The 144179-nt window shown below is 38.3% G+C and overlaps 5 protein-coding genes and 1 long non-coding RNA gene across 15 annotated transcripts in view; 3 read left to right on the top strand and 3 right to left on the bottom strand.

Annotated features, from left to right (window-relative positions):
- The first annotated feature begins 23793 nt into the window (after nt 1-23793).
- Nucleotides 23794-76470, top strand: rxfp1 (relaxin family peptide receptor 1). The gene is made up of 18 exons (XM_034883315.1): nt 23794-24112; nt 28396-28533; nt 49149-49232; nt 56651-56756; nt 59151-59222; nt 59952-60023; nt 61306-61377; nt 61679-61750; nt 62060-62128; nt 62296-62367; nt 62568-62639; nt 63652-63723; nt 65748-65819; nt 66016-66087; nt 67529-67758; nt 72646-73056; nt 73269-73487; nt 74094-76470. Exons 1-18 carry the CDS (start codon nt 24070-24072, stop codon nt 74411-74413), a joined length of 2268 nt encoding a protein of 755 aa, XP_034739206.1. The 5' UTR covers nt 23794-24069; the 3' UTR covers nt 74414-76470.
- Nucleotides 76471-77407: 937 nt separating this feature from the next.
- On the top strand, nt 77408-93815 carry etfdh (electron transfer flavoprotein dehydrogenase). The gene is made up of 13 exons (XM_034883316.1): nt 77408-77671; nt 78445-78603; nt 79515-79744; nt 80056-80137; nt 80663-80781; nt 81440-81517; nt 86714-86860; nt 87030-87170; nt 87780-87923; nt 89532-89700; nt 90292-90474; nt 90823-91044; nt 93198-93815. The coding sequence occupies exons 1-13, from the start codon at nt 77641-77643 to the stop codon at nt 93359-93361; spliced, it is 1869 nt and encodes a 622-aa protein (XP_034739207.1). The 5' UTR covers nt 77408-77640; the 3' UTR covers nt 93362-93815.
- Nucleotides 93695-101786, bottom strand: ppid (peptidylprolyl isomerase D). The gene is made up of 10 exons (XM_034883317.1): nt 101566-101786; nt 100728-100868; nt 99939-100045; nt 98475-98663; nt 98229-98351; nt 97815-97921; nt 95854-95995; nt 95551-95637; nt 95190-95232; nt 93695-94340 (listed from the first exon to the last, which is right to left on the bottom strand). Exons 1-10 carry the CDS (start codon nt 101648-101650, stop codon nt 94252-94254), a joined length of 1113 nt encoding a protein of 370 aa, XP_034739208.1. The 5' UTR covers nt 101651-101786; the 3' UTR covers nt 93695-94251.
- A 5889-nt stretch (nt 101787-107675) lies between these two features.
- On the bottom strand, nt 107676-109754 carry LOC117951617 (uncharacterized protein C4orf45). The gene is made up of 3 exons (XM_034883391.1): nt 109597-109754; nt 108618-108847; nt 107676-107810 (listed from the first exon to the last, which is right to left on the bottom strand). The coding sequence occupies exons 1-3, from the start codon at nt 109658-109660 to the stop codon at nt 107676-107678; spliced, it is 429 nt and encodes a 142-aa protein (XP_034739282.1). The 5' UTR covers nt 109661-109754.
- Nucleotides 109755-111048: 1294 nt separating this feature from the next.
- Nucleotides 111049-144179, top strand: part of rapgef2 (Rap guanine nucleotide exchange factor (GEF) 2) — a 104885-nt gene continuing 71754 nt past the window's right edge. For 7 of the 10 annotated variants that reach the window (XM_034882912.1, XM_034882919.1, XM_034882914.1 and 4 more), the window contains exons 1-3: nt 111661-111729; nt 139958-140028; nt 143022-143078. In XM_034882912.1, coding sequence (XP_034738803.1) covers nt 111661-111729; nt 139958-140028; nt 143022-143078 — 197 coding nt within the window. Of the gene's footprint in view, nt 111730-139957; nt 140029-143021; nt 143079-144179 lie in introns of all 10 variants that reach the window. The other 3 variants (XM_034882920.1, XM_034882921.1, XM_034882917.1) reach the window with 2 other exon arrangements.
- Nucleotides 124994-137811, bottom strand: LOC117951282. Its single transcript, XR_004658127.1, has 3 exons — nt 137802-137811; nt 129419-129422; nt 124994-125075 (listed from the first exon to the last, which is right to left on the bottom strand). It is a non-coding gene; the product is annotated as an uncharacterized LOC117951282 (long non-coding RNA).

Consider the following 144179-nt stretch of genomic DNA (forward strand, 5'->3'; position numbering starts at 1 on the left):
CAACAAAGTGCAGTTGGAATTACGCTGATCCCTACAACAGGTTTGAATGAATATTGGTATACTACCTCTTTGACCTGCTCAGATGTAGCTGTGGACTTCCTTGTCTCTGTTGGGCCTGCAGAAGGTTCTCCAGTTCCGCAACTCTCCAGGCTTCTCATATTCTCCTGCCTTATATTAATGTGCATCACCTCGTCCTCACCCTCAGCCAAATTCCGTTTTTTACCTTGTGTAATGGAAAACTTACATTTAAGCATGATTTCCTATGTCCATCTATAATATGCATGTATTGTTGTTATTCATACAATTAGTCACAATGCTTTTTAGGTTGAATGACTTTTGAAATCCCTTCCCTCTGTGTCCTCCCTGAAGGAGAGACTCTGTTAGTCTCTCGTTCAGGACAGTGCCATGGAGTCTGAAGGTGACATTTCTTCAGTGCTACGTATAATCAAAGCAAGTCCAGGGTAAAGAAGAGACTCCAACTTGTCTGTAAGATTAGACTTAATTTGCAAAACACGTCTTTTTCTTCTTTAGGGGAAACAGGATATAAGACGGGGATGCTACTGTTTTAATTTTGCTAGACGTTGTCAAACACTGTAAATAATGGCTGTGAAATCTAGATGTTAATTTTTATTATCACAGTAACATTACTGTATATGATTTTTACAGTAGAATGCAGTAAAGTTTACATTACAACCTTGTCGACATGACAAAATCTAAGTTTTACAGTTGAAATCACAGTAGTCAAAGCAATACTGTAAAAAAAAATCACAATATAGCCAATGCACTGTAAATATGTTAAATTTGTTACAGTGCAATGTTTAACGCTGTGAAAACTGTCTTCCCACTTGGTTATTCTCTGCAGGTAATAATTAAATCTCCCCGAAGACCAAACCTTGACACCGTTGGTCTTTTTGTTTCAACAAAGTCTCTTTCCCAAGCAGTTCCTCTCATGCTGTACATAACCACTTGTTTATTGCTTTATTAGAAAACCCTTGGACAGACTTGATATCAATTCATGGTGATAATACTTATTATAATGCTATTTTGATCAGGCCACCCAATTTGGTCTTCATGCGGCTGAAGCAGCTTATTTCACACATTTCTCACCACTATTTTGAGTCCTTGAACTCCTCGACAAAGAGACGGCAAGTTCCGCTTTTGCCCCAAATTCAGCTGAGCTCCCAGGAGAGGAACACTCCTGAAGGTTTCCTCAACTTGAGCGCAAACAGACGGAGAGGGAGCAGATCAGGGGAATCAGGAGAGAGATGGACGGCCTGTCCAATACATCTAATCACAGAGGCCGCTGGAACATCTTGAAAGGATGGATTTTGATACAAGTTGAAGGAAGATCTGTTCCCCTCAGTCTTCATAATTTTAACACTCTGGACATAACATAATCACCAACTGCTTCAAGCCCCTTGAAGACTCAAAGGATTTAGATTTGCATATTTTGAGGCAAAATATACAGTAGACAGCTGATCAGAAATTAATGTACCTCACACATGTTTGATGCATCTTATTTATAATACAACTAACCAGAGATGTACAGTCACGACGCAGAACTACTTTACTACTGTACTTAAGTACTAAAAGGCTGTGTCTGTACTCTACTGGAGTATTAACTTCTCCTACTTCCACTTTCACTTCAGTAAATATTTTGATAGTTTATTACTTTCACTCTGATACATTTTTTATATGCTGCTTTGGACTTGTTAGAACCAATCAATGTGAATTTGTTGTGAGTCACAATTTGGACCAATCACTGCAACTTTTCCATAAATTTAGATGGATAGATTATACTTTATTCATCCCACGACAGGGAAATTTTGTTGTTACAGCAGCAGCATTTTTTCAATAACAGCAAAAAACAAAAACACACTCAAGCAGTAAGCACACAAGAAATACAGGCAAACAATAGACAATGATAATTTGGTAGACTGAGTAAGCAAAATGGCGTCAAATTAAGGTATTTTAAAGTGCGGTTGCCATGATACAAGAAACAATATTGCAGTGTAAGTGACGTTAAAATTAAATTGAATGTGTAATTAGAGTAATGAAGCAAGAGTATAGTATACGCTAGTATAATTTAAATTATATTAACCTGTGACCATAACTATTGAAAAGTAAGTACTTGTAATAAAATAATATAAATACCAATATTAAAGATAAACAGAAAGTGTGTGTGGTGTAGATGGGAGAAAAAACTTTGACCAATAACAAGAGTTTTCCACAACTTCCACCAATCCCAGCAGTCCCACGTGCCAGACTTTGTATCAGTATGTGACTCTGAATGACCAAGTGGGAGTGAGAACGGGTATGTATATTTAAAACACAAAGAGAAATAAAAAGTGGGCATTTAAAAGAGTTCAAATCAACTTTGTGTATAAATCTGGACTCTGAGGATCTTAGGGTGCAGAAAGAGACATGGGCAATAAAGGATCTCATAACTAACTTTGAGCTCAGGGCTTCGTAGGTAACCAAAAATATCCTAAAACCAATTCTAAACAAAACAGGTAGCCAAACACATCCTCATACTTAAATGAAATTTTACAGGTTGATCTCCAAAGACTTCCAAAATGGCATTTATGAACATTTTGTTTCCTACTGCACGATGGCTATCTAACTATTTAAATGAGGACGCAGTGTAAAGTCATTGAACGTCATTGCGTCATGGACTAAGGTCTGTAAAACTGGGTAACCAGTCTAAGGAAGCCAGGATCGGTAAAATGTAATAATATTTCCTCCACCTGGGTCAACAATCCTGGAAGCAGAGTTTTGGACAAGATGATTGCAAAATATATTAGTATCAAATTTGGGCTCACCAACACAAAAAAAATATTAACGTGTCCTTTCACACAAATCAAAGATTAAATAACGTGACCATTTCACAAAGTGAGACTGGGTTGTAATGCTCTAGTGAGGCACCGGTGGGCTGAGCAGACAAACGCTGAGTCAATCGTTGTTCATCAGATTTACCCGCAAAGACGCGGGTCTTCCCGTTTATTTTGAATGGCTGCTGCAAAAAATTAAGACCAATTTCAACTGCAACAAAAAGGTTTTAAACAATATGAAGGTAAAAAGCAAAAACCAAGCACTAAACTGTCCAGTAGATAGTGTAACAACAGGTGAATGTTTCCTGCAATGACAAAGCAAAGTTACTTTGCTTCATCTCTTTTCTTTTCTTTTTGTCTTTCTTTTTCTTTGTTGCCTTCACGTGTGGTGGGACTTTGCACTCAAAGGTGTCTAAAATAGTGTTTACTTTAATATGTAAAAATGTGTAGTCTGCCGTGTGATCTAGAAATCTGTCGGGAGTGAACTACCCAGTCACGGTGCCTCTCACTCTACTGCATCAGTTACTGAAAAGTTCCATCTAGTGTCCTCTGTGTCACATCCTCATGTCCTCCTCTTTCACTCACTCACCACAACAAACATTTGTCAGAATTGTGTTTTTCTGTATTTTTGTAACAGGCTGAAAAGGGGGAGTAAAATTTATCTCTGACAAATTACTTTCCATGAGCTTTACATGTGATGTTATGGCAAATTGGCACGCCCATGCAGACAGTGATGTGGAAACAATTTACTCCACTTTGCCTTGATATCAAACTTAAAATGTTTAGGCAAAGCCCCACTGAGGCCTCATTTGGCAGATTGCAATGTAAGAAGATTTTCCTTCCAGGCAGTAAAAAGAAATGTGCACATAAATGAGTATTTGCATTTTTGGATTTGGTAAAATCATGAAGAGCAAGTCATTTAAATAATCTTACGATAACAATGTCCTCCTTCATTTTTGTGACTCAAAACTAAAAAGTTTGCAGCACAGGATCTTCTAGTTTTTTGTTACAAAAAGTTAGTGAACCTGATTTGCATTTTTTTTTTGTAATGCATGCAACTGCATTGCGCAAATGCTTTTCTGGTCAATTTGGCCTATTTCTGCACGCAGTATGAAATTATATCAATTTTTCATTTTTTTTTTTTTTTTATGGCAAACTTGCAAACATAGTCTATATCCTCAAACCTCTACTTCCGGGATTGCTCCGTTGCCAAGGTAAATTACGCCGGATTTCAATCAATTAGCCCGGATATCCGTTGCCTTGGTCTTCCTTAGTTGTGGCTTTGTAAACTCCGGTTGATATAGGAGGACTAGGAGTAACTGCTCCTCACAGGAGCTTTCAAATTCTTGTATGCAACCCTGTCTCCTAAAAGTCATGTACAACTAAATAGCATTAGCAAATATGTTTTGATAGAAAACACAATGCTGATCAGATGTTTTCTGTTCAAGTTTCCGGAAAACTTTTAACTTTAACTTTAACTCAGGATTTTAGTAGCCTAAACCTATCAAATGTGAGATACCAGACTCAGACTTTGGTCTCTGGTCTCAAAATCTTGAGCTTTGATTCAACCATCCACTCCGATATACTAATCCCAATTTCAAAAAGGGATCTTTTCAGAAAAATCTGCTGTTTTTAAAACTAACAGCTCAGGTAAAAACAAACTTCTCTTCCCTGACATGATTTTTAAATCAGATGATGTAACTGCAGAAAAAAGTGTCCTGTCCTGTCCTGGTCCTAACTTCTTTCATTAAAGGAACATGTAATCTATCAGAATTGTTTTGTTATATCATTGTGCTAGGTAAAAAAACCTAAATGAGATTAACTGAGAGAATCCATGGAACCATAAAACAGTTGCATTACCCTAAAACAACAGACTGTTTGTGTCTAGAGGTAAAATAAATCAACTGAAACACAAGTATCGTTTTTTCTGTATCTGGGTTGTGGGTTATTTAAACATCGATGAAGAGTTCCAACGAAACAGCTCCACATTTGATGAATTGTGCAAACACAGAAGAGCACCACAGCCTATGGCTTCTTTTCCCTGCGTAGGTAAAGGGCTGTCACACAGCAAACTACTTCAATACAGCCATAACTTTCAGGATACACAATGTAAATGTACAAATTTGTCACGTTAGATACATATTTAGGAACTATTCATTATAACCATATATTTGATGTGAATGCTGAGGCTGTTGTGAAGTGGGTGAATCATGAAATTTACTTCCTCTTGTAAATCCCTTTTCTGTCAGGCCCAGCATCCTCATCCTGTCGTTTTTAGCATCTTTTGATGAGTCTTTTGAGATTTTGTCTGCTAGTTGTGTAGTCCTGTAAGTGCGTTAGGGGAATAGTTAGTCTATGTTCTGCTTGTGGGCCCTGTCGGAGGTGACATTGACTACATCAGCTTTGCCCTGACCCAGTCCCATAATAACTCTAGCGGTCCTGATTATAGATTACATTCTGTTTCAGCCTTTTTGAACTTTTGAAATTAGAGAGCGCTGTGTTAATGTCAGCCAACCCTTCTGCAATGCTACAGATCACTGAATAAAATCAATTGCACCATTGAAAAGGTTTAGATTATGTTGCTGATCATGGCCCCGGTGTCTTTCCACAATCTATTGAATTAAATTTCAGTGTTTTCCATATCTTTGCAGTATTTGCAGAGCTACTGCTAAAACATTCGTCTACCTGTACATGCCAAAGTGCAAGAACTGACAGTAGTCATACATGTCCAGTATGTGTGTTTTAAATAATCTGCACACAGGAACTAACATAGATAAAGACATAGGCCTGCTAGTTGTGCATTTACTTTCAGTCATGTGATATATTTTTAATGGCCTCCATTTCTGAAATTTCCTTTTACCATAATGGATTATCGGCATCTATTATGCTAAATGTTAACCTACTTTTATGAAGCTTTTTTTAAAGAGGTTAGAAATTAAGAAGCTAGAGGATTACACTCAAGTATTTACCATACCCTGGAAGGTAAAAATACACTTAGCCATTACAATAAGTAAGCAAGTCTGTAAGTAATTCAAGTAGTGAAACAAAAAAATGGCTAATAATGAATCATAAGAACTTTTACGTATTTAGTGGGGGCATGAATTGAAGGTCAGTGAAGGTGAACCATTATGTCCTCACCCTATGAGATAAAACTGTAGTTATCAGTACTGAGAAGTTAGAACCTTTAGTTATACAATGCAGTGATCCGAATCAAAGGACTGTCTGTAGTGCAAATATAGCCCTCCTTAAGCAAATGGGTCATCCGCCATGACATGACTGATCCAGAGTTAATCAAAAAACTGTCTCCCTCTTTAGTTCAACACAGTGCTCTGTGCCGTAGCCTCATGTTACCTTACGTAAAGTTTGATTCCACAGAGTTCCACACAGTGGGGTAAAACAATGTTAATATTGGAAATGGAAGCTGTGGTATTGGGTTGACAGTTTCAATTGGAAGATAACTTGAGGTAAGGTGTTTAAAAGAAAAAAAAAAAATGTGATCAAACAAATAGAAATAGCAAGTCCTCCAAATTAAACAATGATGTACTGGATGTTGTTTTTGTAATTGTCCACCAGAAAATCAAATCTGAATTGTTGTTTTTCTGATCTGACGTCGCAATGATTAAACAATTGTCAGGCTTAGGCACAAAAACCACTGGTTTGGATTGGGAAGCGAACGTGGTCATTGTGTTTTTATTTAACCGTTGGTAGAAGTCAGGAAGCAAACAGCTGTCTCATGTGTCAGTCAGCCTGACCTCCTCCATCACTTGGCCATTTCTATGGAATCAAAATTTTCTCTTGCTGGCTTCAGGCGGAAAAACTCTTAATTCATACACCCATTAGAGGACTGATGATTTTGTTTTTCTTTGGAGGACAGTCTTAACAGAACGCCTGGAGATTGTGAAGCAATCCAGTACAACAAAGATGCAATAAATACTTAATTTATGAAACAAAATGTTAGTGCCAGAGATGTCAACAGGCAGACATGGCTATAAAGCTGCAGGAGCATGGCAACAGACAATGTGGCAAACTACTGGTTAACATTGTTGTCTATTTTGAAAAGACATGGGACAACATTCCTTTTCCAAGTGATTCACTCCTTTGTCCACCACCGTCTGACAAAACAAGCTCTCTGTGGTTCCGCTCAGGATCAAGACAGCTGTGGGAGAAAAATAATTCACATCCTCATAAAGGACCATGACAATGGTGAGTAGGATGCGTAGAACTATTGGTGCCTAATGGCAACTAACACGCAAAATGGCCTCACCTGCATCTGCCGAGCATGCAGGGGAGGTCCTCAAGGCCACACCAGTAGCCTGGATTTGAGTATTATCCTATTTTTGATTATATTCAGAATATCATGTCGGAATAAATAATAATAAGAGAGGGAAGAGGAAGGAGGGCAAGGATATCATAATGAGAAGTTTTGATTCAACTCTCATGATGGAACTTGAGGCTGTACTTTGTGGAGTTGTTGTATTGGATTATACGGTGAGGCTGGTTGGAGGGGTTTTGCTACTGTACAGTGGTTTCTAATTTTCTTTATAAAGTATTGGGAATACCTTTTCATGTAACAGCACTACAACGTGCAGCCTCAAAAGGTTGCACTGCAATACATCAGGTGTTTCTGTTTTTCTCTGGATGGAAGTAGAAGAATGGAGTTTAGCTTTCTGGTCTTAGTAGCACAATTCACTCAAAACCACTTCAAGCACATACAAGAAATAAAAAAAAGACAAATGAGACATTTTTGCATTTACATTGAAAACCTTTGCAAAACTGGATGGCTCTATTTTAAGAATATCTTTTGAATACGTTTGAAACGCCCTAGCCTAAACTAAAGCTGAGATGTTAGATATGTCGAGACCGTTTTCCCCGTACAGTGGGAGAGCAGCTGTAACTGACATGAGTCTTCTACTAAGTTGATCTCACATGATGACCAAGCTCATTTGTCTGATTCACAGTAAAAACATCTGAAACAGGGAAAGGAGAAAATCCGTAGTAGGTAATTAAACTTTACCAAAGAAACAAAAGTGGTCTCACAAGTCTACGCAATCAGTTTACGGATGTTTGGATTCAAGATTGTATTCAAGAGCAAAATCCGTTCCCTGAGGCAAAGAGAAGGAAATCAGATGGCTCACCCTATTTCATTTCGACCCTGTTATCTCTGGTTTCCAAGTAGCAGACAACTTGGACCTCAATTGTGCATGTGTGTGTGTTTTCATTTCCTTTTTTACATTTTAAAATTTTAAAATATTTAACTGTTAAACAAGATTCCTGTTTTAAACGGTGCGGCAATATATTTTTTAGCTTAGTTTTTTCAGTTCAATACAAGCTCAAGATCAAGGTAAAGCTTATTTTCCTAAAAAAGGGAAATTTGTGTGGTCAAGGTAAACATAAATAAAACATTTATGAAAAAGGATGCAAATGTAACTCTTGATATAATAACTATAAACATTCCATGTTATTCCGCCCTTTCCATCCACCTAACACACACCTACCCATACACACTCTTCCACAGGGAGAGCATTTTCAAACACTCTGAAAAACACTTCCTTGTGTGTGTGTGTGTGTGTGTGTGTGTGTGTGTGTGTGTGTGTGTGTGTGAGCACTTCCAGGTACTCTCAATACACAAAATCCAAAGTGTCTTAAATATTCACAAACACTGTATTTCAGATACAGACGGTTCACAGGCAAGGAACAGTGAAAAGTAGAAAAAATGCAGTGGTGACATGAGGGCGGTGGATGACATTCTACTACTTTAATCCGGCACAGAACAAGATCTCTTGGCAATATTTGAATGGATTTACTCAACGCTTAAAGTGAAGCAGTACAAAGACATCAAGCAGACCTCTCAGAATTACATGCACTCAGATGAAACCCATACATCTCATTTCCAAATCTTGAAGAGCACAGTATTGATGTGTCCCAATCCAACTTCCCAATCCTACAATGTGCCAATGTCCCAACCCATCAACAATGCGTTCCACTTGTTGATGGCTAGATACTCAATATATTTGCTTTTGGAACAAGTCTTGTTTTATTTTGTTTGTATTTAAACATTCACTTCTTCATGTTTAGCTCATTGAAGATGGGCCATAATCACAGCAGAAATGTGGACTTAGGGAAAACACAGGTGTTTATTAGTAACATTGAGAATGGGTTTGTTCTATTTACGTCCCCTATCAGCCATGACATTGTGACAATGAGCCCTTTCTATTTTCATCCGTGCTTTACTCATTGTGTCATGTTTAAATGTATCCATTTAAAAAAAGGTCAAATCCATTAAGGGAAGATGTTGAGTCATTATCAGAACGGTTCCACACATTCTCTCTGAAAATTGATAATAATGGTAGTAGGAACTGCAAATGTAAACGGCCTAAAAAACATACCAATTTAGCTTTTGAAAATTTCATAATGGAATTCATCACTTATTCTTTTTTGTAAACATCTGTGAGTCAATGTTTTCCATGGATTGTACAATCAAACATGCGGGACCAACTTATTATTTGAGTGAAGATTTAATTATTTAAGCTCTCACACCCACATTTCCAGTACCCTAACTTAATTTTTGCTTGGAAGCTGGTTTCCACTAGCCTGGTCCTACCGGACTCTAGTATATTTCATTTGTACAGGGAGTCTGGCTAATTTCCATTGTAAAGTATTAACTTCCTTGAAGGCGGGTAGTCTGTTGAAGTTTAAAACTATTGGATCTGCCCAAAGCTGCTCTGGATCTGCCATAACCAATCGCTAACTTTTGGTCCGGATGTTGGCTTAGCATCGCTAGCATTCACCTCAGCTAATGCCTTCACCACTGATGGAGCGAGCTGGGAAATCTAACTTTTCCCAAACCCATGGGGAGGAGGACCACAACATCATGGCCCCTAAGAAAACTCAGCAAATGCTGTTCTTGGCTTGGGCTTTAACTTCTGGATATTTGGCAGTGTTGCCACAACGGACCAAAATGCTTCGCTCACATCTTACTCCGCAGCCATTACAGAACCATGACTCTAGCGCACGGCCTCTACGTACTCATTCTCAGCCACGGCAGTTTGCTGATTAGGCCGGTAAATCTTTCACCTGAGAAAGCCCACAATTACACCGCAAACCCAGACGAAGTACTGAAGGAACATGAAAATTGAGCAGAAGTAAGGAGGGCGGAGCCTGGCTAGGTTCCCACCCCATTTGTGCTTAAGACTGTGCTTTGGGACTTCTTTCTTCTTTAAATAGTTTTTATTTTGAGAAGGACTGTCAGTGATTTATTACATCAGAGATGGCTTGAAGCTCATTTTCATCTGCAATCACTTGGCAGGTAACAAAAGTTGGAAAAATGTTGTTTTAATGTTTTTTTTCCACCTAAGGGCAGCACAGTAAGGTGTGGTATTTTATTATCTTGACGTTGATATAGCAAATATGTAAAACAAAATGTTTATCAACTTATCCAGCAGATATGGAGCAACATCATCATTTATTTGGGGTGATGATGAATATATTCACTTATTTACTTCACGTTTGCTCTGTTAGGTCTCCACCAACTCCTAAGTGAAACATCTGGTTCTTTAGTTGCTGAACATTCATTTTTGTGTGTCTGCTGCTTGGTTCGGCAGGTAGCATACAGTTGGTTTATCAGAGCATGTGTGCAAAAGGATGGAATGATGCTGATGAGAGCTGTGAGACAGAACTGAACAAGTTGCAGGCTAAGGTAAACCTAAAACAGAGTTGAGTCATCTGATCCATCATTAAAATAATACAACTATCATATTTTTTATAGCAAATTTACCGAAAGTCAGATTTAAAACATATAATATACTGCTCCTTCCTGATTTCTCCAGCATCAAAATGCAGTTTGCGTTCCTTTTCTTTGCCATGGCTAACACAGGTTGGATGGGATGTGCAGGTATAATACAAATACTGCCAACCTCAATATTTCATCCTTCTCAATGTTCTCAAAGTTCTTCTACGACCTCTTTGAAATCAGTGTATTTAGTGTAATACTAAAGGCAAAGCTGAGTTTGTACTAATTGTGCTGATAATACTGTTTCTGTGACTTGAAATGTATTATTTAAGCAAGGAAAGAAACCTTATCAACGGTGAGACTTAATTTAGGATGTTACTTTAATTTGCAAAATCGTACTGTTCTGTAAACACAATGCAGCGTTCCAAGATAAATGGATTGTTTAATGTTAAGTTAAAAGCATCTGATTACTTAATCCAGTTGTGATTGCTTCCTTCAACTTCCGTACAGTTTTACAAAAGGTGAGCACAAGAAAAAAATTGTCTGTAGAAACGGACAATTTAAAGCACAATGTCACCAGTGTTCATTCCCAATGACTTGTGTCTTTCTATTATTAAAATGACTACCTTTTCATTTTCATTGTTGCATGATTATAAGTAAAAAAAACAAAAAAAACACACATTTGCAGTCAGCAGAGTTATTTTCTTTCAAAGTTTTAGATTGCCACAAATTATAATAGATTAGACCTGTCCCAGATAGAAGGTATATTACATTCAGAGAGACACATTAAATACTGGAAGCAATTGCAATAAACCCCCATTACTCCGCAGCTCTATCTTAACATTGATCAAAACATTAGCTGATGTTGTTAGTGGCACAGAAAAATACTTCCTGACAAATAACGGTACTCCACAATGCATTCTTAGATTCCTAATTTGACAGACCGCCCTCTCTATTTATCTCGGGTATTGCTTTTCTTGGTGATGTGCTTCACTTTTGCATAGAGATTATTTTCCTCCCAGGCTGTAATACATTTGGAGAAGAGAGACAAATCAGGAAAGGTTTTTCAAGGAAATGTTAGCACTACAGACACACTACATGAAACCTCTGCAAACTCGCATCTTGTGTTCCAGGTTTATCCTATTTGGATCATGGCTAGATTGTTCAGTACTTCCACATCATCCTACACTATACTAGAACAGTTTGCTTGGATTTTATTCAGGTTGTAACAGCGTGTTTCATTTGTACACAAGCTTCAGCCTGCAACTTCCAGGTGATAGACGGGTATTGACTCACAAAATGTACTGTAATTATTTACCTGTTTGAAAGTGGATGTAAAAAAAAAACTCAGACAGTCTTGACACTTGCTAGAACAACTTTTGGAGTGTGGGTGAGATATACCTACAAGACCTTTACACGTTATCAACAACAACCTTACAGGGAAGATCCAACATTGATTTTCCCCTGGCATGTCATAATCATTTGACATTAAAGCTGATGTTTAAGGTTTGGAATGCCAACATGGAAGACAGTTGCCCTGGCAATACAGTACCTGACCAACAAAGTGATGAGGGAACCGTTTTTCAATTTGAGTGAAGGATAAATCATGTCTTTTTAGACTTATAACTGCCAGTTGAATGCAACAAACAGTACTTACTGAGATTGTTTTAAAACACCAAGACAACTTACCTTTTTTGAAAAAGTTTTGGGGAAACATGGGTTCATCTGATATTAAATAATGTTGCCAAATATGGGAGGAAAAAAAACATTCCGACTTTCAGTGGTGAGTGAACAAAACTGCTGGTTAAGTCCAAACAGGTGTCAGCATTGTGGCTTCAGAGCATGACATGCCGACTTAACTGCCTGATAATGAGGTCCACCATAGGAGACTTTATTGCTTTATTGTCTCTTTTCTGCTGCGTTTTACCTTTTTTTTTTTTGAGCATGCATTTTCGAAGATGTACATGACATACAATGTGAGCGGGACGTGTGCCACTTTGTACCTATGACAATTTTGTACAAGTCTTGTACAACGTGTGTGTGTGTGTGTGTGTTTGTGTGTTTAAATTCAATAACCTTACTGTTCAACAGACTGTCACGCTGGTTTGACAGTACAGCCTTCATTGCTTACTGTGTAATACCCTTGATGTCCCTGCAAAGCTCAAATTTTAATTAAGCCTTTGTAATCTTATAGAGGGGACCCTAAGAGCTTTTAGTGTTTTAAGGGTGTACACTACACATCACAAGGAACTATATAAACAAAGAATCTGTATTCACTTTTGGTTTTATTGTACAGCTATTGTAAGAGCACAACTTCACCTCTTCCCTTTGGCAGTATCTGGTCTGCGAAAGGTGTAACCTTTTGTCCCTTTGAAAATATGTGTTTTGTGTTTACGTGCAAAGATGTGTTACATACAAAGGTCTCTGTGGATATTGAAAGGGGTGTGCTTTGCAGATTTTATCAAGGAACATAAGGCTGGCTAGAATAACACCAGAGCCTTCCTGAAATTGTATACATCTTTGAAACATCACACTAGACAAAATGAAATTAGCAGCTATAAATGCTGTGATGTAATATTGGATAATTTTCAAATCTCTATGCATATTGTAGTCATCAAATTAAGTGTAATCAATGTTTTTCTTGTATAGTTTGGTCTAAAAAGTTTTAAAGAATAATTTGCAGTATTCGTTGTTTTTGGTCATTCTTTAGCAGAATGCACTGGAGGTTGATGGGAGGCTCAAACTGTGTAAGACATCTCTAGCTAGAATTTAGAAAATTAACAGGTTTTGATTTGTCTGACGTGTATTTGGTTGATAGATCTTTTCATTTCTCCATAGAAAAAAGCAATGCTAATCAGTTTGTCGTCACAATGCAGCGAGAATGCATCATGTCTGGTATGGATGGTGACATGCATGACAATAATGTTCTTTTTGCTAGAGTTTTAGAGATAGAGCTGCTCAGGTGTTTCCATTACCTCCACATTTTAAAGACCCTGATATCCTAGAAAGGCAGTATTATCACACTGGAAATGATATGATTAATGATGTCATAGATAATATGACATATTTAAATCGGGAACAAGGTATAAATGATGACAGTGAATAAAGGAGATATGGCCGATTGAAGTATGCGGTCCCCCTGGTGATGAATCAGATAAAGATTTTAATTTAAATCAAGAGAGCTGATCTCTTTATGATGGCAGTGGTTGTCAGCAACTGGTAGATGACTGATGGGATAGAGTACTGATGATCTAAGGTCATGGCTCAGATTATCATAGTGAGGTTTTGCATTGCTCTAAGGAGAAAGTCACACAGCTGTTAAGACATCAAGTGGCTGATGCTGTAATCTACTGCATAGATAATTCACCATCAGTAGCCAGTTAAATGTGTTTTTTACAATTAGTGGCCCTTGATGTCAAAACGTTCATGAGAACACGATTATAATTCAGACCTATTGTTAGAGCAGATAGATCAAGCTCTTTAAAACAACAACACCATCCTGATTATGGGTTACATTTTCTGGTATATTATTAGGTGCTATTCACAAGAAAAAAAACTTTTCTCCAAAATGAAAAACAACAATCGGTGTCTTCTTTTCTGCCTTACTCATGTTCATGCTCATGACAATTTCGCTTTTGCACAAAAACACTACAAGATTCAGGATTTGTTTATGACCAAGGTTGGATTTTTCAAATGGATAGGAAGCTTATGTTTTCACAAAAATCAATCAATGAAATAAATTACTATGACCCATCACAGCCTGGCTGTATCAACATGATGACCCTTATTGTGGTAAGACATTATTGTGTCCCACAGCATCAGCCCGATGCAATAAGACAAGTCTATGAATCAGAGGTGTCAACTAACAAAGTACAAATACTGGGTTTGATTGTGGTTGGATGAGAAACATAAAAATGTGTCATTCTGTAACACTATTGATTTGTATGCAATCCATTGCGCCTGCACATGACACAAATCACGTCACACTCCAGCAAGGAAATAGCAGACGTGTGTAGGCTAGTACGAAGATCTCCGTGGCTGAGACTTAAAAGAACCAGAGTCCCAACCAAGCACCAAGGAGGAGGTTAGCAGCCAGGAAGACCACCCAACCCTCTACTTCCCTGGACGTACCTGGAAGAATATTTCAAAATGGTTGGATGCAAAAAAAAACTCCTTTCGATTGCGCTGCATGCTCTGGACACCAAAGTACCACTGGCTAATTGTTTCCAAAACTTTCTGTCTAATTTACATTACATTGACTTTCATTCTTTAAGTAGTTTTGAAACCAGTAATTTTGAAATTTTACTTGGTTAAAAAAGCTTGAGTTGCTACTTCAACTTCTACAGAAGTCTTTTTAAAACCCTACTATCTATACTTCTACCTGAGTAATGAATGTGAATAGCTTTGACACCTCTGCCATGAATCTAAGTAGACAAAATGTAGAAAATGAGCTGAGCTAAATTAAGTATTTGTTAAAGAATGTTACAAGTTCCTACAAGACTACAATTTAAAATAAATAGGATAAAATGACTTTTTCATGTATTGTTTTATTCGTATCTATCTTTGTTGATTAATAAACAAGTGTAATGTTGTCAACAAATGGTTGCAGAATGTTTTTGCACTCACCTTGTAGAGTAAAATGCATTTCTGCAGTTAAGCTCAATTCAATAAAATTCAAGTCAATTATATTTATACGGCCCTTATCAAAAACTCGCCTCAATAGGCTTTACAACCGTGTCCTTATGAAGGAAGGACAAACTATCCGATGGAGGATTCCCCAAAGAGTCAACAAAAAACAAATCTCTGTACATTATCCAACTAGTGTTTACCAGAGCAGAGACAGACACACAGATAAAAGAAGAGATGAGGGGAATAAAAAATTTGAAAATTAAATAGTTTTTCACATCAAAGTCTCGTTCTTGGGTATTTGGTATACAGTACTTAGCCAGTATACTCTGACTCTCGGGGGGTTAGGATCTCAGGGTGTGTGACTTGATCTTTCCATATCGTTGGACAGGGTATAGGATGTTTTGTTTCTTTTACAGTCACAGTTTTGGACCTGGCACTTGCTGTTTATTGCACTCATGTACCACTTCATCAATTCACAATGTATGTCCAAAATGTATAATAAACGGGGCATGTTGTTTTTTCATATAATTGAAGTGTAATTATTCAGGTTAGTTTGGTCAGCAATCATACTAATACAAGCCTTCTAGGCAAATACTACTTGGAGGGAAGCCAAATGTCAACTGTTTATCCATTAATATCACCAGAAGCCATGACATTTAGCTATCTATTTCAATCGTTTAACAATTTCTCCATTGTACAGGCTGATTATTCAAACTAAACTATAAGACCCAGGTTGACTAAAAAGGGGGTGCGAACCACTGCTGTCTGTGTGGATTTTGCATGAATTCAAAAGCTAACTTAAAGAAAAATCCACATGCTGAACATGTACGATCAAGAAAGCAATACTCATGCAAATATCTGGTAACCATGGTAACACATGCATTGTAGCACACAGCATGTTAGTGGGGGATGTTTCCTGATCAAACAGAATGTAAAAATCAAGTGAAATGTAGCCACCACGTAGTACTACCTGCCCTTGTATTAATAATAATACATTTAACATAGCACCTTTTACAGACAGAGTCCCAAAGTGCTTCACACAGTAATTAAAATGCAGTAGAATCTAAAACAGAAAATAAACAAGCAAAAACAAATAGAATAGCACTGAAGGCAAAAGATTAAAAGACTAAAAACCCAACATTATCCTCAAATGTCTCCATTCTCCAAAGTTGACACTGAGTTTACTTTTGCAGAGCGATAGCAGAAGACAAAAGCTGCCTGTAAAACCCAGCATTTAAAACATTAGCGTACTCTCTTCCCTCTCTTGGCCAAGACACACGTGTTTGCGGCGAGCAGCTCATTGTGGGGTCTCGCGCAGACTACGCCGTTAAAATGAGTCGGGAAGTGAACAGCAAAACCTAACTTTACTTTTAATGTTAAACAAAACAAGAAATGTTCTCCCTTCATCCTATAATGGTCATAAATCAATACTAAAGTAGCCTACTTCCTTGATTAGCACTTCAGTGAAGGAGAAAGAACATCTGTCTTCACAAAAATCATCTGTTGAGTGTTTGATGGTAATTTATTTGTGCTTTAGAATGTAATCAATGTGAAACAGTTAACTTTAAACTGTATTTCACTCTGTCTATGGTACAATGGCCAATTCAAGTACATTTACAAGTACATTTTGTCTCCACGGTCTCAATTACTGCCAGAAAATGCTTGGTTATGTTGTAAACGTGGTTCTCTGAGGGGAGAAACTCTCTCCATACCTATGGAATAAGTAACAGTGTGACTGTTAGCTATGCAGCAGCGAAGCCAGTCATTTGAGTTTATGGCAAAACCTTTCAGTGCTCTTTTTTCATTTTGTGATCAATTTGTTCTTTTGTTTGAATAAAGGATTATTTTTCCAGTCTTATTTCTTCATTGAAGTTTTCTGTAAAATAGTATTAAAATCAAGCCCAGTCTCATGGCAGTTTGTGAAATGGGGAAAATGGGGAGCACAACTTCCAAACTAATGTATTTACATGGGAAGCATCTTTCATGACAACAACACGATTAAGGTACAGATAAGTATTGAAAAGACGAAAATAACAACACAAACAACACAGAACTTTTCCCCTGGAGATCGGGGATCGCGTCCCGCATGTGGCAGTTCCTTTCTGCGTTCTTCTTCTCCTAACCACAAACGTCTCCTTGTAGTCACCGTCTCCTGGGTGTGACAGTTTATTTCCCCCTTGTTTTTTTCCTGACCACAACTGTCCCTAGTTAAAGTTTGTGTGGCGGTTTGACCCGTTGTTCAACCCCCAAAGACCACGGACAGCGTCCCAGCGGCCGTTGTTGTCACCATCTACAGCGTGTGGCGTTTCATTTACCCGTGGCTGCGTCCCCCCAGAGACTGCATTTCCTGGCGGCCGTTGTTCAGGCCCTGTGTCCTAGCTGACGAAGATCAAAATTACATGACCATTTCCTGTGTCTTGTCTTGACCAACACGTGTATTGCATGCTATCATTGCTCATAACAAAGTATATATTCTTAAACTCATCAGAGAAGATCAATAAGCATAAAGTGTGTTACACATTGAGTGCAACGATGACTGCTGCTGCTACTGCATAAAAGACACATGAACATTCTGTGTACACCAGACAGGTTTCCTATAATTATCAATGGAAAATCAGTACTTCAGTGCTGATTAAATACTTCAGCTGTGTAAAAGAAATGATGAGTTAGGCAGCCATGTAAACAGATTAATCAGACATTTAATTCAAAATGAATGTAGCCAATTGTTTTATTATTGTGTTCATGCATCACATGCAAGGGTGACTGAGAATTGTAGCCTCCATTTAGTAGTATTTTGTGCGTTCAGTTGATTTGCATTAATAGAGCGGTTTCCTCCAGCAATGCAGTTGGAGTCACCCTTTTTCTTTTTTTCTTTTGTCATCAATGAGCCTGAGGGTAAATTCACTCTCACTGCCTGCTGCAGAGGAATAATCATAAACCCATATAAATATAAATTCACAACGGAAAGTATTGTCTGTTGTCTTTGAATTGTACCACACTGTTATAATAGTTAAGATTTGGCTGTCAAACACTGAGTGCAGTTTCAGATGAAGTGTGCACAATTTGGTTTTTTTAATTCATGAGATTGATCCAGTTCAATAATCTGCTTTACACGCTAATGTTCCCACTCAATTTATTAGTTCGGCAAAGACTGCTAAAAGTATCCTGCCAAGAATAATTTCCATTGTACAAAGCGCTTTTGCAGAGCTCACACAGATTAGTAGATAAGAATCTGGAGCTGTGCCACCCAAAATGCTCAGAGAATACTTCTCTGAACACCCACATCCTTAGCGTCTTGTGTCTTTTGGGAGACCCTTTATTGCAAGTGTTTTTATCTGTACATGGGTGGCCTCTATGGGAATCAAGCTATGGATAGTGTCAGTGTCAGTGTGGCTGAACTGCAGATTGCATTGATCAATACCTGTTATAGTGATTTTTCTGTATTCAGCAGGTTACCACTGATTCAATTACGATGTGGCATTAAGATGTGGCAGCCAGCTGGAGCTTCTTCACAGCTCATATCAGCAGAAGACTGAAGGTTATTATTTTAGGTCTTTGGCTTGCTACTTGCTTCTGCTAACCCGTCATGCATGCAACTGTCTCGGTTTCTTCTGGGTGATAATTCAACTTAGGTGCACAAAACTGAAATATTTGTCATTTAGATGTCAGTTATGTCAGGTAAGGCTCTGAATTCATCAAAACGCAAACTTTTAGCTTTGTTGAAATTGAGCCCTGACAAACTATGTGTGATTCAGGGTTGAAAGTTGAAATGCCTGTCAGGGCTAAAAGTGTCCGCTTCACAGCAAAGAAATTATGCACTGGCTGTTGTTAAGAAATGTTAACAACACGTTCTTTGGATTGACGAGGAAGGATAGCTGCTACAGTTCAATGAAGAATTAACAAAAGGTTAAAAGGAAACAGCATGAGGAAAATGATACAACAAAGACAATAAAACACAAAACCTAACAACTTGGACTTGATCCATGGTTCTCCCTGACGGAGTCACATGAGATCAGTCCTAAACATTTCCCAATTACATTCCCTGCACCTTGGGGCAGTTCTATTTAATCCGGTGTATTTAAACCCATTCTCATTGGTCCACCTTTGGAATGGCAACTTGTAGGACATGTCTTCTTGGCTTCTTCGCTGTCCAATGAGGAAGGACATGGCTCTAAATTCTGCCCCTCTGGGGTCAGTTTTGGTCACAGATCAAAAAGATGATATCATGTAAATGTCAAATCCTCACAAAAAATACAGGAATCAACATTCTGTTATTTTAGCCTAATCCCCAGGGGGTTGGAGACAGAAGGTTACTTCCTGCTGTGCAGCAAAAAGGGTTCTTTCTATATGTTAATAGTTTGGTTTTGATCTAGTTTCTCAGGGAGAGACAGAGGGAGATAAATAACAGAAATAAAGTACATTTTTATCAAACATCACCAATGTTTTACATTTTTTAAACTCAACACTGTGCAAGTTAAGTGTCATCAGTTATAGAAACTGAAATAAGCCTAAAATTGCAGTTCCAGCTATTTCCTTCAAGCCTATTTATATTCAGCACACATCAATGTTTCAAGTGAGCTGCCAGGTTTGACGAAAGCAACAGGAAAACACAAGCACATGAGCAAATACTCAACATGAACATGAAAATTCAAAGAACTGTGCATTCAGAATCATACATTACATCAGTAAGATATTCTCTGCAAAGCTTGTGTCTAAGCTTTTCCACACACAAACAAAAACACACACACATACACACACATCAGCACAGCCGCTCTGACTTAACACTCGCATATAGTCAAATGTTATTTTTATTTTCACCTCATCCGTTATATCTTTAGAGGTATTTGAATTACTGGTGTTTTCTATATTTAAAGGAAGCTTAACAGAAAATGTTGCACCAATACCACTCTTTTTAAAAGTACTTGGTACTTTTGGGTACTTGCCGATACTGTGGTTGTTAAAAAAAGTGCTGTGTAGAAACCACATGCAGACAGAGCAGATTGAAATATCGCTTTCTTTATGTTTATGCCCATTAAGCTGATGAGAGACATTGGGCTAAAACCGCTACTCCAAGTATTAGTGGTGAAGTTTACAGGCTACTGATATGCTTTTTCACTGAGCAACTTTAGAAAAATGTCACGTTTCTGTGTGGTGAAGGCCGGGAATTTCTCAGCTCCAGTACACTGAGTCTTTGAAACCCTGTATTATTAATGACTGAGAATGGCTTGTCGTTAAGTGCAATCATGCATTGTGCAAGAGCCCAGTTATTTTTCTACATCCAAAAATCTCCAAACGGCTGGCATTTCTCCTCTTCCTTTTTCTATACCTGCTTGACAAAGTAGTTATTGTCACATTGCTATGAGGTGGTATCGGGTGTGGTAGTATTGGAGTAATTTTATAACTACAACTATGAGTACATGCTTACGGCATTGGACTGATACTGGCATCCGTATCAGTGCATCCCTGCTTTGAACCAATCATAAACGTCTTAGATGGTTATAAGCAACGGCCTCAGGTACAGTGTCTATGCAAAATAGACTCGCAAAGAAACTTGTTTTGGTGAGCATTCATGTCGGGAGGCAAGTTCTAGAATTAAAATGGCATCTAAAATCAAGTTTTTGATGAGAAAAATCGAAAAACATGTGTATATATGTATATAATAATGTGTATATATTATTTGATTGTTGTTTGGCGCTCAGAAGATATTTCCCGAATTGACCAGAGTTTTGAATGCCAACACAAAGAAAGCGGAAGGTAGATGACATCTGGACAAAAATAGGCGCCATCTGGGGGAATATCTGCAACTGCGGAACAATTCCGGGTATGAAACATCGTAGATATACATTACCTGGGCTACAACAAAATACTTAATCTGCAACTACCCTTATATTATCTACTTCATCCCTATCAATTTAAATCTGTAAAATTGTAGCTCCAGCTCTAACATGCATCCACCAAAAATAACTGAGACATTTTAAACACTGAAGCAGCAAAAGCCCCAAAATAAATATGCAATCCCCTTTTTAAAAGAACATGGAAAAGATTTGAAGATGTATTTGAAGATGCTTTCAGCGGTGTAATTCACTGATTGCCAAAACATTGCCAGCTTCAGTAGATTGCCATGCACCTACAGGGCTTGTTTGTATCTTATGATCCGACAATCTCAGGCTTGTCAGTGACTCTGAACTGCACAAAACAAACGCTTTCAATGTTTTGAAAGCTGTGTGTACTTTCAACCTCAAAAAAGCTCTTGGAATGTTTTAACCTACATTTAACATAAGTGCCAAAGGTCTAACGCGCAATCAGAACAAATTGTGTTTTTGTGCAAAAAAGGTTTTGGGACAACTTCTGCTTTTAGGGATGGTGAGAGTTGAGAGGCAATTGTGCATAGATGTTGCATAGGGAAGATACATGCTTGAAAAATTGATGTGATGTGCGTTGTATTCCAAATGAAATTAACCCTTATGTTGTCTTCCCGTCAAAATTGAAAATCAACACTTTTTCTCATGTTTTTGTCCTTTTTTTCAAGACATTTTTTTGACGTCTTCAACACTACGTAACACCATTTTATTTACTTTAGTTTTACAGTTATTATTTGTATACAGTAATTGCAATTTATGGTTTAACAAAACTCCTCTATAAGAAATTATATACATATGTATGAGTTGAGTTAGAAAAGCAGAATTATTAATCATTTGGACTAAAATTAAAGGAAAGTATGTTGATGGATAATCTCAGACTGGAATCTGTTAACTTTTACTCAATGCTATTTCAAAACCACTTCAATTTTTTTCAAATGGTATAAAGTTGAATAAGACCCAAACATTAATTAAATTGGAGAGGCATACTTGCCAAAGAAAAATGAATCAATCATGTTATTTTGGATCATTTCAATTAGGTAGTTAAAATGAACATTGATACAGGCAAACGGGTCAATTTGACCCGAGGACAACATAAATCTTAAAAGGAACAACATGACTTGTCTGTGTGTTTCAGGGTAAGAAACCAAAGTTGATGTTGACACTCTGTTTCCCTTAAAGAAGTGCCTTTTTGCCTCCAAGCATTTACTATTAAAAAAAGAATATCTCATCAAACCATTCATATAACAATAATAATAATATTTATATACAATAATCCAATAATTTGAAATTCTACATTGTATTTTAAACGTTCATACACCTTTAAGGCAGCAATGTTTTTTTCTACTTTTTATAGCCACTTGGTGGGAGCAGAACAAGCTGTAAAAACAGCATTGACATGTGATTACCTCATACTATTTCTGTGTCTGTCACGTTAGCAAACATTTTACACATGCAGTAGCAAAATAAATATTTTCTTAAAGTCGTTTCTGGCAAACTGATAATTGTGATTCCAATGTTTAAGCTCCATTTACTTCTCTTCAGACTTCACAAACTCCTGAAAAAAAATATGGCTCTTTGACTGAAATATATCTATCTATATATATATAGATATGTATATATATATATATATATCTATATATATCTATATCTATATCTATATCTATCCATCCATCCATCCATCCATCTTCAACCGCTTATCCGGTATCGGGTTGCGGGGGCAGCAGCTCTAGTAGGGGACCCCAAATTTCTCTTTCCCGAGCCACATTAACCAGATCCGACTGGGGGATCCCGAGGCGTTCCCAGGCCAGGTTGGAGATATAATCTCTCAACCTAGTCCTGAGCTGAAAGACACATGCTCCATAGATCACTTGATCCATTGTAGAAACTAAAATGGCACTTGGAGAGCACAGATTAATAGTCCATTTATTTTCTCCTCAGATGGTCCCATTTTCCTCCACCAAAGGACTGCAGCACAAAGGCCCTAGGTGCAACATTAAGACGTGACAAATAGTGATATTGTATCGCCCCAAGATTAGGATCTGCTCCCAAATGTAATGGTTTCTTCCTCGGTCCACGCTACACTCTTCCACAGTTTCCATGAACATCTGGCAAGTGATTTTTTCTGTGATCCTGCTGATAGACAAACCAAACAAACAAACCAAGCTGAAAACACGACCTTCTTGGCCAAAGTAAGTATTTCTTGCACTGGAAGAATGTGGATGAGAGAACCTGTTGGATGCACTCAGGTAACCTTTAGAGACTATGCAGGTAGAGATGATTGATAACGAAAGATGACCCAGTAAACAATCACATTTCACGAATGGATCACTCTGCCTGTCACACCAAAGAGTCTTTTCTGTGAATACTGTACATACAAACTGTCAACAACCAGCAATGCAGGGATCTCTCTGGTAATTATGCGAGGATTATTTATTTTTTTGAAAAATTAAACCTGGAAGCTGATTTAGGGTCATGAAAGTTGAATAAAAGATTTGTGATGCTCTCAAATGCATCACTCATGACATCCATCACAAACACAAAACGGAAGACTTTCATATCATCTGCAGGGGTGGCAAACCTAATGAACGCAAACCAGCGGAGCATGGATGAGCAGTGGCTAGCTTTTAACGTTTCAGCTCTTCTGTCCCAGATAGACACCTCTCTCTCTCTCTCTCTCTCTCTCTCTCTCTCTCTCTCTCTCTCTCTCTCTCTCTCTCTCTCCCTCTCTCTCCCCCCTTATGCGCGCTGCACCTGTGCTGCTGCTCGTGCGTCAGACGACAGCAACAGATTCATTAGTCCTTCGGCTCTGTCGGACTAGGTGCAGACCGAGTCGACCTTGCATAGTGGCTACAGGTTCTCCCTGTTCTCCTGCAGCCTCTCCACCTGCGTGTCTTAGCTGCACCCAAACAAACTTTTTTTGTTAATTTTACGCACAGGTTCCCAATTTGGACATTTGCGAATATCCTGGTCCTTCCCTACCACCGCCCGCGCGATATTCACAAAAACTTCAGGACGGACCATGCAAGTGTATGTGGCTGTGGTGTTCGCGTATGGAGTGACGGGTAAGTTCCTCAACTTCTTATATCAACGAATTTACGAAATAGCTTAAATCTTTTCCATTTGCATAATATGTGTTGTCGTCTAAACAAACCTTATTAGATATTTGTTTATGAAAGAAGTGCCCTGGAGGTTATCGGAGCGACTTTATCAGAAATCCGCACCGATGAGTAAAAGAAAGAGAGGACGGCTCCTTGGAGAACAATTTTAGATATGAGAGATAAAGATGTTTTTGTCGAGGGGCATTTTACTGTAACAGCAGATTATGCACATTTTATATTTGATGTAGCCTACAATACATTCCCTGAATTGAACAGAGAGCTGAAGCCTAATAACGTTTTAAATGCGTTAAATCACCCATATGCATAATGACTGGCTGGATTTGGTTCAATTATCTGAAAGAGGAAGAGATTGAAATCAGTGGGAGGCACACGATACTTAGTTCCTATGTTATGAGATATCATCAGTCATATACTGTAACTCAGGGATTCCTGTTGCACACTCATGTGGAGCAATATTAAGATCTTTGTGATTTTTAAATTCCCTGTATTTTGCTTTTTGTGTGAGGTTGCTCAGTAGTGCTGTGTGGATCTTCTTATGTTGGTAGCAGATTTAGTGACTTCTTAAAGCTTTTTTTAAGAGCCAGTGAATTGCATGTGCAGAGCATCTATCCCTACTGTAACAGTAAATATGCAGCCAAGTGAGCTGTTAAAGCCAGTAGCCATTGCGCGTCCTGCATTTAGGGCAAGTGCATGGCAGAACGCCTTACCAAGAGTGTGTCAGTTAAAATGTTGCTTTCAGCCTGTAAGCCACAGGAGCGTTTGTATTTAAACCCAAATAAATAAAGTTTTGGCATTACAACTGTAAGTTTTGCATCACAATGAATTCAATAAAAATATATGCTCTGAATGATATATTTTCAAATCCTAAACAAAGATAAAGTCACAAAATAAACTTATTTTGTAGCCTGATTGGTACTTCAGAAAATCTAAATGATTGACTTACATTGATAATTGCATTGTTTTGTTGGCTGTAGACCAATTTACATTTGTGTATTGAGGTTCATACTGCTTATGCAGGCACAGTTCAAGACATCTGTTACATAACTGTTAGTATGCATCTTGCCATGCACCCAAGATCTGTAGAGTAGAAAAAAACAATTCAAAATCATGACTGGCCCCACTGTGTGCTGCCATGGGAAAAATGAATATCCTTACATGAGGAAGAGCCAATTTATGTTGTCAAAGTCAAGAGATGATAAGCCATTCTTCTGAAGCCCACAGATTAGTGCCCCAAAGATATCTTGGACACTGATTCACAGCCAGTCAGGCGCTGTTGAGCTGTAGTTTTTTGTGATGCACCTGGCATTATCTAGTCGGTCCTTGTCAGCTTCTGTTTGGCTGACTCAGCATATTGAATCAGCAGCAGAGGCAGTCAGTGAGAGTAAGCTGTGCGGCTGTTCAGTATAGCGAATTATTGTTTGCACCCACTAGTGTGGAAAATGGACGCAACCTCAGGAAGAGCAACTGAGGAGGGATCTCTATCCCTGGCCGGACAGACATGCGCTAAATAAGTAACATCATAAAGTAACAGTATGGGACGACAATATCATACATAGAAGGTCAAAATGAATGAAGAATATGCTCACAAACATTTTGTGCAAAATTCTGCCTTTAATTTTATTTTAATTCAATATTTAGGATTTTTATTCGATGAAGGCCAAGCAAGTTTTCCCACAAAGACAAGAAATTGTTCTTCATGTCTTTCATAGACGTTTTTAAATATTAATACGGATGAGAAGATATTTCCTCTCACGTATGCACAATTACATGCATGTTGGGAGTTAGCTGTCCATCAGCTTTTGTTTTTGCTGTGTGCAACTTTTAACTGAAGATGCAATGCATTTGATTACGTGTGGATTCTTGGCACTAGTCCAACAGTACAGGATTTGATACCGGAAGCTGGTGGCACAACAGCACCCAACGACCAAATGTCAGCTTGTGTGATAGGGCTCTCAAACAGAACACATATACACTTTCAAGTTAAGAGTTTAATTTGAAATATAAATTATGCTTTTGCTGCAGGTGGACCGAGTATTTTTCAGTCTTGACCTTTTGTTCTATTGTAAGAATATTGTGATTTGAACTGCGGTGCTACAAACATGTAATTGTTTGCAGTGCATGGTATGGGAATACTGACACATTATCACTGAATATATATATATATATATATATATATATATATATATATATATATATATATATGTGTGTGTGTATATATGTGTGTGTATATATGTGTGTGTGTATTATGCACATTTTATATTTGATGGAATTACACCGTTAAGTGGTGGATCAAACAATTACTAGTAATTGTTTGATCGCGGACAAACCATACTGTATGAAGAAATGTGCCAATAGGGCTGTCTGAACAAAAGTTGGCATATAGATTAAAGCTCTGAGTTTTATTTGTTCTTTGAATGAGACCTGCGAATGCATCATGTATCATCTGATGTTTTGGATTTGTGGATGCCAGAGATATATTTGACCATATATTATTGGCCTGTGATGAAAGTTATGATTAGGCACCAAAGTGACTAGTTAAGATTAGGAAAAAGATTGTGTTTTGGATTAAAACACTCTCACACTCACACACTCACACACTGCTCCTTATTTAGTTTTCCCGGAGAAGTGAATTCCACTCCCTGGATCAACAGTCCTGTATGTTAACACCCACCCATTCACCTCGACCTCCTCCCCACGCAGCCAGCTGCCTTTTTACACAGCAACTGTCAATGTCAGTGTAGACTGTCAACACTGTAAAACAAAAAAATAGAGCAGTTATTTTTTTCTGAAAAATTACCTCAGATTAATCAGAGATAATTAACTTGTGACAAAAAACAACAACAGGGCAAATTATTTTTATCATAATGCATGCGGATTGTGTGTATATTGTCTTTGTTTACATAGCAGATGTTTAACAGGTATTATCAGGAACCCAGAAACCCAGGTTCACCAAAAGCTTTCTTTAAAATAACCGTGAGAGTAAAAATGATTTGCCGGTGTTTGATGTTTTTGCAGTAAACGGAATCATAGTCACGGCGGGCAACATTTTATATACTACAGAATATGTGGAGGTTTACATGATGGAAGCGGCCACTTGGTCGCCTTGTGAATCTTTCTGTATGTATGCCCATAGGAGCAAGACTCCCCATTAGGAAATATTAGCATTTTACGGGTTATTTATAATGCCTAAATGACCGGTGTAAACAGCACAGAAACATAAATTCTGATTTAATGGGACCCTGAACTCTTTAATCTTCTACAGCCTTTTATTTACATCTTCAATGGAAAGAGTTCTGTTGGGGGATTTGTTTAACATCTTTGAATAAATGTTTCCAAAAAAATAATCATAATAAGTTTTCATATTTGACCACATCAAAACGTATATTTGCAAAAATGCAGATCACGTAGATGGGCTAAGAGGCACAGTTGTCTGTTGTTCATTCTTAAGGTAAGGAAATATATAAGGTTTTGTTAAGGAATAATGAAACAATGAATCATTTAATAATTGAATAAAATCAATCATTAGGCATGGGTCCAGTGCGTTGAGTGCCTTGTAGATAAAAAGCTGATTCATAAATCATATTCTGTTGTTATTGGGTCCAGTGCATGGATGCCAACCGTCACATCTGCACCTTGCTTGCAGTTTGCCTGTCTCCTGTATTTGGAGCCAGAGGCATGATAAGGCTGACTTACTATAGCATATGAATACAGGATGTTAATAATAAAGACAGGGCCAGATGAGGAAATTATTAATAATCCTCTTCTAGCTGTCAAGTCATATGATGTCTGTTGTCAGACTGTACTATTTGTTCTATGTCTCTGCATAATTTAGACTGAAGTAAAGGACAGTGGAGTGGTGGTCTATCTCTCAGTCTCATTGACAGGTTTTGTTAAGTTTTTATACACGTTGAAATTTAGGAAGTAATCCGATCCATTGCTAACGTTACACTCACTTCGCCTATCCTAACGCTACCAAATATTGCGTTCTTCTTCTGTGTAAATAAGTTTCTGTGGATGTAGGATCAAAAGTTGAATGTGTGCTTCGCCCATTGGCCGAATAGGATCACCTGTGTTTGCTTCATGTTTTTTAGTCTAAAAATAATCATTTTTTTCTATCAAAAATGTTAATTAAAAACAACTATGCTCTCAGTATGTATCTTGATAAAGACAAGTATCAGACATTGTACATTCATAATCATACTGTTGGATTTCTGATTTGTTTATAGCACTCAATATCACAGAGGAGAAGGCGACCTGCCCTCTTGGATATTTCCCCTGTGGCAACTTGACGGTGTGTCTCCCTCAGCTCCTGCACTGCAACGGCATCAATGACTGTGGAAATCAAGCCGATGAGGAGAACTGTGGTAATTCATTTCTTCTATATGGGAAAGAAATGTGTATATAATCTTGTGCTGTTTAACCTCATGCAATTTAACAGCCCAGTTGGGCACATCAGTTTCCAAACTGACTCTTTTAATTCATAAGAGTAACATTACAAAATAAGCAATTTAAGTCTGGGTAGGAGTGTCAGTGGTCTTTTGATAAGCGTGAGTTTGGTGTCTGGCTCTAAATGCCTTTTTTTTCTTTCATGAAGAACCCGTGTTGAAGCTAAAACCGGGTGTGAAGCTGCTTTTAAAATTTGTCCCCCTGTTGTGTCCAATCAAGCAACCGGCAATCACACTTATCAGTCCGTTTTGAGGCGCTCTGAGAGTCCTAAACGGTAAACGGTAAAACATCCTTGTCTCTATTGCTGCCACAAGAAAGTATTCAAGAACTATGAGGGTAAAAAAACTTTAACAAAAGCGCTTAACTGCCCAGAGACAATGTAACTGCTCCAGCACAAAACTCAGTCCATCTGTCTCTTTTCTTTCTCTTTTTCTCCGTGAAATGAAGCTGCCTTCGTGTGTGGAAATGTCAAGAAAAAAATTAATTGTGAAATATGAAGTCTACTTGTGCTACATATGGGGATTAAGGGACACAACAGGACATCACAGAAATGGGCCATGTAATTGACACTGCCACTGCCCCACAACCCTGCGGTGTGACCCTTTTTTGGTCTGAGCGTTCCCTCTTTGGGCAGCGGTGATTTAGGAGGTGGAGTGAGTTGTCCTTTAACAACATGGTTGACCGTTTGACCCTCATTTCCTCCTGTCCGCATGTCAAAGTGACCTTGAGTAAGACACTGAACCCCCAAGTTGCTCCCGATGGTAGGCCAGCGCCTTGCATGGCAGCTCCGCCACTGTCAGTGTATGAATATGTGTGTGTGAATGGGTGAATAAGAGGCAAATAAAGCTCTTTGTCTGGTAAGGTAGAAAGACACTATATAAATGCAGATCATTACTCTTTATACTGCATGCCGATTGATGACATGTTAATTTTCTTCCATGGTGTGCCTCAGAGTTCTGAACGGGTCCAGAGCTGGTGTCCAGTGAAGGTGTGTATTTCAGGCCGGTGTGTAAACAAACCAAAAAAACCGTATGATCTTCTTCTTCAAATCACCGCTTGCACTAGGGTGACCATATTTTGATTTCCAAAAAAGAGGTCACTCGGCCCTCGAGACACAAATCCAGACAGGCTTCTCAGAGGTTAATTAACATGCTTTAATATGCCTCAATGGTATAAAATAACGTATGTAATAAAACAAAATATGTAACAACCTGTAAAAAAAATAGTAGCTCTTTTCAAATAAATAAATAAATATGAAATAATGTTCTAAATACGACCCATTCTGTGTCCGCTTCAACTGAATATCTCTTAAAACCTTTTCAGTGTATAAGATAAGGGTTTTTTGGTGTCCATGTGAGCTTTGAGATGTCAGCACCTCCTTTAGACACTGAAACAAATGTGCTAGCTTTGCACACGGTGCACTCCGCCTCCCTCTTGTCCTGACCGGAACAATATGTGGAAAGTTTTTTTGCAGTTCAACTGGGAAGCTGCAGTTATTGACTTATGCTTCAGCCCCACTGTCTGATCTGCTCCCTGTATGTGCGCGTCGCAAAGTTAGCCTCTCGGAACAAAGTACCGTAGTATTGTGTGCAAAGCGCCAGTGAAGTTAATTACACGATTAATGGTCCCATGAAAAACAGTGAAAAACGGACATTTTCATGAATTTACAAACCCCCCTGCACGCCCCGGACAGCACGTAAAAAGTGGACATGTCCTGGCAAAAGAGGACGTTTGGTCACCCTAGGTTGCACTCATAGCTCCACATTCATGTGTATTTTTTGCACAGCTGGCACAGTGTTAGCACAGCAGCTGTAGTTTGGGATATGCTGATGAGCTGTTCTAAAAGTGTTAAAAGCTGTTTCATTACAGAATTTTGGTAACTTTATAAATATATAAAGACTGCTATTTCAGATTTTCTTTAGTTGCTCCCAATTATTTCACCCACAGCGCAACATTTATACCCATACCTCAGGTTACTTTTTTTTTTACCCGTTATAAAAGCTTTTTGTGGGTTACTGAAATACCCAATTCAGTACAGGAATCTAGTGTACCTGTCAAGATTTGTTGAAAGAACTTATTTAGTATAGATACAGAATAAATTTATGAAGTAGGTCCAAAAATATATCATTATATAATGTACACTGATGCTGCATGATTCAAAGGGACACTGTGCCAATAACGGTGCTATAGTTAATAAAGTACACTTTTAATCCAAATAATCCCAAATATGACAGGTAACACTTCCTTACCTTCAAATGTAGAAGCCTCCTTACCTCTGCATGAGCTCTGCAGGCTCATGCATGACTGTGTATCTTGAGGAGGAGATAATCAATCATGACTCCTGTGCTGTAACAGGTGCAGCTTATAAAACAGCTTTCAAATTGTGATAAATGACAATTATGGAATCCTCTGAATTCCGTCTATTTCCCTGAGACACTCTGCAGGAAGGATTTCAATCTGATGTCAGCTATGTGTCCTGTAAGTGCTATTGGTTTATATAGTCCTATTCAAGTTGGAAACATTTCACAGTCTTTTCTATTAACAGAAAATGTTTTTAATGTCTCCCGCTATATTTAGTACGCTATTACAAATGCTATATTAGTACATTGCTGTCCAACACAGTGTTAAATGACATGAATTTACTCTGTAGTCAATGGTCCTCTTGTTTGTGGTTTTAGAGGTTGAGTAAAACAAAGCTCTTATCATCAATAGCATAAAAAGGGCTCCCATACAGAGAAGGGGAAAAGCTAACAATTCATGTAGTCCTTTAATCTTCCAATGGTACCTACCACCTGCAACAATAACATTATCCCTTGTAACACTTCCTGGCTTGTTAAAGAATGTGAATGAATAGAAAGTCCCCTGAAGAAAGGAACAGGGGATGGAAGGATAAAGGAATCATTCAATGGGTGGATGAAATCAGGATGCTGCAGCTTGCTGCATAACACTGGAAAGAACTGTGAATGTGACAGACAAAGTTATATGAATATAATTTGGAAATAAAGCTAAAAGTAGGAAATGTCCTCATATTTTACTAAGTATAAGTAAGTAATCTAAGATCCTCAGTGTCTGCCCACCTCTCACCCACCTGAATTCATATTCATATTAACAATGGGAAAATATTCATGTGTGTGATGTAAAAGGGGTAACTCTTACAGATACTTACTATCAGCCGAAAGTAAAGTTTACCTCAGCTTTACAGAGCATTTTAACATCTTTCAGCTCATGGTTTTGGTTTTAGTGGTTGCTGTTTGTTGATTTATTCTCCTGGCTCTCTTCAGCATTGTTTGCAGTGCATGTAGCAGGCAGCAGTTTTCAGGGGAAAAAAGCAGCTGTAAAAACACACTGTGCACCACCTGTCAATTACCAAACAGCAGACCACGTTGGCAATAACTGGTGAACTAGTGGGAGCATTTAGCAGCTTAAGAGCATTGCGGGTGCCGTGGTATCTCTCCTGTGAGTGTGAGCCTCACTTATAAAGGCTCTCTCCATTTTGCAGACACAGTGGGTTCAATCCTGACATGCGGCCCTTTGTTTCATGTCATTCCCCTTTTCTCTACCCTTTCCACTCTAAAGCTGTCCTGTCAAATGAATGCCCGATGAATAATCTTAAAATTAAGGAGAAGAGCCGTAATTGGCTCGCATGTATTTCATGTTAAACAAACTAAAGTTCAGGGTGGGGAAAAAAGGTGATGCATTCAGCAATGCAGAATCATTGAAAACAATTACAAAAAGCCACCCCAGGCTGCTAAAACAAGCTCTGTCTTATCCTCATCCCTGAGCATGACAAGAAGCCCCTATGTCCCTCTGGTTAAGTGTTAAATGCATCTTCAGGATGAATAGTGCAAAATACCAAATAACTCAAGTTAGTTTTAGTTCTAACTTAGAAATAAAAATCTATAGATTTAGTTGCATGACACATAATATCACTTTAATCTTTGGTCTTTTTCTTTTCTTTTCTTTCAGACTTAAACAGTAAATTACTTTTACTCATATATTGGCACTTAAGCACACCTTTGAGATACTTTTACTGTACTTAAGTACATCTCTATGTAATGCTACTTCATACTTCTATTTCACTACAAATACATATTGTACTTTTACTTATATATATATATATATATATATATATATATATATATATATATATATATATATATATATATATATATATATATATATATATATATATATATATATATATACATTGAAGATAAGGATTAAACCCACAAAACATCTGATCAACTTATAAAATGATGATGCATTTTTTAGACTGACCTACTAGACTGTATGTAATTATTTCCTCCACAGCGCTGCAGAGGAGGGTCCGGCTAGTCCACTCAGATTGGGCAAATAGTCTAGCTAGCTGTCTGGATTTACCCTGCAGAGAGAATAAAAAAAAGTTAACCATAGTATTTATAAATCGAGCGGAGTTTAAATTGTCAACACAAAGAAAGCCCAAGGCAACGGATATTGAGTACCATTTATGGTCATTGATCCATTATCTATATTGTGACTATTATTGCCACTATTCATCACACCCCCAACCAGCCATTAGACACCACCTACCAAGAGCCTGGGTCTGTCCAAGGTTTCTTCCTAAAAGGGATTAAATCAAAAATTTAATAAATCGCCACTGTTGCAATTGTTTGCTCTTGAGGGAATTACTATAATTGTTGGGTCTTTGTAAATTATATAGAGTGTGGTCTAGACTTACTCTATCTGTAAAGTGTCTGATAACTTTTGTTATGATGTTATACTATAAATAAGATGTAATTGACTATCCGGCATGAGTGAAATCAGGTAAAATGATGTCTAGGTAATGCATCATGGCTATATGTTATAGTGATTAGCATTTTTGCAAATTTCAGTGTGGTTTTATTCTTACTCTTAGTTTCACTTTGGCTGTCCATTTTGAGATATAGATGGTGAAGTCTGGAGGCAGGTTGACAATGAGAAGTAGCGCTTAGGGTAATTTGTTTTTATGTGTCAAGCACTAGGTTTTAATTGACAGAAATGTTAACAAAATTCAGCGCACGGTGAATCTTGCTCCTGCTGTATTCAGAGCCTCGACTTCATTGTGCTCATTGACTCAAAGAGAAGGTGTAGTAGTTGTGTGACAGAAGATTCTGCACAACAATGAGTATATGATTTTAAGTGGGAGATTGGCTTAACTCGGGTAACCTTTTTTTATGTATAAATTTAAAAGAGGTGGTAACAGAATTCCTTTACAGTGTAATACAATTCAATACACTAGCCTTACCAGCCTTTTTTTGTGGAGCTTGTAGATGTTAAAGTTCTATTTGGAAGGTATTGATTCAAAGATGGTTAAAAGCAGTTTGTGCTGGATTTGTAAATCATTCAATTACATTGTAGCCAAAGGTCTTTCTTTTATTTTATTTTAACCACAAGCAACTTATTTATGTGCAGAGCTGATATCCGTCAATATTTCAGATGTGAAAATTAGTTTCTTAAATGTCAAAATTCATAATATAGACTACAGAATTTTGAAGTAAATTATTAAAAATACCCTATGTCCTAATGCTAGTGCCCTCACCCAAGCACTATCATACTCAACTATTGTCCTGTCCAACCTGCACAAACATTAGCCATGCTTAATTTGCATACAATGATGCATCAGCAATCACTTATGACTGCAGTTTAATTTTACGACTGTTGCTGCACCATATACCTATATCGTAAGTCCTAAGTCCTCTTACAATGATATATGTATTTGGTGGACTCCATAGTGAAGCATACATGATGATTCCAAAATGACGTCATCAGAGGGCCAGCTCACTGTAGGACAATATCCATATATCCGTATAATATGCAAATATGCACACTGACACACACACACACACACGCACTCACTAACAGATGAGCCCTTTACTTAATACTACTAAAGTGCTAAACAGTCTTAATGGCCACAATGAAAGAGAGCAGCAATGTCCAAAAATAAAACTCAGACAGCACTAGCAAGTAAAGCCTGAATGCGTCATTCGGTCATTCTAGACTGGCCAAATTAAAACTCTCCATTATCAAATGCTAGCTAGCTAGGCTGCAAACCCGTTACTGAGCTTTGAATGCATGGATTTGTGTAATATTACTTGTAATATTACTTATTAATTGTGTAATATTATAAGGATGTCAGCAGCACATTTGCAAAGCAGGCTTAACTGGTGTAAATACTGTAGCTATAGGATGATGTCCAATTAAAAAAAAAAAAAAACTGGTATACCTTGACTCCCAATTTCATTGCTACATCAGCCAGAAGGTTGACAGAAATATACTGTATCGCCAATTAGGCTGACAACATACTAAGTTAGATTTTATCACTGCTGTTTTCTTGGTTTATTACTTCATACCTTCACAAAACAAGCTGGATAAACAAATGCCATCATCTACTTTAATTCACATCAAAAGCAGTCCCACTTATAACTGTCAAATTGTCACGGCTTTTAGGAAAATAACTAATGTAAAGGTGTGGATTACTTTAAAAGTTTACTGCTTTTCCTCTCACAGCAGTCATTAGATCACCTTGGCTAATGCTGTATTCACTGTACTATTTGGCTGGCTTCCATCTGATAAATAACTGAAAGTGCTGAGTGACCCTGAAGTATGTGTTGACACAAAAAATGGCAAGAATGGAGAGTGGACAGATTTTGAATAAAGCTGCAAAGAAAAAAAAATATTGTATTTTAAGTACCATGAACAGATATGTTTCAGGATGTGTTTAATGACGTTATCAAATTCTTCTTAGTGGAAAATGAAATTAGGCAACAACTCATCCTGATGTTGCCTTTTACGGATTTTAACAGACACTTGAGAGGACTAAGACATCCAGCCTTGTCTCATAGAAATCTGTGTAATGATCACAAACTGTTGACACCACCACATTTTCTCACAATCCTGTGAGCTGTTCTTTCTGATATTGTTCTTGGTCTTCCAGATCTTGCTTTAACTTCTACTGTTCCTGATGACTGCCACTTCTTAATTGCATTCCGAACAGAGGATATTGGCATCTGAAAACGCTTTGCAATCTTCTTAAAGCCTTCTTCTGCTTTGTGAGCCTCAACTATTTTCAGATTCAGTTTTCTAGACAACTGCTTAGAATATCCCATGGTGCTGATTGTTGGGGCATGGTCAGAGGAGTCTGGGCATTTAAAACCTAAAGATTGACATCACCTGTTCTTTCCAGAAGATGATGGAGAACTATACATGACACTGTCAGCTTTTAAAAGTGGGCGGTGCATGCTATAAACGCTGCAGGGTGCCCAAACCTTTGCAGATGCCATTTTTTTGTTTTCTTTTCTTTTGAAAGTGTAAATGATGTAAATAAAATCTAACTTTTTGTGACATAGTATGCAAATGTCATATCTGTCATTTGATGCCTTTTTTGAGGTTTTTTTCTTGGCTTTTTTTACATTAATACAAATTTTTACCTCGGGTGCCAAAACTTTCGAGCCCCGCTGTTGCTGTCTGGATTTACCCTGCAGAGATCTGAGGAGCAGTTAACCAGAGTCCTCAGAAATTGACCGCAGTTTAGAATTCCAGCGCAAACAAAACGGAAGGTAATGGACATCCTGCTGAAAAGAGTGTAATCCGGCAGAATTTCCGACGGCAACGGAGCAATCATATTGGTGGGAGGAAATTACTTGCAGAAGTTTGCAAATATATTTTCTATCCCATACTATGAACATCAAGGCAGAGTTACTGACGTCTGAACCTCTTTCTGCCTATCATCATGCAGAAACAAATAGTCAGTGATTTGTCCTCCACTTTACTCCTGGAAATTTTATCAGAAGGGAGATTAAAGCATCAGACTTGGGTCTTTCATTCTCCACCTTTTGTATTCCATTTGTTGGTGGACTTCAGCAGCAGTGCAGTTTCAGATGAGTTAAAGCAAGATCATAGTTGACTATTAACAACACTTTTGTAGTCTTTCTGAACTTTCCCTCTTACTGGTCAAATCCACCATCTATTCCTCTCTCCTCTTGTATTGGCACAGTTAGTCCCAAAAGGTGAGAAGCTGTTGTGGGTTTAGACAATTTTCTGTTCCACAAGCTTTTCCTTTCCCACTTTGAGGCTTCATATGTCTTCAACAACATCAAAGCAAACAAAAGCCTCAGAAATAATAATAAATAGCATAATTGAACACATTTTAAGATCACACATTGTCAAGAGACCTTTTATCCTTCCTTCCTGAGTTCTATACACTGTACATAATCACTATATTCCCCTTGCCAGAATGTAGAAGTTGCCATTGTTAAAGATTCAATTCCCACTCCAGGCTGCCAGCTGTGCTGTACATCACAACAGTTTAAGCTGCTTTGTGGAAAAGCTTCCCCCTAATAATATGCATCAAGACAATTGATTGGGAAAATGTGATAAAAAAAAAAATGCAAATCTTCTAAAATGAAGGACTTATTATGAGCCTGTCCGCAGGACAAAAGTGTTTGTGACACAGTGTTTTGTACGGAGCCCCGGAGGTGACATGAAGTGGAGGGAGGGGATGGTTTACATATGCATGTAAACGATCAGGAACAATGAAAACACAATGTTAACCATTAATATTTTACCGTGAAATTGTTATACAATGACACAGAGAGTTGATGAGTTCACCATATAGCTAGCTAGCTGTACCATGGATTTATTAAAGGATAATTCCTGTCGATTTGAACACATAGCTCTGTTGTTTGTAAATGTGGAGTGCTATCAGTAGAGAGAAAAGCAAAAATGATCGATTCAGATTTTTAAGAAATTCAGAAATACAGAAGAGGTACAGGTTGTGAATCAAAAATATATTTTGGCATATACCTTTTGTTGAAGTACCTTGCCATTCGGCCAAAACTAAGGCGATTTCTATTGTTCTTGCTTTTGTGTTTTTTTTTGTGTCTTCCTCCTTTCCATTTTCCCTCTCTTTCGTTTGGAGCAAAACATTTATTTACAAGGAAGGACTGTGGAAAAGGTGCACTGTGCCTTCTTCTGTGTGTATAGTATACTTTTCTGTTTGTTGTCATCTAGACCAATGTTTTGCACTTTTGTTTGGCTAAAAATGTGATCACAAAAAAAAATAAGTAAGGCAATTTCTGTATTTGATTCCAGTCTCCTGTACAAAATCACCCTGAGCAGAACGTCACTGTTCCATTTTGTTGAATCGGTCTTCCCCAAGCTTTTCATTTTCCTACATTCCTGCAAAACTGATGCAAGCAGCACAAACTGTCTAAACAATATTAGAACATGTTTAATAAATGTAGGTGTTGCACTGAAAACAGTGTTCCTTCCCTTTAGTGTCCTTCAAATGTTGTGAAACTTTAGATTTACTAAGGGCAGCATGATTTTGTGCTGTTCTTTCTTCCAATACTGCAGTACTTTCGTTACTGCTTTAACAACTATATTCTACTACATCATTAAGTATAAACCTGCTTACTGGCCTGGTCAATTATATTACTATCCAAATTTTGATTAATGTGTTTTATTTTCACAGACCTTTGCTTGTTGCTTTAATTGGTGCCTTTTTAAAAAGGCACCAATTAAAAAATATATATTATTCTGATTTGTTGGGAGTTTGTGTGGTTTATTATGCGTTTATTATCTGTTTCTGCAACAAAAAAAAAGCCCCCAAACCATAGTAAATGAAAACGTAGTAAATAACCATGTAGCCCCCAACCAAATTGATTTTGAAAAAGTTATTAGAAAAGATGGATAAATCATGCAAGCAATGACTGAATGACAGTAACCTATATAGGGCAGCCATTTACAGCCCTGTGGGGGTGATTACATGATTTATTCAGATTTAAAGTCTGCTCGCATGTGCTCAGAATTCTTAAGTGCATTATCGCATGGCTCTGTAAATAGCTTTGTCATTGTTATTGCCGGTATCCAAAACTTAAGATGAGTATTTGGCCATGCTTGGCAACATATATAGTCTCTATTCCATGATCGCTCAGGCATCATCATCACTCAGGCCACATTGGCTGAGGACATCAAAGCCAAAACATTCAAAAATCTGAAAGTTGAAATTACTGGACAAATAGCACTTCATATAGGCTCAAAGTGAGTAGGATGAAACAAAAGTGTTGTTGTCGTAGGCGTCACAGACAGGGAAGCACTGCCAAAGATCATTTGGTATGCATCTCCTTCCTCATTACACTTAAATCCATCATTGTTTTCATCCATATGTATTATCTTTCCTGCCTATGTTGGCAAATTGTTGGCTGTCTTGGCGTATTATCATCACCTGTGTATCAGTAGCATGGTGTGAGAATTTAAGGAATTTGTATTGCATCATCCAGTGGATTTGTTTAAAGGTGTGTAACTGGTCTTTACAGGGTAATCCTCCTAGAAAAGATCAGGTTCCGCAAAGAATAAGGAAAGCCCTGCAGTCAACCATTTCAGGTCCTGTGGTTAAACAGTTGCCGCATTTCAATCCCATTGAGCTGTGGGGATCATTTTTAAGAAGGCCTAAACATTAAAGGACTTAAAGTGGATGACGTGTTTGCTTGGAATTGATGTATCCAACAGTTTTGGGCTACTTTGTTCCAGTGTTAACACATCTTTTCTCCAGCAGAAATGTGCTTGTAATAGAATAAAGCAAGGAGAAGATAATGCACTTCCGAGATAAGGTTAGAAAAAAATTCAAGGGCTCCCAGTTGCTCCTGGCTGAAAAGGAATCAATTTCCCTGCACATATAGAATAGCGCTCTGTGTGATTCATCTTCAAATGTTTCTCTTTCAAGCAGCGTGTATCATGTTTGCACTTGAGAAAACCTGACTTTTCTCTGGGTCCTAGAAATGTTAAAACGTTGCAAAAAAACACGGTTATAGACATCATTTTTAATAGCAGTCCTTACCTCAGGGAAAATACTGCTGCTGTCCTGTCCTTCCAGCAATCGCATCTGCTTGGTGTCCCAGGAGGTGCTGGATGAAATTTCTTGAATGAAAACAAGCATGAGCTCCTGGTGAGCACCTGGATTAAAGAGCGATTACTTCACTGTTTAATTGTAATTTACGACATGTTGCCTGTTTAGAATGTTGCCAGGAACAATGTAGGTCAGACCTATTGTTTCAGATCATATTTCTGTATTATTTGAAGTGGGTTCATTTTAACACATTAACGTATGCCAGCACTCAGAGGAGCGTGAAGCCTAATTCTACTTTGTTTAAGTCGTGGCTATATGGTTCAATGGAAATGAAATTACTATTGCTCCAAGTCCTGTCTGTCTGCAGGCGTGTCATGTGGATCTCTTTCAATTTGACTTCAAAAAGGTACACTGCACCATTTGAATGCTACACATCACAGATTGTTCCTCCCTACTCCCCCTTTCAGTGGGGCTTCTGATCTGTGGACCGCAATGGCGGCCTCAGTTTCCATCAGTGGTTTCATTGAGCATCAGTCTGTTTGTGCTATTTAACTTATGTGTATCATCACGACAATGTGAGTCTCCAATGAATCTGCCTTTGAAGCCAAAGTTCAAAGTGACTGAGTGAAATTCTGATAATTTCACTTCCATGGTATATTAAACCATGGAATCACTTCTATGGTTTTCTTCCCCTCTAATTACACTGTTTACTTAAAATATAAATATAATATTGCAATTTATGGGGTGTTGGTGACTAATTGTAAAAAGCTATATTTTCTGTGTGCATAACTGGGCAGGGGTTTCGTGACTTTAGATTACTTCCACCCCACAACAAATGTGTCTGTTGCTTTCTATGATGCCATTGACCATTAGCTAAATCCCTCCCCGAGACAGATTGACAGATCGCAGCAACCGTCACTTGGCACCGCATGTCTTTCAAACTTTCTCCTCATGCTGAAGCAGGTTTATAGTTTTAGACTTTCCGAAATCAAAACCAAATTAGTAAAAGTAACAAATCTGCAATATTTTTATCTGCTCTAACTTAAGATGCAAAGTTACAGGCCTCAAGCATGAGTGACCTGTCACAGATAAATATCATCAGATGTCACGATTGTGACCGTACATTTGTGGGTGTCCCAAAATGATTAACATGGTGGTCTAACTAGCGTACTACCTATTGTGAGAGAGATCATTCACTAACCTCTTTATTTTGTTGGGTTACAGGTTAAGTTTTAAAATTATTTCCCCCCCAAAAAAGCTAGGGTAGCAGCTCAGTTATAAAAAAGGTACACATTGTTAGGAATATGATGAATGTTTTTTCAGCCATTCTACAGTAAGTTCAGTGTATGCTATGTACAGTACTTGCAATGTCATTTAGGAAGCAAACACACAAGACATAAGCCAGCTCAGGTCAGGGCCATGCATTCTCATGGCATTAGAGTCTGTGTCTATTTTTAATGGATTGTGTGTATGGCCTTGCAAGTGGATTGCTCTTAGTTTCTGCCTTAGTGGATTGCTGGGTTTCTAGAACACTGATCCATTATTTCTCAGCTGTATCTTTTACCCACTTTGAGCTGCTTTGAGTTTTTAGACTTATGTTAAAAATGTTCTCTATATCTTTTTCCTCAGTTTTTGTTGGCAAAATCTTGGCCTGATGAAGAAGGAGAAACCCTGAGCTTGTTTTCAATTTGTTGGCGTGACTATGAGCTGTGCAAATGTCAATACCAGTACAGATACCATTCCTGAACAATACCTTTTTTGATACCAATGTTATAAAACAAAGAAATTACAACATTACAGCACAATATTTATTTCCGTTCCTACTACGTGAGCCCCATTTTTGTGCTTAACATAGAGTTTTCCTGCATGTCTCTATGATGTGTATCGTTAGCCAGACAATCACAAACGTTATTAGATCTTGGTAGGAGCATGCTTATAGGCTCACTGACACTCCCTAGGTATTGAAATTGGGTATTGAATGACGAGGCATTTTTTGATACTTAGTACTTTAGAGCCAGTTTGGTCAGTGCCTAAAAAGTATTGAATCCGGCACCCAGCCCCAGGTGTGATTTAGGTTCCTTTTAACTTCAATAAGCAGGTTAACATTCCTTTAGGTGTGCACTCAAAAAAACAGTCCAATGTCTTTTTTGTGTTCTTGTGTAAACTTGATGTTTGCATTCACTGAGTTGACGTGCATGCACTTCTGGGTGTGATTGTGACTGCGGTGTCATTCACATCTTTGCCAATAGTTGCCTAAAATAATCCAAGGAAAAGCATGCCTGTTGTATCAAATCAAAATGTATTTTTCTCAATAACGGAAGTTTGATCATTGTGTTGGCACCCAAGATAGCTCCATCACTGTCCAGTTTCAACAGGAAATATTTGACATTAAGGAAATAGTATTACAATCTAATGGGAACTTTAATGGCACAATTAACTTTTACGTGACATCAAGGTGTATACAATCCACTAAGGATTAACTCGACCCCCTCTAGCAATCTCTTCTGGTCTGATGTACACTTGACCAAGAATGCTCATGTACACTGAATCCTAATAAACTATTTAGGTGACCAGGATAACAGAGACAAAACATAAGAGGATGACCGATGTAATTTGCGTTGTAAGAAACCCTTAAAAATGGGAAATAGATTTTTTTAATGACTCACTGACCAGTCGTGCATTATGCATCTATTGACTCTTGTCCAATTCTTTTTTCAGCTTGTTAATGCAACACCTGACAAATGTCTTAAAAACATCACTCTAAAAATCTGAGATGAGTTGCATAATAAACCAGTTGTGAACACGACTTTGACATATTTTGACATTAGCATTCATTTTGAATTATGTTTCTCTATTATATTCTGAATATAAGTCCATTAATCACTTTCTTTTAGCTTTTTTTGGTCTCCACCAACACCTGATGGAAATATCTGACTTCTAAAGTTTTTTAGAGCTTTTTCAGTATATGAGAGCTGCCTGCTGAAAATTACGATATGAGAGCAGTGAGAGTAAAAGTCTAAACATTGTCATTTGAAAGATTATTATACAAAATAATGATTATAGTCACATTAAACACACAATGACGCTATTATAATGTGTACTTTCATGCACTTAAAGCAAACAGAATTGCTGACATTGTTTCCTTTTGCTTTGGCATTTATGAGATTAACACACAATAGCTGTGCCGGTAAACCAATTATGGCACGCTGTATGAATATTTAAAACAGAAGTATTTATGTGATAAAACAGTTCTGTCTGAAAATACGTCTGTGTACTTTTATATTTCTTTGTGTCTCTTGATACTGTTTGATCTCTATACACTACATGTGCATACATTCTCTGTACTTTGTTGGGCTGCTGCATTGGATTGCATCACATAATAAGGTGTTTTTTGGACCAAACAAAAGGCATCATTGCTGCTTCAGTCAGAGCTACACTGATATAATTCATAAAGGAATGCACATTTTGAATGGAAGTTTGCATGCAGAGTGAGGATCCATTTATCATAGCAGTTTCCGTCAGAGCATTCATTATAAACAGGATGGAGAGACAGATTAATTGTTGATGACACCAATCAATATGAAAATCATTACAAAGTCCAGGGAGATATCAATATCATGATCAAACAATAACTAATCTTAAAAGGAAGATGTGCTTCAAAAGACACCATCAGTCATCATAAAATAGCTCAATCTCATTAGCCATGACTACATTATAAGAATCTGGCATGATCATAAACTGGGGGGGGGCACTGGGGGATGGAAATAAAAGGGCAGGTGAAAATGTCATTACCAATCAAGAGCATACTCACTCATCCATTTAAGGATTTTGGATTCATGGACACAAATATTCTGGAGAGCATTATCAGAATGGAATCACAGCACTGTTTGGCAATTTAACCCTGCAGCTAAAAAGCAGGCTCAAGACAGCTATCAGGGTTAACAGGGAGGAAAGAGTTCAAGCCCATACAGAGCATGTACTGTTTGGACAACTAACTATTATAAGCTGTTAGAAAACAAGCCGAAAGAATCACTGCAGATCCTCTAAACCCTCTCTTTCCTAAATATAAACTTCTGCCATATTTCTGCCATTTTGACAGATTCTGTGTGCCGAGATGTAAAACAGACAAAAGTTATCGTTTATTCCAACGTCCATCCAGCTGCATATCTCCGATCCTCAATCACAGCACAGCAGAGCACGGGTGCAATAAATACACCAACACTTTTGCAATTTGCACTTTAATTACTAAAATTAATTCTTAGCATGTTGTGTTGTTTGTCCTGTCATGTGATGTGTGTTCTAAGATGCTTTTTTGATCTTATGTTTATGTTGATTTTAGAATATTTGTTCTGTTACATTTTTGTTGTGAAGCATAGATTGTAGCACTAACAATAAACTATCAAATTGGAGTAATGTCCAGTAGCTTTATTTATATCACATAGAGACAAATAACCATTCCCACTTGTATGCAACTCCATTATCTATCTTATTATTTGCATAGCCTATGTTTCAAACTCAGCATTATGCTTTTGGACATAAAATATAATGTATTGGCGATTTCTGCATTTTTTACTCTCATTGTTATTAACAAGAAAGAGTTCCTCAGCATCGCCCACTTTTCTCATTGTTTGACATGTGTGCGCTATATCCAAACACACATCAATAGGAAGCTTATCAGTAGGTGCCGGGAGCACTGTCTTGTTATAAAAGCTTCTTTTTTTTTGTATGCTCAGCAACTGTGCTATCTGAGTTTTGCATTTTACACCCACACTGCAACAAATCGCAGTCACTTTGTGGGCGTCGTACCCCTGCCTTTTGAAGAAATGCTACTCAAGGAATTGTAAAACGATAAACAGAAATGCACAGTGAATGACAGAGGGAGGGCAGGGTTTCACCGCCCCAGCACTCTCACCGCTGGCACCATGTGACAAACCTCAGGAGAAAGTGTGTGTGTCTATATCGGGCTATACATTATATTTGAATCAATCAAAATACAATAAGGGTCAGCAATGCTAGCAGCTCTTTGAAGCTGTACCATCATGCTAACATTTTCTCAATGACCACGCTAACATGCTACTGTTTAAAAGATGTTTACCCTGTTTGCTATCTTAGTTTTGCGGGTTAGCATGATTACATTTGCCACATACCATAAAGCAGAGCTGAGGCTGATCAGAGTACCATTATTTTTGCAGGTATTTTGTAAGCCAAAGAATTGGACAAACTAAAGAGTATGACCTGATCATGGTGCAAGATCAGTAGTCTCAGAAGGTCAGTGGTATTAAGTTTATGCAAATGATCCTCTGGACCATGAGTTTTTGTACCAGGTTTCATGGCAATCCATCCGATAAAGGAAAAGTCAGGGAATCGCCTAAGTAATTAGTTTATCTTCAAGCAGGCTTTAATTCAATATTTTCAATTGATGTAACAGTTGTTGAGATATTTCAGTCTGAAGTGGTGGGCCGTCAGGGACAGGCCGCTTGCTAGCTAAAAAATACAATAAATAAGGATGCATGTTATGCTACTATATATTGTTATCTACTGAGATCCATGGATGGAGGTTAAAATTCATGCCTTTGCTAAAAACAGATGTCAACTCAATACTAAGGATGTGGAAGACACACGTGCTATAGCACACCTTAGGATACATGAAGATAGGGTATAATGTAGCTTGCGCATTAAGTACACACTATTATATAACATAATTGTTGCATCCCTGTTGCTGTATATGTGTACTGATGTGTGTTTCACTAATCACAGGTAAGTTAGGTAAGCAAGATGAAGCCCACCTTTGTAGGTGTTTTCTCAACTCTACAATCTGCAGGCTTCTAAGTCATGGACCGAGCCATTTGTGAACTGAATGTGGGCTTCCGTAGATTTAAAATTACATAACTGAGCCTCGGTATATGCACTCACACCATAGACTAAAAATTCAAAAATATCTAAGGTAAACAAATTGTACGGGTACATTCTCTTGCAGGCACCTCATACATATCCAGATATCCGATCAATGCCATCTATACCAGGTAACATTTTCTTGTGTCCGGTAGAAGTTTTTCTCTGTATAGTACATTTTTTTCTTTTAATCAACTTCTCAACATTGTTTTTCTACACAATTATTTCCGTGTAACTGCTGTTGTCTTGTTCTTTATCGTAAATACGGCCTCACATAATAGCGGCGTCTTCTTGTTTATGCACTGCGCAGTGATGTTTATTGCCGAGCCCAATCATAAACTTTTACTTCAGCCTGTACCACCAAATCCCATTGGATCCTGAGGTGAACCAAAGAGTTTTGTAGTCCACTTAACATTTGAAATGTTCTGTTTGTGTACATTGAAGCCTGCGTTTTGTACAACAATGAATTGTAAACAACGTTGTTACATTGTTACCTTTTACTGCAATCAACTGCTACGTCCCTTTTTGAGTCCCTTTTTGAAGCTTGTGGCATACATGTGCATCCTCGGCACCCACAAATCGAAACATTGCTCCAACTGTAATTCAGCCCACTTTAAGCCCAAATCACTAGACTAGTATTAGTATTAAACTTTGGTTTCTGCTGTGATTTGTAAAAATGGCGGACGTCATTTGTGCTGTTAATCACGTACAAAGCTGCCAGCTGTTAAATAGAAATCCCACTGAAGATAACTCAAAGTAACACAAAGAGGGCATCTGGTTAGTTTTGCTAGTGTGAATCAGCATCTTACTAATTTGGGGGTCTGTATTGTAGTTTGTATGGGGCCACAGTGCAACTGACGTCGGTTTTGGCTGCAAATCAGAGAGGTTCCTTCTGCTGCTCAGCATGGACACCCCTTTTGAGAATGTCCAAGTTGTAATTAATACAACAGAAGAAGTAAGAAACCTACTTTGTTTGTTTCTTACTTATGCAGTGCATGTTTCTTAGACTTTGGCTGCTAATGACTTTGGAGATCCCATGATGTTTCCTGTAGTGCCACCATGAGGTTGCCAATTTTGGTTTTGAGTGAAATATCTCTACAATAAGTTATTCATAATTTTGGTTTAAATATATACAGTAGGCCCCCCTTAGGGTTAATTTAAATAATGTTTTGAGTATTTTGAGTTTTGAGATCTTGGATAAATTCAAAATTTGGACCAAAGACTGGCAATATTGATGGCATTTCCATCCACCTCAACTGATCATGCTAATCATTAGTAATTGTAATTGTCATTGTTAGCATGTTGGAATGCTAATGATAGCAGTTAGCTCAGCACAAGTTCAGTGCAGCCTCACAGATCTGCTAATGTGGCTGTAGACTTTTAGTTTGTATTATCAAGAGATACACTAATGCTGAAGTAAAACCAAAGTCCTCCTCAGAAAAGTGAAAAATAACAATTAACCTGTTTTCCAAAGTGAAACCTCAAAGATAAGGAGCTCCATCCCTTATACAGGATAAGCTCTATCCCTTATACAGGATTTAATTGTAATGCATTGACACGTAATGACCCAATTCATGTTATGCACCATGATGCTAATGCCATGAAAAACTCTCAATCAAACCTGCTGTACGCTAAATTGTACACATGTCAGAAGGCATTGTCAGTTGGACAATAATGATTTTAAACTCCCAGTCCTCAATTAGTGTCGAGACCACTTTTCACACCATGTAGTCTATTGTAAGCACCATATGAATAATTTTCATGCAGATCATGTGGTGTGACTCGCTTTAATTTTTAAATCAATAAACGTTGGAGAATCTTTGTATTTCACCATGAGCCCTGTACTGAATGATTCATCTATCTTACAAATGTTAAGAGTGTAGGAATTCAAACTGCAATGATAAAATAATTAGGCTATTATTTATATCTCCAATACAGAACTATGTATTCAATGAGTTCATTTTCCAAGTGCCTTGTTTATGGAAAAGAAGAAGCCCTTCCTGCACACCACACGAGAGTCTGATTAGTGATAGGATGGTGTAATTATTGTCATTATCGCTGTGGTTTTTATTATAATTATTTTATATATCATCAGCAAGGGCATTTCTTTTTTCATGATTGATTTCTAACCACACCATTTCCACCAATATGACAAAACATAGTATACATACACACATGTAGCAAAGGCTTTATGTATTCATGAATTGCCTGAGATATACTAGCAGTACAGTGTTTTAAGGATTCATTTCAGGCTCAAGTTGCTTTTACTGTAAAGCATTAGGGTTTTAAGAAAGTTCATGGCCAGTTGGAAAATCATTGTAGAGGCGTTGTCTTTTGGAATCTGAGGCACAATATTGTTTAAATATAGGCGTAATTATAGCTGCTCCACAGCAATGGTCAGGTCAGAGCATATTAAACTTGCAGGGAAGGTGTCCAAAGCACAATGGTGGAATTTGTATAAGACATTGTTACCCTTGAGCTGTGAGCTCGCAATCTTTTAATTGCTCCAGCTTTTTTGGCTATATTTTATTGAATCAGCCTGGGTTGACTCAATTCCATGACTTTTCTAAACTGGAAATGGGCTTAATGTAGACACATTGTTACTTATATTTGGTGAGAAGAAGTAGGCAAACCATGTTAACTTGCTTACTTAATGACATCCTATTAAAACGTGTGTCTGCATACACTGGAAAATGCTATTGAGAGCATGTGCGCTGAATAAACCGGGACCAAAGAGACGATTGCGGCCTGTCATTTTTCTCCCGTGAATATAAGCGCTTTGGGTGCTAGCTAAACACTTTGGTGACTGTTGTATCAATAGACTGCGGCAGGAATGTCTAACGCTACCCACATAAAAACAATATGATGTCATGTCTGATTAGATATGTGTATGATCATCTTGCAATACCAGGTGCTCAACTCGGGAAACCCCTGGGACCATAGGCAGGGTCTGAGCTCAGGGAGCTTCTATCTGGGTGATGTCACAAGTGGCATTGCAGCAGACAAGGAGCAGGTTTGCGTGAAAATGCAGAATTTAAAGCTGCTGTAAAAAATAAAAATAAAAAAAGTAATCGCAAATCACAGTGTAAAGAGGATGTGAATGTTGGATTTGCAGTTACAAAAAGTAACAGTTATGGGGTGGAGGTGGGTGGTCCAAAATTCAGTGTTGTAAATTTGGTTTTCTGGGACTCAACCACAAACTTAAAGTCCTTGATACATAGGACATACATTTAACACAAATGAATGGACATTAAAATACAAGTTTAAATGCAACAAAAGCAGTCGGTATTACATTTGATTAATGGGTGACTCTAAGCACTGATCTTGTCTATAATTGCTAATAGTATGTGCAAATCCAATGACAAGATATTTGTTAAATATCAAGTTTCCACCAGACTTGCCTCGTTCATGGGCTGTCAATCACCACTAAAACCCCGACCCTTTCTGATCTAACTAACTTCAGGCCCGTGACAATCTTTTTCCCTCCAAATAAACCAGGCGGAATAGTGAACCAACAGGTAATGTTCAGTGAACTAACACCATCTACCAATTAGCCATCTTAAAGGAAAAGATTGATCATCTCTTCATCTCAAATACCGCTACAGAGTGAGCCGTGCATCACAAAGGAGCATGGAGCGAGAGGAACAAACTGTACTGTCTGACAGAGTGGAACAAATCACCGGAAATACCTCAAATTATACTTAATAACAAATATCCGGTTTTGAAGGACACATTCTAGGTTGTAATCAGTGTTTCTGTCTTATTTTCTTTTCCCAGGAGATAATAACGGATGGCCTCATCTTTTCGACAAGTACTTTGGAATGCCCAGCTATAACACTGGGACCAAGTCAAATGTATGCTGTAAGTACTGGTATTCTGTTTCTAAATTGCATTAAAAAAAACATTTTTAGGCTAACTTGTGCTGATACATAAAACCTTGTTTTACTACTCTTGAAAATAACTTCTGTCAGGTGTCATTGCGTTGGTAGTTGTATAATTGTCCTTGATTTTCTCCTTTGCTTTTATTGTCATCACTGCTGTGTTAAAGAATTTGCTTTTCAAAGGAACTCGGGGGCAGTGAAATACACTTCACATAGCAACCTACCAACCAGTAACCAGCTGCATAATCATATGAGGGTGTTAATAGTGTCAGTTTTTTGCCTGTGTGGGGTGTGGTCTGGGTGCAAAAGCTTGAAATTCTGGATGCATTATGCCCTTCTCATGAAGCTTCTCCCTGACAGATAAGAAGTAGCAACAAAATGCAACAAACTACATATATGAAGGCTCCAATACTAATCATTCTGGATGTGGGTGTCTTAATGGCACTTTTTCTTTTTCTTTTTTACACCTTCTATCACTTAGAAATCAATTGACTTGTAAGAACTTTCAGTTTGTGTTCATTTTAGCAGCCCCTTTGGACAAAAGCGGTAGTTTTTTGACCGTACCTTCTGTTGCCAAGATCTTTTTTCCGCACCTCCTGCGTAAAGATCTTTCTAGCGCAAGCCGACTAGTGCCGTAATGCGATGTCCACGAGAGGAAAGCATGTATTACCCACTCTGTTACTGAGTTAGTGTTGCCAGGACAACATATATACTGACAAAAATTATAAATGCAACAATTTTGTGTTGCACCCATTTGCCATGATCTGAATAAATATCCCTTACTTTTTCTACATAAGAGAGAGAGAGAGAGAGAGAGAGAGAGAGAGAGAGAAATTCTTCAATAAAAATCCAAATGAGAAAAGATTAAGATCCATGGACTCTTCCCCTCTAGAAAAATGCCTTTTAAATTCAATTTTCTGCCAAATGGATATACACTCAACACAATTTTGTATCAATACATTTTTTTACTCCACCTTTGCATGTTAACAAATCTATTTTCTGTACGTTTTCCCATTTACACAATCAGTGGTGGAATGTAACTGAGTACATTTACTCAAGTACTGTTCTTTTACAAACTTGAGGTTCTTGAGTCTTTTCTTTTAATGCCACTTTCTACTTCTACTCCACTACATTTTAGAGAGAAATATGGTACTTTTTACTCCACTACATTAATCTGACATCTTAAGTTACTAGTTACTTTACAAATTAAAATTTTTGCACACAAAACACACGTAGTTTATAAAATACAATTTTTTATAATAAATTAAACTACCCAAGAATATAATGACCTACAGGTCAAGCTGAAATGATTAGCCTATTAAAGAATTGACAGAACTGTTTTGATCAATTCCAGTTTCTAAAATGTGAGGAGTAAGTACTTTTTTTCTTTTAATACTTCAAGTACATTTTCCTGAAGATAGCTACATACTTTTACTTGAGTAGCATTTTCATTGTGGGACTATTACTTGTAATAGAGTATTTTTGTAGTGTGATATTAATAGTTTTCCTTGAGTAAAAGATCTGAATACTTCTTCCACCACTGAGTCTTGCTTAGAAAGTTAAATGCAGTGAAGTAACGATCAAGTTACTGTCGGTTAATGCCCCTTGTCAGGTACTTTCTATTAGATACATTTAATTTGACAGCAGTAAATTTAATTGGCCTTTGGTTTGTCAGAATTGATCTTTGTAAAGTTGAATAATGTGTGCATGGCCAAATTGTTTACATGATTACACATTTAATTTGCCATCTGGAAATTAAATAACAAAGTCCCAAACATGGAAACTCAAACATGTTAGAGGACATTCGTTTGGAACATTTGTTTTTAGCCATGACCTTGATTTATTTTATGAATTCTGTGTAATTTTGTGCTCTCAGTTAAAAACAGTCTTTTGAATTCAGCTTATGTTTCTAGACTCTCCAATTACTGTAACAGTATGTCTGGTTAAGCCACGCTGCATTCACTGAGAATCCATTCCATCTTTTGAATGTGCATGATAAAGGGAGACCTTTTTTCTTCTACAGTTTGTGCATTGTATAAACTATATTATTGAGCTTACAGTATGTTGCAATAACCAGTTTACAGAGCCAGAGATCAATCTGTCACAGCAGTCTCCCTCTCCCCTTCTCCCCAAATTGCAGTGCACAAGACTCCTGCATTGATCCTTGCAGGTGTTGACGCAGGTGCTGAGGTCACATGCTGTTCCTTTCTTCTTCTTGTTTCCTAAAATATAGATGAAGGTGGCCTGTGTGAATGTGGAAGATTGTCAATCTCAGCACACCAGTCTGAAATTTGTATATTGGCTTTAATAAGGCATTGGGGTGGGAAAAATCCCATCTGCCACAGTCTGAATGTGAAAGGACTGTGGGGAGTAGCTAACTAAAACCAGCAGGAGTTACTTGCTAGATTATGATATAATTCATCAGGAGTCACGTGATGGCAGAGATGGCGGCTTAAGGTGTAGCTTAGTATATCTGTTTTATATGGTTCCAACTTCAATATTTTACCACTTTGTGCTTGTCAGAGTTACTTGAAGCAGAATGGCAAATAAGAACAAAGTCCAACGCGGCGATACAGACGCCATTGCAGAGGCATTGCTGGATAAAACAGAATAAGCTAACTCGAGCCCCACTTTTCTCAGATCCAGTCTCAGATTCAACAGATGGGCCTCAAAAGCGACAATGAGCTAACTGCTATCCATGCCCAGCTAGCATCTCGGACTGCAAGCCTTGGCTCTATCAGATCAGATGTGAACAACTTAAAATCCACCGTGGAAAACAATGCAAGTATTCTTGACAGCCACGGCCACGCTTTTCGGGAGCTGGAGGTGAAGCTAGCAGACATGGAGGACAGAAACCAGAGATGCAAGTCCTGCCTTGTCGGGCTAAAAGAGGAGCTAGAAGGTGCTAATGCTGTCCAGTGTCTCTCACGCTCACTGCCTAAGTGGTTCCCAAATCTAGCAGACAATCAGATAGAGATTATGAAAGCCCACTGAAATTAGTTTCAAATTAGTTAGTTTTGCTCTGTAGAAGACCCCAGGATGAGACACTATAAAAGGTTTTTATTAGGAGCAATATCATACTTTTCTGCTCTAATGCGCGCAAAGCTATGTCAATGAAGCTGCACATTGACATAGCTTTGAAGCTCAATTCACCAGATTAGACTCACTGTACAAACAAATTTTACTGACCGGATAGAACCATCATTAGTCAAGAAAGAAGTAAACAACATTCGGAAACAGGTATCTGAATTCCTCATCCATAGTGCAAGACAGCGCTATTACTGTGAAGCACTTTGTGATTTTTTTATCTGTAAAAGTTGCTATACAAATAAACCTTCCTTACTTACTTACTTTCATGGCGCTAGACCTAGTCATCTTCTTGCTATGAGATTAAGATACAGTGACTATTTTGCAGAGATTCCCCTTATTAAATCTTCAAATGGTAATATTAGAACTAACTCTGTTGAATTGAATAGATCCTTCCAGACATTTTATTCTAATCTTTATGAATCTGACGTTACGTTGGATAAATCTCACTGTGACACCTGGTTAAATTAGCTTGATTTTCCTCAGTTATCAACAGAGGCTAGGCTTTATCAGTTCTTGGTGGTATTTGGCCGCTCTGCCCTTCCTATTGAGAGACTCTGGACAAGTGATTGCCGAATTCCAGAAGTATCTCGCAATCTAGACCATACGCAGATTCACTCCAATTTCATTCATAGAACACATCTCACGCCCGTGAAAACAGCCCTTCATGCACTTTATATACCTGCTATATATGCACTTTCATATCTACACATGTTCTGGGAGTGCTTTTCCGTTGATCAGTTCTGAAACAGTATTGCATTCAAAATCTCCGCCTTGTTTAATGTTACTGTGCCTGTTACTGTTAAGGTCTTGATTACGAATGACCTGTCAGTCTTTCAGCTCTCTGAAACTCAGAAACTTGCTGGGTTTGCTGGACTAACAGCTGCAAAGAGATGATCGTGACCCGTTGGAAAACGCCACACAATCTGTCTATCCCCACGTGGACTCTTCCCTACCTGGATGTGGTTCATTTGGAACTGTCCAGGACACAGATAAACGGGCCCCAGGGAAGACTCTGGACAATAGGTGGTGCATTGCTGACTCTGTGAGATCCGGGTTGTTTCTGCGTGTGTTGTTTTGTCTCCCTCCCTCCCGTCTCTCCCCTGTTTAATTACTATTTGTAAAAATGTTGTTATATATTATTTATTTTTTAGTTGGCCTTGTGACGCGTTCTTGTTTCAGTGTATTGTTTGTAATTGTCACTGGTTTTTCTTAAAAATGTAAAAATGATTTCTTGAATGATAATCAGAGAAATCAGAAAAACCTGATCCTGGATTTTAGTACCAATCTATCAAGAGGTGTATGCAAATGGCGTTACACCATGGGCAGATCACTTGGTCATTCCAGTGTTAGCCTCAAAACATTTGGATTGATTTCATGCAGAAAAGTTTGAGGCTTTCACTTTGTTGTTTTTTATGAGTCTCCAGTTCCAAAACCAACATCTAGACCTCTGTGAAAACTGGACTTGTTATAGATTTTGTAAGATTTTTTTAAAGATTATAGGGCTTTTCCCTTTTTTTTTGTTAGTGACATTGGATAGAAAGGAATGGTGGGACAGAGAGATTGGGAATGACACGCAGCAAAGGGACGCGGGTCCGATTCGAACCCAGGCCACTGCAAAGGCCTACATGGGACGCACGCTCTACTGGGTGAGCCAGAGGTCGCCCCATAACCTATTTTAATGGCCTTTATTGATTTTGTTTTCAAAATATAACAATTTTTGTGGACGGATTTACGGGCAATAGGTCTTACAAAGGGAAATCCTCTACAAACATTTAACTATATTGTTTAAAATTGGTTTGTCTACCCAGAAAACCTGTATGTTATCTATACAGGAGTGGCTGTGGCTTGCTGTCCCCTGCCAGTACATTTACGTTTATATTTTCTTCAGGGAAAACCTCGTCAAAGTTGATTTGGAGGGGCCTTTTTTAATTTCACTTAGTCTGGCTTACTTGGACCAATGTGGATGACCTGACCCAGAGCATGTACCCTTAACACAAACCTCCTCCACAGGAAATATGTTGCTGTTCATGGAGGGGATTTCTAAATGATGTTATCCTAAATTCCTTTTTTTCCTTACACTAAAAGGACAGTTGTGTAAAATGCAGTTGTAGGCCTCAGCAGAGACCTTTGCACTCACTTTTTTTCTTTTAAAAGATTAGTTGTTGGGTTTTTCCATCTCGAATCTCAGCCAGGCGAGAAAGGGGGAAGACATGCAGGAAACAGTCACAAGTTGGACTTGAAATCTCGACCTCTGCACCGGGGCACAAACCTCCCAGCACATGCCACCCACTCTACCACCGAGCCAACCCAGCCACTCTTAGCTTCCTTTAATGTCAAGCTTACATAAAATGTATTTTTACATTCCTGTGTTTAAGCCTGAAAGAATTTCTTTAAGAAAATGTTCTTGTCAGATACACACTGCAGAGGTGTAATTTCATGGCGGTATGATGTACAAACACATGTTCCTATTTCCTAACCTTGATATGCTTTCCCTACCATGGTGTTAGCTTCTGCAAAGTTGAAATAGATGTAACAGCATGGCAGCCCTATGCTTATCAACTACTGTTTATGAAAGCCAAAGAAGAACATTTTTTTCACATGACCTTAAACCAGCCTTGTAACATTGAATGGTGATGTTGTATTTGTATTACCATGCTACTATTTTGCGTGTTATTTTTTTTCTTTCACAAAGAGGCAGTAGATGTCCAACAACATGGCAGCACAGTGTTTGCACTATGAAACCTAAAGAGCAAGATCATTTTTAATGATTCAAGCATTAAAACCCAGCATTATTATGTAGTTACAAGGACTTCCACTTTTCTATTATTTCCAGGAGCATATTGTATTGAGTGATAATGTTTTAGCTTTTGTGTGTTCTGCATTACACTAAAAATGTTGGAGTTATGGCAAGAGGAATATATCTTCAAATTGTGTCATTTATGTTGTAAAAATATGAATTTATTTTAGAAATTGGTGGTACACATTTAAAATATACAAAAACATCATTATATAACAAACAACATATGAAACAGGCTACATTAAGTGCATGCACAATATAGGCTCCCTAAAGTTTAGCTAATGCATTGGTAGCATTAGCGCTTGGTGGGCTGTAAACACAGAAAAGGGTTCAAACACTGCTGTGAATTTGCGTGAACTGTGGAGTGGTCGGCATTTAACAGTCACAAACTCCACCAGCGGTTAGTAGTAGTAGGATAAAAGCACTCCATTTCTGCACCAGTCCATGTCCGTGTTAACACTCGTAGACTCGTGCGCCTACCCGCACGAGTCTAACTCGACATGTAAATGTAAATGTATATGTGCTGTATTTATATAGCGCTTTGCTAGTCTTAACGACTACTCAAAGCGCTTTTACATCATACAGGAAACATACACCATTCACACACATTCATAGACTGTGGCCGAGGCTGCCGTACAAGGTGCCACTCGCTCTAGATACATTCTCATTCTTTATTATCGCTAACCACCAAAAGTAAATGTTTTTTGTGTTCAAAGCATCCTGTCCTAAATCATAACAGTTCAACTGTTTTTTGGAGAAATGTCATATTGTTGAAATATTTTAATATGTCATAAGGCAACTCAAAAGAACATTATGGTACTTTAGAGCCCTTCTGAATTGGGATGCCCTTGCAAAAAGAAAATGGCGTCATGAGTGCCTAAAACTGCTGGATTATTTACTTTGTGTTCTGCAGTTTCATTTATGAGAATGTGTTGGTGTTAGGAGACAAATCAGCAAATTGTTTGTATTTGACTGGGCATACCTGGAGCAATACGTTTGTGACGAGTCACTTTAAGAGTTACTGGACCTTGTAATCACTTGTCTTAAATGTGTAATTATCTCTGTATATTGAAACTATGCTTGCCTATCAAAGGGGAGTCTTTCATTAATGTCCATCTTTCTGATGTGTTCTCAAACACTGCTTTATATTGCTTACATTAGAGCCAGTGATGCCTTGTTAAACTATGCTCAATTTTTACTTGTCATGCATATCCAAACTGAGATTTAATGAAATATGATTAAAGCTTGCTTTACCCAGGAATATATGTCAATCAGTCTTGAGAAACCTAGTTCTTTTATTAAGTATTGCCAAGCTGTGATCATCTTCCAAGTCACTCTTAATCAATTCTGCTTTCCTGTTTTTCTCTGCTGCTTTAAGCACAGGACTTACATTCTCTTCCAGCAGGACTAGGTTGCAAATCTTCCAAACAACTCACGTCTTGACACTTTGGCATTGTGTGACCAGTTGATTGACATATCCTTTGACGTCCCGCTCCCCTCAATCTCTCCAGTGCTGGGTGCTGTTCCTGAGCTCTGCCAGTGCCGAGACCTGGAGCTGGACTGTGACAGCACGCAGCTTCAAGACATCCCAGTGGTGGCAATAAATGTCACCATGATGTGAGTAGAAAATAACCTTTTATTTTTCATTATTGTAAAAGCTCAATCAATCCCGGGAAGCCTCAATTGCTGGCTGTGACTGCCACAGAAAGTGAGACTTGAAGCCAGAATTACAGATGATTCTCTAGTAGTACATGCAGCTGATGAAATATGTTTTGTAAGCATCATATCTTATCTATGTATGTATATATATATATATATATATATATATATATATATATATATATATATATATATAGTGTGGATGTGTGTGTGCGCGCGTGTCTGCGAGCATGCATGTGTCTATTGTTTATAATTCAATATGTACTATTTTGAGACATTTTAACATGAATTAGAAGTATAAGGACATATTACCCTGCAGTTTTCGCAAAGTTTGTCAATGTTTGATGAAAGTATATCCCCTTTTTGTGTCACTATGTGTTTTATTGAGGAACACATTAATTACCTGTCATTGGGGATTTCCCTGTCCTCATCTCTTCCAAGTGGCATATTTGGGTTGGATAATGTTTTGTAGTCGGCTGACTTTTTCTCCCCTCTGAATCACCTAGACATTTTCAAAGACCATGTCTCGCTTTGTGAGTTTTAAAGTGCAGCTGACCCAAGCAAGAGACTTTTGTCATCCATCTTAATTTTGATTTAGAACAAAAGAGCACTTAGTAGAGTTCAGACTTCCGCCAAGGGCTGGTAATCTACATTCTATTTGTTAATATCACAGGCAACATGACTTTGGATAGATGACAAAATAGCTCGATAAAAATAGCCATTTTGTCGCCTATTGTACCGTAAATGTACTTTTATGTTTGCACAAAAAAATGGTGGTAGTACTAGAATTTTAAACACATAACTTATTTTCCATTAGAAAAGAAGTTTGGTGGGAAATGTCTTCACTGTATTAGCCGGAAAAAGAAACAGTAAATATGTCTGGACATTTTAGACAATTTTCTGTTGACTGGAGAGGTGTTGGCTTCAGGGATGAAGAGTGAGCCTGTCATTTTAGAGTGTTGTATTATGGATTGTTTGAGGGTGTTTGGGTCTTGACTGACCATGTCCACGATTAAAAGAAAAACAACAGCTCAGTGGTGTAGTCTGCGTGATATCCAGGTATATACATTATACCCACTAAGAAAGCTCCAGGACTCCCATACACCCACTTAAAAATGTGAAATGACATTTGAAAACATATTTTGCATTATTATTTTGATTCATTTTGAATTTTCATCTGTTTTAGGTAGGTTAGGTTAAATATAGGTATTTACACCATAATTTAGTGCATACAAGTGTGTCCAAATAAAGGAAATTGATTCATTGATGCTCAAAGTTTTCCAGGGGGAAGACACCCAGACCCTCTCTATGATATGGCCCCCCATCCTGTCCCATACATGCACAGTACAGTTAACCCATACAATACATTAGACTACACCGCTGCAACAGCTGTGTGACATCCCTCAGTTTCATGCAGTTCTACAGGTTGATTGGTGGTTGTAATGCACCTTAAAGGGCAGCATTGCACCAATAAAAGAAGAGAAGAACAACAATAGCTGTGTTAAAATGACTTTCTTCTCAAAATATTTAACGAAGAAAGTTAGTTGTGTTCAATCCCCGTACAGACCAAAGTATGGGGGTGTACTGGTAGCTGAGAGCTGAGAGGTGCCAGATCAAAAGATCAAATTGGAAATGATCAACAAAGTGTTCAACAAAATGGTACGTTTTTTTATATATTACCCCCCGGGGCATCAATGAAGTAAAAATTAAAAGTTTTGTTAACAGAAGCATAAGCAATAGTCCTCAGTGTACATTAAGTGTTGCACAGAAATGGACCAGAGTCGTCTGACGGTCGACCAACACATACAGTGTTAGAGAGCGGCGAGCCCAAGGAGACAGTATTAACAGTAAGAAAATCTTACAAAGTCCAAAAATTGACCCATTTTAAATACTTTACATGACGAGTGTGTGAGTGGATGAGCCTTTAATCAGCCTTTAATCCGTTAAAAGCTTTGGAAACAACAGCTCAACCAACTTGTTCATCAACTGAGTCACTTAAATGGAATTATAAAGACCAGGAGGTGATAGTGCCATGTTTATGAATGTTCAGGTAATTGACTCGTGATAATGAATGCTCTGCAGCATTTGTGTCTTCTTGTACAGTATATGTTGAATGTTAAGATGGTCCTCTTAATTTAAATAGGTCTTAGTATCCTCAGGCTCGAAAACCCCATTAATTAGAAACTTTAACACGTAATAATTGAAATCCAGTTGCTAAAATAATAACCTTGTCAATCTAAAGGGGTGAGCTGGGCAACTGTTCAGACGCAGCAGTACTGAGTAATATTGAATGTTGTTCGTGGTGTGAACCTTATTCCATTTTCTGATTTTGAGCCTCTTTCCATCTCTCAGGTCCCTACAAAGGAATCATCTTGAGAAACTGAAAGCAAACAAATTCTTTAGGTACCAGAGCTTACAAAAACTGTGAGTTTATTATGACTTGATTCTCTTTTATTTTAAGTTATATTCTACCTATCTTTATTCTTTATTTAGTCATTTATTCAATCTTCATTCTTGTTCTGAAAAGCACCACATACAGAATAATAGATGAGAAATATTGGCATGCATGGGAGTCTAGTTGGTTCATTCAGTAAAGCATAAAGCCTTCATGTGATTCCAAAGAGACAAGATCATGACCAGCCTTTGAGTGAGAAATGCAACAAACCATTTTCACCACTACAAAGTGTGTAAAGCTAAAAGGACTGCTGGCAACACTGACAGAAGCAATTGTTCTCCTCTGCGTACGGATTCATTCATTGCCAACTTAGGTTGTTTATCAATCTCACACAGTGCCACTGAACCATTTGTATGTGACTGTCAGCCTTTTGAGTCGCTGCTTTGACGGTTAGACCAGATTCAAAACTTCCCTGAGATATGCATAAACAAACATCAGAATGTGTGAAAAGCTGTGTAAAAATACACAGACAAACCCCAGCTTTCAGTGGAGGATTGTTGAGCTCACAGTATGTGTTATAAAAGATGATCCTGGTATTAAGCAGATTGGATTAGATCCTAATTTATTGCAGCTGGGCTATATGTGTTATTACACCAGCAGGCTTAAGGGTAATTTGATGTGTCTCTCATTGTTTGAAATGAAAACGATTCACAAAAAATAAAATAATAACATAACTGTTTTGTGCTTGTTTTATATAGATATCTCCAACACAACAGAATTCAAGATGTGAGTCCTCACGCATTCAGAGGGCTGTTTAATCTAACAAGACTGTAAGTTTGTTCATTTTTGCAACACATGAGATGTAGTAATAAAGAACTTTTTTAGGCTATCCTTGGTAGTACAACATAGTTCCATCATACTATGTAGGCTATGTACAAAAAAAAGAAGCAAAATGTTTAGGCTATGGAATTTGTCGGCATCAGCTGTTTCATTATTCACACCTGACACGCAACATCCAATCATATTCATGACAACCTGATACTTTACACTGTTTTTATGAAGTGCACTAAAACAGTCAATGGCAACGCTGCAGATTCACCACCACACAAACGCCCTTATTATTTAATATTTGACCATCCCTTTGTGTTAAGTGGAAATTTAGTTCTCTAAGCAGGATCCTCATTGCTGTTCGTAATCTCTGAGAGCTCCCTTTGATAGCAGAGCCTTATTTCCATTGACCTGGGTAACCATTTGCTATAAATAGTCAACTGCTTGGCCTGAGTGTTTCTGACTGAGATGCTATATATATTTATAGTGGTCCAGCACTGGTGAGGAAGACAGACTGTGTTATTTATGTGAGATCAATAAAATGATAAATGCAGTTCATTTTGCTTTTGTCCATATTATTGCATGATTTAAGATTCCAATTATTTAACAAAGTAGAAGCAAAAGACGTGAGGCAGGATAGCAATATGTTAGTTTGGTTGTTTCAACATAAAACCTTTTTATTTGAAGACCTTTTACAACAAGCATGGTCTAAAAGAAAGATGGCTTTGTATCCATGATTCTCTGTCTGGAAGTGACATTCCCTGTTTATATATGTATTTTTCTGTGGCTGTAGTTTTGTTTTATGAATGAAATGTTTAGTTCTAGGAATGCAAGATTGCAGTTATCATGGCTTTAGTAAGTCAAGTTAGTCTCAAAATTAGTTAACCATTGGAACCTTACAGTGAATAGTCAACAACAATCTTTCATCTGCATAAATATATAAGCATGTATTGTCTTCACAATATGTAAAAAAGAAAATTTTAACAATTGCTAAAGGATTCATAGATAAATGGGATGTATATCACAAAAAAAATGTAAGTATGAATATAATGCAGCTAATGCAACCACAAACTAAAAGATGGAGCTTGATCATATGCACATACACTATAAGAGTGCATATAGTAACAGTAAAAGAAACGGCAAGGAAACAGTACCTATGATCTATGAAATGCAATTACAACACTTGGACATGCAAAAGGTAGCATATTTTCTTGTTAGTTTATCCATCGTGTTCAGAGAGCTTCCTCTCCAGGTAACCTTCCAAACTTGTTTTTCCTCTGTTAGATATCTGAGCTATAACAAGATATCTGCCCTGATGCCAGGCGTGTTCCAGGACCTGCACAAGCTGGAGTGGTTGTATGTTTATTTTCTACTGGCAGGAAGTTCTGCAACAAAAGAATATAGAATGCCGCATGCATAGTATGTAAGGATGTTTTACTTTCTGTAAATATGGATTGAGGCGGAGAAGCGGAGTTTTGCGATAACTAATTACTGAAGTGTTTTTTGTTCTTTAACTTTTTATTTGTGTCTCTTCTTTTTGTTTTCTTTTAACTGCACACAGGTGATAAATCCCACATATCTCTATTGATGTGGTTTATTCCGAATCAGTATTCTGCAAATTAGACTGAAACTTTTCTTTCTTGTGTTTTTGTTGTAGGATCCTGGAAAATAACAATATCCACGAAATATCCTCCATGACCTTCTCAGGACTGAACTCCCTCGTTTTATTGTGTTTATATTTTATACTTCATGCTATGGCAGAACTTTTTTTTCTTGTTTTGCTTTGCTGTGATGTCTTTGTTGATCTGTTAAGATTAAATTTAAACAGCCACCATTGTGCCAAGTGCATGCTCATGGGAGAATGTTTGGTCTGTAAATTATAGCGAGAGTGTAATCTATTATTATTACTGTAATTTCAAAGTATAAATATTATGCTCTATGTGAAATATGTGGTAACGTCTGTCATGATTTGTCACCATAAATTAAATTGAAGGTAAATGCACTCCACCGTGTTACATTATGTCTCACTGATTGACAGGGTGTTGTTGAACAACTCTTTGACAGAGCTGGATGACATCTGTCGGGAAATGCCGAGATTGAATTGGCTGTAAGTAGCATGTCAAGATATCAAATGTTGTCTTGTCATAAAAATCACATGTCTTTAGATGATTTTTTTCTGTGTGTGTGTGTGTGTGTGTTGGGGGGGCGGGGGGTTATGTATGGTATGTGTCTGATATTTCCTCTCTGTGGGCATTTCATAACATGTTCTTGCAGGGATTTGGAGGGAAATCTAATTGAAACCATTGGAAATGTCTCATTCTGCTCATGCAGTATGCTGACAGTTCTGTAAGTGTGCCTTTACATCATTGAAACCATTGCATAGGCTAATTTAAATGTTTGACTTTTGCCTGAATTTCTGACTGAGCCTCAGTTCTTCAAAATGTTATAAGCTTATGCATGGAATCAATGCTGGCAGTTCATTGGATTTGGTTAAAAAAAAAAAGTGTAATATGATTTCAATGTTTGTTTTTATTGCCTTTCTCCAGTGTTTTACAGCAAAACAGGATCAGCCATATACACGAACAGGCTTTCTCTGTCCTTCAGAAGCTTGGAGAATTGTAAGTTGATTTGTTTTAATGTGTAAACAAACTATAAAGGAAGAAATGTCACAACTTTGAAGAATGTGCCAATAAGAAACTTAAGTTTGAGGCAATTCAGAAAGAGGATTATTCTAAAGATGATGACTTAAGAAATATCTGCAGAAGAAAATACAATTGATAAAAACTGCATGGACAAATACAGTAAAAACACTGTTGAGAGAAATGTTTGTGAAGCTTTTGGACCAACCTGATTTCCGCTTTATTTCTTTTCCCAAAAATGATCCTGAAGGAATTATTTTTAATATCAGTAGTCTGTGCGTGAGCTTTCACACAAACATCCTTAGCAATAAAAATGTCAAATATGTACATTAGCTGCAGGCAAATAAAGGCCCCATTTAAGAACATGAGTCTAATGATCCCATATTTAGAATAAAGACTTCATTCATGTAATTTTGTTAATGAAGACCATTTGTTCTGTTGTGCCCCGTTAGTTGTTAGGCCTGAGGAATTGACATTTGTGTCTTTGGTTTGTTCCTGTTTCAGTAAGAGGGTGTATTTGTCCAACAACTTTGTTCTATAGCAACATATTTTTGAACTTCGGGGCAGATTGTCAATATTCTCTAGATTTGTGTTATCAAAAAGAATATTTTGGTGAGCCTCCAACCTTTTCGTCAGGTCAAAATTCCCCCTTGTGACTGTTTAAAGTTCAAACTTTCCTGGAGCTGTGATCATTAGCGCTGTAGATGTCTCTACTCACCCACAGCAGACTATAGCAAGCTCATGTACATTGACTAATGAAAAATGTGGCTGCATCGAAAAGGTGAATTACATTCTAATTTTATAGAGACAGCATTTATTGCTTGTTGTTTTCAGTGTGCATGTTATGCGATCTGCCCCCTATACATAGCAAGAGTTAAAGAGGTTGGATTTTGGTAAATATCAATTTGCATCTTTCAGATACCCAGTCATTAATATGTGTTTGCTGTTTTGTGTTTTGTGGAAACTAATGTGGATTTGTCTGTACGCACAGGGATCTCTCCAACAACAAACTGGTGGCGATCCCTCCCAATCTGTTTGTCTTGCTGGGGGATTTGCTCCAACTGTGAGTTCTGTTTACACAAATACATCCAGATGTACAGTTCTGTATACAACCAAAGCTATTATTATTATTATTATTATTATTATTATTATTTTTATTTTTATTATTATTATCATCATCTTCGTTTTTCAATTTTTTTAAGAACATGCATCCTTATATATACATAATATACAAATGCAATTACATAGATTGCAATATGCTCTTTTTCATTTTCTTTGAAGACATGTATATTGACTAACAGTGCTAACTAAAAATACAAAATACATTAGGATATTAAAAATACAAAGTACATTCGATGCGTGCTGCTTAATTTTATGAAATCATCAGATATTTCTTTATAATGAATGTTATTAAATTATTTTAAATATTCCAGACCCAGTAGGTCTTAACTTTGGGAAATAAAGTGAAGCTGTGGAGTAGTCTTTCGTCTGCTGAAAGACAATAATGTGTGTCACATATAGTGGAAACCTCAAGTTATATTAGGTTTAATGGACTATATTTTTGTAGCACTTTTCTATTCTTAGCAACCACTATTACTTTACACTACAGGTACCATTTACCCCATTTCCACACATTCATGTCATTTGTCTGGCCGAGGCTACCATGCAAGGTGCAACCTGCTCCTCAGAATGCTCATCAGCATTCACACACATGCTCAGCAATTTGGGCTTCAGTTTCTTACCCGAGTCTTTTTTGCAAATATATAAAATATATAGATATACAGAAGTTGCTTTTTTGTGTAATTTGTATATAATCAATGAATATTTAATAGGGTTTATCTTTTGATGCTTTCATGGAATGACAATAGAATTTCTCAGAAAGGTTGTTGCAGATATAACTTCAATGTAATCAGTAAATACAATATAGATTCCCCTAAAATATTATGAACCACGGAGACTACACCTTGCATTTCTTGTGGCTGCTTTTAAAAAGATTTCCCCTAGTGTGTTCAAAATTCTGCTGCCAGACTTCTTACAGGTGCCCCTCGAAAGTCTCATATTACCCCTGTCTTGTTGGACCTCCACTGGCTCCCTGTAATATTCAGGATTGATTTTAAGATTTTAGTGCTGACTTTCAGAGCCTTAAACGTTCAGGCCCCACATTACATCCTGGACCTTTTGAAGCCGTATTCCCCTGACCGCATTCTTCGGTCTTCTGGCCAGAATCTACTTGCAGTCCCTAAGACCTGATATAAGACCCGAGGGGACATGTCATTTCAGTATATTGCTCCCAGACTGTGGAACGCCCTGCCCTTGTCCTTGCGTCTTGCAGACACTGTGGTCTCTTTTAAAAATGATCTGAAAACATGTCTGTTTAAGAAGGCTTTTGGTTGATGGGTTTTTTGCCAGTGTCATTTTAATTTTATATATTTATATACATTTTATACTGCTTGTTTTGTTTTTACTTACTCTTTTGTACAGCACTTTGTGATTTTTATCTGAGAAAAGCGCTTTATAAATAAACTTGACTTACTTACTTACTTACTTACTAGTGTTTCCCCCAGTCGAAGGCTTTTATTGTAAAGCAGCAGTAGGATATCCCCTTCTGTTTCATTGTAGAGAAAGTGAACTGCAAAGAGTGAGGCTGTTATAAATGAGATTATTGTTTATAATTGGATAACATGCTACAATGTTTTCCTGTGAATTATTCATTCTGGACACTGCCATCTTATGCACTATGAGAGGGATAATTACAGCTTTTAAAATACATGAATCCCTTTCATGAGGAAATGCAGACCATACATGTAATTTTAAAGTGGTTTGGATTTCATGAAAATGTTAAGGATTATATTTTTAAGTAGTAGCAAGTCAATGCACTGAATCACAACATTGTGGTGGGTGGCATAATTCAAGGACATAGCTTAATGACGTGCAGCAGAATGTAGCACAAGACATTTGTGGGAGTTAAAAGAAACTGGCCATGTGCAGAAAACATTTTGACCCTCAGAAATGGGTACTTAAATAACAAATAAAAATTTATTTACATTATTGTTATCTAATTGAGAGTTTATTATCTTTATTTTCTAGGAATATATCATACAACCCAATCGTGGAGCTCCAAGTTGACCACTTTGACAAGTTGCATAAACTGAAGTCATTGTAAGTATATGTTGCTACTTACGGAATGAACTGCAAACATGCAACACAGTGTGTGATGAATATGGGTGATGAAAATGGGGCTGGTAGAAGTGTGAAGTCTCTTATAGTAGTGCCCTGTTAATAAATATACTGTAATGTGTAAGTCTACATGCAGCACCTGGCTAAGAGTCAATCAATATGTCTTTAAATTCTCTAGGAGCATAGAAGGGATAGAAATTGGAAACATACAACGGAGGATGTTTGAACCTCTCAAATACTTGACTCATATGTAAGTACTCCATTGCCATGCTCTATGTATGAACTGTTAATCCTTATCATTTGGTCTGGACTGTCATTATGACGATAACCTTTTCCCCAAAAAATTCTAGTAGTTAGCCACGAGCCGCCTAATCAAGACTGTCAGGCATCTCATCCAACTGAGAAATTATTAAATCAAGCTTAGTGTAATCCATCTTCTCTCTGGGTAAAACAGCTTGGGATACGGGCATGCAGATCGTGGAAAGGATGCAACAGAGAAAATCAATGCCCTTTCAGCCTTGCGTACAGTTGCATATGCTCCCCTTGGCATTTTAGGCTGTAGAGTTTCATTCAAGTTTCAGTAAGATAGTAAGAAGTTTGTTTAAAAAAAATAATATTTCTCGGAACTAAAGCAGATGGGTATCTATCCAGCCATGCCTATTTATGCTTTTATATATCCAAATTTTGAGATGTTGCTCTCTCTGGGATTTCTGCTTCCACAGCAACACAATGGAAGTGAATGGAAATAATTTGGGGTGCTCACATCATAAAAAAAGCAACATCTCTTAATAAAAACATTCTCCCTGTTACTGTGGATAATCATCAGATAATACTGTAATCTTTTTTCATAAGGTAGTACTTCTTTGGTAGTGAGAAGTTATACTACTTCTTTGATAGTAAGTAGTTGTATGAAACGTGTTTGATGTTTCTGGAAAGACATAAGGATTGCTGTTCAGATTTTAGCCGCGCCATTGACGTGGCTCTAGGAAAGCTGTTCAGTTGGTCCGCCCCTTTGGTTCAGTCTAAAATATCTCTTCAGCTTTTGGATGGATTCTCACAAAGTAGTCATCATTTACGATGAATCCTATACTGACTTTGTTCCCCTCACTTTTCCTCTAGCCCACCATGAGGTTGACATTTGTGATTTAGAGTGAAGGTTTGCCATGAAGTTTTGTGCATACCTTCATGTTCCCCTCAGGATAAATTGTAATACCTTTGGTGATCCTCTGAGCTTTGCTCTAATGCCATCATAAATACTAACAATAGAATATGAACAAACACTTACAAAACTAATGCCATTCCAATCAACCTCAGGTGTATAATGGGTCTAGTGTTAATCAGCAAATTTTAGCATGCTAACACACCAAACTAAGATGGTGACCATGGTTATATTACCTGCTTAACATTAGCATGTTAATATTGCCATTGTAAGCATTTTGTCATGCTCACTTTAGCATTCAGCTCAAAGCACCACTAGCCAATGCCAACCTTAGTTCAAATTCAAATCCCCAGTCAATATCATCTAAACTTTTCTGCTGTTTTGGTGCTTATGCAGTCACTGTTTATGCTCTCCAATGTATCGATTAACGAAAAGAAAAACCCTGTAAGAGCGTGCAACTTTGGCTGTAAAAACCCTGAACCTTGCAGCTGTAATTGAAAAGGTACTACTCTTCTTTGATCTATTATCACAGCTACTTCAAGAAATTCCAGTACTGCGGCTACGCTCCCCACGTGCGCAGCTGCAAACCCAACACTGATGGCATCTCGTCCTTCGAGGACCTGCTGGCCAACATCGTGCTGAGGGTCTTTGTGTGGGTGGTCTCTGCCACCACCTGCTTCGGCAACATCTTTGTCATCTGCATGCGCTCGTACATCCGATCAGAGAACAAACTCCACGCCATGTGCATCATTTCTCTCTGCTGTAAGTCACACTGCTTTGAAAGGAGAGATGTACTGGAAACTAGCTTTTTATTTATAGAATATTTTTTACCATCATAGTACATTACGTATTACTAGTACATAACAAGTGTTATCCTATTTTTGTAGGTCTTAAGGGAGGATGGGGTGTGGTAAACACACATTTTTATAATTATTTTAAAAACCAGTTCACCCACATTTATATTTACCACTTCCTTATGTTTATAGTCCTGACAATAGTCTCTGGAATTATGAAAGATACAACTAAAGAAGTGACAAATTCTGCAAAAAACCTTTTTCAGATCAAAAAGTAAACAGGCATCCAAACTTTAAATAAGTTCCCAATGTGCTTATCAGTGTGTTTCATTAAAACTGATTTCATATTGCACACACTCTTAGATACCCTCATGAATAAGACTTAATGTAAAACAATACAAATTCTTTCTAACATATGGTAGTATCCATCTGAATAAAAGATTCACATACTCCAATAAATGATTCATAGCACAACATCAAAACCTATTTTTGAAACTGCTCAATAATGTCTAGGGTTGATTAAATAACAACACATTTCACTGACTCATCCAAGATAGATAGTAAAAGGCATCCATATGTATCCATATTTAGTATCGTTGTGTCAATTTGACTTATATACAGTAGTTTATATATAGTTTTCAAAAGTAGCTTTCTTTATGCTTTTTTTTATGGCATATACACTCAAAAGAAAGTTGCAAAAATGACTTTACATGAATGCATTAGCTTATAGTATAAATGCAGGTGTGTGGTGTTTGGATATGTAACCTGATCTGCTGCTTACGTATGTGATAGTCAACAGATACTGGCAGTGAGAGTTTGTTGCAGGGCTTAATCTTCTACTGTAACACATTGTTTGCAGGGAGAATGACCTATAGGAAATAAAGCAGTATATAAGAGCAGATCCTGGAGTTTTTTGGTTTGAAATGGACAGTTGTTCAGTAACCCCAATCAGTCTACTGAGTATAGTGTGTGCAATAAGGTTAGGTATGTGTGCTGACATGGAAAGACAGAAATAATTATAAGACACTGCACAGGTAAAGGATTAATATATGATAATATTAATAAGAATGCACTGGTCCACAGGGGGGAAATCTCAAGCTACTCAAAAGTAAAGTATAAAATATATATAATATAAATTAAATCTACCTTCACCTTTGCCAGCTGTCATGTTACATGAATTAATAATTAAGAAAGGCACTTTGTCACATACATATACAGCGAAATTCATTAGGGACCAACTCCAGATCTCCTTCTTGATCTGCCTTAAAGGGCACTAACTGGAGAACCTAATCTACATGTTTTAATGGTGGGGAAAACCGGAGCACCCGGAGGATACCCACGCAGACATGGGGATCGCATGCAAACTCCACACAGAAAGGCCCTGGACGACCGAGATTTGAAAACTGATGAGTCCTAAAACCTAGAAATTAGTTCACGTTTTTGCACTTCCGGTTCCCTCGTCTCAAAAACGTATTAGTATTCATTTTAAATTCATTAAACGTTTGTTTGCCGCAGAGCTTGTTTTCAACAATAACCTTAAATCCAATTGAGAAAAGGGTGCCTGGGTAGCTCACCCGGTAGAGGGTGTGCCATATATAGAGGTTTACTCCTCGACGCAGCAGTTGGGCATTCAGCTCCAACCTGTGGCCCTTTGCTGCATGCTACCTGTTACCATTCCACCTCTCTTCCCATCATCTCTTCAGCTTTCCTATTAAAAAAACTGGCCTAAAATGCCCAAAGAAAAAATCCAATAGAAAGATCCAATTGACTTTTTGAGGAGGGAACGATGGCAATGATAACTTAAAGGTTGGCCTATGAAAAAAACTCTTATATAAAGCCAGCAAATCCTTCTGTAAAGGACGTCACTGGTATAGAAAGTCATAGAATGGATCTAGGGAGGTTTGAAACACAATGACTTTATTCCAAAGAGATGATTTCCTTTTACTAGTAACTGCACAGATAGAGAAAACCTAAAATAATTTATAGAATATATAGGAAATAAATGTCTGTGACCACATACTATATATCTATTCAGACATTTAACATATCTAAGTCTAGTGTAAAGGACCTATGCGGACTTACTATAAGTCTCCAACAGTTAAGTCCAAAGAGCTAAGGAATGTGAAAAGCAGAATTTCTATGATGCAGCGGATATGTGTTCTTTCCTGCTCAATCCACAATAAAAGCCAAGCGGATGATGGCAGTTTTATCCATTATCTCATTTTGGAGCTCACTTGCTTGTCAATCTTTTAAAAGTATTAGTAGAATGTCAGTGGATTTTCAGGAGCACACTACTTTCTTGTGGCTTGGATCCAGACAAAAACAGAGTAAGAGCGAAATAGTTTAGATATTATTTATTTGTTGCTTCTTTTTAAAAACAATGAATTGTGTCACTGTGTGCAAGTAGGAGGAGTCTAAATGTTGCCGTTAATCCAGTTATTATTGGAGGAACAAAGAAGGAAGTCGTAAACAACATGCAGAAACAAGCAGATCAAATTTGAGTCACCGGTATTTTGGTTTAGAGCCATGAGTTTTTGTAGAAGAATGGTTCTTTTGTGGCTGGGTTGGCTCAGTTGGTAGAGCAGGTGCACATTTACATAGAGGGTTCAAGGCCAGAGTTCGAGTCCGACATGTGATGATTTCCTGCATGTCTTCCACCTCTCTTTCCCCTTTCCCACCTAGCTTTCCTGTCAATTAAAGGTGGAAAGCCCTAAAAAATAATCTAAAAAAGAATGGTTCTTTCTGAAATGAACTTGTTTGTGGTAATTCAACCTATCTTTACCCCTTAATGTCACCTCGACCTTCCATCCTCTCTGTTTTTCTCCTTTTTCTTTCCTAACACCTTCTTTATTTGTTATTTCTTATATTACCTTTTTCTTACTCAACTCAGAGCCCTGTTGAGTTAACCAAAGACCGACTTTAATCTTTTACACCTTGATGCACTGTGGCCAATTTATAAAAATGTAGACTGTATGTATGTATGTATATCTCATTAAATAACTAAATACAATTCCCAAAGCAGCTACAAAGGCAAACACATCATACATTTAATCACATTAAGGGGTATGTGTCATCTTTACAAGTTGAGAATCTTTCAGGTAAAGCACAACAAAGCCTCACCTCAGCTGTCCCATTCAATGTTTAACAGCGAGTCTAATGATGATATACTATATTCTGCGTATATTATGCTCTTTGAAGGGCATTTATGTGTCCATATCGAAGGAGTTAGTTTGAAGTAGAAAAACTTCTGTGTAGATTTAAATCCTTAAAGCGATGCATGAAAGCCGAACTCTGCCTTTCCACTAGATGTACAGAATAAACCCTCCCTTGTAAATATGTCTTAACCCCTCTTGTAGAAGTCTTGTTCTTTGTCATCTTGTAATTATGCGCACTTGAGTAATGTCTAGTCTACAATTATTCATAAATATCCGTAGTGGTGCATGTCAAAGTTATTATCCAACACATGTCTTTGCCATGTTTCTTAGAGTTTGACAACATTTACTCACAACAGAATATAATTGTGCAATTTCAAGGGACTAGTATGACATTGTAGGTGATAAGCCTATTCCCTTTCTTGCCGAGAGCTACATTAGAAGATTGATACCCCTCTCATATCAGTATGGTAAATATGCCGGCAGCCTGTTAGCTTAGCATAAACATTGAAAATGGAGATTCAGCTAGCCTGGCTCTGTCCAAAGCTAAAACAAACTTCCTACCAGAACATCTGAAGCTCACAAATTAAGATGTATATGATTGTTCTAATACAGTCAAAAAACGAACTGTAAAAATGAGAATTTGGCTGTTTTAGTGGGGGTCTTGTGTCAGATTATCCAGGAAGTCTTTTTCTTTAATGCACATTTCTATAAATGTTATCATATGTAATTCTTTTAAGACACTATTGAGACTTTTGCTGTGCTAAAAAGATGAATGAGCCAGCTAAATATAGCCCAAATTCCCCTTTTACTCACATTCTCTTTGACTCATAGTAAGTACATCTCCAACATCTGGCCTTTGTTTTGTAGGAACTGGCAGTTAACATTTTGTGATTATAGATGTGTATGTATCATACACTGTAGATGTATCTCCTGGGGTTTAATTATTATAGTTGAGCTGTTGAGATCAAATTCCACTTCAAATACTGCAGCGTGACAAGGAGGGTACTCATTTAGATTTCTGAATGTATGCTATTTTAATGCATGTATGTCAAATAGGCAGCCTCGTACAGAATGTTCTTGGATCTTGCAATACTCATGCAGTGAGTTTGTTTCTCTTCATTGTTCTTGACAACAAAGCACTATGCTCTCTACGCCCTGCTGTATTTTACTTACATTTATCAACATGGTTCAGAATGTATAAAGCCCTAGCTGGATATTGTGGTTGTCTTTGGATTCCTTTCTTGTGCATGGATTTCCCAGGTTAGGTGGCCGCTGTCTTTTTTTTCTTTTCATGGAAGTTTATACTTGGTTAATTCTTTTCTCACTTGAAGAAATTGCATTGTGGTAAGGGCTTGGTATCGTTCAAAAATGTTACAAAAACAATACTTTTTCTATACCAATTTTATAAAACAAAAAGAAATTACAACACAACAGCACAAATCTTTTTATCTCTTTCTCAGCTCCTCCTACAAGTTTCTCCAGCTTCCTTCCTATACATGTAATGTTAGACAGCCAATCATCAACATTATTAGATCTTGGGAGAAGCATGCTGCGAGCTTATTGGCTCACTGACGCTGATGAGATTTACTGTCATAGTGCGCTAGGTCTGAACGTATCTTTGAAGTTAAGCCAGATATCTGTACAGTTAACACTGGAGATATTCTTAATATATTGTAAATTACAGCTCTCTTTCCTTGCAGGTGCTGACGGGCTAATGGGCATCTACCTTTTCATGATTGGTGCATATGATTTGAAGTTCCGCGGCGAGTACAACCGACACGCTCAGGCCTGGATGGACAGCAGTCAGTGTCAGGTCATCGGCTCTTTAGCCATGCTGTCCACTGAGGTATCTGTTCTTCTCCTCACTTACCTCACTCTGGAGAAATACATCTGCATCGTCTACCCTTTCCAGTACTTGACACCCGGCTGGCGTCGAACTGTCACCATCCTTCTTGGGATATGGGTGTTTGGCTTCATTGTTGCCCTTCTGCCACTGGTGTTCAAGGGGCTATTTCGCAACTTCTATGGGACCAATGGAGTTTGCTTCCCACTGCACTCTGAGCAGCCAGAGACCCCTTGGGCTCATGTTTACTCCATTGTCATCTTCCTGGGTAGGCATTTGTTCTTGCAATAGATTTTTTTCTTGGGTTTATTTATTGTTTTCTTTAGTCTTTATTTAATCTCTAAAGCTAATTGTAAAAGCACAGTCTCATTATTTAGTGAGTATATTTGTATTTCTTTGCTGCTGACTTTATAGCTTTGTTATTATTGTGCATCCACAGTGCAAATATGAGCTAGAAACTAACCAAATATCTCTCTGCAGGTCTGAACTTGGTGGCATTTCTCATCATTGTTTTAGCTTATGCAAGCATGTTCTATAACATCCAGAGAACAGGGACTCAGACCACTAAATACAGCAACCACATCAAGAAAGAGGTGACCATCGCCAAACGATTCTTCTCTATTGTCATCACTGACTCCCTTTGCTGGATCCCCATCTTCATCCTCAAGATCCTGTCACTGCTGCAGGTGGAGATTCCCGGTACAGTAGCAGTGTTATAATAATTTCAAGGAAACTCATAAAGGAATATTTAAAAGAATTCTCCACTGAAAGTCTGCATTTTGAGTATCAAATACGCCCCCTCAGTAGGCTTGCATTGTGGCTTTAAAAAGTTTGTAGTCTGCCCTTTTGCTCACAATGGCAGTGGTGTGACAATTCCATTCTTCTGTTTCTTTGTCACCTTTTCTGATTTTACTGTTTTCTATGTTCATTCTTTCTATTGTGCTACATGTATTTTTACTCTTTGTTTCTGATGTTAAGCACTTTGGATACCTGCTGGTTGCTGGAAGTTGCTATGTAAATACATTTTGATTTATTGATTTAATTGCAGCCATCAGTTTGCACTGTATACCCAAATGACACATTAGTGTTGTGCATAATCCATTATATACCTAACCTGGTGAGCCATGGCTTCCTAGTATCCTGTTAGGGTAAAAAGTATTTTCATTTATTAAATAAAGGGGTTTGATTAAAAGGAATTTATGTTAAAGCATTCTCCCAACTCATAACCATTTAATGAGTCTTAAAATCTTTTAGACCATATGCCAGCTGTGTTTTGACTTCTCTCCGTCTTTTCTGTCTTTGCAGGTACCATCAGCTCCTGGGTGGTCATATTTATTCTGCCCATCAACAGTGCCCTTAACCCCATCCTTTATACGTTGACCACACGGCCCTTCAAAGAGACCATTCTGCAAGTTTGGGCTAACTACAGGCAGAGAAGGCCTCTGCTCAGCGGTCACCCAGCTCATCATCCATCACTCACCTGGCAGGAAATGTGGCCCCTGCAGGAGAACAGCCATGGCCCCGCCACGGGGAACCCGCTGGAAGCAACAGGCACGATAGTCAAGCTCACCCCTGTGGAAAATACTAATGATGGATATAATGACATTACGACATTCACACAGTAACTCCAGAAGCAACATACAATGCTGACAGTATCCTCAAAAAAGCAAGCACCCACCACCCACACATACACAAGCAAATGATCTGGGTGTTGAATAGCAGATCTACATGGAGCTGCTTGCAATTTGATCACAAAGTTACCTCATCTGATTTAATGTAATTCAAATTCATTCATTTCAGCAATTTAACAATACCGTTCAAAGGGACAGTCCTTGATCTGTTCCCATATTTCTTATTTGTAGTATAAAAGCATTAGTATTCATTATTCCACTGTTTGCATGTCTTGCCTGAGCAGCAGCCATCACAGCAGTGGATTAAGTCAAAGTGTGGAAATCCTTTTCATGGCAGTACAGCTCCTCTGATAAAGACTACATGATATCTACAAAGATATCTATCAGTACAGAGAAGAAGCCAGGCCCTACCTGTGGTTTGGCTTTTTTCTACTTCTTCTTTTTTCTCTAGCTTTTATTGCTCAGTTTAATTTGTCACAGAGGGCCTCTTTCCTCATCCTTTCTGAAAGTATTCTGTCCATATTCTGTTTGTAATATTATCTATCTATCCATCAAACTAATCTATTAGTTTGGCAAGTAAAATTTGGACAGCTTCTAACAGAGATAAAAGACAGAATAATTTGTTTGAATAACTACAGCTCCCATGTACCCTTTGATAGCACCTTGGTTGCACAGACTCATTATATATGTTGTTGTTAAATGCAAAAAAATAATAATTCATTGTTGAGTGTGTAAGTTCATTTTTGACTTTGTAAACTAGTTTGACAACCACAAAAAATCAAGATTCACTTACCAGCTTTTTCCGGAGCTTTTTAGGCACATGTTGTGGTCTTTCTCATGGAGTTAAAAAAAATATTTATATATAATCTACAGTAGTAGATTTTTTTTGTAATATGGACAAGATAAACCATATCATGGTAATAAAATACCAGTAGCTGTAAATCAGCCCATGCTGGTGTGTGGCAGCTTGTGATATTAAAGTGCAGTGCTGGTGTACCTATGACACTAATGCAAAGGGATTGTATGAAGACACATTGCAAAACACCACAGCAATGACAACTTATGCCCCAAAGATGTTCCTAAAAATTTAGACTTATAACTCGAATGATAATTGTAGATTATGTAAACATCAAAAACAAGAACCACATGATAGGCAGTACACGAGGAAGTAAACATAGTAACAAAATATGCGTAGCTCATTAAAGCCTATACTGCTCACTGTTTATCAGAATGACAAACTAAATAGGACCATGACTGTTTTTTGGGCGGGGGTTTCCTTTTCAGCAAGTTCATTGTAGTTCTTATTGCCTTTCCAGGCCCTGAGCAAGGATGTATTATTGAAAACTGTAAAAACAAATTCTCCTTTTAAAAGGGAATAGCCTTCAGCATAAATCTAATTCTCCTAGAATAATCTTGTATTGAAAATTATACGTGCAACCTGTTTATTTATATTTGGATTTAGTCCATAACAAAATATGTTCTTTGTTGTCTCTGCCACCAAAAATGATCTTATGGAAATATTGAATGTAATGTATGAGATTTGTCTGGGATGATTCACAAAGAATGTACTGAGCTGAGGGCAGAATAGATTTCCCCAGCTGGTCTGGGGGTTTAAACTTGGACTCAACCCTCCACTACACCACACAACACATTTTTTACACTGATCTGTGCAGTGAAGATTTGCACAATGACCATAAACTCTTCTGTGCATATTTTGTTTAATGAACTAATTCCTGTGGAAATTGCCCTTTTTTCAGACACTGTAAATTTATGAATGCTAAAAGAGAGTAAATTAGTTATTAGAATATATGAATTCATAGTAGCCTATGTGCCGTTTGTCTCAACACTACATTACCATACGTGCTGAAAAGAGTAAGAAGCCAGCAATTTCTTTTAGAGATATTGATAGTTTCTGCAGGCTTCTATTTAATATTGATACCTAGGCTATTTAAATATTTGTTGTATCGACTTGTTTCCTACTATAATTACTTTCAAGCTAGTTTTTTTATTTTTTAGTTTTTCTCGTGGACAATAAATAGTCCTTGTATCTGGTTGTTGGCTTATTTATTATGTGGTAATATTGGTTATGTTGTTAGTTTGGGCACAGTTTGGATTTTGAAACTGAAGCAAACACTTTCTAAGTAAATGAAGCACTGTAAAACTGTATCTTGATTATTTTTGACATATTAAGAATAGCAAACAATGTTGAGAAAAGGAATCCGGTCATTTGCGTGAGTAACATTAGCAATATCAAAATGTAAAAATACTCCATTGTTTCTACATTTAAAATAATCAAAAGTTATCTTCTGCCACAGTGACATCAAAGTAAAAAAAAAATTAGCCTAATAAATCCGCCTGTGATTCAGATCCTCTCCAAAGGCCTACTGGGTTCTTCCTCGGCCCATGCTACACCCTTTCACTGTGTTTTATGGTAATTGGACCAGTATTTCTTCCATAATCCATAATAACAAAAACAGACCAACTTAAAAAAAAAAAAAAAATACCATCCTTCTCAGAGTTAATAAAATTGAAGAGTTGCCTATGCAAGAACGTGCAAAACTTTTATATGTTTGATATTGAGAGCCCCTACATTTCTACCATTCTGATGAAAAAGAAAGTTGTGTAAAAACATTGTCTAAGTCATAATTGATAAACTTTCTCAAAATAATGACTTCATATTTTACAATGAATGTACAATCAATCTAAAAAATACTGAGTATTTGGAAATACTGAGTAGGCTATAGCCTATTTCAATGAAAAGCGTTTTTAGATTCTATTATTTTGAGATACTAGCGTTAAAGCTTTAATTTTGAGATACTAATAAATCTAAACTAGCTAGACATGTCCAGTCTATACCTTATACATCCATTGTTCAAACTCTTTCCGTAAGGAAACAAGCGGCGTACAGTGGTCTGGGATTACTTGCCTGTCGTGGACCGACAACTCACCAGCTAGGATTTACCATAACTGGGACAGAGTGAAATGTAGCTAGAGAGCTACATTGGCGCAGTTATCACTCCGCGCAGCAGCGCAGCTTTGGACGCTCTTGAGTGTGTGTGTTATGAGACGCATTTTGTAAGGTAGCTAGCTAGCTATCCGGATTTGACATTTGTTTGCTAAGGGGGGTTACACAAACTGTTCACTGACAGCGAAGTGAGGACACCACACCGCAACTTCACTTCGGTTGGTTTGAAAAGAAATCCCGCTGGAGCTGACACATAATGTTTCCAGCTAGCAGATATTCAAGTAAAGGTACGTCAGTGTATGGCTTGTTAACTAGCTCATTGCGAGCATGCTGTTAAACCGGCAGATTTGTCAAATGTCGCCAACGTTGCACAGTGTATACAACGTTACTACCCACAGCCTGTTAGGGAATATGTGTTCTTTGTGCACAACTTTGTTTTAAGGCTTTCTACAAATTCTAGCCCTATCACTAGCCAAACAGTCCAACATGCTTATGTATATTAGCATCAAGCTAAAATGTAGGTCAAAGTTGAACCAACATAACGTTAGGTCACTTGAATAATGTCCTTGTCCTGGGTTATACCACGTCCAATGGCTTTTCAGAAATACACTGGTGTTATAAGCAATATTTTATCGTATTGTCATTGAATGTGTTAGATTATGTTTTTGAGTCTCAGTTTTGGACTTTGAAATCAATGTATCTGTGGTTACACATATAACTCGGTTAGCTAGCATGGTGCAGCTAAAGTTACTGCAACTTTGACAGCTGCTGCTTTTCATTTCCAATACATAAGCTAACGTTAACACTATTTAGATCTTTTTATTGTTTTTTTAGATGTGTTTCAAGATGTTAGCTATGTTATGCCCCTTAACATAGCTAGTATGCCACCTGCTTAAGCCTGTAATATGCCTAGTTTAGTTTACCTTTAAATGTATGCAATTTGTGGTTCATCATTTGCGAATTAGCTCAGGCTCAACTAAACCAGTGAGCACAATAGTCAATAGCCACATTCCCACCAGTTTCAGCTGGTCTTAAAGGGGAACTGTTTTCTCTCTTGCAGCGCACGGGTGTATCAGGGCATTGAAGACTGTACAGACAGAGCATGCTGCCCCTCAGCTGTACACAACATTACATAGAAGGAAATGCTCTTCAGTGTCAACACCCCGCATCACAACACACTACACTATCCATTCTCGAGATAAAGATCCAAGATGGGAAGGTAAGACCCTGTACTATCTAAAGTTTCTTCAAAGTTAGAATTATGTTATTACAAGTACCTTCAGTCTTCTGGCAATTTAGATGATCTAGGCTGGAAAGCTACTGGCAACCTTGAGAGGATTAATGGTTTTGTAGCTTGATCTGTGCTGTGTCATGTCAATAACAACATAGTCTATAAATAACAATCTTTACCACAATCTAGTGTCCCTGTCAGGAGTCTAATTCTGTTTTTTTCCATATATGAAAAAGGATGTTTACACTGAATAAAAGTATCTGTCTTCATATAACTGTGTGATTTATTAGCCAAGTTTATGCTTGAAGTATGTTTATACTTCTACTTTTGTTTTAGTTTTTCCTACACTCAAAAAGCTTACAGTGCACTTTTATCTTATGATATGCCTGCAAATAAATATTTCCAACTTGTTAGACGTACTTGAAAACTGTAATTATTAAGAAAATATTGCCTGCATTACGCCTTTCATTTTACTATACTATGTTTGAATTGTGGCCTATAGTGTTTTGTAAATCCAGAGAAAGAGAAATGTTAGTCAATTTGCTGTGACTGGAAGTTTTGACAGAAGTGATCCAAGCTAAACCCATGAGCATGAACTAAAGTGTTTGTTTTTTCCCAAAATGTGTTTCACATTGTGAAGAATCTTTGTGAATAATCCCACAAATGTATTACCTTTGCTCATTGAATTTCACTTGGGTACCACATAGTTTGTCATTATTTTGCTAGTTTGGTTGGTTTCCCTGCAAATAGAACCCAACCTAATCCTGCCAGTTTTAGTGCAAGGCTTTGCTGGGTGTGTGTCACAGGGCTGAAGCTATCATTTCAAAAATATTGCCAACAAAATCAGAATGCAGTCCCTTTCTCATTCTTGATATTTCTGTCTCATGGGCCTTTCCCAGGGATCGAAATGGAAAGGTTTGCCGATGAGGCAGATGTGGTGATAGTTGGTGGAGGCCCTGCCGGTCTTTCTGCAGCCATTCGTCTGAAGCAGTTAGCCAACGAACATGAGAAGGAGCTGCGAGTGTGCCTTGTGGAGAAGGCCTCTCAGATTGGAGCACACACCCTCTCAGGTGCCTGTCTGGAGCCGTCCGCCCTCAGCGAGCTCTTTCCTGACTGGAAGGAACGAGGGGTAAGTGTCTTATTTAACAGTTTTCTCTTTCTGAGTTTTGTGTATAGAATGGTAAAATCACCTCTTTTTATCGCATAAGGGATGGTTATATCAGGTCTTCATTGTATATGTTAAGTAATATATTACGTGACTGTTTGTCAGCAATGGTTTATCTAACATTGTTACACATACTGTACACAGGAATCCAGTCAAGATTAGTCATCAACATTTGCATGCACCTACACTGGCTATATGTATGAAGGAATATGCATGTACTTATACACCCAAATCCCTATTAGGTCAAAGTTGTTCACATTGTTCTTTTACCTCAGGCACCCATGAACACTCCAGTGACTGAAGATGTCTTCAACATTTTAACGGAGAAACACAGAATCCCTGTCCCCATTTTGCCAGGTAAAATCCTGTCTTATTCGTTTTAAATAATAATGGTGACAATTGGTGAACGTGACATATAGTTTTCACTTTGTCACATACTCTACAGTCATTTCTAAATGAAAAATATGATTGTTCATTGTTTTTGACATTCTTACAGTTGTTAATAGAACGAAATATGTGAAATTCACTGTAACGTATTTTAACACAATTCAAATTTAGCTAATGGAATTATTTCCATCGTCATTCCGACCGGAGGCGATTAGAAATTTCAGTCCTCATCATTTCTTTCTTGTCAGACCGGTAATTACTGAACATCGGACACTCGGAGCAAACATATTGTCTCCCTAAGAAAATAACGAGATATCAATGCAACATTCTTCAAAGGTACTGTCTGAATATAACCACAAAGGTTGCCACAAAAGTGAAGTTTTAAACTAGGTTTTATCGAGCAAATTGTACATTGCCAAAAAGATGGGGGAAAATGATCACTCAGTATCATTCTGGTTTGTGGATTTGTACTGAGGTTTTTCTTGTTGTCTGTAGGTCTGCCCATGAGGAACCATGGTAACTACATTGTTAGGCTGGGGAACTTTGTGCGCTGGCTGGGCGAGCAGGCCGAGGAGCTCGGAGTGGAGCTGTACCCTGGTTATGCCGCAGCTGAGGTGAGACCTCCTTTAAATTTACTTATTACTTACTTATATTTAATTTGCATGCAATACAAATAGCTTAAACACTTTTTGCCTGTGTCTTTTCCTTTTTGTCTTTCTCAAATGCACTGTAGTTTGGTAGGTTGACTCGGGCTATGTAGATTATATGTCCATGACACACAGTATCTTGGCCACGGTCTTGGTCGGATTTTTACAAAGCCCGGTGAGATCACTTTTTAGGTGTTTTGCTGTTGTTGTTTTTTAGAATTGTACCATTTAAAACCTTTAAAAGACCATCTACTATAAGTTTGGTGATTCATGGAAGAATGATGGGAAGTAGCTTTAAACTCTTACTTTTGTCTTACTTTGGTCAGTTTCTGCAGTTAAACTGTAAACGGTCCCAGATTGTTGTTTTTTTATAATCATATAACTACTTTCTATTCCATTTTCATTCTGAGCTAAAAAAATCAAATAATTCACAAACATAGATGCATTTTCTTCTTTCTTTTTTTAATCTTATCAATTTCCATTTATTGGCTGATTATAACCTGTATATATATTGACATGTCAATTGTTTGTGTAATTGTGCAACATTTATATAATCCAGTAATCCGTGCCTCCTTTTACATGTTTACAGGAAGTGTTAACTTTTATCTGTATTACATCTGTCAAGGTTTTGTTTCATGAAGATGGAAGTGTAAAAGGAATTGCCACCAATGACGTAGGCATCGCCAAAGACGGCTCACCAAAGGTATTGTGCAGTAAAACATTTATTTTATAATACTGTCAAACCATAGTCCCTTTGTCAGGAATTCATTGTTTAAAGAAGTTCACAGATATAGGCCACTCTTTACATATAAACACGACTCGCCTGCATACATCAGGCCCTGTTGAAAGGATATTAAGGAAACAAACCAACCGGAACACTTGTTTTGACCTTTAAAGCATACAAATTCTGGAGTTTGTATGTCACGTCAATGAAAGAATGAAATTGTTTCCCAAAGTCGTTTGAACAAAATCTATTTTTTGATCATTTGAGAAAATGTTGTGTATTATACAGTAGGTTGTAATATGTAAAATATAGAGGATATGTTTATTCATAATTTTAATTGATAGACCAAAGAAAAATAGGAGATCAAATTAAAAATATTATTATTAGCGATGCACCGAGTCCAGATTTATTTGGGTTTATCCGAATACCGACTCCACGGCCTCTAAAATAGTTAAATGTAACAACTTAATGTTGAATGCACAGGCTCTTTTTACATCATAAGAAAGCTATCTCCAGATGAGTGACAATTTAGTTTGGCTTATTTTTGCTAACCATTGTATGATGAAGGTATGTTGGGTGGGTGAAATTAGAAAGCTAACAGTAGCTAACGAGCAGCAGCCGGCTGCTTGTTCGCTCTGTTCCCACAGAGAGAACAGCTGACAGCCCGGGAGAGGCACTGACTGGTTAACACTGGTTTTTAGGTGTGACTGTTTTTCATTTGCTGTACCTGAAGTTGCTGCATTTTGGCTGCTGTCTGAAGATTCCTGCACGCACGACTCATATTCTTTCAGAGGTTTCAAACGCAGATGTTTTAATGGACAAATCGGCATTGAAAATTTAACATGTAGCTTGAATTGAATCGCCTTCTTTTGACTGAAAGTACGGCCAAACATCACTGTTTCTGCTGACGAGTTCCATTCCACCCTCCACAAGGGTCCACCTACGTAAACACCTTCCTCTAATCAATGGCTTTATTACGTTGACCAGCGTAATAGGCCTAGTCCAAGCATAGGGTTCAGTTCGGTGGACAAAAATTCTAAGGTTTGGAATAAACCAAACTCTGTCAAAAAGCCCAATATTTGGCCAAGTCCGAACCGATATCCTGGATTCAGTGCATCCCTAAATGTTATTTTACTTTTCTATTAGGAATAATTATGCCATAATTCAATTTAAAAAAGGAAACTGAAAAAGCAAAGTTGAAAAGGAAAAAGATCATTTGAAAATGTAAAGTGAAAATGTAAAATGCAAAGCTTAAATATAAATGTTAAAAACTGAAATCTTAAATGGAAAGATGTCATTGAAAATTGCAATGGAAATAAGAAAAGAGAAACATGAAATATGAAACTCAAAATATGAAATGGAAATACTTAAATTAGAACTACAAATAGAAAAAATAAATGATTTTAGTTTAGCCTTTGGACTTTATAATTTTCATTGTTATCTTTTAAATTTACATTTGAAAATCTCCCTTTACCATTTTAAGATTCACGTTTCAGATTTAGATTTTCATTTCGATTTAGCATTTCAAATGTGCGTATGTAAACAAGGAGGCGTGGCCAGCGGCTGGGGGAGGGTCTGAAACGGAACAGGTGCAGAGTCACCTTAGGGACAGCAGGGGGAGCTGACTGCCGTGCAGCACACTGTCTGCAGCCTGAAAACGGCGATAACAGTCAGAGCAAGTAGAGGGAGCCGGTCTTTATGCAGGACTGTTATTTATAAGGCAATGGCTTCAACTTGATGGTCAAAGTGTTCTTACCTGTCTGCTCATGTGGCCTCACACACAAAGTCACCAGGACTAAAAAGGAGCATTTACAACTCTACCTCAGCTCCCTATCAGACTGACGGCAAGAAAGCAGCGGACCGTACACCAGGTAAGCGACTGCCTTTTGTGACTAGTTAACGTTTTATTAGCTGTTATATGTTGGCATGCATGACTAGTTAAATGGATACCATGGTAACTTGCAGACCAGAACACAGGCAGTGTCCAGTTAGCTTCCTGCAATTGGCTGGGGCTTTCCAGGAGATGCTGGCTAACAGTTAGGACCAGCTCATTGGGCTAACAATACTTAACCTGCATCTGATTCAGTTCTGTTTCATGGCAGTGTGTTATGATTACCTGTTTGGCTTCCACCATTATTTGCTTGATGCTAGCATTATATCTGTTCCTAATGAACAGTGTATCTCCCATCCAAAAATGTACTAGGCCTGATATAATGCAGTATATGAGGTTAAGGTTTTCTTTTGCACTGACTTCTCGGTCCTCTCTGCAGAAAGATGTTTCACCGGAATAGCACATTAAAGGAGCACTTGGTGTCACAGCTTTGGATCAGCAGTCTGCTGCAGAGCTCCCACAAGTGCTACTGGGTCACACCATAAGCTGGACTTGGATAAACCGCTAATTCTGTAACCACTTGCTCAATGGACACCAGTAGACTCAGGACTTTTACTCCCTATTTGACATATCACCACTTTATGAATGTCTTGTATTTTATGTTAAGCTTGTGCATTTTTTATTCTGCTTGTTATATATGTCTATTACCTACTGCTGTACACATCTGTACAATTTCTCTGACAGTTGAATTTATCCTGTAGGGGAGCAATTACTTATTTGGCCACCAACTGAGAATCAGAATTTGTTGCAACAGCACAACTGATTTGTATTTCAGTAAAAGTGAAAAAAAAAATTAACAATACAGTTTTGTTTCTTTCATTATGCTTCACATTATGTGTTAAAATGTTAAAAAGTGTTCTTTAATAAACTATTGTTACAATGAAAGGTTCCCACATATCTTGAAATCTGGTCTCCCAGACAACGGTTGTCTAACCAAACCATGCTTCAGCTCCAGCATGACGCAAAGATCTTTAGTGATGTAACCTAAGAGTGCTGGACTGTGAACTTTTATTCCACGGGACAAATTTACCTTTCATCCAAGATAATGTATTATTTTCCTCCTTTTTGAAAAGCACAGTATAATATGGGATGTAACAGTATTGTTATAAAATGAAAATTACAGATCCACTGTAACTATAAGCGGCAATACTGTGGAAGTTGTGGAAATGAGAGACGAGCAATTTCTTACTGGCTATTCTTCATTCTACTCCTCCATGGAGTGAGCAGCATGGCAGTGATACAATGTCAAAGCAAGGCTCCTTTTTAGTCCTGTTGGTTTTGTGTGTGAGGCCACATGAGCAGACAGGTAAGAACACTTTGACCATCAAGTTGAAGCCATTGCCTTATGAATAACAGTCCTGCCTACAGCCCGGCTCCCTCTACTTGCTCTCTTGTCGTGGTTTTCAGGCTGCAGACAGTGTGCTGCCCAGCAGTCAGCTCCCCCCACTGTCCCTAAGGTGCCTCTGCACCCGTTCAGTTTCAGACCCTCCCACCAGCCTTTAAGCCGTGCCTCCTCATTTACATGCACCTTTCGAAACGCAAAATCCAAATGAAAAAAACGTCAAATGTAAAGGCCAAATGTAAAATTCAAAAGATAAAATTGCAAAGTGCAAAGGTTAAAATAAAATGATTTTATATTTTACTACTTAAAGTAAAATAAAAAGAAACATCAAATAGGAAACTCAAAATGTTTCATGTTCATTGTGATTTTAATGACATCTTTTCATTTAAGATTTTAGTTTGAGCATTTATATTTAAGCTTTGTATTTTAAATTAGATTTTTTTACTTTTCACTTTACATTTTCAGATTACCATTTTACATTTCTACTTTGCTTTTTCAGTTTCCTTTTTCTTTTTTAATTTGAATTATGGCATGATTATTCCTAGTTACGTAGTTAAATAATATTTTTAATCTGATCTCTTTTTGTCTTCTCTTTGAACTATGAATAAATACGTCCTCCATAGTAACCACATACATGTTTATTGTGGCATATAATATATATGATGAAGGGTTTTCTCCTTTGGGTCCCTGTGTTTTTTAGAGTAAATTTTTTTCAAGTAATGGTCATTTTTTAGGCTTGTATGGGGATAGCTCTAAAATAATATAGCTGAACTTTGTTTCCCCATACACTGTCAGAAATAAGGGTACAGTAGGGGTCCATTTCTGTCCCCCAAGGTACAATCTATACTAACGTACCCCATAGGGCTCATTGTTGGACCTCAAGTAACATATTTGTACCTTTTTGAGGGTCAAAAGGTACATATATGTTCCTAAGCAACCCTCAAGGGTACAGTTTTTGTACCCTTGAGGGTACAGCCCCAGTGACAAGCCATTGTACCCCTAAAGGTACAATTATGTAGTTTTTCTGAGAGTGTACAAGTCTAGACGTAACAAAAGATCCTCTGGTAGGTCTCTCTTGGTCATTCCCTGGTCAAACCTGAACTCTAAAGGTGATCGGGACTTTTCTTCTCAGGCGCCTCCGTTGTGGAATGCCTTGACGGTGGACATCAGGAAAGCTAGCACACTGTCTTTTTTTTTAAAGGTCCAGTGTGTAATGTTTTTAGTTGTTCGTTATCAAAATCTGTTTTGCTCGTTCACAAATTTGTCCTTTTTAATTAATATTTACCACCACCATCAATTACAAGTATTCCTATTGGCTTGGAATTTTGAATTTGTATGAACTGGGGTAGATGCTCCATGTTTTTGAGCCATCTTGAAATACGTTAGCTGGGAAGGGACATACAGGACATACTGCTCCGCCGTTTGAATTTTTGCTGTCATGTGATAAACTCACCAAATTTTTAGATACAATTTTGCAATTAATATAAAATAAACAAACTGACCTGATCACCGGAGGTCAAGCTGGATGAAGACGTGGATGACATCTTTTTGAAGCATGAAGTCCACCAGCGCTGCAATACATACTTTGAACTGCGTGGCGCCAGAGAGTTGTTTCCAATATATATGATCTCACCGTTACATGGGAGAAATTCCCACACGTTGGACCTTTAAGTCTCTTTTAAAATCTCAATATTTTAGACTTGATTTTTATTGATTTTGTTTATCTTTCATTTTGACTTGCTTTAAAAAGAAAAAGGAAAAAAAGAAAACATGTACCTTGTTTTTGAAAAGTGCTTTATCAATCAATATTTTGTACAGGCAATGTTGTTTCTTTTTGTCTGATTATACCAAAAGTTGTTTTCTCCACATAAAGTGATTTATTGATTGTTACCACACTAACTTAGCTATTACTACTACTACTACTGTTCTTCACTTGCTTCAGGATGTCTTTGAGAGAGGAATGGAGCTCCATGCCAAAGTCACGTTGTTTGGAGAGGGCTGTCATGGCCACTTGGCCAAGCAGCTATACAAGCAATTCAACCTGCGTGAGAACTGTGAACCCCAGACCTATGCCATTGGCCTGAAGGAGGTAAATACGATGTACCGCACACATAAAGATTTGGTTTCTCCTTAATCTCGTTTTATTGATCATTCCAAATGAGTAAAGTCCATTCTGGGGAGAGTGCAGGAAAGTATGAATTTGTAGATTTAAAGGAATCCTCTGCTTGTTGATAACTCCTATCCCCTCGATTTTTTAGGTATGGATGATTGATGAGAAGAAGTGGAGACCAGGCAGAGTGGAGCATACTGTGGGCTGGCCCCTGAACAGAAACACATATGGAGGCTCCTTCCTGTATCACCTGAATGAAGGAGAACCACTAGTTGCCTTGGGCTTTGTGGTGAGTGGCTTTGTACACATACTGACAATGAACTAAACGTGACAGCAGGATGTCATGCAAGCAGTAGATAATAACAGCTTGAGCTTCTGCGTAAATAGGCTAGCTGTGTCCAATTATTGATCCTGCTGAGAATAATAAATAACATCTTAAATTAATTTGTTTCTGAATTAGTCTACTTGCAACACTCTGTAATAACAAAGTAAAAGCATGACTTTTATTTATTTTGTAAATAAATTAAAGAAAAAGGCATATTATGCACATACATTCAGAAGAACCACTGACAGTGATTTAAATCTGTTCACTTCATGGCTGGGTTAGCTCAGTTAGTAGACCAGGCGTACACATACTGTATAGACGTAGCGGCCGTGGGTTTTAGTGACATTGTAACTAGAGACAACAAAGATGATGAAAGCTTGATTTGTATTGATAATTCCAAAAGCCCAAAGCTTGTCTAGATTGATGACAAAAACAAATTCAATTTTAATTGTTTTCTAATCCAAATTTGCTTCAGAAAACACTCAATCTTTTCCTACTTTATATTTGTCTACTAGGTTTATTATACCTGTTTTGCTAAATGACTTTTAAACTGGCCTTTTTTCCCTACTCCAGGTTGGCCTAGACTACACAAACCCTTACCTGAGCCCCTTTAGGGAGTTCCAGCGCTGGAAACATCATCCCTCTGTAGCTCCCACACTGGAGGGAGGCAACAGAATTGCATATGGAGCAAGGGCATTGAACGAGGGAGGAATACAGGTAAATAAGTCACTTTACACATTTTTCTCAAACATGCCGTTAACATGTCGTTAACTTGCTTGAACCCTAAAACTGATCTAATATAAATGTCAAAAGACTGAGTAAGAGTGCAGCTACAACACTGGAGGAAGCACAACATTCCTATGCAGTTTATATTTGTGAATACAGGGAAGACTGTTATGCATGACTCCACGAAACTAGCCAGTTTCTCTACAAGGCTTGTTAAAATGTTTTCTTACTTTCATATTTAATTAAAGCCATCAACAGATTCTATATTTAGAATCTAATTCACGCAGGAAACAAATCAATGTTGTTCCAGCAGAATGACAACAGAAACAAACTACTAATTAAATCAAATTCTCGACATGTTTTCACTGCTACTGATACATTACTGTATTTAGTCTTATTTGTTGTATTGTTTGAATGTGTCAGTGAGGCTTTGTATGTTGTTAGTGTGATTTCTGTAATCTGTGTTGGTTTCTGGTGCGTCCTCAGTCAGACTCATTTTTTTAACAGTGAAAGTTTTCAGGCAAGAATAAATAACTTCCTTTGATCCCTCGGTCAGATATGCAATGTAGCTCTTCCTGGGCAAAGATTTTCAATTAGATTTCAAATATTAAATTAAAACATTAGAGTTATTTCAGTATGATCAGATGCTTTTATACTGAAAGAAACATCTTTGTTTGAGTAGTTTCATTTTAACTGATAATAAAACTAAATAATTGTCATGTTAATATGAATTTGAAAATAACAAATATTACAAGTAAGCACAGCCACTGCTTATTCACATTGAAAGCTCATTTGAGGTAGTGGGCACATCTGTTAGATTCCTCCCCAGTGGAAGTCCAACTGGGAGGAAATCCAGTTGCTGACTGGAAACAGGTTTGAGGGATTAAATATGCCACCAGGTACTAAGAACACCTTGGGATCTTTCAGCGTGAGTTGATGGCTCATTTAGGTCTCCTTAATCCTGAGCCATTGAAATGTAATCCATGATTTAAAGACCTTAACAGTTATAAAATATGATTTCACATGTGATTATTGCTTTGTGGCTAGTCCATATTCTCCAAGTTACACTTCCGGGATTGCTACGCTGTCGCTGAGAATTCCGCCTGATTTCAATCTTTTCAGCCGGATGTCCACTTCGCTTTCTTGATGTTGGAATTTTAAACTTTGGTCGATTCCTGAGGATTATGGTTAACTGCCCCTAAGATCTCTGCAGGGTCAATCCAGACAGCTAACTAGATTATCTGTCCAATCTAAGTTTTTTTGTTGCACGACTAAAACAACCTTTGAACATATCCGCTCCACCAAAACAAGTTCCTTCCCGAGTCTATTTTGCAGCAGCAACGTGGCTCTGCCCGGTGCTTAGCGGCACCGATAACAACTGTGATTGGTTTAAAGAACTGCCGATAAACCAGAGCACGTTTGTCTCCCAACCCGGAATGTTGTGTGGACTAGCCAGACCCTCCTCCGCGGCGCTGTGGAAGATGGTCTGGCAAAGCGAGACTACTTTGTGCCTGATAACATCCAGTAGTATTATTGACATACAGTACTGATTATTAATAAAAAAATAAAAAACATGAATTCTCTCCTCTTCCTTTCCAGTCCATCCCGAAGCTGACTTTCCCTGGAGGGCTACTGATAGGCTGCAGCCCCGGCTTCATGAATGTCCCAAAGATCAAAGGCACACACACAGCCATGAAGAGTGGCATGCTGGCGGCTGAGGCCATTTTCCCTAAAATCACCGCAGAGAGCCTGGATTCAGAGACAACAGGTACAGCAGTCATAATAGCATCACCAGGTGTAGAGAAAGTGACGTCCTCATGGGGACAATGGCATTTACTCTAGTTATATAATCAAACACAAGGCTAGGTGCAATGTCAGCTATATGACATTTGTCAGCTATAAAAGGTCAGGCAATAAACTCTTTAATATCAGCTTTCATAGCGACCTGAGGATTTAACAGAGGTCCAATGGGGAGAAATTAGTGCAAGTATATCAATCAAAAAACCTGCAGTGTCAATGTAAAAGTCAGCAAGGCACATTATCATGAATCATCACCTTCTGTAGCAGTGCTGTGACTTATTTCACACAAAGAAAACAAAAAAGAATGGAATTTCTATAATACAAATTGTATGTAGTCAGAAAAATTTGGGTTTTATGTGCCAAAGTTTTAAATGTGAAAACTCCAATTAGACTGAGTTGTTTTCTTAGGGATCCAATGGGAAAGAGGAAACTTCCATATTCCTTGAAATGGGTTGTCATTCTTTCAAGTCTTGTCAAGTCTTTGTGCTATAATTGTGCTGACATTTAACATGATTAACAGAAGAGCAGAAATTCAATTAAAATACTTTAATCTTTGCAGGACTCCATATACCAGAGTACACGGAGGCTTTAAAGAACTCGTGGGTCTGGAAAGAGCTGCATTCAGTGAGAAACATCCGTCCGTCCTTCCACAATTACTTTGGCCTGTACGGTGGCATGATCTACACTGGAGTTTTCTACTGGATCTTCAGAGGAAAAGAGCCGTGGACACTCAAACACGCTGGTGAGTATCACTGTACAGCTTGGTGTTAACTGTTGTTTTGAGTTGTATGCATTTAGTGGATCTCTTTTGCTCACTCTATTGGTGTAATCTAAGTTAGACATAACAGGTGAATCATTTGTTACTTGAAAGTTCATGTGCTAATAGTTACTATAATAAAAAGCAATATGCAGTAATAATCCGTGTATTGACCTCAGCTATATGCTTAATGAAATGCTTCTTTCAGTGTGGTTTAGTTGTGCTGCTGCAGAAAGGCAGCAAAACACAATACCAGGGGTTTGTCTTAGGTGAGCTGTTAGATGATCTTATCTCAGCGAAAAAACGTAATAGTCTGTGCTCGATCTGTCTCAGGCCTCGATGCCAACCAGCTGAAACCGGCTAAAGAGTGTACACCTATTGAATACCCCAAGCCTGACGGCAAGATAAGCTTTGACCTGCTCTCCTCTGTGGCCCTGAGTGGCACCAACCACGAGGGGGACCAACCCCCCCACCTGACCCTGAAGAATGACAGTGTCCCGGTAGAAAGGAACCTGGCCATATACGACGGGCCCGAGCAACGTTTCTGCCCCGCAGGTAAGCCACAATGGCCTCTGAAGAGCATCCCCCACACAATCTATTACAGTGCAGTTAAAAGACAATCTTTGAGAAATTACATTCAGAATAGAAAACCTTTTATTGTCATGGCACCTTGTACAATGGAGTTTTGGAATGTTTGCATGATCAGGGGATTTTAAACATAACTGCTGGCTGTCAAATTTCTATCTCAGCTAAATTCAAAACCGTGTAGAACCAAAAGTGAACATGCTGGGTTTTAATGGGAAAATGTGTTATGGTCGTGTGCATTCTTCTACAAATGGCAGCTTTAGTTTCAGCAGAGTCTAAATGTTTGGAGAGATATTGAATTGCAATACCTTACTTTTGTTCTAAAGGTAATGAACTGGAACATCTATCCATTTTTGATATAATTCTAAATATCAAAAAAAAAAGTGTTGTAGAAATAAGTTGCAATAATGTAAATCCTTCAGAGACCATGTGTTTTCAGATAAAGACAAAGAGACCTTTTCACCTGGCTTCCTTTTGAATTCTGAGGAAACCTAGTGACGTGTGGTCAGACGTTCTTAACGTGAACAAATGCAGCAGTTTGTGACAAAGAGCAGGGTAGATTGGATAAAGCAGGAGAACAGTAACCTCAGAATGGGAGTGCATGCTGCAGCTTTGGGTTAGGAAGGTTAATAATTTTTTTATAATTAGTTGGGGGCTCAGCTTTGTTGGCTGGAATTAATCAATTTTTTCCCCAGAAATGTGTTAATGGTGTATTGTAAGTGGCAAACGCAGTATGCAAAAGTGACCGCTGACCTGTTATATTCTCTAAACTTTGGAATGTATAACTTTCCCTTTAAAGCCTAAAGGATAGGTTCACTTTTTTTTATAACCCTGACCTTATATAAGTCATTTAGAGTCACATATAGTACGTCTCCATCAGACTAATCTGTGCTGTAGGCAGAGGAAATTAAGCCGCATTAACGCTGTAGTATATGTAAAGCTTTAAGATTTTAATTACTTCTGTCCACTCGGGATCAATCTAAGAATGCATGTTCAAAAGGGAACCGGCGGAACGGCATTTTGCAAACAATGACCAAAGCAGTCTACGATCAACTGGGCTATCTTTCACGTACACATTTAGCTGCTGTAGTGGGCAACAGTCAGTACATTTTTCAGCTATAAAACCAAATGCGTCGAGGCATTCATTTATACCACGGTTAAAACGAGGAGGCTCAGGTGTGTCCACATTGTACAGCTGCTGTTAGAGTCCCCACACCATGTTCACTGTTTACTGCCAAAGAGCTAAATAGGGCTGGAAATTATAGGGTATCTCAGTTTTATCATAGGTATCATACGAGAACCAATGATAGTACATTGACTCCTGCATTGATTACTTGTGTTGTATACTGTAATGTTTCTTGTTCATGTCTAGAAAAGAAAAACCCTGATCAGGGCCCGTATTTATTAAGCCTGTGAGAATTACTCACACTGCTAAGAATTGACTTAAGAATAAAACATCTTTGCTTAAAAGTTAAGTTATCAAGCATCTCAGTCGAAATTTAAGTGAAGTGTAGGACTGTATCTAAAGTGTCTTAGGGATGATTCACAACACTTTGCTGTGCTACAAACGGGATTTTGGACGACCACAGACTAGATTTCCTTATTTAAGAATACGTGGATAAGTTCACATTAAATGGCAAAAATACTAAGAGGAGTTTACATTCAACACGCAAAAAAATTTTTCAAGAGAATACGATGAACACATTTTCCACCATGGCCTAATTTCAAATGTTAATCCGATGTGCTGTTAACCGAGCTGCAACTAGATTTTTACAACATTGCCTGCTCTTGCCAAACTATACCGTTTTATTAACTGCTCGTCTTGAAAAATTTCAAAAACGTTTTTCCTCGCAATGTCATGCAGGCCTACTTGAGACCTCCTTGAGCAGTCTTAAATAACTGGGAGAGTAAGAGTGATTCTTAGCTTTAAAATAAATGTGATTACTTGCTTTTATACTTCAGTTTGAAAGTAGAAGTAAATTTCATGAATTCTCAGCATGTGGGACTACTATGGTACTTTGAGAAGCTTGATAAATACAGTCCTGGTCATTATTAATAAAAAATTAATGGAACATATATAACTAGTATACTTTTTTTTTTTGTATCTCTCCCAACCCTCCCAGGTGTGTACGAGTACGTTCCCCTGGAAACTGGAGATGGGATGAGATTGCAGATAAACGCTCAGAACTGTGTCCACTGTAAGACCTGTGATATCAAGGATCCGAGCCAAAACATCAACTGGGTTGTGCCTGAAGGCGGCGGAGGACCAGCCTACAACGGATTGTGAACTTTTTAAACCTTTTTTGTCTAGAAAGATATCTCTAAAGTATCATTCAGGTGTGCAGTACTTGCCATTGATGGCAAATGTGCCTAAGTATACAACAAAAAATAACTAAACTGTTTTAAATATAATATGTTAGACATGAATACTTAACTTATAGTGGAATATCAACTTGAAAATGTGGCAAATACAGGACCATATATAAAACAAGTCACATTTTGCCTCACTACCAATTTGGGCATTTAAAGTAGTTAGTGTCTTTTGTGTTTGGAAAAAAACTTTAATTTACTAGTTAATATATTTTCTTTAAAACCATCATTAATTGAAGAAGCAAACGAGTTCTCAAATTAAGGTTTATTTTTGCATTTATTCCAGGAATATTAGGACAGCATTTGATCCGTATTGTACATAAAATCATTAAATGATATCACAGTAATGAATAAAGAACTATTTACTGTTATCCCTTTTGTTTTTTTGACCTCTGTAAAAAAACAAAATAAAAATAGACGTATGTGTGGCCAAGGGCACGGTATCAAAATCCCTACCATGAAACAATTTAAACACACAACTTTGCTTCGCTGAACTACTTCAAACCCCTAGAACAAGGGCCAGTGTTAACCCAGTTTTCAGAGCAGTGGAGTCCGCCATGCATCAGACTAACACTCAAACTATTCATTACAGTGAAGACACTTGTCAGAATTAAGACAGGCCCAAGCTTACAACAGTTATTCCCTTAAAATACTGACAGTGAGTAATGTGCCGCTTGAAAACATCAAATCATACTGTAGATTTTCACCTGGTTACAGACTCCTTATGACTGCAGCTCCCCACGTAGAGATGACTTCAAATATTGACAAACGTTACTAACAAACTCATTGCATCATTAGGTGAAATGTTCACGCAAACATTTTGGCATAGATTTTCTTTTCTTTCTCCTTTTCCTCCTGGATTTTGAGATGAACCCTCTTCATCTCATTGCTGATAGCTGTAAAAAGAAAAAAAAAAAGAATGGATCAAATGTAACTACATCAGTTTCATCTTAAGTGAGACTTCGGACATTGTTTTTGATATCCATGTGTCTACTTCAATACACTGTGTTTTTCTTTAAACATGTCCTGAGCATGAAGTGCACTGGTAGCTCTTATCTCCTAGCTAGCAGCCCAAAAACTGCTGCTTAAAATATCAAAAGAAGGGCGCCTGGCTAGCTCAGCTGGTAGAGGTTTACTCTTTGTGTCGGCGGCCACAGGTTTGGCTCTGACCTGCGCCCTTTTCTGCAGGTCATTCCCCTCTTTCTCCCCTTTCATGTCTTCAGCTGTCCTATATAAATAAAGACCTAAACTGCCCAAAAAATATCTTAAAGGTTCTGTAAAAAAAAAATTAATTCATTGCATCTGCTTACATCAGATGTCACCCAGCAGGAGCTGGGGGAGTTTTAGCATTACAGCAGTGTTGTCGTCTTTAGCTGGTAAAGTGCTTTTATTGGCTACAAAATCAGTTTTGGAAGAGAATGTGGCCATTCTCGTCCTATATTCTTTAAACTTATAGATTAACTCCCACCGAGAGGTGTTATGTAATGATGTTTTGGTGGCACGCTGCTCATACAGAACAGTTACTCATGTCCCTAATAAAAAGTTCAATTAGGCAAACAATAAACAAACAGGATGTTCCTGCAGTCCTGGACTATTTTTCTTCATGAGCTTGAATGCTAAGTTTGAATAATACATGTGATTATGCATAAAATGCTAAAGTAAATTATCTAAATATGCAAATGTAGGAGAATGGGAAACATTCGCAGCATTCTTGGCAGGGATGATGTTCAAGACACATTGCCCACCTTTGTCTTCTGGAGCTATTCCCTGAGCTTTCTTCAGATCAATCTGAAAAATGCAGAAAAACAATTTAAGTCAAACTAACCTCAAACTGCTCTAAATACTGAACATCTCAGAGATCAATGTGTCTGGAATGGATCTTGTACAAACTAGGACATGTGACAATGAGACAAATAAGCACAGTTATTGTCTGCCAAGTGCTTACATTTATTTCTACTACATCCAATAGGCTTTCCTGAGCTGATATAATGCTAAACCAGATAATCCATACAGACAATAATAATAATGTATATTTTTAACTGTTGTGGTGTATAGTATTACTTTTTTTTCCCGATTTAAAGTGTGAAGTGCTTGTGTGGATGTTACCATGGCTTTGCTGTTTTCCTTTAACCCCTGCCAGGCCTGGGCCCTCCGGAAAAGTGCCTTAGTATTCACTTGGTCCAGCTCCAGAGCCTGTAAGACACGACAGAAATTAAATTCTATCCTACTTGAATCTTTTCTTAAAGTTGGCTAAATTATTAGTCATTAGTTAATGACAAAAATGTTAACGTCATTAATTCAACTATAAGTCCAAATGATAAGGTAGGTTGGGACTTAAAAATCAATGGTGCTATTTTTGGGAAATTTGCTGTAAGAAATAGTCAAACGCATCCCCGCTAACAGATGTACCTCATTGCAGCTCTCCAGAGCATCCTGCCACAGCTGCATTTTCAGATTACAAGCAGCTGTGTTGAGGAAGCAGCTGAGAGCGGTGGGCTCCAGCTTCTGCTGCGCCGCCTCCTCCAGCAGCTCTCCACTCACCTCCAAGTACCTGCACATGCAAAAATCACACTCATGGTTAGTGATAGAAAATGCCTATTCACAAACCTTGTTGCTTGACTGTAATCTGCCACAAAGTGGTTTCTGTCTTCCAGTTTCTTCTTTCCATATCTTTATTTTTGCGAGAGAGACACTTCATTTAACAGAAATGGCACTGACAACAGGTGTGGTTCAGTTTGAAGGAGAATTCCGGTTGATTCGAACACGTAGCTCGGTTGTTTGGGAATTTGGAGTGCTGTTAGTAGCAAGAAAAATGAAAATTTTTGCCTCCTGCTAGAGTTAGCACTCAACAGGCTTTAACAGCAAGTTTTAAACTGTGTTTTTAGCCTCTAAAGATGTTCAAAATGTCATAAGTGCCGACCCATGTGAAGTGATTCCTACCGAGGGAACACAATGAATCAGACTACAGCAGATGTGACAGAAAGGCATGAAAGTTGTGTTAATCCACACCTCTGTTTATTTGCTGTTTTCTGGGCAAGTCCACACTAGTCAATTGTCAAACTCATACAATTCAATATTCCAAACTGTATTTTTGTCCACAAAAAAACGATTTGCTGTTATGTCCTTAATGACTATGTAGTAACAGTCTGTAACCTGACACCACAGCGGAGTTAGGAGAGCTGCAGTTCAAGAGTTCAAGAGCATAGGTAACTAAGCAACTGTGGGCTCTTGAACTTTTGACCTGCTGCAGCCTGCTGGCTCCACTGTGGTGTCAGGTTACAGCCTGTTTCTAATAAATTAAAATATGTTTTGGAATATTGGATTGTATGAGTTCGACAAATGACAGGTGTGGACTTTACCGGAAAACAGTAAATAAACAGAGGTATGGATTAACAACTTTTATGCCTTTTTATCTCATCTACTGCAGTCAGATTCACTGTGTTCCCTCGGTAGGAATCACTTCACATAGGTTAGGCACTTGTAATGACATTTTAAACTTAATTAGAGGTTAAAAATATGTTTAAAACTTGCCCTGTTTAAGCCTGTTGGGTGCTAACTCTAGCAGGAGGATAACCCAGTGTAGACCGCACTGATTGGTTTTGTTTCTTTTTTCTCTCTGACAGCACTCCAAATCTACAAACAAAGCTACATGTTGAAATCAACCGCAATTCTCCTTTAATGCTCGTCAGAATTTTCTTATTGTCAACAAATTCCATTAAAAGACCAAAAACCAACAAAGAGCCAATCCTACTACCAAATACCATCTATGTAAACAAATCCTTAAATAGCACACAATGACATACACACTCTTGTTTATTTTAACTTTAGCCCACAAACACCTCTTCCTGCTGCTACGATACTGACATATTAAATTACTCCCCAACTAAGAAATGCACTATTTACTTCTATTTAAGTAAGGTTTGCTAAAAACTACGGCGACAAACTGTTTTAGGAAACCACTGCGTAAAAACAGAGACATATGTTAGTTTATAATAGTAACAAATGGGATGTAAGCAGAATTTCACACATAAGCTGGGCAGACATTAAGTATTAGGAGATGGCCAAAGTGAGTACCCTTTTCATTAAGTGTGTTCACTGTTTTTGTTTTTATAATATTTAACAAGGTTAATATAGATAGATAATACACTACATCTGAAGATGAGGCTTAAACAGCAGACATCACACCGCCTCTACAACATGTGCCACAGAGTTAATTTCAGATAGTATACTATTTATTAAATGTATGTAGATTAATTGAAATACTTTATTTAATTTGGATGGTTGCTTTAAAAAGGTCTGCTTCTCAGATTCTCACCCTTTAATAAAATGAAGGCGATTCACATAATTCACATGCAGTGACAGTATATTACCTGAGGGCTTTGCTATATTTGTTGACAGCAGCTTTCCAGTCTTGATTCTTAAAAAGACTGTTTCCAATGTTCTTCACATCCTCAGCCACAGACAGAACTTTGTCAACCTGAAAGCAAACGGCAAGAAACAGAATCAGACCGGTTGTGAACAAAACAGACTAAACTACTTTATTTTGAGTTCAAATCAGAATCAAATGTATTATAAAAAGCCCATCATCCCTTATTTTGGGGACAAGCACTTGAACTTGTTTAATAGTAGTATACTTTGAGTGTTTGCTATGCTTAACGTGTGCTGGATATATAATGTGCACATTCCCAGCCAAAGTGGTCCTTTAACAGAGTCCCTCAGAGCTTTTTGCTATCTGCCAAAGTTGAACCGTTTCCTTTAAGATCAAAGACTTCACGGATACTTACATCTTTAAAGTCGACGTCAGAGTCCTCGGGGAAGTCTGGGTGCGTGTCCCCTGATCCATCGCTTGGTCCAGTGCCCCAGCTGTCCCCATCCTTATGCTCACCACAGTCTGCTATGGCACATGGCTGCAAAAGTAGACATTAGCAGAAGTTTTAGTACTTACCTTTGTAAGAGTAGGTGCCAACTTTGTAAAAGAGTAAATGTATTATTTTGGAATTAAACTACCAATTTTAACTGAAAACATTTACCTTAACAGGAGCATCCTCATTAGTCTCAAGAGACTCCAGCATTTTTACGATTCCCATTCCTTTTAACACTTGTCCGAAGACGACGTGCTTGCCGTCTAAGTGTGGAGTGGGGACAGTAGTTATGAAGAACTGGGAGCCATTGGTGTTTGGCCCGGCATTCGCCATGCTTAGCAGACCCACTTTGTCATGCTACATTGAAAAGGAAATACATTATTACAACAGACAAAAGAAGGCACTACAGAGACAAATGCACAAATATGGAGGTTTTGATTATTTCCGTTATTCAAGAACAGATTTGAATTGTTAGGCCTTTTTGCCTTTTTAGTTGAACACAGAGGGAGAGTCCATGGAGCTAGAGATAGACTCCAGATTCCAGTGTACTCCTCCCAAAAATGGGTCACTTGGACATGCTGGAGGGATAGGTCAATTGTTTGCTATATGTAAAATAGTCTGACTTATTTTTAAAGCCTTATTTTTCACCTTAGTATAACTAAAAACTAATGATGAACAATGAGTAATTAGTAACATAATGGATGAAGAAAGCATGCAATAGTAATGGGGATGTGGTATTAAAAGAGTAACTATAGTTTTTTTTCCAACCTGGGCTTTATTTCCATGCATTTGTGTCTAATAAACTGATGCGACCAAAAACCTTTTACTTTGATCCAGTATTGAGTGAAATCTCAATGATGAGCCGACGGGAACCGAGCTACAATGTAACCTAATGGGGCAATTGTGAAGCCTTGCTTTTTGTCCATTAAAAGTGATTATTTTTTGGTACCGACAGGCTCCTATTGTTATTAAAAGTGTCTGACAAAAGTATCAATCTCAGGACGTGACTATTTGTCCGAAGACAGCAGTGTGGAGAGTAAAAGGACACGAGAGAAAAGCGTTTAGGTAGTCTGTGTAGAAATTAAAGGCTCCTGTTCTCTAAAAGATTTTCAATGTAATGGCTCAATATTTAAATGATTTTGACAATGTGGATAAGGTCACTATAGTTTGATGACCACATGTAGGCTATTAATTTGAGCCAGAGTAGGCTACAACGTTAGGGATGAAGAGAAAGAGAGAGAGAGAGGCTGAGCAGGGTGAAGCAGCGGCTAAAGGGCTGCGGGGCTTGGGATATTGGTAGTGCTCCCATGGGTGCTGTGTCCCTATATGCCCAAAGAATAGGTTGTCAGGAGTGGGACCTGTTGCTACCAGATCCCTGTGGTTGAAATCGATCGATAATGTTGTCAGACACTTTTATTAACAATCTGAGCCTGTCAGTAGCACAAAAACTAAATCCTTTTTATTGGACAATATCAAGGCTCCACAATGACCCCATTTTAGCTTAGTTTTGCGCCAGTTCGTCATTGCGATCTTGCTCAATACAGGACTAAATTCAAAGTCTATTGGACACAAATGCATCTGGAAATGGAGCCCAAGTTGAAAAATACGGTAGTTACCCTTTAAGTATCTTACCTTGTAGTGGAAGTTTTCATCCTCAAACTTCTCCCCGTAGATGCTCTCGCCCCCGGTGCCATTATGGTTGGAGAAGTCACCTCCTTGGATCATGAACTTCTTGATGACTGCCAGAAACAAATTTACAGCCAAATTATTTTTCAGATAAACCAGACTGAATGTCAATAGTGAGTCAGGCTCCTTGATTTAAAAAAGCTAAGAGCCAAAGGCTTAATAAGCCTGTTAGTTACTTTACATATTATATACTATGTCTCATGACATTCATGCTTTAAAAGCATCAATAAGTGCCTTTTAGTTTAACAATATTCAACAGCTGTTTGTTCAACTAACCATTATTGTGACTTTTTTGCCAGTCACCCCTTACATAGTTAGCAGATTTAATTTTCATGGATATTGGTGAACTGACAACTGAAATAAATGTTGTTTTTTTTGCTATTAAGATTATTTTTTGGGCATTTTCAGCCTTTAGTTTTGACAGGGCAGATGAAGACATGAAAGGGGAGAGAGTGGGAATGACATACAGCACTTCATTGAGGACTAAACTTCTATATATGGGCGCCTTCTCTACCAACTGAGCTATCTGGGCACCCAATAACTTATTCAATGAGTCCACCAAAGTAACTTTAACCTAACTTTCAAATTCTCCAAGTGACCCACAGCAATACATTTTATGTTCTTTTACACACACGTGTGTGTGTGTGTGTGTGTGTGTGTGCGTGTGTGTGTGTGTGCGTGTGTGCGCTAAAACATCAAGGTGTCACATTATATGAAGATGTGGAGGCTTTTTACTTCTGTGGAATGGGCATCCTTTGAAATGCAGCGGTTTCCCAGTTGATTTTCCAGTGCCTTTCTCTCCAGTGCAGAGTGCCCGGAAGTTTTCTGCAGTTTTGGGGGTGATATCAGCAAACAGCTCCAGAACTATTCGGCCAGCTGTGGACAAATTAAGAAAAATCGGCAATGACATTACTGTACAAGTTTATTCACAGATTCTGCAGTATGGTGTAACTTACACTATGGTCTACGGGACGGTATAGACTAAGTCATCACATACTTGAAACATAAAATCATTATCTGTACCAAAAGCTATGTAAAGTGGAGTATGGATATTGAGGTAACGTTATTTTGGAACGGACAAAATAGGCCTTGTCACGCTAACTTTTACAATAATCAATGTGTGGGCTGCAGCCAGAATGTAATCAATAGAGCGCTGACGGTAAGTTGATATTAAGCTATCTACACATATGATTAATAATTACCATCTGATTTTTCTATGACCGTGGACGCTATCTTACAGTGTTATGACAGCAAAGCTAAATTTACAAGTCATTCTAGACAACACAGACACACGTGGTTTAAACTTAACATTACTACAAGCTCTCTAAATGAACCTTACTAGCTATCAGTTAGACTTAAAGCTAACTCCCTTTAAATATTAGCAAGCCTCTAATGTCGATGTTTTACATAGTGTCTGTTTTCTAAGGTGTAATGCTATTGGAAGCTTCTAGCATAAACGAATCCGTTTCAGCAAGTCACTAGAACGGGCGGATTGTGCTAGCTAAGCTAAAAAGGCTAACGTTAGCGGTTAAACTGGTAACGTTGACTAACATTAAAATTAAAATGTCCTGACCTCTTTCTCCTCCAATGTCTACGTCGAAGAAGACACGAGGGTTTTCGGGGTTTGAAGGCTTGTCAGACGGTATTGGGTGAGACATTTTAAGGACAGGTTGGTTTCAGACACTTGTTTCGGTTAACTTCGCTAGCTGTCTAAACCCGGCTGCTGTAACGTTACTGGAGCAGATTAAACGAAGAAGAATGGAGGCAATTACTTCCGGTGAGCATATTCCAAAATAATAGTATGTTGAATTTGTCGGTGTCATGAGCATTGTATGAGGTAAAGAAAATAAATGACCGCTTGCTTGCTTTTACAAATCAGTTAAGGCAACAAAAAACCGAATGCAGAAATGTATGCAAAATGTAATTTTCACAACAATCTCCCAGTAAAAAACGTGCTTCCTGATTCTGATTAACATGGTTTAAATCTAAAGTATATTAATGTTGCACAAATAACTTTCTTAAGACGCTCTTCCAATCTTAACTTTTTTAACTGTAAATACTGGATGTTTCTACCTCTTCTTGCCTCAGATAAAACAGGGTAAATCTTGGGTTGAACTAGCATAGATAGATAGATAGATAGATGATAGATGGATGGATGGATGGATGGATAGATACATAGATATTGATCCCAAAAAAAGGGAAATTTTAGTGTTAGAGCAGCAAAATATCAGTCACACATCCGATAATTTTCCACATGTGTTCCACATTTCCAAACGGTTTTCCTTTAAAGGGTCCTAACCCCCATGGACCCCCTGCTGGTTTAGGATGAGATAAGATAAGACCTTTATTCATCCCCAGTGGGGAAATTTGGTTGTTTTTTGTTGCTGCAGTAGGCTACAACAGAAACAACCAAAAAATAAATACAGATAAGTATATAACGTAACATGAAAATAAGAAGTACATTAGCTAAAATAAATACAGAATATAAAATAGAAGCTATACAAGAGCATTTGGAGACAAAAGTGAGGGGTGACAGTGGTGGGATTAATATTAATAAAGGTTTTTGACTCGGCCTTCCACACTGATGCCCTCTGATACGTACAGTGTTGGGTTTCAACAAAATTCCATCACAACATGCCTTCAGGCAGGTGTCAGATTGAGGCCTGTCTATTATAGTGATGGCTTTTCCACAAATTGCCGTTGACCTCGAGAAATAGATGTCTGTGTGGCTCTTTACATGGTAATTGGTGGTCTTTCTTGTGGTAAACAATCCGTACAGCTATCGGCACCAGACATGACTTAACAAAATTGCTTTAGCTGTGGGGGATGGATTACCAGGTGTTTCGCATACAGGAATTGAACGTCTGTGACACTGTGAGAGGGGAGAGGGACCTCTGATACTGTAAATAATACCAACTTGGTTATTGCTGTTATTTTTGGAGATGATCTACTGTTGGACAAATCATTGCTGTATGTATATGTTGTACTGCCTTGCGCGGATTGTAAAAACTTTGACAAAGAGACAATTCAACCCTTGTTTGCCCAGTTTACGTATCAGATGTAGTCTTCAGAATTCCATTGTGCAGTACAAAAAGTGTAAGTGAACTCAATATGAACATTCACTGGTGTAGAAGTATGCAAGGAAACTATCTGAGTCAATACGTGATATCAAAAACGTGTGAATTCCTCCTGAATCATTCAGGCTGGAAGGTGTGAAAGATTAAATTAGTGCTAAAGTCAACATGTTACGAAGATTAAAAGATGTTTATTCAAACTTCACACATCTCATTAACAGTCAGGTCCTCCAGCCGTCATGGATAGTAGAATGCCATCAGCTGTCTCTGTGAAACTTGGTGTTGACTTTGATTGAGTCATCCGTCATGTTCTTCCTGAGAGGAAACAAAAACAAATGCTCGAAGAAATGAATCAGGCAACTGACATCAGTGACCTGCATGTGTACCTACAGGGTGTGTTATGTTTTAATTTGTTTAATGTTCTTTTAAAGTCCCTCTTCAGAGAGTTATTTAGTTTTTGCCTTCATATTTTTTCACATATCCAAAAGATATAAACAACCAATTGATTTGGTTTGAGAATTACTGGGAGCTAATGGCATTCAAGGTTTTCTTTAAGTGTTATTATCTTAAGGGAACTCATTCTTTTTACCTTTAAAGCGCCTATGTAGCTCTCATGATTAAAATCAGGAAAATCTGTTACAAATAGGTGCAGTTTAGGATAAGTTATGTCATAGACATAAGGTCTCACTGAGAGAAAAATAACTGTAAAATATTTGACCCTGGCTGATTGATAAAGGCAACTATTCTACTTAAAATGACCTTTTTCAGAGGTTTTCTACTTTCGTTGCTGGAGTTTTGATGTGCACTGAAAGTTGTTTTTTTTAAAGGATGGAATTTGAAAAATCTAACCCCCTGAACTGCATGTTGACATTGGCATGTGAAGGTAATGTAATTTTTGGTCTCTTTGTGGTAGTTTTGGTAGCATTTCTTTGTTGTGGTTTAACTGACTGTCCAACAGGAAATGTTAACAATCACTTCATACAGAGGCTCTGATTCAGGGACTCCTGGGCCTGTCCCTGGCATAGGCCTGTTCAGTTATCCATCCATGATGCTAATAAGCTAACTACCGCTCCCCTTCTGACTCTGGTAGGGGGAGCACCTGCCCCCTTTTCTTCCTGAAGACTTACTGTACTGTAGGCTACATGTAATGGCTGAAAGGCTTGAGAAACTAACTTGTAGTTTATACTGTATTATTTGTTGTGCAGCTTTTGGATCTGTGTCAACACAGATGTGGATTGCAACTACATTCCAGAATGCCAATCTTTAGAAGGTCATTTATCAGATCTCTTTACGTTTCGACTGATGTTTGCCTGGAGTAGCTTGTTGTCAGCAGTATAACAGCTGCGTATGCCTCTGCATACTTTAAGGGTCTAATGGTAGAGTGAAACAGATTGGGTCCCATATAATGTTGATAATGCATATTTAAACAACTATCTACAAAACTGTGATGGATGTGGCCCCTTCTGCAGGAGCAATGCTACATAGAAAGAAAGCAGCTGCCTAAGCTGGGACTGGTCACCTTGAATTACTTATTCTCAGTGATTATGAGTGTGTTCTGGTTTTGCACTCTGCATTTTAATGAGTTGTGAGTTGTTAACGAGTTGTTGTTGTGTTTTCATGTCATGTGTCAGTGGGACATCCTCAAATTCTCCTTCAAAGTTGATTTTCTTTTTGATTTTTTTCCTTTATCCATCAGATCATATATAAGCCATGTTAGTACATCCTAACATGTTTTACTTTTGCAGCATCTATTCTTATGCTTGTGTAAAAAAAGAATGTATAGTTATTGGGTTATTGGGTATTTGAAACCTTTTACTGGTTATATACAGTATAATCATTTTCTAGTCATGAAAGTCTGGTGTATACCCCTGTAAAAATATTTTTTTCTGTTCTCTTGTAAAATATTGATTCAACTGGACTAATATGTTATTGTGTGTGCTAATTGAGTGGTCATAGAAGGAGATGATTTCAGGAAACGTGTCCTGGAAAACGTCTGAGGGATTGTGTGCCTAATAACAAATCCTTTCAACAATGTGCCCATTTGATAACTGTTATGACATATTCACACTCACAGATTACCGTTTATTTGCCCAGACTTGGAATTGTCTTCTATTGCACATAGAGAGTTGCCTGTGTGGCCTGTGTTTTCTCTGCCTTACAGCATGTTGCCACTGCAGAGTTTGATCCCTGGTCTGGGGAGAGTTGGATTCTAAGTCCGGGCAGAGCCTGTCTGCGTGGAGTGTGCATGTTCTCCCCGTGTTTGCGTGGGTTTCCGCCGGGTGCTCCGGTTTTCTCCCACCATAAAGACATGCATGCTAGGTAACTAGGACTACAGTTGAAAATTAGCTGTCTGGCTAACACTTGTACAATTTCCGAAATGTTGATTAATGTGCATTGTCCTAATCAAATAAATACATGTTAAAGGTTCCATTGCATGAACATTTCACTTTATGAGTTTTTTTTTAACATTAGTATGCGTTTCCCCCATCCTGCCTATGCTCTTCCAGTGGCTAGAAATGGTGATAGGTGTAAACCGAGCCCTGGGTATCTTGCTCTGCCTTTGAGAAAATGAAAGCTCAGATGGGCCAATCTGAAATCTTGCTCCTTATGGGGTCATAAGGAGCAAAGTAACCTCCCCTTTCTCTGCATTGGCCACCCAGAGACTTTGGCCCGCCCATGAGAAAGAGAGAGACATCATAGCTTCAAACAAGCAAAGGGGCAGTTGGTCGAGGCCACGCATCCCCCCTCCACTTCAATAGCTACAGACACGGAAATGACACATCCAAAGGAAAGCTAATATGGGAGTGGCTCTAGTGGCTGTTATTCTGCACCAAGGCTGAATATCGGGAAAAAGACTTCAGATATGGTATTAGGGGACCACTAAGGTCAAAAAGCACCATGTCATGAGACCTTTGAATACAGCCAGAAGAGTCTTCCTAACTAGCATCTGCATGCATGTCTGCTTGTTCTCTGCATAGCCTGTCCCAATGTTTTTGTCTCTCCCCAGTTTTATTTGTCTCTGGATGGTTAATGTGTCGTTTCAATGCTGGCATCATTGTCTTGTCAGCTAAGACTTCTTTCTTTCCTGCTTATTTGTGTGACTTACCAATTGGTTTACATTCTACACTGTATTTTTGGACCTTTGCTGGTTTTTAATCACTTTTGTCACACAGGTTCTTTCAAGCGGGTTGTTTGGCTAATACTGGAACGGTGACATTAATGTGCACTGTCTTTGCAACTAAATAAAAATCCATAACCTCACACTCTCTGGTGGTCCCATGAGGTTGTAATACCCATAAGTGACCAGAAAACTAAATTACTGAATAAATGAAAATCATACTCACGGGTCACAAGATAACGGAAAAACCATCATAAAAAGTCTTAGGAAGGTGTTGGGCCGTCTCAAGGCCACCAAAACCGCTTCAATCAGTCCTTCCAGAAAAATGTGATTAAGCGATCGCATAATTCAATGCATAATCAGCCAAAGTCCGCATTTTAATCGGGGGCCAAGTTTTTTCCAAAACGCTGCAGTTTTGCCACATGAATTGTCCATTTCCACGCAAAATAATGCAGGCTTACATGATTTAATAATCCCTGTTTTTTCATTGCAAAAAAGTCACATATATTTTAGCAGAGATTTGAAAAATGTTGCGTTTACTTCACACAAGAGCAGCCATATCCCCCTGTTGCCATGGGAATGTTACGAAGTGACGTAATTATGCGACAAGACGAACACATTCTCTTTTTTTATTGATCCACAGTTTTTGCAAGTTCCCGCAATTTTTTTGTATACATTCGCATAAATAGCCTGCTTATTTCATTACATTTTTTAAGAAAACCACATAATAAAGGATTTATGCCGGCAACAATCACAATCCAACTCTGCATTTTTCTGGAAGGACTGTTAAATGCACCCTGGCATAAATTTGTCAAGTCTTGGGAATCAACTGGAGAAATGCAACAAAGTCTGTAGCTAAAGTACAATTGAGGACACAAGTCACGTCCCATATGTCTAATATGAAAGTATCTGCATTTGTGATGTTTCTCCACTAATTTGTTCCACGTTTTGCTTTAAGTTTTAATTTGCCATTCCTACATCCTTACAGTGGGGCCAAATTTGTCAATATGGCCAGAGGAAAGGCAATTTTGTTACGAGTTTAATTGGTTTCCCTTCTGCAGTGCGGACATCTCAAACTCAACTCATCAGGATCAGCTTAGCTAAACAGAGCCACATCCTCCTATTCATTTTGCAGTGGATCAAGATTCTTTAAGTGTTTTTCAGCTAAATATACAGTCCCATGAGTGTGAAATGGGCATTCTTGTATTTACTGTTGCATCTTGTTTAGGGATTACACGAAGTTAATTGATTGTAAATATGTGTTATTTATAAAAAATGTCAATAAAGTCAAAGACAAACCTTCCAAAATGTTTGTTTTGGTCAGTATTTGTGTCATTGCTGTGACTGTGTCCATGGCTGTCTGGCTGATTCATTACCTACGGTGTGGGTAGTGTGGGTTCTTGCAAAAGTGGAAATGATGCATTATGGATGTGGAAGCAGATAACCCACAATGCAGTCACTCAACACTGTGCAAACCTGAGATGTTCTAACTCATCCATTTGACACAGCACACGCATGTAACATGATTCTGAGGGACTCAACGTGAGGATTACAACCGCGGCCGTACTGTTGGTTCTGGAACCTGTGAGTCACTCTGTCCTCCAACGCCGTCCGTAACTCAGTTTTCTGTCAGAAAAGGAGGGCTGAGATTAGTTTAATTTTCCCCTGAAATGTTTTCTCCTTTCATCTTTACAACTTGTTACATCATCATGACTGTAATTGTCCTGAGAAGAAAAGTTAGAATGCACATTCCTGGTTAAGAATGCGTTATGTTATGCCAATAGGAATAACTAAGGCAGATTTTGCACTGACAGTGTTGTCACTCCAGCGGGGATTAGTCTTTGATTATACTGACTGGGTTTAGCTGATGAACAGATTGAATTGAGGATAGCTAGGTTAAGTGATAGGAAAGAGAAATTTTACCAGGTCTGGGATCATTTTTGATATAAAAGATAGAAATAAGTGCCTATAACATGTAAGGGGAGCAAGAATATTCATTCTTTTGTATATACTGTATATACAAAAATTAAATAATTCTGTAGGAATTCTGTATTAAATTAATTTAAATAAATAATTTAATTTAATTATAATAACGTTTTTCTTATCCAAACCATGTACAATGAATATTTATGAATTCTCAACTCAACATTGATTAGCTAAAGAAACCCAAAAGTTATGTGCTGGTAAATTTGCTAAATTAAATAATAAAAGTTAAACAAAAATCCATAAATCTCCATCCAGATTTGCTAAATTGTCCATCTATTACTGACGTGCTACTGTTTATCCCAACATTGATCACATTCCTGCATATTATATCATATCCAAGCATTTTCTTAAAGTCATGCTCAGTGTAACCTTGTAACACATTAGCTGAAGAATAATGCCTTTACTTACAAATGTTTGTAAGACACACATGGTGGATTTTCATTATACCTTAATTTGCATGTTGCTGAGCAGCGTCCCACTGTTCAACAGCTGGTTATACTGCCAGCCCCAGCCAACCTCCCCCACATGGCCCTGCTTGGGCATGGGAGGGGGGGTATGGGGTGTGGCTTGGCAAAAGTAACTGAGGTCACCTGTGGCCTCAGGTGATGAGGCACCCACACCGATGTACCGGGGGAAATAATTTGATCTCGGCCTGTAGTCTCCAATTCCATCTGGGCCTTGTTAGAATCAATGGACATGTGAAAAAAGAAGGTAACCATTACTCATAACTAAGATTCTACAGATACGGAAGTATAGAGAAGGTAATAAAAAAGAAAAAAAAGAAAAAGAGTGCATCATTCAGCATTCAGTTTAGGGTGATTTGCTTAGAAAAATTATAGTAAAGACTCTTTTAAAACTTGCATTCTCTCAGATGTTTTATTTTCTTTTTTAATATTTCAATAGCAGTTACATTAAGGAAACATAGATTATTAATCCTTAGACAGTAAATAAATTAGACAATGTTTGTACATTACGCTCTAAGTTGTGTCATGCATACATTTTTGCAGTGTAACATTATGTACACATCTAGATTAACACTGTCCTGCCCTCATGTGTACAAAACAACACACTATAGAATTCCAGAGACTCACAGAGACACACAAAGGTACAAATGTAGCATGTTAACTATCTTTTAGCCCTGGTTACAGTGCCATTGTGTGTCCAATTACAGTAGTATTTGTGTGGACACAGACCATACGCTTAGACATCATACAGTATTTAAACATGATTTGAGTCTTTTGTATAATCTCTGTGTTATAGAAGTCTTCTTTCTACAGACCTTTCCACCAATTAGCTATTGTGGTAATAGGCTAATTATAATATAACAGCATATTGTAAGTAGATACAACTTCTTTGAACATACTAGCTCCTACAATTGAACTCAGTTAAATGATACAGAGGTATTTGCTCTGCATGCTTCTCCTACCTGTAAAAAGCATCCTCTGTCCATGCTGTGGTGGCCCTCCTGCAGCTGCTTTACTGTTTTGCATATTTTTTTGGCAGGTTAGTTAGATTAGTTGAAGACTAGACACAATGCTCCCCCTTGGGTGATAACTTCAGCCCAGCGTCTGCTCTGTCCATGGGGTCATGGTCGGTTGTCATGCTACCAGTGTTGTCATGGCTTCAGCGGTTGTGTCCTAGTTACATTCTTAAAACAGGGGGGGCTTCTGCTAGTGAATCATGTCCACTACGTATCACTTTTAATCAAACTGCATGACAGATTACTCAATAAAATAGATTAACATGAAGGCAGAAATACAAAAAAATAATAATGGTTGTCAATCTTATTTTATTAGCCTCAATTATAAACAACTTGAACAGGACATTTGTGGTGTTATGGTACAAATGCATTGTGTATTGTGCATCCATATAGAACTGCATTGAAAAAGCAACTTCGTCAAAGTTTGCTTGTGAATTCAATGCCTCTACACCACTGACAGTTAAAATCTAGTGTTCCCACTGGACACTCTGTTTCTGGCACATAATGATAATTTCACATTAACTTAGTTCTCTATAATATTCTTCATAATATTCTTATAATAATCAGGAAATGTTGAATGTTTCATCCATTTTACGCTGATAAAATGCATGAGGATGACTAAGTTTTTATGATCAAAGCCTGCAGGTTTGTCTCCATCTAAATATGTATTACCTTATTTGTTCACTAGGTGGTCCCAAAACATCAGTTTGTCATATTATACCCCCCCTCCCCCTCCGCTTCCCATTCCCACTTTTTTCTTTTTTGTAAAATGGACTCGCCCATGAGCCGCCCCTTGTGACAAATCTCCGTTAAGCGAAACACAGACTGTTACACCGGAAATTTAATGATTTTACCTTCAAAATAAGAAGAAAAGAAATTACACACACACACACATATATATATATACACGGCTATCAATCAAAAATATTCACCGTATTATATATAGGAATAAAGGAAGACCGATATCAAATTATTATGTTACGTTGTGTTGCATGGTAGACTAGTAGCCTAGCCTACAGTTCATTAAATGTCAGGTAGTCTTCTGTTGGCTTTAATTAGCATTCGTCCTTGGGTTTTATTGGACCTTTTCGATGTAATTCACAACTAATGAATGGCATCCGTTAGCCTTCAGAATTTTCTAAATAGCCAATGTGTAGTCTGTTTGTGTAGTCTATTTAAAAGACCAGCATATGATATGACGATTGGTATGCTATATAATATAGCCTACTTTATTGGTAGCCTACGTCTAGAGAAAATTATATGTTGGGGCAGAAACAGAATGTAGAATATTCATTTAACCCCTCCATAAATATACACTTTCCTTTATTGTCTCTCTGTTCGTTAAACAAGTTGGAGGTGTATTTTGAAAACCTTTCAAGGAAGTGTATCCGTTGACTATGGCTGACTTTACTCTGCTGTGTCAGTCACCATGGTGGCATACAACAGAGCACAGCGGCGGCAGACCTATCTCCACTTTTAGACCCCTTAAAATGTTTATGTAATGAATTTTCTCAGTGAGTGTACTCGGGTCTACCTCTCATAATGGACGCCAGGTTGTTGTTGACGGGATAAGTGTACTTTTTTTGTTTTCTGGATCCTACATGTAATTTATTTTCGTCGCTAGCAGAATGCTGAAGGGACAAGGAATGGCTTTGATGAACGTTTGCTTGAATAAAGGGACATTTTTTACATAAGGAATTAACACTAAAAAGACTGTTCGAGCCGCGCTTTTAAAAAGAAGTTTCCTCTCGGTGGGACTGGGGTTGGCAGTCGGTTTCAGCTCGGGCAACAGAAAGACAGACAGCCCGAGGAGACTGACTGCTCGGCTGTCTGGCTCCAGTCGTGGCCTGGCTCTGGGCACTCCCAGCTTATCCGCTAGCATCGGACCACAGGCGACAAGAATAAAGCAAGGCAGCAACTTCTTTTGTGTATATCCGTGGCGCTGGATATTTATGAACAATTATTTAGGATAAGGAATTCAATACCCTCCGGACGACATCTTCCAAAACAATGGCGTCTTATGTGGATAACAGCTTTCGGCAAGCTGTAATGATGAATCCGGCTGAAAGGACGCAACAGGTCAGAAGGAATTCATTATTATAACTACGAATTGAATTTGTTATTATAATGCTGATATCCGGTGTGTTTACCAATCAATTGCTACATTATAACTTTGCAACATTCACTACCTATTAACGTCCTAGAGCAAAGTAGCAGTGTTTCTGTTTGCAACTGTTGCCATTCAGCTTGTTCCAGTGTTACATATAGGCTAGCTACATCCCGCTAAGCCCTCAATCAGCAGAGATAACCAAGGCTACTTAACATAACAGGAGCTGGAGCCTTGGTGGGAATCCAAGCTAAACTAGCAGAAGTTAGTGCATCCTGCCTTAACACGCATGTGCATTTCGCAGTCTAGTCTATGGAAAAAATTGCATTTTGCAAAAAAAAACAGAAAACAGAAAAATGAGAGACACAGACTGGCTAATCCCAACCTAGCCAATAGTTTATTAGCCTACCGAAGCAGATGATACCTCATTATCTTTTTCAGTTTTTATAATTTTTGGCATACCGAGACACTATTTAACCATAAGTCCTTCTTAGTTATGCTTATCATTGTCAAATATGTTTAGTCAGGTAGGGCTTTCCAGGACAAGGCCATTGGTCTAATGATACTACTAATATTACACTCTCTTTTGTTAGAAATCACTGCACAGAAGCCTGAAATATACACACACACACACACACACACACACACACACACCTACACAGGACCTATTCATGCACAAATAGAGAGATGTCAGAGTGAGTGGGCTGCCAGTGCTGGACCAACGCCCTGAGCTGTTGGGGGGGGGGTACAGTGCTTTGCTCAAGAGCACCTGGCAGTGTCCAGGACGTGAACTGGCAACTCTCCAGCTACAAATCCACACTCTGTATGTTGGTTCATACTGGGACTTGAACTAGCAAACCATCTCCCTACCGACTGAGCTACTCTTCCTGAATAATGCTTTATTACTTGTTTAAAGCTCAGTGCTGTCAATGCACACTATCAGCTCAGTATCATCTAATCCATAGCAGTAGGTTCCTCAAGGAAATGTTGCGTTTTGTCTTCTGAACATTCAAATTGTGTGGGCTGTGGTCATAACTTGAGCCACATACACAGATACACACCCGGGTTTGCATGATACCCTCAATAAATCCCGGTATGGCTGTGAAGATGGCATCAGTTCATTGGAGCCCTGCTTCCACTGCAGACGGATGCAGCTTCAGCAAAGGCTTTGCACACAATGGGCAATCAATAGGCCACCACTTAAACCAGGGGGCGGCAGTTAGTGGCACAGCCGTCTTCCCCTGTCTATCCAACATTTAGGAAACAATGATGGTGTCATCAACAGCTTGTTAGCAGTACATGCCTATGGTCTTTGCAGCTTTATGCAGGCTATAATTTGTACGAGTGACATGTCATTATGGTTATGAAAACAATGACTAGGATACAGCATTTGGTTGGCATCAGGAGCAGCAATGCTAATCTAAAATAGGACTAAGCATAAGTTGTTTAGGGCTGAAACTAATGTTCGTTTTCATTTTGGATTAATCTAACAATTAGTTGCTTAATCGTTTTCTACATGATGAAAACAAATTTCAAACGCATGTCAAAATCTCTAAACCCATAGTGGCATCTTCAAACGGTCTAAACACCACACTGATTTGTGTTCAACTTCCAACAAAACCAGTGATTGGGAAGACATAGTTGCTGCCAGCTTTGATGATATGATCCACACATTTTTTTTTTAAATGTTCTTCATTGTTATGGAAGCAAAATGTGATAAAACCTGCCACTTCATGCTAACCCATCTGAAAGAATTTACATCAGAAATGTTTTTCGTGTCATATCAACGTCTAAACGTCTGAATACTGTTTGGGAGTACTTGGAATTTGTGAGCTGGAAAATAGTCTGATTAAAAGATACTGAGGCTTGGATAAAATATGTCCTACTTAGAGATTTAGTAAAAATAAATGATTGGTATGTGCGTGATTGTTTAACACTCTGGAGCCATACTGAATGAACCCATGCTGTGTCAGTATGCTAACATTTCATCAATCAAGTCTTTGAAATGATGAAAAATAAATGGCAAGACAAACAAGGACAATGACAAAATGATGTTTGAAAAAGGATTTAATCAGAGGCAAAAGTGTGAGATCCTAACAGGATTTGAAAGTCTTTGGAAACGCTGCACTGTATATGATTTTGCAGGTTTTTTTCTGTGATTGTTCTGCAGAAAAGCAAAAAGACATGTCCATAATAAGTACAAAGTTGACATAAATCTTCATCGTATTATATATCATGTGCTTGTGTGGTTCTGTTCCTCTGTGCTTTTCACTAGCAGCACCTTCCCCAGTGTTCTTTTCCAGCACCTAGCTGCTGTGGCGGCTGACACAGTTTACCCTAATGGTGTTGGCAGGGCCTCTCTGTCAGGATTAGCTAACGGTTAGAGGATCTGTCTTTATCGCTCAAGACGGACCACAGTGTGGATTTGACCCTCTGTCTCACCCTATTGTCACATGGCAGTTTAAATAACTGACCACTTGACAGCCAGATGGCTTTGTCCGTTCCCTTTGCATGGTATTGGACTGTCACTGAGGTGAACCGAATCTTGACAGCGTACAAAGAACATAAGGTAGTCTGATAGTCAAGGGAGCCGAAAGGGGAGGAGACATTTTTATACTGTTAAACACTGCTTGAAGTTGTAATATGATTAAAACACCTTGACAACATGTCCATGTCCAAATTCAATAATGTATTGGCATTCTACAGTAAAACACACAGTTGTATGATGCCTTTCCAACTATTAGCCCACACATTGCAACTATTTTCAGCCAATCCAGCCACACGTTTTAGCTGTTTACAACAATAATGATGGATTTCACCATGTAGACTCAATGAACTCCAGGTCCATGGGTGGTGTATCTTAAAAGAGCTTCTCCTCCCCTGCCCCCCATCCATAGGGATGTCTTTTTATTCTCCGTAGATGACTGCAGAGGAGACATAATCAGATTTGCAGGGACAGTGACAGTGAGCCTTAGCAGCAGGACTAGTTTGAGCCCATATTTAGGCATATCTATGTTTTAGCAGATGCTTAGCTAAAACTTAAAATTACATAAATAAAAGATCATTATTTTGTGACCATTGTATTAATCAGTATTTAAAATGAATGCTTGAATGCATGTTCATTATCTAACACGTAGCACAGGCTTTGTGTGTGAAAGTGGATTATATGACATGTTTGTTGATCAGGTCACTAGGTCGGGGTTGGGCTTTCTTTGTGCACTGAACCCTGTTTTGAACTTGGAATTATTGGCGATGTGTGTGTATTGAGTACAGTTTGTTTATGTTGTTCCTTATTTTATTCATGGCTGCAAATCTTAAGTCATTGCTGTGGACCATAAAAGCATTCAGCTGTACTGATTTGAACAGTATATTTTAATGCAGGACTCACTTTATCTATTTCTTTATCCTCTTTTCTTTATCTCCTCATTCAGCTGTGGGTCATTAAGTACCAAGAATATGAAATCCATGACAGCGCCACCTAATCAGGGATAAATGAGAGAAATCCCTTTCTGTATACTTAAATATGCACACGCTTGGCTGTCCCTGGTGCAAAGATGAATGATTCTGCTTTGGCTAGTCTGTTTATCTGCGGCAAGTAGCTGCACTCAAGACGGACACTCCGCTCCTCTTGTTTAGCCAGGTGGCAAAGTTAAAGGCCACAAACAACAGCCCTCCGCTGGGGTGACCCTGCTTCACAGTCACATAGCTGGAGGGACAAGCTGCCTACTTTACATTGTTTCCACACATTCTGCACCCGCACAAGAGATCAGGGCAGGCCTGCAGTGACTGTACTAGAAGAGACAAGGGAGGAAACAAATACATTTGGGGCATTTAGTTGACATTCTCCAATGACTTGTAATGAGCAAGATGAATCTGAATATGTCTGCCATTAGCCGGTCATAACTCAAACTCAGAACAAACAGCAAGGAGGTCAATAGTCCAGCTAAAACAACAAACATTCAAAATAACTAATGACCCTTTGTCTACAGAACATAAAAAGTACTAAAATAAAAAGGGTCAAGAATAACCCTCCTCTTAAAGACTTGTTTAATTTTAAAACAATTTAAAGAATTATAGAATTATTACCTGTGAATGATACAGAGCTCTAAATGCTTGAGTTATGCACGCATGTGCAATTACACATGAAATATTGTAATACTGCATTACATTTTAAATATCAGAAGAATACCAGCTTATTGACAATATTTTCCTAATCACATTTGTTTAAATTGTTGACTGAACATCCTGTGAACACTGTCATTTTCACCCTAAATTGTACAGCCCTACCAAATGAAGGTATACATAACTATATATGGCACAAAGTTGCCCTGTCTCTTGGCATCTTGACCTGTATAAATAGCAGGAAGAGGAAAAGCTTCAGGACGCCCCCTCCCCCCCCCAATGCTGTTTTTATATTCAAAATCTGGGTGTGGTTTTGTGACTGCCTTCCTATTTTTGTCATGGCGTCAGAAGCATGTGAACGTCTATTTAAAAACACTCCAGATTGCTGGCTCAAGAAGTGAGGCAGACATCTTTAGCAAGTTTTTTTTCTTTTTCTTTTACTGGAGTCGTAGTTGTGTAATTTCCCCAGGCAAATCAGGGTTTCTAAAACTCCCATCCATTCTGTAAATGGAGGTGCTGCTTGCCTTGGCATTTTGCTAGCGCTCTGCATTGCTAACCCTGTAGAAGTAAAATGATGTCACATGTTATTCCTTTGTGGAAAGTGGAGGCTGAGTGCAGGCTGATGTGGTTACGCACAACGCGGTCAGTGACGTATTCCCCCCAGTTTAAATACAGCGAGGATTTCAGGAAAGGACGGAAGAAAGAAATGCACCTACGTATGATGCCCACGCAGAATACCAGCACGGCTTTTAATTGGCTCATTTAATTCATGCTTTTAATTTCACATCAGCTTTTCTTCATGATATTATGATGGCAATAAAACCCAGCATACCAAGGTATTAAATATTTTATTACAAGTATTGATTCTTCAGTGTTATGACTGTACAGGGAGCAACTGATGAAAAGGTGAAATGTAATCCTATATATAACTGCTTTACTGCAGGAAGATGGCATTCATGGTTTACAGTTTAATTGTACAGATAAATGTCTGGTATCGTGGTGGACTACAAGCCACAAAACATTTGCATTCCAGAAATATACCAGGATGTTTGTGTAGCCCTGGGCGCCTGTTAAGTAGCTTATATCTAATAATGAAAAGACCAATCCCGTGGAGTTTGTGTTTAAATGCACCACTGAGATTCAAGTAAGTTAACCACACTGTGGCTTTCACCCCATGAAGCATAATGTAACACTAGTGGAGCACAAAACTGAGCTACAGCTCTTAAACGTCGGCTAACGTTTGTGTTTTTTTACTGGTATGATCTACTTTTTTACTGATGACTTGGTGGATATTATAATTAACGTCTTGAAGTCTAGATGGAGTTTAAAAGGTCAAGTAATATTTCAGTGTCAGTTTCTCCTAATGGTATCAGTCTAGGATGATTGTGTCAAGTAAATGAATTTGTGTTACCTTGCATTTTGCTGCCTTCTGCTTCAGATGTGATTCCCAGGATACAAGTTTGAGTTAAGAGTTGTTTCAATGTAATCATGTTCCTTCCTTAGAGATTAGGGTCTATATTGTCATGGCACTGGAGATCTCCAAAGATCCAACCTGTGGCTGCATTGCATGTCATTCAAGAGTTCTGTCTGCTCTACTGAATAATTCTCCCTGTGTGATCAGTAAATGTTGTTTCACAAATTAGGGCTGCAGCTATTGATTATCTTCCTGAATGATGAGTCTTCCAGGTATTTGATTTGGTTTCTGAATGTTTTGCCCAAGCAGCATACAAAACCCAAAGCTTATTGAGTTTATTAAGTGACCAACAACTATTTACATTAAAGAGAAATGTTGGCATTTTGACCTTGTAAAGAGAACCCAATCCTCAAGCAACTGGCACTGAACCTGCCATTTAACTTCAACTTTATTTGTGTCCCCAAAGGGCAATTAGGTGAGCAGCAAGTATAAACACATTAGAGCTGGGCAATATATCGATATTTAATCAATATCGTGATATGAGACTAGATATCATCTAAGATTTTGGATATCATAAAATGGTAATGTGACAAAAGTGTGACATCCTTTCTTGGTTTTTAAAGGCTTTCATTGCAGTAAAGTTATGTCATCTGAACTTACCAGACTATTATTTGCTTTTACCCACTAAGTCATTATATCCACATTACTGTTGATTATTTATCAAAAATATCATTGTGTAAATATTCTGTGAAAGGACCAAAAGTCATCGATACAATATTGTCGCGATATCGAGTTATTTAGTCAAAAAAATCGTCACATTTGATTTTCTCCATATCGCCCAGCCTTGCATACAAGACACATAAATACAGTGTATACACACTCTGGTATACAACCGTAACAGTACAAGGACAAATACTACCAGTACCAGGTGCTTGGATAGTAGCGTCTAAGTAACCTACATAGGGTAGGAAAATTGCAAATCAGCGTACAAAGTTGACACAATATAATCAACAAAGACCATTGTCAACAACAACATCCATTACATTACATCACCATTTAGTAGTAGTTGTCAAATTTGGTTTGATTAAACTTTGCCTTTGGTAGAAGTATCTCAAGATAATATGTCATGTGCAACATTCTGAGGGTTATAAAAAAAAATGACACTGGCAAAAAGTAAACTGTTTAAGGTGGATTCCTCCTCAGGAGGTGCAGGTGCAAGTTTTGCAAAGTTTGAAAACGTATCCTTGATATCCTTAAGCACAATCCTATCAGAAACGTTTTTGCGAGACCTCATGCTTCCTTCTGATTTGCTTATTCTGCAGTCTTCTCTTTGTTGTTGCCGTTTTCATATTCAGATCTTCAATGCTGTCATATGGAGGGCTCACTCCAGGTTATGTTATGCATGCTCTGGTTACTTTGATTTATTGAGTTGAGCCTTTCTATTAACTCATAACTTTGCAAAACTTGGAAAAAGAAAAGTCATGTCTTTTTTGACACAGCAAACACTACAACTTCCACTTATACTTTTGGTGAAGTATTTAAATGAAAACATCACAAGCCTCTTTCACACAGTCTGTTATAGGAGGGCCTGTTGTGCCTTTAAGCCACATTGCCTTCTGTGTGAAAGTTACAAAGACAGAGTTGGACAGAGTTGTTGCAGCTTTTGAGCCGACAGTAGAGGTAGTCAAAGAGTCATAACAGCGCCTAACCCGCGTCTGTGTGAAAGGAACAGGTGGCAGGGCAGAACTGCCCACAGCAGTGATGCGCCGGTCTACCCACAGGCAGGTCAAACAGTGATAAAGCAGCGTTTTGAGTAGCCAATGTTACTAATGCCTTACAGAAACTTGCGTGCAGTAGTCCACCTTCTCTTCCGCTTTGTTGCAACCAAATCGTGCACACATTGTAATGTTAATGGCATGTTTCAGTTCCTTATGTTTGCATTCCTCGAGGTATTTTTGAAGCAAAGAAAAACAGCTCGGAGTCAAGGCTGCAGGAATTCCATTGGCCTTCACAGCAGAAGAAGCACCTCATGCCACTGAGCTACCACAATCTTTGCATAACTTAGCCCGAGCTCCTCGGACAGCTTAGAGAACAAACCATTCCTGACGTGCAGTATTTAGATAACAGCTATAGAGTTACGCTACTTTCTGTGCTTTCTGTGTCATTAAGAGCTTCATTCCTAAATGAGATTCTGGAAATTCCATCACTTGGAAAAAGGGACACCTACGTTACAGAAAAGATTGATAGCATAAGTAAAACACATTTTGGTACTTTTTTCAAAGATCATTAGATCTTTTTTTTTTTTTATAAATCTGCGGTGGTTGTAATTGTCATTGATGTAAACAACGTCTTAGAGTAAATTTGCTTTTAAGGCTCGGTCCCACGCAGTATGGGCTCACTCTGGTGAGTAATCTGCTGTGTAATCCTCCCTCTTGGTGAACTGCTCAGACATGATGTGGATCAGAAGGAGAGCTGATTAATTTGTGTGATTAGAGATCTCTAAATCCCAGTATACGGGTTCACCATGCAGCTAATACTTGTTTACAGCATTTGTAACAATGGCACTTAAAGATTTGGTTGCTGTTGCAAGAACAGGGTCACGATCATGGCATGGTGTTTGTAAAGGCTGCATATTAACATTTTTAATGCTATTGTATTGTGACATTTTAAATTGGAGATTAATGCACGAGTGTAAACGTTTTTTTTCCAATCCTAATTGGAAGGAAAGAGGGAGAAATGAATGCTGTAATGCTTAGGTTTTGTGTAGGTTGTGTTGGCAGTAAAGCATTTTTTGTTTACTTAAATTTATTGTGCAGACCTGTTTACTATCAGGTTTCATCAGCAGAAATATGTCATTGGCACCTTATGTCTCCATCCTACCACTCGGCTATGGAACCACAGCCAGGCTCATTAGCATTTTGGCTCTTTGTATCTGTCCACTTGCAGCAAGTAGAGCCAGCTTCATTAACACCATGCCTCCGGTGGATTGCTACCTGCTTAAGTTCAAGCTTTAAAATATTCATCAGCGAGGTACTGCTAGACTTCCTCACTGCACTTCTCTCAAATTGTTTTCTGCGCATATCTGTATTTTCTATGGCATGCTACAAATCTCCCCTTTTTAGGATATTAATATACTTAAGTATTCAGGTAAGCAGTGTTGTCCCACCTTTTGATGTTTGCTCACACAGGACTAGTGGCATACATATCTTGCTCTGTTTCCTATAGTGCTGCATAAGATTTCTCTTGCTTGCAGATTAAATATAATTATGTTGATCATTTTAGTTCAGTCTCATTTTTTATTTTAATTTGTCATGGAGTGTGAGATCATATCACACACATCTACATATGTCAAATGTTGACACAATAAAGTCCAAGAAGGATTCCTTTTGTGTTCCTTGATGGAAAAGAAGCAGGAGTCCAAATGACTATGTGACATCACGCTAACGAACAAATAACACAAATAGCATTACGAATAAACACGCATAGAATATTTAGCTGTTACTAGGGTTGGGTACCGTGGCCCTGTGCTAATACGGCACCGGTGCCGGTAACGACCGTTATCAACCGGGCCAAAAAGCAACGTGGATTTCGGTGCCACCACAATGCCTGCGCTTCTCTCTCATGCTCCTAAACGGACATAAGAGGCAACCAAATGGGCAGCAGTAACGTTAGCCTATCGTTAACAAGTAGCTAGATTAACCACGGTTAAAATGGTCACATCTAAACTGTCTAAAAGTGTGTCTGTATTTGTGTAACAGTCTGTAACTGCCATTGTCTGAAAAACAACACAGATGTTGCGTTCACTTAAAACTCGCCTCATCAGCCTCTTGCTTCATTCAAAGTTATGAAATACCCTTTTCCCATCCAGTGGTTATTTTTGTTGTTTAACAGAAATTTACTGGGGAAATAAGGAAGAGGCTTAATTTGGTCACATTTTATGTACAATAATATTGACAAAAAGTCAGAATATCCATAACAAAAAAAAGATATGTGAATGACTAAATATGACACAAGACTAAATAAAATTAACACTTAAGATTTTTTGGGCATTTTAGGCCATTATTTGATGGGATAGCTGAGAAGTCTTAAAAGTGGGAAGAGGGAGGGTGAAGGACATGCAGCAAGGGACCGCTGCTTCAAGGACTGAGCCTCTGTAGGGGGGGCGCACGCTCAACCAGGTGAGCTACCCAGGCGCCCAGGACTTACAACTCTCAACAAGGATGGGAAGCATACAAGTTCTAAATTCAAATAATCCATAATTCGGCTTCGTTTGAAAAAAAATGACATTGCTACTGCAAGCATTGGGTAATTGCCACCCTTTAGGACAATCAGATTGAAGCAATAAAGTTAATCTCCATCCAGCAGCCAATTGTGTGTTTGTGCGCAAAGGAAATCCACCCCCTTCCATTGTCAACAGACAACACTGCTTGCTGGATGTACCTTTGTTCCTAATGTAGCCTGTCCTGCGTCATTTAAACTGTGGTTTATTAACCCCTGTTGTGGTGGTAGGCAGGTGATTACTTGCTTAGTGAGCTAAAAGAAGTGATTCATTACAATGCTATCATGAGCAAAAACAGCTGTCTGTGCTAATGGATGCTGTTGTCAAAAGTGAAAACTGCTGCAGCAGCAGTCCTTAAGTTCTGCCAGTGGAAACGTTATTGGACAGCCTAAAATGTGAACATAAAAGGGGAAAATAGCCCTACAAAACACAGTTTTCCCTATTTGTAAATCAGTGATTAGGAATAGTGTTGTTCCACTTCCTGCATGCAGTGGAGCAGATTGGTGTACAATATATGTCTTGTTGAAACCTTATCTTTGTAATTGGTCCCTGGGGCTTTGTATAACCTGCGGCTGGTCACGTTTCCAACTCCGCAGCCCTCTGTCCCTCTGTTGCCCATCAGGGAAAATGTCCGTTTATTACCCAAGGCCTCGCCGTAATCTGATTCTAACTGGAATGTTTGACAGTTTCTCCCTGCTTTTGGGAAGAAGGGGATAATTATCCTAGCTTGCCACCGATTTGAGAGAGAGAGAGTGTGTGTGTTTGGGATCTTACCTCTGGGAAATGTTTGTGGAAACATTCATTCCTGTGATGCAACCGTCTCCTTTCAGGCCAGTTGACAATTATTTCACTCTGGTGGCATTGTGGTATGCTGTTTTCACACCATTCCAGCAATAATTCTTCACTAAATGCTGTGATGACAGTTACTGCCCAGCATTATTTATTAAACGGCATTAGTTCATTGGCGCCTCAGACCTTGACCGGGCTAATTGACACTTACTTCGGTCGACATCAAACAGCCATCCACTCCCAGACATTTCCCCAGATGGCTCTATTTTTCTACATTTCTGCTGAGAGCAAACCCTTTTTGTTAATATTTTTTGCCTGATTAGTTTTTTTAGATCTCCAAATTTCTTATGTAGCCTTGATGAAGAAAAGGCATCAAAAGTATCAAAAATAGGATTACGTAATGCCAAATGGGAGGCTACTCCAGGTACAAACCTCTTATAATAGTATTTGCTTATTTGTGGTTAATGTGATTGGCTCCAAACATTCACAGGAACAAGCTGAAAATAAGACTGCATTATTAAGGAAAGGACTTCAGTTGGAACTGTACAGCACATCACTATGGACAAGAATCAATCCCAAAAACAAAGAAACCTTGCACCATCAGTCAAAATGATAAAACATTTTTTACTGTGAAACCTCAGCCCCCTCCACTGAATGCATTCCGCAGTTGCATCATGCACATTTTTAATGTCATTCTGTGTCAAGAATGATGTTGTACAGCATTGCTCATCATTGTCGATTATTCAGATACCGCTGTCTACGTGTGAAACGAAAACACAAGATGATGAGCCATAATTCAACCCAAGAAAAGAAATTTATGTCAATGGAATTGAGTCCATTGCAACTGAAAAGTTCCTAAAGTCACACAAAAAAAATCTTATGAAATGCTTGACTTCAATTGATGAGTAATACGTTAATCTTTTCACATGAAATATACTCTGTATTGGCTATATGGAAGTCAAATGTATGTATAGCTTGATTGTAATAGTTAAAATGTTTATGCTTTGAGAATTACTGAAAATTAAATCTAATTCATCCTCATTCATGGAAGAAGTTCAGTTTGCTATCAGTGGTAGAAAGACATGGGATAGTTTGCACATTGTAAAACTTGAGTGCCACAGTGACTTGAAGAGTTTTCAGTAGGTGATGTTGTTCATGGTATGATTTTCTTTTAGTAATAGTTTTATCACTCAATCATTGTGGAATATCAGAAGTGACCTTGACAGAATTGACAAATGAAATAGATTAATCCAACGGTTGTTTGCAGTTTGACGTGTTGTGACCAGTTCCATTTTGTCATGTTCTAGAGTGACTTTGCACTCTGTACTTTGTTATGTTGGTTTTCTAAGTCATACAAAATATTGTACTCCCATTGGGACAGTGTTCCCATTCCATGCTTTTACTGCACTGCCCACCTGTGTAGGGCTGACTGCCTGTGGCTTTGGTATTATTGGGCTAAGTGAAGACTGTATTTGATTATAATTGGAGGGAAAGATGCAAGCCATTCAAGCATGGTTCCCTATAGGCTCGGGTGCTCTGAATCCACCAACAAGTTTGGTGCAGACCCAACACAATGACTCCCTGTTACAACCAGCTTCTGCTTGTCAAAAACAGTTTAAATCACAGCAATTATTTTGTCGCCGCACTGGGAATAGTTGTTTTAGCTAAATTGTACCAACTGCGGTTGTACTCATGCCAAGTAGACTTAAACAAAGACTTGTATTATAGCGCAATAACCAATGAGTCACAGTCTAACAAATAGCTTAGTTTTATAGAACAAAATATTGAAAATGTTTGCAATGGCAACAAGAGAACCAACAATTTGATTCCATACATTAGATCATTAAAAAGCACAAAAAATCTACAATTACACTAAATTACATTAAACAAAAATAATATCATAAACACGTGAAAAGAAATGTGGCAACTAACATCTGCGGTATTTTTCCTTTGACTAGCAAGGAAAGGGAAAACCTTAACTTGTGATCTTTAGTCCCTAAAGATCACAACAGTTCACATGTTTCTTTTGTAAAACATCCTCAGGATATAGCCTGAAATCCCCGTCCGTCTACAGCTTAGGCCTATTTTAGTCTGAGTGAAGTGAAAGGCCTTGGGTGGGATCATAAGGCAACTCTGTAAACAGGAAACGTCCATTCAAGACTAGGCTGGCTGGGCGCAACAATTTGGTGCAGATGCTAAACACAAGAAAACTATGATCAGGTATTGAATAGTGCACATCTCAAATCCTTAGCAGGCCTTCAAGATTTCAATACCACAAATTCCTCACAACAGACATGAATACATGGTTCAAGATTGTACTTAAACCCCTTTCACAGCGATGACTGTACCACGGTTACTTAGGTAGACAATTTGTGTTAGAATGAGGTAACCCTGCTCAGTCTATTCGGCTTTGCGGCCCTGGTAGCCAGGTGGGTTTGATCAGGGTAGACTAGGGTCGATTTCCGTGTCAATTGCACACGACCACGGTTGCTAACCGCCGGAGAGGGACAAAATATGTGACTGGTCAGAAATGACTGGGGCAGTCATCATAGGTTGCCGCCTATGTTTGCCGCATACTTTGAAAAAATAACAACATAAGTTTTGTCTCACTGTTTTGTCTCGCTACGTTTTTAGCGTAGACTGTATAAAGCTAGGATTTTCACAGGCAGCTTCAACAGCAGCAGAGCGGAGCGGTTCATTCATATCCCAACAGACTCCTGGCATTGGCTGTCCGGATGTTCACTAGTCTGCCGATGCTGAGCGGTAACAGAGTTTTACAAAACTCCCTATTAAAACTCAGCATTATAATGTAAATGTACAAACATAAGCTTTGTTGAACCGCTGTTACTTCCACTGTCGGCACCCGTCTCAAGCCTGCAGTTCAGTGCGGCTGCTGCAGTAGCGTGACCAGTCTTTTTTGTAAAATGAGTTGTGAAGCCAACAAAAAACTCCAACTTTCCTTTAAATGTTCTCCCCTTGTCTAAAAACAGTCAAAAACCCTGATCAGCCAACCCTAGCCCAACCCCGATAGTTGGTTTGAAAAGGGTGGCATAGTTGGCTTAATATTCATCAGTGGCTCTCACAGCACTTTTATCTCTTTGTAGCTGTTGTGACTTTAACTGGCAGCTTACCATATACAGTACATCATCAGCTCATATTGACTGAAGTGTTTTTTGTCACTTGCTTTTGAAAACAACACTGTCATTGTCTCCTTTTGGATGAAAGGTTTACAGTGTGACAATCACAGCCTTTGAGATAAAAAGGTGAGGAGTGGCACCTAACACCGGCAGGTGCTAGATCCCGCTTCATTGTGATGGCAAACCGTGAAAGAGCATAGATCTCAGTGTTGTCTAGATACAAACAAAGGCAAAGCTGCTGGCTCGCTCCCAGCTCAAAGTGAACGTGCCTTTCATTTGCCGATAGTATTGCAACCCAGAAACCCCTCTGTAGACACTCCAAACCTGAGACCACTGGCACTGCCAAGGCTGCATCCAAACCTTATTTAGGAATTTAGTGTGCCAGATTGCCAAATTGAAAACAGTAATTTTTATTTATTTGAGTATTATGTTCATATATTTAGGATCATGCATGCACATGTTTTCATGTGGCAAATTATGCCTCTAATAGATTTAGGTTAATTTGTTTTGAGTCCTTTCTGTTAAACCTGGCAGTACTTGTTTTTGTACCACAATGCAGTATATTTTACAAATGGTGTATTGGCAATGTAGGTAATTTTGTATTATTTAGGTGACCATTTTCTAAGCCGTTTTCTTGTGCACAAAAAAATGTGTTTTGGTAAGAGTTACTCATACAGGGGAAAAACTCAAAAAGGCATGTAATTAAATATACGTTTACTTAAGTAAATGACAAATGTGCCACAAATTATACATCTCAGTCAAGACAGCATATATTAGCGTTATCCAAATGTCCTTTCTCATATGTGGGTATTGTTTTACAGTGAAAAAAAACGTTATGCTGCCACAACAACATCAATACTTGTTCCTAAATTACAGTACTGCAGATTTTACATGCAATTTCTTAGCGACAAACTAACTCCAATGTCCCTTTAGTGACCAGGGAGTGTTTGTGGCCTTGAGGCCCTAACAGAGAAAATCTAGCATGTGTGAAAGCAGTTCTCGTATTGAAAGACTTTCTCTGGTTGTTCCCTAGCAACCAGCATCCAGAGTAGCATTGTAATGCTGGAATGACTTTATCCAGAAGGCCATAGCAGAAAGCAGCAGGCATTTAAAATATTGATTATTAAATTATTTCCATAAATGTTTCAGTGGGATTAATGGCTTTGCAGTTGGGGAAACCGACCAAATGAATCCGCTCAGAGCAAATTATTGAACCCAGTTGGGAATCTGTTATTTTTTTCTCCCATTGTGCAACTCTGGGGGATTTCATTAGTAACTCTCCTCCAGCCTTTGACTTCTATTTGTGTCAAGCTAATTGGACAGAAGAAAGGGGGGGAAGTTGAAACCAAGCATTTGTTTTTATCATTTAGGCCACCAAGCAAGTCATTTGCCCCTGGAAGATTAAAGCACATCCCCATCCCATTTCATCCACCCTACCCTTTTCTCCTTGTTTTCCCTTTGAGCTCTTATGAATTGATCTTTATAGGATGTTACGTAACTTTGTGATTATTGCGCTGCACCTCTTTGAGGCCTTTGTTTGGGCGAGACGGAGCGGGTTTCATTTGGCCGGACAGTTGGCTTTGTTCCCGGGTACGGACCTGCTACGATGAGGTTCAATGACAGAACTGAGAGACCTCTTTGTGTCCAGTGTCGGTCAGAGTCCACTGTTAAATCCACATTAAGCCATTGTTGTGGTTAAGGCAGAATGTTTATGGCTAAACTAAGAGTTGTGGTTTACCTGAGACATCCTGATAGTCTTTATTTAAACAAAAATTTTAAGATTTATTGTGCTGTTTTCACATCATCTTTTAATAAGCCATTTTCAATAGTTTGTTATAAATTAAGCTAAATCAACAGTAGTGATGCACCACAAATCCAGTTTTTCAAACCACAAATTGGAAATTGAATTGAATTGAAATGTCTTATCCTAAATATGACGTATATTCCATTAGCACTTCAACTATTATCAATTAAATAGGGTTAGATTATTATTTCCATTTAATAATTTGGTTTATAAATCAGAAAATAGCAAAAAATTCCCTGTACAAAGTTTTAAAATCCCCAAAACACTAACTATAGTGTAATGACAATAAAAGCAGCACATCCTCATGTGTGACCCTGAAATATGTGAAATATTGCATCTTTGGCTCGCTCTCTGAACTGAAAATCCAACACTGGATGCATTACTGTTAATTGTGCAGACCTACAGTAGATGGATGCAGTGTGCCAATGCTATGTTTATAGTTGGATACAGTGGTGGACTCTGAGAGCAATGCTGTGATCATGGACTGTGTCATTTGTTGCAAATAATGGCCCTGATTTTGGTGTAAAATTGTGACCTATGTTCAGCCCAGATGGATGCAAGATGTCACTGGTATCCAATCCAAGAACAGACTGTGCTTAAGCTTTAGGAGTAATTTTGACAGCAAATTAGTTGGTAGAAAGCAGCTTGAAAAATCAACACTCGTGGTGTGAAGCAGGCAGTTGTTTTCACTAAGAAGGATTTAAAAACCCACTGATCCCTACCTGCTTAGCAACAAACGGCAAACAGACACAGTTAGTGACTAGCTGGTGAACCTATTAGAGCACTCAGGAGCCAGATAGTTCAATCAGCAGTTGGTAGAGACCAAAAACAGAGCTATAAGAGACTGAATATTGGACTTACATTCATCATGCTGCACCGTAATTGCAGGATGGGTAAATCACAACTCCACAACTTGTTTCTGCAGCCCAAAGTGACATTGTCAGTTATTGCAGATAAATGTTAAAGCTTGCCTTACTATCCAAACAACAACGGCATGTTCAAGAGCAGGAGATCAACTTCATTTTCCTCATTACACTTTCCGAGTCTAATCCCGGAACTTTAATTTATTCGTGTGAAGCTGTTGATAGCTTTGACTTCTGTGTGACAGTACTCTGGTATTATGGTGTGTGACCGAGTCAGCCTATACCATTCAGTGACAACTAGATGGCTGTGAGATCCTATGTCAGTGTGGCTTGAGTGACTAATACTATCTGGATAATATTAAAATGGACCAGGCAGATGCGGGAAAAAGAAACATTTCTTACTTGTAGGACAACTTGGTTTGTTTTTACCCTCAAGGACAACAGTGCAGCATTGTGTCCTTACAGGGTTTACTGCAGAATCTGAATTAGTAATCCGTACACGTGCTAAGCAAGAAATCACCCTTTCTTAGCTGGTGCATTTCTTTGTATAAATCCCACTGATATTAAGTGAATTAATAAAATTGTTCTGTACTATTAGCACTTAACTTAGAGCAACTCTCCTCCTGAGGTACAAAATCCAGCTAGTAACTTCAGTATTTTTGTTATTCTGTGGAAATAGAGAGACCTTTCACATGTTTCTTTACATTATTGTTCATAGAAAAATGTCTGTCACGTCTGAGTTATGGCAGGGGGCTATAGTGTAGCAGTGCTAGGCTAAAGACACACAACCTCTGTCAGCTCGCTGCAGCACTGATCGAAGCAGATGGGTTGGAGAGGTGAGTTAACCCTTAGCATTCATTTTGAAATACTTACTGTGAAGACACATTTGTCGGTTTTCCATGAAACATACACACCTTTTTATTATTCAACATCCTTTTGAATAGCTTCACAATTCTTACAGATTACTAAGACTCACTTTCTGCTGCCACTTATGCTGTCTACCATGCATCTAATTTGCATGTCTCAATAGACCGAGTGCATTTCAGTTCTTGGGTACTTGAGAGTTTTATACTGGAAGGCTGTTCAGTAAGTGCAGCTAAGCTCATTCACATGCCTCCCTGAGTCCTGTTCCGGCTAGTCACCATGTCCACCAGCTGCCCGGCCACGGTGGGAAATAAACAGCAGCTCTTAAGAGCTTTTCAATTTAGTCTGTGACTGCAAAGTTGTTTTGCTCCACCAGCCACTTCAGCCACCCACCTTCATTCAGGGGTGTAATCATACTCACTAAATTCCATCAAGCTTGTGTAGAAGTGAAAGTCATAGTATGGTTGGATGTATTTGAAGCTTTCTTGTAAACAAAAAAAGAGTCCCATTTTCTTCTAAAACACTTCTGAACAGGTGGCAGTGGATGTTTGATTGTTTGTCCAGTACCTAGTTCAGCATCCGAGGCAGAGCATAAGAAAGAGAGAGGGCCATCTGTTCTGCTAGTTTAAACTGTTGAGTTAACACCGAGTGCTCAATGTTAATAAAACAGCTAATTAGCTTTGTGTAGTTGCGTAACAGCGCATAGTTGATCAGCACTCGCGGTTCGGATTGCTTGTGAATTGCGGATCAATTGCAAAGTTTGTGAAATGCATTTTACTGTCACTAGGCTTATAAATCTCTATGAAGAGTTGTTGTAAAAAGACAAAGGCAACGACATTTTTACTTCACGTGAACTGCCCATACGAGTGTTGTCTAACAGGGATTTTAGAAGACACAAACTAGCACTTGGTCATTGCTGTTGTCATCCTTGTGGTGCATTCAAAGTTATTGTAAAATATTGTTTTCTCATCTGTTTATGTTGTTTATCTGCAATTTATTGGGGGAAATAATTATTGTTGAAAGTTAATAGTTGATGTTTTAATAAATCCTTTAAATTACCCCTATTTTCTGCTGATCAAAAAATTGAATGGATCCGTGACTTCAAACCGTGATCCGAAACGTGATTTTTCTGGTCCGTTGCACCTCTGAGCATATGCCAACTTCCTTTAGACAATTTGAAGTGTTACTTGATTTTCTCCTTCTTCAGTCAGTTCAAAATATACATAAATAGTTGTTAAAGTACAGCAAGCAGCGTAATTCTAGGTTTGATGACATGGATACGCTGTCTGGATCCTTTTGTTAGGTCTTTTGAAAGGTTAACTCAAACTCATGGAATGAATCTCGTGTTTTAAAAATGAGCCAGTGAAATCCTTCGCTATCATCACATGCTGTGTCTTTGTAAAACGGTTGCTCAGACCTCGGCGTTAGCCACAGATAGCGGCGTAGCGGCGCTCGTCACTGTGTGACCTTGTTGTAGCCCACAAAGCCTCCACCTGCTCTCTCACACAGGCTAATGGATAAAAATACCCAGCAGATCCCACACTCTCTGTCAATACAGATTCAAGGACAGCTGCCGGCCACACTGTTAACACAGGGAATGTACAAACAAAGGCAAGGGAATGCACACACGCACATATGAACACAAACAGAGACATCCACACAGTGGCACCCAGTGGGAACATCATACTGCTGTCCCTGAGGTGTATGATGAATGTTGTGCACATTTGCAATAAACTGCAGTCGCTGCTGTTTTGTCTGCTTCAGGGGGGCGGTCCTACTCAGTCCCACTTGGCACACTGATACAGACATGCTGCGGCATTTGTGCTGAACAGACAATATAATGCAATATATTGCCATTAGCAGATACTGCACCGTAGGCATCATGACCTCCCAACCTTCAACACTAGCTGTCCGACTCCCAGTGGTCTGTTTACCTCGTTACACGGCTACAGGCTGTTTACCTCCTCATTCAGCAGCTCTGTCCACTTCATTATGCCCAAACACTGAATTTAAATTGTTATTAAGTCACTGATGCAGCCATATGCTCTTTATTAAACAGCCAGACATTGATGACACTGACATTTTAAACTATGCAAATCCACAGTAACGTCTAGTGTGGAGAATGTAGAAAATGAAAAGTGCCATTGTGTTTGCTTTAAATGGAAATGACATTTAGCAGATGGACTAATGAACCCCGGTAAGACCTGAGGGACAGTGTGCTTTGATCTATTGCCAGGTAAATTATGGCTGTGACTAACAATTATATTCCTTATGGTTTAATTTGATTACATTTTTGACCTATGAAATGTCAGAAAATAGCCAACAATGCAGTTTTCCCCAGGTGACAACTTGTTTTGTCTAACCAACACCAACATATTTACTTTCACATCAGACAAACAAAAGCATTAATTTCTTACATCTGAGAAGCTAGTAAATAGGAAGTTTTGGCATTTTTGCTTAAAAATTCTTTAACCTATTTATCAATTATCAAAATAGTTGCCAATTCTTCTTTTTGATCGACTAGTCAAATAATTGACCAATCGCTTCAGCTCTAGTGGAAATATATTAATTACTGCAAGTAAATGTATTACATTTTAGCAATCATGAGGGATGATTTTAATGGTCTAAAAGGTACTTTGAGGAATTCACTAAACGTTTTAGTTTTTATCTTTAAGCTATGGGAATATTTAAGGAAAGAAACTTAATTCAAATGCGTGTCAATCAGTTGATTTGTTAGCAGATTAACGGACAATTACTTCATACTTGATTCATTAATTAAGTAATCTTGTTTTTGTCTTATGCAAAAGTAAACTAGAAATTATTATTGAGAGAATTATTATTTTTTTCTTTTGTTTTATAGACAAAACAATTTTGTTTTATCGAGAGAATAAGTAGCACATTAGTTGATGATGAAAAAAGTTGTTAGTTGTAGTATCTTGTAAGGCCGGTAGTGTCCCAGCAGGCCCCGAGATGCACGGTCCTAATCAGTCGAGCCAGATGGCTCCCCCACTTGGTATGCCATATACCTTCCATAGGTTAGGGAGCAGTGGGGGGGTGGAGGCACGAATGAGATGGCCGCTTTAGGCCTTGTGTGCGTGTCTATTGGTGTGGACACTGAGAAATAATCTAGCCAGTGTCATCTGAGGAATGCGTGCCTCACCCCCGGCCTGACACACAAGATGGCCCCTCTGCTGTCACGGTAACAGGATCCAGGAATACCGACGCATCACTGACTGAGGGGTCGGCGTGGAAAAGCAAACCTGGTAAAGGTCAGATCCTTCAAAAGGGAATGCTGTGCTGTGGGGCAGCACAAAGATTAATAAAATACAATATTTTCCCTAATTACAAGAGGCTAGATTTGGTTCAACCTAAATAACGTTGTAATTTGCTTTAGAATGAAAAATTGTTAGGCATTATAATCTCCTTTTTTGCTAACCAATGAATAAGAAAGCAATATAGAAAATCCACACAACCACAGATGTTGTAGTTCAGACAGAAATTATCATTTCTTTAATCACGGTTATGTCACCCTAATGAGCTGTTTTTGCATACCACGTCCTCATTGTTTGATTCCAACCTTGAAGGGGCCACGGTAAAGTTCAAAGGGTGAGGGTATGGAGTGAAAAGCCCCCGCCGCGGTGACAAGAGAGCAATTGTTATAAAACTAGGTCGTCCAGGCTCCCAAGTCACGAGGGATTAATTTGTGCTTTTCGCAGCTATTTTCTGAAACACAAGACAACAAATCCTCCCCGCACAAAGTGCCGTGATTAAAACGGCCATTCCGTCTCTGACTGCCAGGGATCAAGGTCGTAAGCATCTTAGACAGGGATGGTGTAATGAGCCGACTGGTAGAAAGACACAGCTTGTTCCCCTGAATGCAGCCTCTTGCAAACTGGAAACTGCAGTCGTCAATACTGCAGTTTTAATGTGATGTTTATTTGCATTATTTTGAGTCGCAAGTGATGAGCTGTGCAATTTATCGACACTCCCATGTTCCATTGTCAAGTTCCCATTTAGGGGGGGGGGGGGTGAATCAATACAGCATAGTATCGCTATATTTTCAGTGGCAATACTGTATCGATACACAGGCGCCAAGTATCGATCTTTCATTATGTATGTGTTGGTCAGTTTGTCTGCTTAACAATTCCATTTTGCAGCAATACAATTGAAATGATATAAACAAACAGAGAAATGTATTTTTAGATCAAACAGATGACAAAGTTTCCTTTTAGGGACATAATTTGAAATTGGGGAAAAAATTAGAAGTTGGGAAAAAAGTAATGAATTGCAATATATGCCAGAATATTGCAATAATATCTCATTGTGGTATAAGTATGGTGATGGTAACGTATCGGGAGTCGTCTGGTGATTCCCATCCCTAGTTCCCATTTAGTTACACACCAGGGAAAGTTATTAGCTTACAAGGATTTAAAACGTAGCTGATGATGTAAAGTGTGTCAGGCTCTACAGCTCGTTGTATTTGAACTAACACACGTCAGAGCACAGGCAGTGCTGACGGAATTCATATGCCTCACAGTAGCCAGTTACCCTGGTTTCTCTTCCCCTGTTTCTGTTTATCTCCCTGTTGGCTTAATAAGAATAACAGTAGAATTGGCAGACATACTCTTTGATTTTACTTGTATGGGGATTTTAATAGAGTGATACGAAATGTTCATTGTAGCCCTATATACATTGCATTAAAACTGATTTTTAATCTGATTTATACCACTGCATAGTCTCCCTTTTACATGGCAACTAGATGTGAAACAATTGGTCCGTTAATCAGTATTTTATCATTTTATCTTACATAATGTATTGTATTTTTATTGAGCTGTGTGCAGTGTTACATCTTGTGTGGAAAGAAACTGTCTACAGTGCATTGCCCAACCAGGCCCTTTTTGATTAGTGCAGATAAAAACCTCCACTGGTAATAGACTTTTTTAGATGAAAGTACAACAAATGTCTTGCAGCTCGGCCATGGAGTAAAAAACACGTCGTTGGGATCCCTTGATCGAAGAATTCCCTCGACAAGCGTAGGGTTTAGCATGCACAAATGCAGACGGCTGAAGATGTTGATTTTGTCATCAAAGGAGACACCGTCATTGATTTACTCTGCTGGGTGACTCAGTGAGGGCAACGTACAACTGAAGTAGCCTGCATCTGTCTGGTTTTATGAGGTTATACCACTTAATCGGTCATTCCTTCACAATATAAAAGTGTAACCTCACGCTGCATCGGTCCCTTGACACACATTTCAAGATAAGTCTTTCTACTCTGAGTCACTGCTCTTTAAAAAGGTTGCAATACTCATTTCTATTCACAGTTTTTCACAGAAGTTTACGACAGTAGACATTAAACGGGAAATTTGTAGTTTGTATTGATTGGAACTAAATGCAGGGATGTGTTGAAATATCAGTATGTGATGATCAATTAGATGCAAAAGCTGTTTAGGTCATACGAAATGCCCTTTACCACCCTACCTGAGACTTTTTTGTTTATCTCTCCCACAGTGTCCCATTGTTTATGAAAGGTTGCAGCCCCTTTCTGTAATGTGTGTCTACTGTGGGTGATAGATGCATGCAGAGGTCTGCTATCTGCACTCAGCCAGAGCCAAATGAATAAATGGATTGACCATTTGTGCCACAGTGAAAGGACTCAACTGAAGGAAAGCTTCCTATCTGGCAAACAGACACTGTGGTGTTAAAAGATAAGAAAAGCGGAGGTGCTTCTTAAGCATAGTTTAGGGTGATCCAGGGGTGCTGAATCATTCAAAATCACAGTTATGGTAAATGGACTGCATTCATTTAGCACCTTTCTACCGTACCGGACAAAGAGCTTAACAATTTGCTTGTGATTGACCCATTCACACACACATTCAAACACTGATGGTGGCGGGATTAGTAGACAATTTATCAGTTCAACCATTTGTGAAAATGTAATGATTTGCAACTTTTTGACATTGTTATTTTATTGAAAGTTGAATGTTTTGAATGTAATGTAATGTCCTCTGGGAAATTGTGACAAGCATTTTTCACTACTCGGACCAGTCGATTGATGTCAGATGCAATTTAGTTTCTCTTACATTTAATTTAGACAATTAGTTGATTGACTGACAATTAATTAACAACTGTTTTGTATATTTTATTTAATATTTTAGGTCAAGAAAATATGCAAAACACTCTGCTGACTGCAAATTCTCTTTGTCATACGTGGCAGTAAATTATCTTGAACATTGGAATTTTTATATAAATCCTGTTTCCTTGTGTCATCGTACATGTCAAACAGTCGGTATGCAGCAAAACAAACAACATTGTTTTTATCACTTTTGGTCGCTGATCTTTTCTTTTTACTCTTGATATATTTTCACATGAAACTGTATTTGTTTTCACTGCACCCTTAGGCTCCTCCGTTTTCTTGTAAGTCTCCATGAACACAATGCAGGAAAAACATCACAACTTCCTTGACCTCTCTTTGGCCCCTGAATGCTCAGCCACTCAACTGGCTGGCACCGGGCCCAACACTGCACCCTCTCCTTCTGGGGCCTAACATAATGGGTGGAAAACAGAGGACGTCTTAGTCGGTGTGTTTGGGCCCCAGACAGGGAAGACTGTTATTGTTTAATTTGTACCAAGGAGAGGAAATGCCTCCGTCCGTTTGGCTGCATTGCACCGCTACCATTCCACCCACACATAAAGGTATAAAGCAATGACATATATATTCATCAAGGAAGTAACCGGGGAGGCTTACAAAGATGGTTGACCGTATGTAACTGGTATGCGAGGAATGTCAGTCGTAGTTTTGCGCGAACAGCTTTGAAGTGTGCAAAGCATTTATTAAGAACAGCGTCTTGGTACTTGGTATTTTTTTCCCTCCATGGGGGTCACCTGTATTCCTGGAAGGATTAGTTTGGAAAAGGAAAGAGGGATTAGGTGTTACTAGTGTAACCTAGGAGGTTTGGCTACCCCCCCAAAAGCCAGCAGGCTTTTTTAGTTATTGTTTTGAAATGAACAAGCTTTGTCTTTATTCAGCACACACAATGGGCAGCATTTTGGCTCTAGCCTTCATCAGCATGTCCTAGTTCTAGCTACCCACTGCTCTTGGTCTGATCTCCTTCCTGTTTCTGCTCTGTGAGAGGCTGTTGGCCCTGCTTTCAGCCTAATATGTAAATGAACATGAAGCAGGCTAAGTGATGTTGAAAGCACAGATCAAACATCCTCCGCTTTTGATCTCTACTAAGAGCCAAAAGCACACCTAAACGAATCCGCTGTGAGAATAATTAAAGTCCATGTAAGGTCTTTTGTTTTTTGAACATGAAATTGTTAGAAACAAATCAATCACATGAAGAAAAAAAAAGCGCTGAAACTGTCAGTGAAATTGTGAAGATTTCTTTGTGTTTTGATGATCAGGTCCATGTCCTAAAACCATCATGGATCCTCCCCCTGTGCACTTTGTGGTGATTGTGTTTGGCTCCATCTTTAAGGAGGCCAGAAAAAGAAAATCCGACCGGAAAATGTAGGGCCCAGGGAGTGGAAAAGATGGGGTCCTTTACATTCTTTCCATACAGTCAATCTGAAATATTTGAGACTGAAGCCACAATTGATGGTTTTGCATATTTCTCCCTGTGAGGCTGAGTTTAAGTGGCGCTGTTTTATTCACTGTGATGTCACCGTGGAAGGGGGAAAAGCAGTACTGCCACCTAGTGGTGACCTTCTGTCTGGATTATCAGATACAGCTTTTGCTCCTAGGGAATTTCTTTCTACCACAGTCAGAGTTGATCTGCGTGTTGTTTCTTTCCACCTTCTGCACTCGACGGAGAGATGGTAACTATATAGTATTCAGGCCTATATGTATACAGTTTCCTTTTCAGCCAAACATTAGTTTTAGGTTTTTAAGGTCTCTGAGGGAGATTAACTAAAGCTGGAAGTGAGTTCAAAAAAAAGTTCCTGGAATAGTTTGAGACTCCTTAAAGTATGTAGCACCCAAAAAAACATGTAAATCCGGGCTCTTTTACTAAGTGAATTGGTATTATCCTGATGAATTAATGAATCATGTTGTTAACTTTTGTTAACCTTTTTATATTGAATGAGTAATCTGACCAAACCCGCAAATGGTTACATTTCTGGCACTTTTGCTTCAAAATATGACTTCATCAATAAATGTATCAATATCACAATAGTTGCCAGTTAATTCTGAGCCTATCAACTAATTGATTTATATCATCATTCAGCTCTACCCCTGCACACAGTTTAAATCATTTTCCATTAACCTTTAAGGTCACCTTCATATTGAGTTTATTGCTCTCTGACCTGTAGTTTGCATCTATTTTAACCTTTTGTACATGAATAGGACATTTTTATTTGCATTTACAGTTCAGCATACACGTGTCTTACGTGCCATTTACTGTACCTCAATATCCAAAATATACTCAGGGATGCTACAGTTCCTCGGCTACCCAGCAGGTGGCAGTATGTGTCTGCACATTGCCTCTTTCCAACCCTGGGCTGTGCTGTTTCACTGACCACTGCCGCTTTGGACATAAGGATTTGGTTAGTGAGGATATCACTGTGTAAGTAAGTGATTAAAATGTATGTATACAGCGCTTTTCACAGAGCCATAAAGTGCTTTACAATACATATAGACAATTAAACACGGTAGAAAAATAGTCTAAGAATAGAAAGTACAAATACAACAGATAAAATGATCAGTAAATAAAAGACATAGGTTACCCAAAAACTAGATTTAACAAGTGTGTCTTCACTTGGCCCATAAAACTGTCCACTGTGGGACGTATCAGGACCAGGCAGCCATGAGGACAGTTTCTTTCTGTGTCCACTTCATAAAGACCAAGCCCAAATAGCAAAAAGCATTTAAGCTGACATTAAGAGACCAAGAGCCGGTTGTGTAGTTTTATAACACTGCTTGGATGTTGTGTCACATATTTGTTGAGTGACATGTTTTTTTGTAGCATATTTTACTACATTTTTATCAACGTTAAATGTGGTGTTTTCCACTTTTTGTTGGGTCTAATAGGAACATCTGAATTTAACCTTTGAATTCCGGTTCACACTGAGCAAATAGGTAGAGTATTTTGGGTGTATTACTTATTTGCTGCTTGGTTGGAGGATGTTGTTTATTTCGGTGCAGCTGAGTTTCATGTATCTGTTGTAGGGTGTGAAAAACAGTATTAATAATCTTTTTTTTTAGACTTGGACTCATCGGGCTTCAAGTCAAGTGGTACAGTTTGGAAATAGTGGCCGAGTGTTTCATGATAAGTGGTCTTAAATTGGATATCAATGTTTTTTTTGGAAGTTGTGGGATAAAAAACAATTGGTTTGATTATGTTACAGATGTTTCTATTGATTATTTTCTATTTCTTGAATCAGAAAAAAATCTGAAAAACTAACCACAGTAAGGATTCTAACACCGGCGTGATTCTTTCTTCTGACACAGACATTGAGACACCAAACCAGCAAAAACAAAGTGTTATTCAACTTTTCAATATTTCAATAACATTACGATTGGTGTTCTCATAAATGTATCCAAGTGACAAGGTTGCCATTCTATATTTTATATATATTTGTGTGTGTGTGTGTGTGTGTGTGTGTGTGTGTGTGTGTGTGTGTGTGTGTGTGTGTGTGTGTGTGTGTGTGTGTGTGTGTGTGTGTGTGTGTGTGTGTGTGTGTGTGTGTACGTCTGGAAGGGATCTTAACACAGAGTCTCTGTTTTCCCTCTACTCTGCTGTCACCACATCTACCTTCAGTTGCCGCCGGCAAAGGCATCCCAGTAGCTGCAACCAGCACTGCAACACACACACACACACACACACACACACACACACACACACACACACACACAGTCAGTACCCCAGTGTGTACCAATAGACAGTGCAGTAGCTGTACTGGCTGCCAGCTCTCAGAGAGGGCCACTTTGTTTCACCTCTGACTTGGATTCCCGCCAAGCTATCCGAGAGTCGCTCACTGGGTCACTTGATGAAGTAATTGAATGGGGAGTTTATAGTTGTGTAGTAGTTTGTTTATTTTTTCTCTGCGAGTTGCTTTATTGCTCTCTAATCCAATGCACAAATCAGTGTCACTGTGTTTGTAAAAGTTTTTTTCCGTTGAATAAGTAGCCAGTTTGTCTGCTGTGGAATGAATAATCAGTATTATACAATATAATCATTGCTGGGGTGTGTTTGAGTTGTCTTTTGTTGACATGTTTTGCTCAGTGGAATGGAGTAGGAGTGTTTAGAAGATTGTTGATTGACTGAAAATGACAATTCTGAGAAATGATTGATCTTTAAATCATTTGTCAGACTAATATGCCAAATTCTCATTGGTTTCAGCCTCACACATTATGAGAATTTGCTGATTTTCTTTGTTTCGTACCATTTAAGAATTATCTATAATAAAAGTTATCTTCAGTGGCAGCCCTGGTGAGGATTAATGACAGTTTTGTGCTATTGCATTAAAGTAATGTTATATTATATATATAGTTATATTTCACCATGCATAACCGGATATTTTGGCCACCTTATTGGCATTGCAACATGATGTAAACACAACGTCGACATTAAGCACACTCACCTCAAAAAAGTTGATATGGTGAAATTGTTAGCAAACAGTCCAGTTACACATCCAAAATATCTTGCTGTTCAGCAGCCAAATGCTCCCCTGTGTTCATTAGGTGTTCACCGATTTTCTGTCTGCCATTTGGTGCTGAGGAGGTTTATAGCAGTTTTATTGGAGCTTTCTTTCAATGAAACCCGCTGCCTGCTGTAAACAGAAAGAGATAGATGAGAGGGGTTATAGTGAATCAAAACAAGAGTCATGATCATTTCATGTATTGTTCGTGTAACAAATATTGATTGTAGTAGCTTGAAAGTTGTAGCTCTGAGCCTCTGTCTCTAACCCTTTCCCTGTGTTCCTCAGGACCTGGAGATCGTCTACTCGTATCTCCACGGGATGGAGGCCCTGTCGAACCTGCGAGAGCACCAGCTGAGGTAAGTGTCTCCACTCCTTCCTTGTACTTAATTAAAATATCTCACAATTTGATATTCCAATCACATGAATTTCAAATGCAAATTAAAACACTGACAACTCCTCAGTGTCTGCTCCATAACAGCCATAATCAGGGGTGTAAAAATGAACACGTAGCCGCCAGCCAAATACTGGTGAAATTCGTCTGGTTTTCTAATCCACCAGCCACTCTGCCCCACAACCACTCGTCAGCTCTAATTACTTTATTGTCTTAAAAGCAAATCGGGTGCTAAAAAGACAAAATGTCTGAAATCCAGCTTGTACTGTGACTGGCACATACAGTTTCCTCATTGGTATAAACCCATTTTAAACCATTTGAAGTAAAGTTGAAGTCTGTGTTTTATTTCTTGTTGGGCTTATCACTTTTCTATTAACAAAGTGATAAGATCTGTTTGTTCTAATAGGTGTGTACATATTTACATCATTTGAAATGTAACAACCTCCAAATGGAAATGAAAAATGAAATGAAATCCACACCTATGTTCCAGAGCGTTTGGTCAGGTGAGCAGAGGTGTGAAAGGGGATTGACTAATCTCTCAAGTTGTGTGTTCTTGATAGTATCCTAGTAACTGTAATATCTTTGAGTTCTGGACTGCTTGCAAAACAATCAATTTGAAGACTTGGACCTTGGGACTTAGGATATTGTGATGGTTTTTACATTTTTTACTTTGATTGTATTCATTAGTTACAGCCCACATTTTGGCTGACACATGCTGTTGTTTTGTTTTCACTTTCTATAGGAATCAAGTCCATATCTGACTCTAGACTTTTATTCACTCAGAAAAAGTCAAATTGATGGGGTCCATATGGAGCCGGTATCTCTATTGAGACTAAAAAAACGGGTGTGTCTTTATATAAAAATCTTAATTTGAACAAAAACTACCCTGATGTGAACATGCTGTTCTGTTCTCCAAACAAGATTTTGCCTTTTTGCTTTCCTGGCTTTCACCACGTTAGCCTTCCAGTGTTTTCTGTGTGGCGCAGACTTTCCAAACACTGCATGTCAGAAGTCTGTTCCCAGCATGCCTTGTGTGCATACATGTGAATTATTCTGGCAACAGAACACTGTAGCAGTACATGACCCGCGAGCTGGAACATTCCACTGTGTGACCCCGTCAGAGGCCTCCCACCCTACAGTAACCCCTCTCCCTCCTACCCCGTTTGGATCCTGAGGAATGTCCCCATGGTCGCACGGACCAATCCACCACTCCTGCCAACATAGCTTCTTTTTTTTTTTTTACTTAAAAAAAACACATTTCCCAGCCAGTTATAGCCATCCTGCTAACGATGGGATTATGGTATAGTTCTTTTCTCCACATTTCATCTGGGAGGAATGTGTTGTTTTTCTTCAGTAGATGTTTTTTCACAGCGACTTCTTTAGAGCTGGGATGGTTTTTCTCTGCCGTTGTGCAATGGGGGGCTGCACCACGATGGCCGCCCCCAGCTATTTTTGAAGCCTTTTGTGTTTTGATCAGCTACTGTTTACTATGGTTGCCTGTCTGTAAAGTTGAAGTGCATTTGTATTCTCTGAACACATCCTGGGAACGCCTGATGTGGTTGACTTTTTATAGACTTTTTAAGTTGTGGTGGGGGGGGTTGATTAAAAAATCAGATATCTTTGATTTGAAAAATTCAAACCATTATTTACGCTTACAAATGAGCTGAGTGAGAAAGATATGAGTTAAATCTTTGGTTGAATGATTACAGTACTTTAACATGATTATTATTTTTACCTCGGAAAGGAACTTGTTTTGGTGGGACCTGTACGTTTAAAAGTTGTTTAATCGTGCCACAGAAAACTCAGATTGGACAGATAGTCTAGCTAGCTGTCTGGATGTACCCTGCAGAGATTTGAGGAGCAGTTAACCATAGTCCTCAGAAATCCACCAGAGTTTAAAATTTTAACACAAAGAAAACGGGGACAGCATCGGCAAAAAGACATGCATCCAGAGGAATTTCCCGGAAGTGGAAAGCCGTGGATATAGACTAGTGAATGAGTAACTGTCTCCCAACTTTTCCTCAGTGCTGTCATCAACAACAAACAATAAAAGTGAATATGAAAAAAAAAGTTTGGCAACCGCACCATGGAACGTTACAAACCAACACAATCATAAAAATATGAAACTATAAAATATATAGTGAAAATAAAAACTTCAGAACTGACAATAAAAGTTTACCCCCCCCCCCCCCCCTCCCCCACAAAAAAAAGCGAGATTAAAAGGTGGGTCTACTAATGACAAGCAGTCATTTGCAGTTTGCCTTTCTGTGTGTGTAGCACCATTACAACATAAAGCAGCCACACCCGATTTCATAAGTAACACCTAAAAGAAAGAGCTAGAGCGTAAAAAAAAGGTTCTACCATCAATCAATGACCTTCATTTAAACTTGTGAGACACTACGGTGGCCCTCATTAACAGTGACAATGTAATACCCATGAAATATTTAACAATCATATCAGGATAATAATAGCAGTGAAACTATCTGATATTTTAGCAGTGAATGTCATATTTTGGTGTTGGCCATTTTGCAATAAAATATTAACTGCTTTTTTGTAACAAACTTAACTAACCAGGACAAATCCACTGATCCGCAACTGACTCCCCTTTTGAGCAGTAGCTTCAAAAGACCACAATGCATTGCAGCCATGAGACTGTCATGCTATGCTGTTAATGTGAAGTTGCTGTTCTCATCAACAATCTGCATCAAAATAAGAACAACTGTCACGTGTCACTGATGTGGATTAAAAGTCATTTTGGGAAATGTAGATGTATTTTCAAAAAATGGGTTGGCATTTCTTTAGCATGTAGTACTTGAAGCTACATCCTTATCATAGCTATGTCTGGATCTATTACTTTTGTTTTCTCTTTTGTTCCATTGCTAACCAACCAACGTTATTATTTCCTCCTATTGTTTTCTGACTGCCACTCTCCCCTCCCTCTCTTCTCTGTCCCTGCAGGATAATGTGTGAGACGGTGCGTTATGAGAGACATGAGGCCAATGAAGTGCTATACTAGTAAGTATCAGGAACCACATGTGTGTTGATGCCCCCGTGTGTAAATGGATATTATTGATGATATGTGATTAAAAACATCTCTACTGATGCATGAACACATGAAAAACAAAAGCAGACAGCCATTTGGAACACTATTCTAATTCTGTGGGCTCATCGCACACATTGGCCCGGGCCGTTACTCAGTTTTTGATGAGCTGAGGCATGCCGGGTCCACACAACGCAGTGACCTGGGTAAGTTAAATGAAAACAAATGTCCATAAAGCAAGGAAGCAGTCAGTCAATGCCTTTTTATGAAGGTGTGTGTATCAATGTCACACCAAACCATTGTACATCACAGCTGGGGGGAGAAACAAACCTAGAAGGGATTTACAGTCTGAATTTACCTTGATTCAATAAGTCATTGTGTACTGAAACCTTAAAGAAAGACTGTATAATAGCCTAAATGCATTTTCTTTAGTGCTAGCTAGTCACTAGTGGTAATGCTAACACGCTTCCTCCTTTCAGCTGGGTGCTGTGGAGGGTTAATGTTATCGGAAAGCTGTATTGACAGATTCTTGACAGTGTCTAAGTGTGTTTGGACCTTTTTTTTTTTTTTGAAGCCACAACTGTAGTGACCAGAGAGAACACCCAGTGTTTGACTGCTTTCACATATCGACGTCCCATTGTGAGAATTAAAGCTGTTAATTAATGTTATCAGCCTCTCGAGGGGCTACAGTGGGCGCATTGTCCCTTCTCCGTCATGATCGTGTGTGTGTGTGTGTGTGTGTGTGTGTGTGTGTGTGTTTGGGGGGGGGGGGGGGGGGGGGGGGGGGGAGTCAGTCAACACCTCATTAGAAGCCCATTGGCGGTGTGGGAGCTGATTAAACAATAGGAATGCAGATTAGGCTGTGGTCGCATAATAGACTCAGACAGTTTCAGCAAGATTACCCCAGGTCCCCCCACACCAGTCACTGCACACACTCACAGCCCAACATAGAGCTAAGAAGATCACTTTCATAACAAACATTCTTGGATAATCTAGTCTAATTCCTGTAGAAAAAGGAATACTAATGAAAACACCAATGTGAATGCACACAGTTTAAGTATGTACACTGTTGTTTT

This window comes from Etheostoma cragini, chromosome 10 (genome assembly GCF_013103735.1).
Source record: "Etheostoma cragini isolate CJK2018 chromosome 10, CSU_Ecrag_1.0, whole genome shotgun sequence".
Lineage (NCBI taxonomy): Eukaryota > Metazoa > Chordata > Actinopteri > Perciformes > Percidae > Etheostoma > Etheostoma cragini.

What these genes read in the sequence shown, in the direction of transcription:
- ppid (XM_034883317.1), bottom strand. Translation starts at nt 101,650, where the DNA reads ATGTCTCACCCAATACCGTCTGACAAGCCTTCAAACCCCGAAAACCCT. An exon ending in AGGAAAACAGCAAAGCCATG is followed by an intron (nt 95,233 to 95,550) that starts GTAACATCCACA and finishes TGCATTTTTCAG; the next exon opens with ATTGATCTGAAGAAAGCTCA. An exon ending in AATAGCTCCAGAAGACAAAG is followed by an intron (nt 94,341 to 95,189) that starts GTGGGCAATGTG and finishes TTCTTTTTACAG; the next exon opens with CTATCAGCAATGAGATGAAG.
- rxfp1 (XM_034883315.1), top strand. Translation starts at nt 24,070, where the DNA reads ATGCAAGTGTATGTGGCTGTGGTGTTCGCGTATGGAGTGACGG. An exon ending in TGCAGTATGCTGACAGTTCT is followed by an intron (nt 62,368 to 62,567) that starts GTAAGTGTGCCT and finishes GCCTTTCTCCAG; the next exon opens with TGTTTTACAGCAAAACAGGA. An exon ending in CTTCAGAAGCTTGGAGAATT is followed by an intron (nt 62,640 to 63,651) that starts GTAAGTTGATTT and finishes CTGTACGCACAG; the next exon opens with GGATCTCTCCAACAACAAAC.
- LOC117951617 (XM_034883391.1), bottom strand. Translation starts at nt 109,660, where the DNA reads ATGCAAAACAGTAAAGCAGCTGCAGGAGGGCCACCACAGCATGGACAG. An exon ending in ACAGAGGATGCTTTTTACAG is followed by an intron (nt 108,848 to 109,596) that starts GTAGGAGAAGCA and finishes GATTCTAACAAG; the next exon opens with GCCCAGATGGAATTGGAGAC. An exon ending in TCAGCAACATGCAAATTAAG is followed by an intron (nt 107,811 to 108,617) that starts GTATAATGAAAA and finishes CTTTTCTGACAG; the next exon opens with AAAACTGAGTTACGGACGGC.
- etfdh (XM_034883316.1), top strand. Translation starts at nt 77,641, where the DNA reads ATGTTTCCAGCTAGCAGATATTCAAGTAAAG. An exon ending in TAGTTGCCTTGGGCTTTGTG is followed by an intron (nt 87,171 to 87,779) that starts GTGAGTGGCTTT and finishes TCCCTACTCCAG; the next exon opens with GTTGGCCTAGACTACACAAA. An exon ending in CCTGGATTCAGAGACAACAG is followed by an intron (nt 89,701 to 90,291) that starts GTACAGCAGTCA and finishes TAATCTTTGCAG; the next exon opens with GACTCCATATACCAGAGTAC.